At 43.0% G+C, this 144,179-nt stretch overlaps 1 protein-coding gene across 1 annotated transcript; it reads right to left on the bottom strand.

Annotated features, from left to right (window-relative positions):
- Positions 1-24,175: 24,175 nt before the first annotated feature.
- On the bottom strand, positions 24,176-138,476 carry LOC126105574 (glutamate-gated chloride channel-like). Its single transcript, XM_049912343.1, has 7 exons — positions 138,397-138,476; positions 124,484-124,575; positions 116,415-116,522; positions 77,775-77,842; positions 60,386-60,455; positions 58,261-58,417; positions 24,176-24,407 (listed from the first exon to the last, which is right to left on the bottom strand). The coding sequence occupies exons 1-7, from the start codon at positions 138,474-138,476 to the stop codon at positions 24,176-24,178; spliced, it is 807 nt and encodes a 268-aa protein (XP_049768300.1).
- Between the last annotated feature and the right edge of the window lie 5,703 nt (positions 138,477-144,179).

Here is a 144,179-nt window from a genome sequence, read left to right as displayed (position 1 = left end):
AGGAAATGGACAGAGATAGATGGAGGAGGAGAAGAAAAAGAGAGTGAAGAGGAGACAAGATTGGCAAAAGGAGATGGATTCAGATACACACCTGGGCGGCGTCTGTACTGAGCTAGTTATTTAGATAAAGGAGCCGACCAGGGTGGACAGAGAGAGGGGGAATGAAACGGGCAGAGATAGATGGTTGAGGAGAAGATAAAGAGAGTGAAGAGGAGACAAGATTATCAGAAGGAGATGGACTGAGACACACACCTGGGCGAAGCCTGTACTGAGATAGTTATTTAGATAGAGAAGCCGACCGGGGTGGACAAAGAGTGGGGGGAGGAAATGGGCAGAGATAGATGGGGGAGGAGAAGAAAAAGAGAGTTAAGAGGAGACAAGATTGGCAGACGGAGATGGACTCAGATACACACCTGGGCGACGCCTGTACTGAGCTGGTTATTTAGATAAAGAAGCCGACCGGGGTGGACAAAGAGAGGGGGAAGGAAATGGGCAGAGATAGAAGGTGAAGGAGGAGATAAAGAGAGTGAAGAGGAGACAAGATTGACAGAAGGAGATGGACTGAGATACACACCTGGACGGCACCTGTTCTGAGATAGTTATCTAATAAAGAAGCTGACCAGGGTATTGCACTCCGTTCAGCTTTTGATGGGTTGAGTTGTTGAGTTCCTGAGCTTAGAACAGCGATCGGAGGGGTCGCACGACTCATTGTCCCGTCAGTGTATAACAGTAAAAGCAAGTTAATAACACTAACCATGCCGAAGGAGGAGTTGGTGTCGGCCGCCTGGCCGGGCGCCGCCTCCTGCTGCTGCTGCTGCCTCGCCGCCTCCGGGTCCGCCAGCCGCGCCCGCCGCCGGCACCGCTGGTCGTACGCCAGGTACGCCACCACCAGCACCTGCGTGCCACACACGTCAGGCTGCGCTCGTCAGTTTGCTTAAAAAAAGCTTAGGAATAATTAGAAAACATCAGTACTACCTCCATTCAGCTTGTGACTGATTTTAGTCACGGCGCACTTTGAACGCCATTTCTATAGTGATGGTTGGGTTGAGCCCTACATTGGGAGCCATTTGTGTAGTTCTGTAGTCATTTAAACCTCACACTTGAAGTTAGTCAACGATTATTGTGTCTACGAGGGGGGTTCAGTAAATAATGTAACGTATCTTTTTCCGAAAGCAGGTTGCTTTTATACAAGGTTCCAACACATCACCTTAATCCCCACTCTTTTGGGTACAAAACATTATTTTTGAAGAGAATCTCCATTCAAAGCGACTGCCTTAGGTCACTTTAATGGGAGGTCCTGTATGCTGGCATGGTACCATTCTACTGGTCGACACTGGAGTCAACGTCTTGCTGCGTCAGTAACTTACCCACCATCCATGTAGTGCTTCCCGCGGAGTGCAACCTTGATCGGGCCAAACAGATGGGAGTCAGAAGCTACGAGGTACAAGGTGGAGTGAATGAGGAAGAACAATCCAATGATGTTCTGTTAGCTCCTGTCGGATGCGCAGGCTTGTGAGAGGTCTTGAGTTGTCATGGAGAAGGAGAAGCTCGTTTGCATTTTTGTGGCGACGAATAAGCTGAAGTCGTTCCTTCAGTTTCCCGACTGTAGCACAATGCACTTCAGAGTTGAAACTTCCTGGCAGATTAAGACTGTGTGCCGGACCGAGACTCGAACTCGGGACCTTTGCCTTTCGCGGGCAAGAGTTGATGCTCGTAGTGTGAGGGAGGAAATCAAACAGAATAACCCCCCCCCCCCCCAGTACCCCAGAAGACCGTCGCCATGATCTTACTGGTTGAGGGTGTGGCTTCGAACTACTACTTCGGAGGAGGGGTGATGTGGTGCCACTTCATGAATTGCCGTTTTGTTTCACGTTCGAAGCGGTGACCCACGTTTCATCGTTTGTCACGGTGTCCGGCAAAAAAGTGTCATAATAAGCCTCGCAACGCACAAGGAATTCAGTACAGATGGTCCGTGGTTGGTCTTTATGGTCTTCTGTTACGCAGTGAGGAACCCAGCAGGCACACACCTTTCAGTACTCCAACTGGTGGACGAGTGTGTCAACAGAGACTTCCCGTTGAGAAGCAAGGTGTTTGTTTGTGATCCGTCGATCACCTTGAATGAGAGTGTCCACACGTTCCAACATTGCAGGAGGCACAGCTGTGTACGCATGACTAGCACGCGGGAGATAGTACAGGGTTGCTCCACCTTGTTGCGATGATGACTGACGTCTTGCCCAACGACTCTTCGTGCTTTTGTGACTACCAGGTCTCCTAAACATTGTGCAAGCGCCTATGAATATTTGAAATGCTCTGGTTTTCCTCCAAAAGAAACTCAGTGACAGCTCTCTGCTTTGAACACAGCACTTCGAAAGCTACGGGGGCTGAAGCAGGAATATTCCACGATGTTCCACAACAAATACCGTATTTTTTCAACCGGAATTGTGCGCGAAAAGGATCTGTTGCATTATTTATTGTAAATCCCTCCTAGGTCACGCTGAAGGAATTAGACTAAGAGACATTGAAAATAGTAGAAGAGTTTTGATATTTGGGCAGTAAAATAAATAACGGCAACTGAAGTAAAGACGAGATAAAATGCAGACTATGAACAACAACAAAAATTTTTCAATATATGTTAACACTGTATATTGTGTTTAAGAAAGCCTTTCTTGGAAGTATATGTGCGGACTGTAGCTTTACGTGGAAATGAAACATATTGGTACGGTCATGCTCCCTGCTGATAAGAGTAATGCTACGCTCCTTTTGACAAGGAAAGCCTACAACGAGAAGATATATAGTCAGCTAAGTGACTATGTACCGCAAAATCGATAAGGACCCAACGAGCCGCATATCCAGAAAAACTGCTACTCTTTTGAACGATAGTTATTTACCTGAAAAGATCATCAGGAGGCTGAGACAACAAATTGTTGTTCCGCTAAGACTGTATGGGCTGTCCAAGATTCACAAGGATGGCATCCCACTACGATTGATAGTGAGTAATATTGGTGCTTCTACTTATTCGACTGCCAAACGTCTGGCCTCCTTACTCAGGCCATATGTGCGTAAGTGCTGCCACAATATACGTAATTCCAAGGATTTTATAAATAGTTTGAAGACCATTAAGCTGAGCAGCTCGGATTTACTAGTTAGCTTCGATGTGGTCTCACTTTTTACCGAAGTGCCTTTATTTGACTCGCTACATCTTATTGGTAACTTGTTCAGTGATGATTTGACAGCTTTGTTTGAACATACACTCTCCTCGACTTATTTTTTAATATCAACGAATTTTTTGAACAAAACGACGGTGTCACCTTGGAAAGTCCCTTGTCCCTTGTGGTGGCCAATCTTTTTATGGAAGACTTTGAGAAGAAAGCTCTTGAGTCGGCCGTCTTACAGCCTACGGTTCTCTGGCGTTATGTAGATGATACTTTCATTGTATGGCCTCATGCCAGACAAGAATTGGAAAAATTCCTGCCGGCCGTTGTGGCCGAGCGGTTCTAGGCGCTACTGTCTGGAACCGCCAGACCGCCACGGTCGCAGGTTCGAATCCTGCCTCGGGAATGGATGTGTGTGATGTCCTTAGGTTAGTTAGGTTTAAGTAGTTCTAAGTTCTAGGAGACTGATGACCTCAGAAGTTAAGTCCCTTAGTGCTCAGAGCCATTTGATTTGAAAAATTCCTTTGTCATTTCAACTCTTTACATGAGAACATTAAGTTTATTACGGAGACTGAGAAAAATGGGACTTTACCCTTTCTAGACGTGTCAGTACACCGCAGGAATGATGGGTCTTTGGGACATCCGGTGTATAGGAAACCCACACATACAGATCTGTATCTTCAGGCGATCAGCTGCCATCACCCCACACAAACCGCCGGTGTTCTTAGTTCTTCAGTTCATCGGGCGCATGTAATATCGGATGCTGATAGCCTTCACGAAGAATTAGTGCATGTGGAGAAGGTTTTTAAAGAGAGTGGCTATACTTCGCGTCAAACACCCAAGGTCATGCACAATTATAACAGGAAACAGTATTCTAAGGAGACTGCGTTCCTTCCATATGCCGGGAACGTGTCTTCCAAAATAGGCAGATTGCTTAGGAAGGATAATATTGACGTCATCCTCGGTTCACCAGCAAAGAGCAGGGCCTTAGTCGGATCCGTTAAAGACGATTTACAATTGAGGAAGGCGAGTGTTTATAAAATTCCCTGTGAGTGCGGCTCAGCATATATATAGGTCAGACGACGCGAATGGTCCAGGAGCGCTGTGTAGAACACGAAAGACACACGCGTTTGCGGCAACCTTTAAAACAAGCAGTAGCAGAACGTTGCATTTCCATGGAACATTCAAAGGAATACAATAATACCAAAATTTTAGCACCGGGTCCAGTTTTTGGGACTCTGTAATTAAATAATCCGTGGAAATACGTCTTGCCGATAATTTAAGGAAACGTGGTAACGGCTTTCAGCTGGATAAAAATTGGAATCCAATTATTAAAATTATGCGGTCACAACGGAATCGACATGCTCAGTCGATACTCAGCGATTAGATTGTTCTTACTTCACACACAACTTGGCTGGCTCGCGCATGTGACCTCCTAACGCATGCGCAGTAAACCGCCAGTGCGATTCCCATGCGTGGAATTCGCTATAAATACCATGACTGCATCAGGTCTCTTCAGTACTTCGTCTACTCACCTGAGGATGGCCGGACGTCTCTGGGCCGAAATATCGTGACAGAATGTTGGTGGGATCCGGCTGCAAACCCGAAAATTACTGTAAGGTTTACGATGTGCTTGATGCACAATAGGGCGATCTTCTCTTCTGGTATTGGGACGTGTGTTCAGACGTGGTCGAACAGAAGCTTGATGACAAGTGTGAATGCTCTTCAAGGGACAGTTGCTTTGTAGCAAACTGTTCTGATTACGCTAACAATCTTAGTGACGAATGATGTTCCGTGTCTCCTTCTGCTTACTTATGGAGAATACATATATCTCATCTGTTCCCTTAATTACTCAGCTTCGTCAGAAATGAGTACTATGAATCGTAACTATTTACAGAACTATCTGTATTAGCTCATTAACACAGACCATTTTTTTGTTCTTGTAACTATTATCTGACACACATACAAAGAACCCAAAAGTTTCTGTTGTTCTATACTTATCTAAGCCAGTAGCTCTCTGAAGTGGAATACAGATTTTATTGCACACTGCTTACTGCTGCATGGCCATCTCTGAGACGTCGAGGCTATGCTGGTTCTCTCCACGCGTCTAACAAGGAGGCAACATGGCAGCTGGATTTTTGTAATTCCTTATATTTATGGAACGCGAAGATCAGAACTCAAATAACAATTTCTCAAAGCAGTTCAATGCATGAATGCATAGTTTCAGGGCGAATTTACTTAAGAAAATCTTCTAGGGCTTCCAGCTGCGACAAGTGGTTTACGATGCAGCTCTCCTCGGCCATTGTCAAGTGGTAAATGGTTGCTGTGTCGCCGTGGCCTCACCTCACTGTCAGTTAGACCGTCAGCGAGAGCGCACCGCTAGTTCCTGCTACTACTAAGGCGAGTACACCGTTCGCTTGTTACATATTTTACGAGCTTCAAACAGGAGGAGTGCAGTAATGCATAGGAACTGTGATTGTTGTGTACAGATGCGAGCTTAGCTGGCGACCCTTCGCTCACAATTTCAGGTTGCGTTGGCTTCCGACACACAGCTTGAGGCTGCTGCCAGGGGGCGTCACTGTGGGGGATCGGACGCAGGGATGCGAGGGACGTCGAGCACGTCCCACGGTCGGTCCACTGCTGTCACCTCCCCGGGTACTGCCTGCACTGAGGTTGACCCCTCACCCGTGGTCGAGTGGGAGATCATTCCAAAGTCTGACAGGCAGCGAAAAACTTTCCGTGGGGCCGATCGTAGGGCTTCCCCGGTCCGTTTGACGAACAGGTTTCGGCCGTTATCTGTGGCTGACGATGTCTCTGAGCCTGATGCAGTCATCCACCCCGTTCCAGAGGAAGCTTCTCGGCCCGAAAGGTCTGGGCATTCACAGAGGGTGGGTTTGCTGGTAGTTCGGAGCTCCAATGTTAGGCGCGTAATGGGGCCCCTTAGGACCATGGCTGCCAAGGAGGGGAAGGAAGCCAGTGTGCACTCTGTATGCATTCCGGGGGAGTCATTCCGGATGTGGAAAGGGTACTTCCGGATGCCATGAAGAGTACAGGGTGCAGCCAACTGCAGGTGGTGGCTCATGTCGGTACCAGTGACGTGTGTCGCTTTGGATCGGAGCAGAGGCTGGCGGAAATGGTAAAGACTGCCAATCTTGCTTCCGAGATTAAGGCGGAGCTCACCATCTGCAGCATCGTCGATAGAACCGATTGTGGTCCTTTGGTGCAGAGCCGAGTGGAGGGTCTGAATCAGAGGCCCAGGCGGTTCTGTGACCGTGTAGGCTGCAGATCCTTTGACTTGCGCCATTCGGGTGGTGGGTTTCCGGGTTCCGCTTAATAGATCAGGAGTCCACTACACACAGGAGGCGGTTACACGGGTAGCGGGGGCTGTGTGGAAGGGACTGGGCGGTTTTTTTAGGTTAGAGGGTCTCAGGGAACCACAGAAGGGGCGTCCGTCAGAAAGTGGGCAGTAAAACACAGTAAAGTAGTTGTAGAAACGATTGGTATTGTAGTTGTAAATTGTCGTAGGTGTGTTGCGAAAGAACCAGAGCTCCAGGCCCGAATAGAAAGCACTGAAGCTCAAATAGTTGTGGGTACAGAGAGCTGGCTAAAGCCGGAAATAAGTTCAGCCGAAATTTTTTCAAACGATCTAACAGTGTTAAGAAAGGATAGATTAAATGCAGTTGGTGGTGGAGTATTTATTGCTGTCAGGGGTAGTTTGCCTTGTAGCGAAATTGAAGTAGATAGTTCATGTGAAATAGTATGGGTAGAGGTTATATCTGACAATCGTACTAAACTATTAATTGGATCGTTTTACCGACCCCCCCCCCCCCCCCCCCCCCCGCGACTCAGAAGAAATGGTTGCTGAACAGTTCAAAGAAAACTTGAGTCTCATTTCAAATAAGTACCCCGCTTATACAATTATAGTCGGTGGTGACTTCAATCTACCCTCGATATGCTGGAAAAATTACACGTTTAAAGCCGGCGACAAGCATAAAACATCATTCGAAATTGTACTGAACGCTTTCTCAGAAAATTATTTTGAACAATTAGTTCATGAGCCCACTCGAAGCGTAATTGGTTGCGAAAGCATACTTGACCTTTTAGCAACAAATAATCCTGGACAAATAGTGAGTGTTGTAACGAATACAGGGATTAGCGACCACAAGGCAGTTGCTGCTAGGCTGAATACCGTAACACCTACAACCATCAAATGAAACGCAAAGTATATCTATTTAAAAAAGCTGATAAAATGCTCTTAATGCCTTTTTAAGAGACAGTATTCACTCCTTCCGATCTGATCATGTAAGTGTAGAAAAGTTGTGGAATATTTTCAAAGAGATAGTATCGACAGCAATTGAGAGATATATACCACATAAATTAATAAGTGATGGTACTGAACCCCCATGGTACACAAAACGGGTCAGATGATTGTTGCAGAAGCAACGAAAAAAGCATGCCAAATTTAAAAGAGCGCAAAATCCCCAAGATTGGTAAAGTTTTACAGAAGTTCGCAATATGGCGCATACTTCAATGCGAGATGCTTTTAATAATTTCCACAACGAAATTCTCTCTTGAAATCTGGCAGAAAACCCAAAGAGATTGTGGTCATACATAAAGCACACCAGTGGCAAGACACAATCAATACAGTGCGCGATAACAACGGTGAAGTGCCACTAAAGCAGAGTTATTAAATACGGTTTTCCGAAACTCCATCACCACAGAAGCCGAAGTAAATATTCCTGAATTCCAATCAAGAACATAGAAGAGAAACATAGAAGTAGATATCCTCGGTGTAACAAAGCAGCTTAAATCACTTATTAAAGGCAAGGCCTTCGTTCCAGATTGTATACCAGTCAGGTTCCTCTTAGAGTATGCTGATTAAATAGCTCCATATTTAGCAATTATATACAACCACTCGCTCACAGAAAGATAGGTACCTATAGACTGGAAAATTGCTCAAGTCACACCAATACTCAAAAAGGGGAGTAGGAGTAATCCGCTGAATTACAGGACTATATCACTAACGTCGATTTGCAGTAGGGTTTTAGAACATATACTGTATTCGAACATTATGACGTACCTTGAAGAAAACGATTTATTAACATATAGTCAGCACGGTTTCAGAAAATATCGTTCTTGTGAAACACAACTAGCTCTTTATACTCATGAAGTAATAAATGCTATCGACAGGGGATGTCAAATTGATTTCATATTTTTAGATTTTCAGAAGGCTTTCGACATCCTTCCTCACAAGCGTCTTCTAACCAAACTGCTTGCCTACGGAGTATCGCCTCAGTTGTGCGACGGGATTCGTGATTTCCTGTCAGAAAGGTCACAGTTCGTAGTAATAGACGGAAAGCCATCGAGAAAAACAGAAGCAATATCCGGCGTTCCCCAAGGAAGTGTTATAGGCCCTCTATTGTTCCTGATCTATATTAACGACATAGGAGACAATCTGAGTAGCCGTCTTAGATTGTTTGCAGATGATGCTGTCATTTATTGTCTTGTAAAGTCATCAGATGATCGAAACGACTTGCAAAATGATTTAGATAAGAGATATCTGTATGGTGCGAAAAGTGACAATTGACCCTGAATAAAGAAAAGTGCGAAGTTATTCACATGAGTACTAAAAGAAATCAGCTAAATTTCGATTACGCGATGAGTCACACAAATCTGAGGGCTGTAAATTCAACTAAATACTTAGGGATTACAATTACAAATAACCTAAATTGGAACGATCACATAGATAATATCGTGGGTAGAGCAAACCAAAGACTGCGATTCATTGGCAACAGGTCTACCAAAAAGACTGCTTACACTACGCTTGTCCGCCCTATTCTGGAGTACTGCTGTGCGGTGTGGGATCCGCATTAGGTGGGACTGACGGATGACATCGAAAAAGTAAAAAGAAGGGCAGCTCGTTTTGTATTATCGCGAAATAGGGGAGACAGTGTCACAGACATGATACGTGAAATTGAGGGGCAATCATTAAAACAAAGGCGTTTTTCGTTGCGATGGGATCTTCTCATGAAATTTCAATCACCAGTTTTTTCCTCCTATTGCGAAAACATTCTGTTGGCACTCACCTACATAGGGAGAAATGATCATCACGATAAAATAAGAGAAATCAGGGCGCGCACAGAAGAATTTAAATGCTCGTCTTTCCCTTGTGCCGTTCGAGTGTGGAACGGTAGAGAGACAGCATGATGGTGGTTCATTGAACCCTCTGCCAGGCACTTTATTGTGAATAACAGAGTAATCACATAGATGTAGATGTATATAGCCGCACTTCTGGCTGTGACGTCACTGGTGCTCTCTTCCTCGTCAACTGAGATAATGTTTTCGTCCGGCGTCCGTCGCGCCCGCTTCAACGTCGCGATGGCCGGGTCCCAAGCCGTGATGAACTGCAAAGCGCCGATCTTATTGATGTTTTCTGATATTCTTTATTTCTACCGCTTTTCTTTCGACGCTATCCCAAAATCCCTTCGTCCTGATAATGACAGATGTTTCGTCGAACAGAATTCGGTGTCGGTTTCCTAAAGCATGTTCTGTCACTGCTGATTTTTCAGGATAGCGTAGACGTAAGCACCTCTCGTGTTCCACCCGGCATTGCTCCACAATGCATACTGTTTGGTCGACGTAGTGGCAGCCGCACTGACATGGCATTTTGTACACAAGCGTTCTTAGCCCTAGACCGTCCTTCAGAGGCCTCATTAGCTGTCGTATTTTTGCAGGGGGCCTGAACACTGACGAGATGTTGTGTCTTTTCAGGAGCCGGCTAATCTCTCTCGACACCGGGCTACAGAACGGCAAAAACGCATGTTCCTTGTTCTCTTCTTTGGTGTTTTTCCTGTGTGGCTCACCATAAATAGCCCGTGATGCCTGACGGTGATTGTGGCCGTTTTTCCGGAAGGCTTTTCGGAGGTGGCTTCGTTCTAGCGGCAGATCTTCAGTTCCCGAGACGAATTTAGCACGGTGGACGATGGTGTTCAGAGGTCACGTTTTTGTGCCTGGTGGTGGGGCCTAAGTGCATGCAGACTCCGATCCATGTGTGTAAGTTTCCGGTACACACTGAGGTATCCATTAGTTCTCCGGCGAACGAGGACGTCAAGAAAGACCAGTGCACCATCTCTCTCCACTTCCATCGTAAAACTATTGTGATCATGAATGCCGTTAGGTTTACGGTGGAAGTAGACATATTTGATGAGTTCTGTATTTAAATGGTGTAGGTATAGAAACAGAACGAAATCAAAACGAAAAAAAGTACATAATAATCGAAACGAGACATGTACCAACGATCAGGATTACTAGTCTCTAGCGCTTTATCTATTTTACGTTTCGCGGAAATACTCATAAAACATACACCTTAGTTTAAAAACACTTACCGAGCGGGAATCGAACACCGGCTGCACGCGAGACTGCCGAACATTCTGCCTCAGAGCCACGTGGCCCTTGGGAAAGCTGTACAAAATTTAGTGAACTGCAGTCACTCAGAGAGCTTCAAAGTCGATTTTCTCGAGAAATTTTGAGTTTCGTAGACGTGCTGTGGAGGACTGATGTTTGAGTTCTTAACCTTCACGTACGATAAATATAAGAAAAAGAGCGGACAAACTTGGCATTGCCCGGGTATTCATTTTGATAATTTTCTATTGGAAACGAAAACAACAAATTAACTGTATTTGTGGTGTACAGCTTCAGTACGCTGGGCGCAACTGCTTCGCATGTCTACAACGAGATTTTGTAAACATCTCTATGGATACGCCTCTTCCTAACTCTTTAAACGGCTATTGTTATCGACTAAAGCCGTTTTGGGTCAACTCACGAATGGGATACAATTCATCGGCTTTGACGAATAACGTCATAGTTTATTCATAGATATTAATGTATTTATTTTCGAGTCATAGATTATAAAACGGTTATCTCTTGTGGCGAAGCGTCATCGTTGTAAATTGAAAAAAAAAGAATGTGTTTTTAAAAGGCAAGACTAGACATTGTGTACGATTTTTGTCGCTTGTATTAATTTAAATAATTTGTTCGTTCCTATTCATTCGGTACTTATTTTCATTCATAGTGAGTTTGAGATATTTTGGAAGAAATGTTTTTCATTCCGTACAATTTTTACTTTTCGATTTTCGTTTGTAGCTATGGATTTATCCATTCCTCTGAATATGAAAGACTTGAAGCATGGTTCGTCAACTGCAGTACGGAATAAAAATTTTACAGTTGTCGCTTTTTCTCGCCCTCGCTAGCACTAGTATAACTACGATATTTTTCAGTCGATAGTAGTACTATCGAATGCGAAAAGACTGATATACGAAAAAGGGACCTATATAGGTCAGCTGAGGAATAGGATACTAGTGCTAGCAAAGACGAAAAAACCGGCATACTTAACATTGGCATACTGTACCTCAGTTGATCTACGAAGATAGTATCTTGTTCTTCAGCTGACCTATGTAGGTCAACTGAAGTACAGGATACAAATTTTACCTATGTCGAGTTTTTCGCCTTCGCTGACACTAGTATCCAATTCTTCAGTTGACCTATGTGTGTCACCTTAAGTACAGAATATAAATTTTACTGTTGTAGGGTTTTTCATCGTCAGCAGTACTACTACGTAATTTTCAGTCGATACTATTAGTATCGGAGGCGAAAAAGAATTGTATCCCATATTTCAATTGACCTAGTACTAGTATCAACTGAAGAACAGGATGTTAGTAGTAGTGGAGGCGAAAAAAGCAGCACCTGTAAAATTTGTATCCCGTATTTCAGTTGACCTATATAGGCCAACTGAAGAATAGGATAATGGTGCTAGCGAAGGCTAAAAGGAAGATACCCTAAATTTGTGTCCCGTACCGCAGTCAATCTACACATATCAACTGAAGTTCGGGATACAACTCATTTATGTCACAACTGAGGTATTGCATGCTAACGTTACTTCCGCCCTTTTTTTTCTTTCTTCTTTGTATTAATCTCGCATTCTTCAGTTGAGCTATATAGGTCAACTGAAGAATAAGATACTAGGACTCAAAGAAGCTATATTTTAACATTATGTTTGAAATATAAATGTACGTGATATACGTCTATGATCTGTTTTCTGTGTCCTACATTCCTTTATTTCTCAACGTTCGTCTTTGCTATTAGATATGTGCAATACATCATCTCTGCTAACTTCTGATGTCATTGGTCAAAGCCGATGGCTTGTATCCCATTCTCCAGTAATCCCTCCGTTTGTGCTTCACAGTAGAAAGCTGTCATAAAACGCTGCCCGGTGGCAGGGCTTTCCGTAAGTTGACTTGACTGTAGGAGTGTCTTAGTAGCAAAGAATGAATATATTAAAACTTAATGCATACTGCGGCGTTTTTCAGGCATCTCACTGTTTACACCGTCATATCTCTTGAGCTATGTGCTGTACAATAGTATATTTGTGTCGGTACATTCAGCGGCTTATGTGGATACGGTTTGTGAAGTATGTTTCGAATCGAATTACTTGTAAAAAAGTAATAAATTTAAACGTCGTATACAATGCGGGAGTTTTTCACGCATAACAGTGTTTATGGCGTCATATATCGTAGACTGTGTGTGGTACCATGATATAATTTTGTAATGAATGTAAATGGCATGCATGATGTGGTATTTTTTTACGCATCTCATTGCTTATGACATCACATCTTCTGAACTATGATAGGTAGGTGGTTCTTACCCAGACAGTGATTATTACCTGACAGCAAGGGATATGTGTACGGAGTTTGGCTCATATCGGTCCAGTAGTTTAGGAGGAAATATGGAACTCATTCAGTGTGCGACTGCGTCTGTGCTTCGGTGGCTATTAACTCACTACTACTGACTGCCACTCACACTCTATGACCCCTTAATTGTACTGCACCAACGTGTTCGCAGATTACCTTGTCACTTTGTTTCTACTTTTCCTACTGCTTTCCTAATATCTGGAAAGGTCCAGCCTCGGTTTCAGTGCTATTCAAACACGGGTGGCCCTGCTAACATTTCCGCAATTCCTCGGCTGCCTCCCCGGTGTTACATATACTGAGGTGACTACACTAACTTAAACTAACTTACGCTAAGGACAACAATCACACCCATGCCGGAGGGAGGACTCGAACCTCCGACGGGTGGAGGTGCGCGGACCGTGACAAGGCGCCTTCGACCGATCGGCTACACCGCGTGACCGTGTGCCTTTGCTAACGCCACATCGCCTGCAGCGCCTCTCCTGGGGTTGTCACCATATCGGTTGCACGCCAGACGACTGGAAAACCCACCCTGGTCAGATGAGACTTGACTTCAATTGGTAGGAGTTTATGGTAGGGCTCAACTGCGGAGCGGACCGCACGAAGGCAAGGACCCAAGTTGTTAACAAGGCACTGCAAGCTGCTAGTGGCTCCATAATGGTGTGGGCTGTGTTTAGATGCAATGGACTCGGTCCTCCGGTCCAAATGAACCGGAGATAGTTATGGCTGGAGATGATTATGTTCGGCCACTTGGAGACGATTTGCATTCATGGATTTCATGTTACCAAACGAGGATGTCATCGGATCACAATTGTTCTCGATTGGTTTGAGGAACATTCTGGACAATCCGGATGAATGATTTGGCCACCCAGATCGTCCGACATGAATCTCATCGAATATCTTCCGGTAATAATCGAGGGGCCATTTCTTGCACAAAATCCTGCACTGGCTATAGTTTCGCAATTATGGACGTCTATAGAGACAGCGTGGCTCAGAATTTCTCTAGGTGACTTCGAATGACTTGTTGAGTGCATGCCACGTCGAGTTGCTGTAGTACGTCGGGCAAAAGGAGGTCAGACACGATACTGGGAGGTATCCGTGCCTTTTGCCAGCTCTGTGCACATGTTGCCACACTGCACGGACCGTGGTTGTGAAAGGAACTACACTACTGGCCATTAAAATTGCTACACCAAGAAGAAATGCAGATGATAAACGGCTATTCATTGGACAAATATACTAGAACTGACATGTGACTACATTTTCACGCAATTTGGGTGCATAGATCCTGAGAAATCAGGACCCAGAACAACCACCTCTGGCCGTAATGACGGCCTTGATACGTCTGGGCATTGAGTCAAACAGAGCTCGGATGGAGTGTACAGGTACAGCTGCCCATGCAGCTTCAACACGATACCACAGTTCATCAAGAGTAGTGACTGGCGTATTGTGATGAGCCAGTTGCTCGGCCGCCATTGACCAGACGTTTTCAGTTGGTGAGAGATCTGGAGAATGTGCTGCCAGGGCAGGAGTCGAACATTTTCTGTATCCAGAAAGGCCCGTACAAGACCTGCAACACGCGGTCGTGCATTATCCTGCTGAAATGAAGGGTATCGGAGGGATCGAAAGAAGGGTAGAGCCAAGGGTTGTAACACATCTGAAATGTAACGTCCACTGTTCAAAGTGCCATCAATGCGAACAAGAGGTGACCGAGACGTGTAACCAATGGCACCCCATACCATCACGCCGGGTGATACGCCAGTATGGCGATGACGAATACAAGCTTGCAATGTGCGTTCACCGCGATGACGCCAAACACCGATGCGACCATCACGATGCTGTAAAGAGAATCTGGATTCATTCGAAAAAATGACGTTTTGCCATTCGTGCACCCAGGTTCGTCGTCGAGTACACCAACGCAGGCGCTCCTGTCTGTGATGCAGCGTCAAGGGTAACCGCAGCCATGCTCTCCGACCTGATAGTCCATGCTGCTGCAAACGTCGTAGAACTGTTCGTGCAGATGGTTGTTGTCTTGCAAACGTCCCCATGTGTTGACTCAGGGTTCGAGACGAGGCAGCACGATCCATTACAGCCATACGGATAAGATGCCTATCATCTCGACTGCTAGTGATACGAGGCCATTGGGATCCATCACGGCGTCCCGTGTTACACTCCTGAACCCACCGATTCCATATTCTGCTAACAGTCATTGGATATCGACCAAAGCGAGCAGCTATGTCGCGATACGTAAACCGCAAGCGCGATAGGCTACAATCCGACCTTTATCAAAGTCGGAAACGTGATGTTACGCATTTCTCCTCCTTACACGAGGCTTCACAACAACGTTTCACCAGGCAAATTCGGTCAACTGCTGTTTGTGTATGAGAAATCGGTTGGAAACTTTCCTCATGTCAGTACGTTGTAGGTGTCGCCACTGGCGCCAACCTTGTGTGAATGCTCTGAAAAGCTAATCATTTGCATATCAGAGCATCTTCTTCCTGTCGGTTAAATTTCACGTCTGTCGCACGTCATCTTCATGTTAATGGCCAGTAGTGTAGAACAGGTACGGCACAAGCAGCACAGTGGGGAGGTAGAAGACCACGCCTGCGACTGCAGGGAGGCGCCCGCTGCGCACCTGGAGGACGGCGCAGGCGAGGAAGCCGAGGCAGGCGTCGCGCCAGAGCCGCAGCGCGGGCGAGTAGGGCAGCGGCGGCAGCGCGGCCAGCGGCGGCGACGTCACGTAGGCGACGCCGGCGGCGGCGAGGGCGGCGGCGGCCACGCGGCCCCAGCGCCGGCGCATCCAGAAGGCGGCCCACGACGCCGCCACCAGCAGCGCGCTCGGCAGGTAGGCGCGCAGCAGCGCCGGCCGCGGGTCCCGCCACAGCCGCACCACCGCCCGCAGGCAGCTCGTCGCCGCTGCGCACAGATTAGAGATTATATTAGATTGGTTTTTCGTTCCATAGATCAGTGGTGAGGGGACCCTCGTGGATGTGAAACATGTCGATTTTTTTTCAAGCTGAAATAACAATACTATTAGTATGAATATATACAGTACATCATTTGTTTCTATTAAAAAATTCGTCAATGGAGTAGAAGGATTTGGCCACTAGTAAGTCTTTCATGCTCCTTTTGAACCGATCTTTGTTTGTAACTAAATTTTTTATGTTTGCTGGCAAATTATTGAAGATGAGTGTTCCTAACTAGTGGACCCCTTTTTGAACTAAAGTAAGTGCTTTTAAGTCCTAGTGCAGATCAATTTTGTTCCTGGTATTGTATATATGAACTGAGCTGTTTGTTGGAAAAAGAGATATATTACTTATGACAAATTTCATTAAGGAGTAAATATACTGAGAGGCAGTAGTTAGTATACCCAGTTCTTTGAAGAGGTTTCTACAGGACACGGACACTCAGCGTTCCACTCTCCAGTCAAAACCTCAAAGTACTGCATTTACAGAACTGAGTACTCTCTTACGAGCAGATGTCACTTTGCACAAACAGGAGGTCTTTGAATTCTCTTGCTTAGAGGGTGATTCAGCTGTTCCTACCACTGTCGTTTCATGCAGACCGCAATTTTTCATCTGTCCTATTTAATTTGAGGCCAAAATATGGACTAGGATTGTAAGACTGAAGGACTTTGGTTCTGTGGCTCTCTTCTGCTGCCCTTATTGCAGGCGGGTATGAGTTGTGCTTTCTTACAACCGCTGGACAAAGCCTTTTATTCGAGGGATCTACGTTACGAAGGTCACTTTAGAATGAATATAAGAAATTCAAATTATGTAAGTATTTGATACATAGCGACACATCGATAAGAATTACAGAGAATCTAAAAGAAGATTCAGAAGTACGATCACCGCGTAAGCACAGTGAATCACAGCTGTAGCAAGTAAATTAACACCTTCCAAATGGTTATATCGGACGTACATGACATGAAGACATTGCGATCCACTGTTTGTCACCTAGATCTCCGAACCTAACACCCATGATATATATGTGGAGTTTTGTGAAAGACCTTTCGTATGTGTCCAAAACAATTCGAGGGCTCCAATTTGGTATTTGGGATGGTACATTTACAAGGATCAAAGAATTTGCTCGTTCTCGAGAATATAGGCCGTCACTATAGAAGATCTATACAAGGGCGATGTACTTGAGGACAATATTATGGAAATGGAAGTCGATGTCGATGAAGATGAAATGGGAGATATGATACTGCGTGAAGACTGACAGAGCACTGAAAGACCTGAGTCGAAACAAGGTCTCCGGACTAGACAACATTCCATTAGAACTACTGATGGCCTTGGGAGAGCGAGTCCTGAGAAAACTCTACCATCTGGTGAGCAAGATGTATGAGACAGGCGAAATACCCTCAGACTTCAAGAAGGATATAATAATTCCAATCCCAAAGAAAGCAGGTGTTGACAGATGTAAAAATTACCGAACAATCAGTTTAGTAAGTCACAGCTGCAAAATACTAACGCGAATTCTTTACAGACGAATGGAAAAACTGATAGATGCCGACCTTGGGGAAGATCAGTTTGGATTCCGTAGAAATGTTGGAACACGTGACGCAATACTGACCCTACGACTTATCTTAGAAGAAGAGGAAAGACAAACCTACGTTTCTAGCATTTGTATACATAGAGAAAGCTTTTGACAATGTTGATTGGAATACTCTCTTTCAAATTCTGAAGGTGGCAGGAGTAAAATACAGGGAGCGAAAGGCTATTTACAATTTGTACAGAAAGCAGATGGCAGTTATAAGAGTCGAGGGGTATGAACGGGAAGCAGTGGTTAGGAAGGGAGTGAGACAGCGTTGTAGCCTATCCCCGATGTTATTCAATCTGTATATTGAGCAAGCAGTAAAGGAAACAAAAGAAAAGTTCGGAGTAGGTACTAAAATCCATGGAGAAGAAATAAAAACTTTGAGGTTCGCCGATGACATTGTAATTCTGTCAGAGACAGCAAAGGACTTGGAAGAGCAGTTGAACGAAATGGACAGTGTCTTGAAAGGAGGGTATAAAATGAACATCAACAAAAGCAAAACGAGGATAATCGAATGTAGTCGAGTTAAGTCGGGTGATGCTGAGGGAATTAGATTAGGAAATGAGACACTTAAAGTAGTAAACGAGTTTTGCTATTTGGGGAGCAAAATAACTGATGATGGTCGAAGTAGAGAGGATATAAAATGTAGACTGGCAATGACAAGGAAAGCGTTTCTGAAGAAGAAAAATTTGTTAATATCGAGTACAGATTTAAGTGTCAGGAAGTCGTTTCTGAAAGTATTAGTATGGAGTGTAGCCATGTATGGAAGTGAAACATGGACGATAAATAGTTTGGACAAGAAGAGAATAGAAGCTTTCGAAATGTGGTGCTACAGAAGAATGTTGAATATTAGATGTGTAGATCACATAACTAATGAGGAAGTATTGAATAGGATTGGGGAGAAGAGAAGTTTGTGGCACAACTTGACCAGAAGAAGGAATCGGTTGGTAGGACATGTTCTGAGGCATCAAGGGATCACCAATTTAGTACTGGAGGGCAGCGTGGAGGGTAAAAATCGCAGAGGGAGACCAAGAGATGGATACACTAAGCAGATTCAGAAGGATGTAGGCTGTAGTAGGTACTGGGAGATGAAGCGGCTTGCACAGGATAGAGTAGCATGGAGAGCTGTATCAAACCAGTCTCAGGACTGAAGACCACAACTACTACTATTGCTCGGCAACAATCCTGACCAGATGAGTTGCAGCTATATGTTCGGTAAAACTGCCGCTTACAATAGCCCGGGAATGTTTGCGGCAATACATTTCCGGGCCAGAAGTATTTACGCGGGCCGCGAAAGCGAACAACTAGAAGCGAGTGCGGCTCTCCTGCTTCTGTCTTTCGCTAGTTGAAAACTTAGCAAGAAAAAGAGACCACGGGCATTGTGGGTGCGTTCTTTTTAAGAACGTGAACTGCTTCCGAAACTTCAACTCAAGAACTGATGCTGAATACATACATCTTGTGGAATGCGGAAATACAATTAAGAGTAGACCGTAAAATGAATTGACCCAAGAACTCATAAGAACAATACCAATAGGCAAGACTGTATGCCAGCTCACAATCAGACTGACGGAAATTCTAAGGGTTTTGGCTACTGCTGGTTCACACAGAAGTCTGATTTAGGCGAACGTGTTGTACCTTGGAACCCTTCACAGACTTTTGCCTCTAGCCAGCCCTGTAGTAGAAGTTTTATATATATTTTTATTCCATTTTGAAATGATATTTTTGTTCTGCAGCCTTTTACGAACTTACAGAAGTAACCCCGGAAAAGTAACGTTTTTCCATATGTTTGTATGTGAAGCGCCGTCCCAATGTACAACATGATCGCGTATCTCGGTACAAATGTTCTCTTCAGATTTAAAAGTGTTGCAAGCTGGAAAACCTACTCAGCACTGTAGCTGATAATCTATGAGTTGCATTGTTGCTCTGCTACACAGAAATTATCGGTAAGTGAAATCAAATTAACAGGAAATGTGATCGAAAACCAGTTAAAAGTTAAAAGCTTTTTGGTATAGTAGCTGTTGGCAACTAACACAAATTTCGCGTTAGAGGAAGGGTTGAAGGAATTAATTAAAGTAATTTTCTATAAAAATCAAAATTTTATGTCAATATTTTGTTGTGATTCACCCGTACAGTAAGAGAATGATTTTTGTAAATGCAATACATCTACGACCAGTGTTATGGGATGAGGAAAGTAATGTATACAAAGATCGTAATCAGCAAAAGGACAGCTGGCGAGTTGAAGAGCATGAACCACGAAAGCACAAGTGATAGGGCTGAAGAATGTTTAGAAGTCTTAAAAAGGTATGTAGAATACAATTACGGCTCACCGCTGCAGATTCTCCGCTACGACGGTGGCAGAGAGGATGCCCTTTTTGAAATTACGGTCTTTGTATGCATTACTTTCGACGTTCCGTAGCTCCTGCCACAGATGTGCAAATAATATTCATGAATTTCATGTTTCTGTCGCTTGATCACATCTGGATTTTCATAGATGTCGAATAAATAGATGGCCTCCACGTAAGCCAAATTTCGAGCTGAAGAGAAATAATGTTAGCTATATAGGAAATGTATTCGCAGTTGAGAATATGGACAACCATCAGCTGTATAAGGGAATAACAGCGAAAATTTCTTGTGTACCGGGAATCGAACCCGAGCGGTCGCTTACCATTAGGCTATCCAAGCACGTTTCATACTTCAAACTTCCAACTTATCCCCCGACATCGGGCACTTTCAGCTAATATATTTTCCCTGTATATCTACATAGTAGATGTACGAGTGCCCGTTGTAGACACATAGCTGACGACATATGAAAGTTTGGGCCTGGCCGTGAAGCGTGCTCAGATAGCCTAATGGTAACACTACCGCTCGCGATAAGCGGGATATCCGGATTGGAGGCCCGGTCCAGCACACAGTTTCACGTCGTCATCCCATTATACAGCTGACGGTTGTCCATATTCGCAACTGCGAATACATTTCATGTATTTCATAACGGCTGTAATTGCCGCAGTGCATCTTACTTGTGAGCAACAAGGCATTGCAGTGTCGAAATAATGTTGTTTCACCACTCAGAAATGGGACACAGTAATGAGAGTGAGAGGGGAGCATATACAGACAAGGACACTGATAAATATGGCACAGCCACACGATATATGTCCGTCCTTGGTGTACAACAGCACCCCTCCCCAGCTATACCTTAGCAATTACCAGCAACACTTTTCTCCAGCAGCAATAATGCCGAGAAATACCGAAATATTGCCGTATATTGCTGTTACTTTGAAGTAATGTTGACGACAACACTATTGCAGACAACAAGGTCGTAAAACGTGATCGTGACAAGGAAGCTTAATATGTTCGTGATGGTGGCTCCGCGTATGCACTATCTTATCCGGAGGTCCATTAGTTGACATTAATATGGAGGGTGTCCAACCTTCATCTTTATGATGCCTTAAACTCTGCTGTGGACACTTTAAGAGTGGAGAATGGCGGTCCATTCTTACTTAAGAGCCGAAACAAGAGAAGGCAATGATGTTGGATAGTACGTTAGGGAGCGAAGCCGACGTTCTAACTCTTCCCAGAGGTGTTCCATTGGGTTCGGGTTGGCACTCTGGGCAGACCAGAACATTTCAGCACTGTTATTGTCTACAAACCATTTCGTCACGGATGCTGCTTTACGACCGGCTGCACTGTCATGATCATCGCGTGCGAACTGTTCCCCTACTGTACGCAATACACAGTGTTTTAAACTGTGTTCATTCCTTCCGCAAAAAGCGTTTTCCTAAGTGAAATAAGGGCACCTCAGCCTACCCGCCGGAATCACCCTCACACCGTAACGCCACCTCCTGCGTCCTTAATTGTTGGCACTGCACGTGGGGCAGGCAACATTATCCAGGCAGTTGTCAAACCTAAACCCTTCCATCGGACTGTAGGAGGGTACAGCGTAAGCCATCAGCACAAATCACTCTTTCCAGGCATTCACTCTCCAGTGCCGTTACTCTTTACACCGCTTCAAGCGTCGCTACCCACTTAGCACTGAGTAGAGAGATATGTGGCTTATGGGGAAAAGCTAGTCCATTGAACAGTCACTGTGGTGTTTGGACTGTTGGCAGCACTTTGGAACTCACGATTAACTGCTTCCGCCCTTTTCACGCGATGTTTTACAACCTCCTTCTGCGATGTTCGGCGCCCCCGTCAGTACGTTAAGTCTGCCCGGTCTTGTTTTGGCTGTTGTTGTTCCCTTGCGTTTCCATTTCATAGTACAATCACCAACGGTCGACTAGGTCAGCTTCAGAAGAGTTGAAAAGTCCCTGACGGATTTCTTACTCGAATGATTTCTTACTCAAGTGACTTCCAATGACTAGTCCACGTTCGAAGTCACTGAGCTGTCCTGACCGACCTATTCTGCTGTCACTGCTTTTCCACTGAGAACAATACTATCCGCGTCCTTTGCTCGCCCGCATCTCGTGACATATACACTCATGCTCATAAACTGAGGATAACTGCAGAATGTGGTGCCACACAACGTGGCACTACACAAAACTGGCGGTAATAGCATAGGCACACGGGGAACGCACACGACACAGATTTGTAAGTCCACGGTATTGGTGATAAGTTGAGAAAACAGTACCGAAACACATGTGCTACAAAACGCCACTATTTCCTGCGCATGTAACCCGACGTCAAAAATGGTTCAAATGGGTCTGAGCGCTATGGGACTTAACTTCTGAGGTCATCAGTCTCCTAGAACTTAGAACTACTTAAACCTAACTAACCTAAGGACATCACACACTTCCATGCCCGAGGCAGGATTCGAACCTGCGACCGCAGCGGCCTCGCGGTTCCAGACTGCAGCGCCTAGAACCGCTCTGCCACTCCGGCCGGCACCCCGACATCAATACGGCATTTGATCACCATGCACACGTACACAGGCCGCACAACGGGTTGGCATACTCTGGACCAGGTGGTCGGGCAGCTGCTGGGATATAGCCTCCCATTCTTGCACCAGTGCCTGTCGGAGCTCCTGAACTGTCCTAGGTGTTTGAAGACTTGCAGCGATATGTGGACCGAGGGCATCCCAGACGTGCTCGAGGGGGTTTACGTCTGGAGAACAGGCAGGTCACTCCATTCGCATGATATCTTCTGTTTCGAGGTACTCCTCCACGATCGCAGCTCGATGGGGCCGTGCGTTATCATCCATCAGGAGGAAGTTGGGACCCACTGCACCCCTGAAAAGGCGGACATACTGGTGCAAAATGACGTCGCAATACACCTGACCCGTTACAGTTCCACTGTCAAAGACATGCAGGGGTGTACGTGTTCCAATCATAATTACAGTCCAAACAATCAAGCCACGACCTCCATACAGGTTCCTTTCAAGGACATTGAGGGGTTGGTATCTGGTTCCTGGTTCACGCCAGATGAAAACCCGGCGAGAATCATTGTTCACACTATACCTGGACTCGTCCGTGAACATAACCTGGGACCATTGTTCCAGTGACCATGTACTGTGTTTTTGACACCAGGCCTTACGGGCTCTCCTGTGACCAGTGATCAGTGGAATGCACCGGAATGCACCTTGCAGGTCCCCGGGAGAATAAACCATGTCTGTTCAGTCGTCTGCAGACTGTGTGTCTCGAGACAACTGTTCCAGTGGCTGCGGTAAGGTGCCGAGCAAGGCTACCTGCAGTACTCCGTGGCCGTCTGCGGGCACTGATGGTAAGATATCAGTGTTCTTGTGGTGTTGTACGGGCATGGATGTGTGTGATATCCTTAGGTTAGTTAGGTTTAATTAGTTCTAAGTTCCAGGCGACTGATGACCTCAGAAGTTAAGTCGCATAGTGCTCAGAGCCATTTGAACCATTTGTGGTCTTGTACAGTGGGGACGTCCCGTACTATAGCGCCTGCAAACGGTTCCTGGCTGCTGGAATCGTTGCCATAATCCTGAGATCACACTTTGTGGCGCACGGAGGACTCGTGCTACGACCTGCTGTGTTTGACCAGCCTCCAGTCGCCCTAGTATTCTACCCCTCATAACGTTATCAATATGTGGTTCAAATGGCTCTGAGCACTATGCGACTTAACTTCTGAGGTCATCAGTCGCCTAGAACTTAGAACTAATTAAACCTAACTAACCTAAGGACATCACACACATCCATGCCCGAGGCAGGATTCGAACCTGCGACCGTAGCGGTCACGCGGTTCCAGACTGAAGCGCCTAGAACCGCACGGCCACACCGGCCGGCAATATGTGTTCTTTGAGCCACTTTCAACACACGGTCACTATTAGAACGTCTGAAAACGTCTGCACACTTACTCGCTGCACCGTATTCTGACATGCACCAACACACCTCTGCGCATGTGGACTATTGCCAGCGCTACCGTGCGACGACCGCAGGTCAAATGCACCGCATGGTCATACCCTGAGGTAAAACCGCAAATAGCTCACTAGAGCGTTGTTTCACCATGTATCAGCATTGTCCTTAATTTTTGAGCATGGATGTAGTTGTCAATTCCGCACTGCGTAGTGGCATTCGGATACTTTAGATCATATAGTGTACTTCAGCATGCGCGGCGTCAAATCGATAATCACTTCGATGTTGTCCATCGTGCTAGTTATAAAGTTTATTAAAAAATCCAACTTTCTTTCACATTGTCTGGAACTCTTACCGATGTGTCGCTATGCATTAGACAGTTGTAGCCGTTAATAATCCCTGTATACATCTTGGCTGGTTAAAAATGGGATATAAGTCAGGCGATGCTGCAGACGACGGCCACGCCAGAGCAGAGCAGTGGAGTGGACGCTGACTCACCTCCGCGCGCCCTGGCGGTGCAGTCGGCGGCCTGCAAGCTGGCGATGGAGAACAGCCCGGCGGAGCTGTGCTGCTTCACGAAGTGCACCTCGTCACGGTCGCTCCACGACAGCCGCAGGTCCTCCTCCGTGTACCCGTCTGCCAGCAACGCACACAACATCTCAGCGCAGCTACAGTGGTTTCTCTGCACCAAATACAGCCAACACTAGCGTTTACGACTCACGTTTCAAAATGCGCTGACCGACACCGCATTCTCACTGGCCTATTGCAGCCAACCTGACCACTTGAGAAGTTTCTCATCTACTCCGAACGTACCCAATATTTACCAGATGTTGTTGTTGTTCTTCTCCTATTATTTCACAAAGTGTACCACTTTATATTGGTCTTACATTCTATCTTTTTTAGCAAGTGAGTTAGGGTCTTTCTCGCTTCATCCTTGATTAAGATATACAGAAAAATTGGTTTTTTATTGTTCTATCTTATGTTTAGGAAGTTGATGATGTTTTCTATAAATGAATGCTTAAGGGCCCAACGATGCCGTGTTTCTTGACTTCCGCAAGGCGTTGGATACAGTTCCCCACAGTCGTTTAATGAACAAAGTAGGAGCATATGGACTATCAGACCGATTGTGTGATTGGATTGAAGAGTTCCTAGATAACAGAACGCAGCATGTCATTCTCAATGGAGAGAAGTCTTCCGAAGTAAGAGTGATTTCAGGTGTGCCGCAGTGGAGTGTCGTAGGACCTTTGCCATTCACAATATACACTCCTGGAAATGGAAAAAAGAACACATTGACACCGGTGTGTCAGACCCACCATACTTGCTCCGGACACTGCGAGAGGGCTGTACAAGCAATGATCACACGCACGGCACAGCGGACACACCAGGAACCGCGGTGTTGGCCGTCGAATGGCGCTAGCTGCGCAGCATTTGTGCACCGCCGCCGTCAGTGTCAGCCGGTTTGCCGTGGCATACGGAGCTCCATCGCAGTCTTTAACACTGGTAGCATGCCGCGACAGCGTGGACGTGAACCGTATGTGCAGTTGACGGACTTTGAGCGAGGGCGTATAGTGGGCATGCGGGAGGCCGGGTGGACGTACCGCCGAATTGCTCAACACATGGGGCGTGAGGTCTCCACAGTACATCGATGTTGTCGCCAGTGGTCGGCGGAAGGTGCACGTGCCCGTCGACCTGGGACCGGACCGCAGCGACGCACGGATGCACGCCAAGACCGTAGGATCCTACGCAGTGCCGTAGGGGACCGCACCGCCACTTCCCAGCAAATTAGGGACGCTGTTGCTCCTGGGGTATCGGCGAGGACCATTCGCAACCGTCTCCATGAAGCTGGGCTACGGTCCCGCACACCGTTAGGCCGTCTTCCGCTCACGCCCCAACATCGTGCAGCCCGCCTCCAGTGGTGTCGCGACAGGCGTGAATGGAGGGACGAATGGAGACGTGTCGTCTTCAGCGATGAGAGTCGCTTCTGCCTTGGTGCCAATGATGGTCGTATGCGTGTTTGGCGCCGGGCAGGTGAGCGCCACAATCAGGACTGCATACGACCGAGGCACACAGGGCCAACACCCGGCATCATGGTGTGGGGAGCGATCTCCTACACTGGCCGTACACCACTGGTGATCGTCGAGGGGACACTGAATAGTGCACGGTACATCCAAACCGTCATCGAACCCATCGTTCTACCATTCCTAGACCGGCAAGGGAACTTGCTGTTCCAACAGGACAATGCACGTCCGCATGTATCCCGTGCCACCCATCAACTACCCTGGCCAGCAAGATCTCCGGATCTGTCCCCCATTGAGCATGTTTGGGACTGGATGAAGCGTCGTCTCACGCGGTCTGCACGTCCAGCACGAACGCTGGTCCAACTGAGGCGCCAGGTGGAAATGGCATGGCAAGCCGTTCCACAGGACTACATCCAGCATCTCTACGATCGTCTCCATGGGAGAATAGCAGCCTGCATTGCTGTGAAAGGTGGATATACACTGTACTAGTGCCGACATTGTGCATGCTCTGTTGCCTGTGTCTATGTGCCTGTGGTTCTGTCAGTGTGATCATGTGATGTATCTGACCCCAGGAATGTGTCAATAAAGTTTCCCCTTCCTGGGACAATGAATTCACGGTGTTCTTTTTTCAATTTCCAGGAGTGTATATAAATGACATTGTGGATAACATCGGAAGTTCAGTGAGGCTTTTTGCGTATGATGCTGTATTATATGGAGAGGTTGTAACAATTGCAGTAGGATGTGCAACGAATTGACGCATGGTGCAGGGAATGGCAATTGAATCTCAATGTAGACAAGTGTAATGTGCTGCGAATACATAGAAAGAAAGATCCTTTATCATTTAGCTACAAAACAGCAGGTCAGCAACTGGAAGCAGTTAATTCCATAAACTATCTGGGAGTAGGCATTAGAAGTGATTTAAAATGGAACGATCATATAAAATTAATCGTCGGTAAAGCAGATGCCAGACTGAGATTCATTGGAAGGATCCTAAGGAAATGCAGTCCGAAAACAAAGGAAGTAGGTTACAGTACACGTGTTCACCCACTGCTTGAATACTGCTCACCCGTGTGGGATCTGTCCCAGATAGGGTTGATAGAAGAGATAGAGAAGATCCAACGGAGAGCAGCGCGCTTCGTTATAGGATCATCTAGTAATCCCGAAAGCGTTACGGAGATGATAGATAAACTCCAGTGGAAGAATCTGCAAAGAGACGCTCAGTAGCTCGGTACGGGCTTTTGTTGAACTTTCGAGAACATACCTTCATCGAGGAGTCAAGCAGTATATTGTTCCCTCCTACGTATATCTCGCGAAGAGATCATGGGGATAAAATCAGAGAGATTAGAGCCCACAAAGAAGCATACCGACAATCCTTCTTTCCACGAACAATACGAGACTGGAATAGAAGGGAGAACTGATAGAGGTACTCAAGGTACCCTCCGCCACACACCGTCACGTGGCTTGCGCAGTATGGATGTAGATGTAGATTCAAATACTGCTTCACTATGAACTATTATACCAATATTGCTCACTAATACCGTGTAACTCAAGATAACTGTTAGACAAACAAATTTGTGAACCATCTGTCCTATTCCCATAAAGCATATATATTCTGTGTGTATGTATATTTTTATCTACTGATTTTCATGTAAAAATTTTCCATTCCATTGTGACAAGGTGCTACAGCAACCAGTTCCGAATTACTTCAGAATAAAAATAGTCTTGGTTGCAAAGTTACGTTATATCAGTGACGTGTTTTACAATTTGGGGGCATCATCATATAAAAGTCGCTTGGTATATGACCCATCCGTCAAACATCCATATAAAATGGAAAATGGACGCAACAGTAGCTGGATGTGTAATCCACCCATCATTAAAACACATAAAATGCTAAGTGAACTTTGAGCACAACAGCTGACTCTGCCATAGCAGTACAAAATTGAAAACGGACATTGCGCTGTGTGTGGCTCATAATGCGTTTACTTTTGTAAGCGTATTCCTATTTTGTACTGCTATGGCGGAGTTAACTGGCATATTCTTGGTCCATTTCGGGTTTTATATGTTTTTATGACGGATGGATTACATATTACTTACTGTTATGTCCATTTTCTACTATATATGTCTGACAGGTTATGTATTCAGCTACTTTTACACAATTTGATGGTGTCCCAAAAGGGTGAAATGCGTCATTGCTATTAAATAACTTTGGAACCAAGACTGTTTTTATCTTGAAATACTATTGACTTTCAATTGTATTACCATCAAACTCCTACGTCGTTGTGACCTTGGATCAAAAAATAAATAAATCTAATGAGGTAACAGCACAGCTGTTGTATTTGAAACCGTTTAGGAAATAAGCCAATTGTCGCGGAATATGTAGAGGTTATGACGGAGGGTAAAAGAAATATAATGTTCGTTTCTGTAATATTACAGTAAGTGCAGTACCACGTTGCTTTAAAATGGAACAATGAATCAAGAACACTGCTCATCGGATAATTTGAAATGTATTTACAACTTTAAGCGTAAATAAATGACGCATAACAACAAGAATTGCTAAATAAAAGTGCTGTTTAAAGTCGTTGTATGGCGGAAAACTACTAAATGGCGATGCCAGCGCCGAACATAATATGCTATAGCAAGTAAGCGCCATCCTATTATGAATTATTTAATCAGGTCCATCTAATAATATATCATTAAAATAACAAGTTTAATGCTAGCTAAATTTTGTTTCAATCATTGGATAAATAGTGTGTTTTTTTACCCTGTGTTTATTATGAATTCTGAGGTTATTTAAGAAAAATTTTTGTGAACTGGTTAGTAACTAAAACGGAATAAATTATTTCGACCATAAGAAAGATAAGTGGATCGTACTACGTTACTAATTAATATCTTATTAGCGACAGCAGAAAGCGGATAGGTGAAAAACTATATTGAGGACCTCTGCGACGTGGCACAGGAAGAAATGTGTATTGATGTGGAACTTATGAGCGATCCAGCACTAAAAGTCTTATTTTATGTATCGGTCCAAAGTTGTAGTAAATATGTTAAAGGAACTTATTTTTCTGTGTTGTTTTTTTATTTTGGAATTAAAAAGAAATCACTATTCGGAAATTATTAAATGTCGATCTCTTCGGCACAAGTTACATCCAATAAAAATTGTTATGCTTCCAGATTGTTATGTTTAACACATCAAATTGAGGGATACGTAACATGTGTTGGCGTCCGTAATAAGTCCACACGAAAAAGTGCAACACTTATACATGTTTTTATTTGTGCCAGCGTACATGACATATTAAAATACGTTAGCGAAACTACTGAAGTAGAAACACTCATTCTGTGGTCAAAGTGTTAAAATCAAATAGTGTGCACGTATTACAGTCAGCGTTCGACACTGCTTTGGAAGACATGCTATCAAAGAAGGCAGAATAAACAGATGAAAGTCCTTCGGGATTTCTAAACTAGCTAGAGCAAGTAGTGATCACAATGTTATTCAAGCTAATGTGTTGAATCCATGAGAATGAAGATATAGCATCGAACTTTCGGTAGATAATTATTCATACAATCTCAAAGAGAGCAAAGCAAGGCAAATGAGAGAACTATCGCACAATCAGTGCACCAAAGTTGCTGATAAGAATAATACACAAAAGAACGAACTCCTTTTAGATGACTATTAATTTCGCTTAGGTAAGGTCAAGTATCCAGAGGCAACTCTGACATTACACTTAGTAATGAAAGCAAGGCAATAGAAAAATCAATAGACTTTCATAGAATTGGTGGACCTATAAAAAGATGTTTGCAGTTCTCAGAAAAATAGTTATAGCGAAAGACGGATAATATATGACATGTATGACAAGCAAGAGAGAATAGTAAGAACAGAAGACCAAAGAAAAAGTGCTCGGATTAAAAATTGTTACTAAACCTGTGCACCGAAGAACCAATAACGGAAATAGAAGGAAAATTGAAGTTCAAAAGATATCAATGGTAAGATTCGCTGATGTCATTCCTGTGCTCAGTGACACTGTACCTACTGAATGGAAGGAACGCTCCAGTGAGCATAGAATATGGGTTCAGATCAAACCAAAGAAAAACGAAACTACTGAGGAGTAGCACAAATAAGATTAGCGATAAACTTGACATAAAAATTGAGAATCACGTAGTAGGACATGTGAAGGAATCAGCTGGTTTGGTTGCAAAATAACACATGACGAACGATGTAGATCTAGCACAGGCGAAGAAAGCATCCCTTGCTGGAATCAAAAATATGCTTTAATTTGGGAAGAAGAGTGTGAGAATATACATTTGGAGCACGTCACTGTATGGAAGAGAGTCATGGAGTGGGGTAAAGCCGGGAAATAAGAGAATCGAAGTGTCTAAGATGTGATGTTATAGAAGAGTGCTGAAAATTTAATAGACTAATAAGGAACGAAGTAGTTCCCCGCAGAATCGTCGAGGAATGGAATATATGGGGAATGGACTATCAGAAGTAACACAAAAACAGTATATGTGTTTAGACATCAGACAATAGCAGTGATTATCAAACGTCTCTGCTTAAGAGTCAATATTGACACTGTAGGGTAACGACACCTCTGATCACATCGGAAGGTGGGTGGGCGGGTGTGTATGTGTAGTGGCCACTAAAAGGGAATGCCAGCTTTCTTAAACTATGGTTTCTTATAGAAGATTATCACTTAAACATTTTGAATCTAAATATTGTAAGGTATGACACCACATATTTTAAGTGAAAAGTGTATAATATATTGGAACTACATGTATTCTTCTGAAGGCTCAAAGAGTGGTCAATTTTTCGTACCTAGGCGGGGAATGTGGCTAATACCATCACAGCAGGATCCCATGTTTATTGTTCTGATTACCGGGCACGTTTTCTGGGCATCAAAAAATGTCTCTGAGCACTATGGGACTTAATATCTGAGGTCATCAGTGCCCTAGAACTTAGAACTACTTAAACCTAACTAACCTAAGGACATCACACACATCTATGCCCGAGGCAGGATTCGAACCTGCAACCGTAGCAGTCGCGCGGTTCCGGACTGAAGCGCCTAGAACCGATCGGCCACCGCGGCCGGCTTCTGGGCATCTCCACGCCTTACTGTCTGAAAGAAAACAAAGCGACTGCAGCACACCACTATGGATCCAACTTCTGTATTATGTCAAATATAACAGAACAAAGTCGGCTTTAAATAGTGCAACTTTATCAATTCAAAATTGTCACAATGAGATAGTATGGCGCCGGCCGGAGTGGCCGAGCGGTTCTAGGCGCTACAGTCTGGAACCGCGCGACCGCTACGGTCGCAGGTTCGAATCCTGCCTCGGGCATGGCTGTGTGTGATGTCCTTAGGTTAGTTAGGTTTAAGTAGTTCTAAGTTCTAGGGGACTGGTGACCTAAGCAGTTAAGTCCCATAGTGCTCAGAGCCATTTGAACCATTTTTTAGATAGAATGGCGGATGATAGCTTTGCGTTTATAAAAGAACGTATAAGTCATTCCGATCTGTAGTATTTTTACTGAGGTGAACAACTCGACCACTTTTCCCGATAAGTGGTGTGGCCACTTTTCAAGATCGGACGCTATGTCGGAATTAGTAATCCGGAGAAGATGCTATCAAACGGAAATAAATAACAAGGAACTGCATTTTAGGCCAATAGACGTTATCTAAACATTGCTATTGAAAAATAAGAAAAAAAAGCTTATGTATTTCGATACAAGTGAGACACGTTGAGAGATGCATCAAACCATCTTCGGATTGAAGACTACAACAACAAAAACAACAACAAGTAAGGTATTTAATTAGTAACACTAATTGCAGTATGAGACATGATGACAAATGTTTATTAAATGTTTTGAATGTCATTTTTCTTGTACTCATTGCATTGTATTACAACAATCTTGATTTCATATTACTTGTTACAAACAAGTATCACATTTCAATATGACCGCTTGTATAACGCGCATTCACGAATCCATGTTACTACCATTTGCCATTTATACCACAACAGCTGATCAGTTGAGCGGTGATACCTGCGCGCGCTCGTGAGTTGGCAGCATTGGAAGACCAATAATGAAATATTCCCAGTATCGTTCTTGTTAACCCTGCTGTGACCACGCTACATACACTACGTCATCAAAAGTATCTGGACGCCTGGCTGAAAATGACTTACTAGTTCTTGGTGCCCTCCATCGGTAATGCAGGAATTCAGTATGGTGTTGGCCCACCCTTAGCCTTGATGACAGCTTCCACTCCCACAGGCATACTTTTAATCAGGTGCTGGAAGGTTTCTTGGGGAATGGCAACCCATTCTTCACGGAGTGCTATACTGAGGAGAGGTATCGATGTCGGCCGGTGAGACCTGGCACGAAGTCGGTGTTCCAAAACATCACAAAGGGGTTCTATAGAATTTATATCAGGACTCTGTGCACCCCAGTCCATTACAGGGATATTATTGTCGTGTTACCACTCCGCCTCAGGCCGTGTATTATGAATAGGTTCTCGATCGTGTTGAAAGATGCAATCGCCATCCTCGAATTGCTCTTCAACAGTGGGAAGCAAGGTGCTTAAAACATCAATGTAGGCCTGTGCTGTGACAGTGCCACTTAAAACAACAAGGGGTGCAAGCCCCATCCATGAAAAACACGACCACACCATTACATCACCGCCTCCTAATTTTACTGTTGGCACCACACACACTGGCAGATGGGGTTCACCGGGAATTCGCCATACCCACACCCTGCCATCAGATCGCCACATTGTTTACCGTGATTCGTCACTCCACACAACGTTTTCGTACTGTTCAATCGTCCAATGTTTACGCTCCCTACACCAAGCGAGGCGTCGTTTGGCATTTACCGACGTGATGTCTGGCTTATGAGCAGCTGCTCCACCGTGAAATCCAAGTTTTCTCAACTCCCGCCTAACAGTCACAGCACTTTCAGTGGACCCTGATGCAGTTTGGAATTGCTGTGTGATGGTCTGGATAGATGTCTGCCTATTGCACCTTACGACCCTCTTCAACTGTCGGCGTTCTCTGTGAGTCAACAGACGAGGTCGGCCTGTACACATTTATGCTGTACGTGCCCCTTCACGTTTTCACTTCACCATCACATCAGAAACAGTGGACCTAAGGATGTTTAGGAGTGTGGAAATCTCGCATACAGACGTATAACACAAGTGACACCCAATCACCCGACCACGTTCGAGGTCCGTGAGTTCTGCGGAGCGCCCCATTCTGCTCTCTCACAATTTCTAATAACTACTGAGGTCGCTGACATGGAATACCTGGCAGTAGGTGGTAGCACAATGCACCTAATATGAAAAAAAGAGGTTTCTGGGCGTATCCAGATACTTTTGATCACATAGTGTACCACTTAGCTCCTCACGTAAGCTCAAGATCGAATTCACCAACATCAATTAAAATTAAGCACATATTACTGTCTCTGTAAACATTTTTGCCTGTTACTGAACAAGAAAAATACACTCTTAACTAACTTTTAACTTTATTTGACCTTTTTGGGATTCTGCTGCTAGTTGCTAGAAGCATATTATTATAAAATAGGCTGAGAACCGCGGGGTGTACTATTACCTGACTCCAGCCGCATGCGGCCCTTGGGCCTTAGATTGACGATCACTGGACTACAGGATTCCGTGGGGAGCAAACACAGTAAGAAAAGACGAAGACTGGAATATATCCAACAAATAGTTGTGGACGTTGGTTGTTAAGTGGTACTCTAAGATGAAGAGGCGACAAAATAGACGAGGTCATAGTGGACCTACAGAAGACTGATGACAAAGAAATGGTGAGAAACGGCTGGCAACCTGAGGAATCGATTATGCTGAAACGATGCTAGAAATTAGTCCCAGAAAAAACAAGCTCTACCAGTAATTACTTATTAATCATTTGGTTTTGGCTGTTGGAGTCTTAGTCACTGTAGAAGTTCAGAGCAACTTTAACGACCGACTTAGAATTTTACAATATTTTTTAACCCATGTTGTGCTTTCTTTAGTCCTATGTAGTCGTCTCATTTTTAGATATGGTTTAGTTGTTATAATAAATGTGGTATTACTGCTACAGGGTAATTATCCATTAACTTTAAAGAATTACACACACACACACACACACACACACACACACACACACTGGAGCATTTTGATGAAAAGGATATAGTTAATGACGAGGAAACATTATCTACAAAATGTTTATTAATTGATATACATAAATATAGCAATGTATTGTCGACACCAAAAGAATTACAAAAATGTACTCGTAATATGGACATGGGTTCAAAAATCCTTCGTTAGTGAGTTACGAAAGGTATTGCTTGAACTGACCTCTGAGTACGCAACGCACTTGAGACGTGCAATTTTACTTATATTCTTCTTCACGTTTGTTTTTGGCATTTGTTTTTAATTCGACTGGTTTTCTTCTGTTCAACAGCATCACGTGGTGTGGAATCATTCTAGGTCATCTTAATGGTCCCTGTTTCCTCACAAAATTTCTTGCTGGGCAGACAAACCAAAGACGCTTAAAGACGAGGTACATAACTGTACATCTAGACGTGTTTTAAGCGCCATAGCTATCCACCTCAGTTTAATCTGAACGTTCGCCAGTATCTCAATAATCAGTTGTAAAATCGATGAGTTGGTTGAAGGGTGGCCCACCCGATCTCCATATTTGAATCCAATGAATTTTTACCTTTCAGGAAATTTGTAATAGTTGATGCATTCAGGTCCAGTACCTAACGTGGACGTTGTGAGGGAGCGTACGCAGATGGATTTGATGACATATGACGCACTCCAAGAGTTTTCAACGGCGTACGGCAAGGCTTGGAACGCAGGCTCAGGGCAGGAATCGAAGCATCATTTCGAGCAGTTTTTTTAAATGTACGTCGTTAATCTTATCGCATGCAACATCAGCAACAACCCATGTAACTCCATAACGAATGGTTTTTGGACGCAGGTACTTGTGGACTTATTTTCATTTTTCGGTGTCAGGAACACATCTCTACATTTATGGACACCAATTTAGAACTACCCTGTGTAACTGTTCCGCACCATTCGCAGGTCACCGTGGCACCTATACACTCAAATTAACTCACGTCCACACACACTCTGGCGTTGTTTCCCATTACATACTTACAGCTCTGCATAGAGATAGTGCAGGTCTGTGTGTCCATCGGATATCGGCGGAAATCCATGTCACATGCGAACGCCATCGATGTCCTGAAACAGAGCAGGATGGCAGGCGTGATGTATCCGTGCTTTTCAGCATATAAAAATAATTGAGTTGTCTCCTTTTGTGCTCGTAATTTGAGTCCAGTGATTATTTTGCTAATGGTTCCCACTAATACATAATGCTAGGTCCTTTATTGCGGCGATTTTTCCAGTGAATCCCCAACAAAAAAGCTAGGTACCGATAACGGAAAACAATAAGTGTTCCAGTTTCCTTTAAATCGAGTGATAGCGTTTCAAACTCTGCAAAAACAGTGTAAGGGGTTCACCACCCTGCAGGAGCAAATGTAATCTTTATGTATTGTTCACTTGCTAAAACGACATATCACAGGCGCTGCCAGAGGCATAAAATATATTTCCCCTGTCAAAAGAGAGCTGCAATAGAGTCGCAGGTCAGAGCAGTCTCTGCCGCAGTTGCAATCGCTCACAGCTACTGTGTAGTTGTAGTCTGTCACTGATACAGCGAAGTATATAGTTGGTAGTTGTTAAAGTCACAATGCAGAACAAATTGTAAAATGTTATGATATGGAACTGAATAATAATTGTGATCAGCCGTAGAGCTAAATGATACCATGGAATGAGACGATGATGAACAAATGAATAATTGTTAATATAATGAAAAATCAACAATGTAATTAAGTCAACCATCTATATTAAGGTAAATTTTATTATTTTTATTGGCATGCACGTAGTTAAGTCACTTGTCTGAGATGTTAATATGAATTTGTTTCAGTCTTTTCTTTTGTGATTCGTCATCACCAGTTGACCCAGATTTGTAATACATTCAATTTTCCCGTGCAATGGATTGTAGGTCTTTATCAATAACGTAAAAAATTTTCAGAATATAATTTTTTTTACCAGTCAACTACAGAAGTATAATTTCTCCTTAACTCATTGCCAGTCCCGATACAATCATTTATCTAAATTAAAATTTTTTTCACATCATAGTCATGTGCTATTTAGTAAACAGACGACCAGCTGTGCAGCTGTGTCACTAAGTAAAGTCAGTTTTTCTAGTAATTCAGATCTCAGACAAATGTTATTCAGTATTAATAGATAGGCCAGCATTGCACTAAGCTGTGCCATTTACGAGCAGATATATAGACGGCGTTATCCGGCGACACCATCACGAAGTAAGAATTTTTCAGTTTATTTCCCACGGACAGATTCAGATTGATTTCACAGCGCCATGGCGTAGCACTGCTTACGTTAAAATTTATCAGTTTTTCATGAGTTAAGATTTATCAGTTTTCAAACGGCGGAATTTAATTATCAAAATTTAATTATTTTTATTTTCTGTTCAGGAAGGTTACACATCATTATTTTATATTTTTTTATTGATATGGAAAGGTTACAACAAACTGAAAACATTATACGGTTTAGTGATGTGTTATAACACACGTTTCCAATCAGAAGCGTAAAGTTTCTAGTCACCTACAACTTTACCAATATAATCGCCGTTGCGTCGATCATAGTATCAATATTCCAAGCAAATATTGTTTCATCGCAAGCTACCAATGAGTGTTAATGCGAAGTTACGTGTAAAGTAACATATGTATGTGGAAGGTGAAGGAATCACCAGAGATCGGTAGATGGGATGGATGGGATGTACATGTGCAGACAAACAAATGATTACAGTTTCAGAAAAATTGGATGATTTATTCAAAAGAAAGAACTTGATAAATTGAGCAATAACGCGTTGGTCCACCTCTGGCCCTTATGCAAACAAATATTTGGCTTAGCATTGATGACAGATTTGTTAGACATCCTCCCGAAATAAAGCGTGTCTCATTCCGTGTAATTGGCGCGTTAGATTGTCAAAATCCCGAAACGATTGGAGGACGCTTAATGGCTGAAATGGCTCTGAGCACTATGGGACTTAAGTTCTGAGGTCATCAGTCCCCAAGACTTAGAAGTACTTAAATCTAACTAACCTAAGGACATCACACACATCCATGCCCCAGGCAGGATTCGAACCTGCGACCTTAGCAGCAGCGCTGTTCCGGACTGACAACCAAAAGGGTCCTGCTATAACATGAACTGGCGCCCCACACCACCAATCCTGGTTGTCGGACCGTATGACGGACGGAAGTCAGGTTTGTATCCCATCGCTGTCTAGGGCGTCTCCAGACACATCTTTGTTGGTCATTCTGGCTCATTTCGATGTGGGACTCATCACCGAAGACAATTCTACTACAGTCAATGAGACTCCAGGCCGAATGTGCCAGACACCACTGAAAACGGGATTGGTGGTGTACAAGGGTCTATATAAGTCGGCGCAAGGGGCGCCTTGAGCTCAGCCCGCTTTCTGTGGACAGTCCATTAATGGTCCTTGTGGTCACTGAAGCACGTGTTCCACGTCGGATCGATCATAATGATGAATCTACGGCTCTAACGATTACTCGGTGCTCTCGTTCTGTCTTATCTCCAGGTCGATTGTTTCCTTCTTAACGCAGTGGTCGTCCATGTTCACCCATTCGTACCAACTTCGTTGTATAGTGGCATCGGTCCTATTCAAAAGTCGATCGATTCGCCGATTACTCCGATCGCCTTCTTTCAGTCCAGCTAGATGTCCTCTTTCAAATGCTAACATCTGCGTGCAGTGTTCACGCGACTGTCGGCAAGGCATTGTAACTGTCCATCTGAGTACACGGAATGAAATCCGCAAAGACGTTTGCCCTTGTATCGACATGTCCCCTGCTTACTACCCTATCCAGCTGCCTGGTGGAACTGCAATGCAGCGTCACACATTCATCCATCGACCGATAAAGTTTACAATTTTGTATTTTCCACCGATACTTGAATGAACATCAGTTTGTGACTAATTTGCGTAAGTCATACGTGGTGCGTCGTTTTCTTTGTCGTAGAGTGTATCAGAAATCTCGCGATACCGTGCCTTTTTTCGTAGGTTTCTTCTATTTCGCTCTGGGAGTCTGCTTTCTAGGCGTGTATTGGATCTTTTTACACTGTTTGTCGCACAGGCAAGGAGAGCATTGCTCACAAAAAGAAGTGTACTAGTGTTAAACATACGCCTTAACTGGAGAAAAAAATCGCTGAGATTGTACTTGTGGGGTACAGAATTCTATGGAAATGAACACCGTAAATGAAGAGAATAAAAGAGTTTGAGACATGGCGCTAAACAAAGTTTCTGAAAACTATTAGAATTGATTAAAATAGGAGAAATTACGAAGTTCACCGCAGGATCAGTCATGAACGGAATATATAAAAAGCAATACATGGAAGGAAAAGTGCCTTCCATGCCACTAGAGAGAGTCATAGAGGACAGAAATGTAAGGGAAAGGCAGAGAGTACAATATATGTAACAAATAACTGAAGGCATTGTGTGCAGGTGACACTTTGAGGTGAAGAGACTTGCACAAGAGAGGAATTCGTGGTGGATCTCAAGATCACTCAGAATACTAACGATCCGAAATAAAAGAAAAGATTATACATCCAATACCTAGCATTATAATCTTTGCTATCTTTGTTCACGAACATCCACGTACTTCGCGGTTTTTCATCAAATGAGTCCTGGAAACCACGTATCTAGCCGACTTACCACACATCCGAAAGTGTAAAACCAGCATCTCCTTCGATTCTAAACGAAACCTACACTGATAGTTTAAGATGAACCAGAGGCACATTGTGCCCGATGAAGGTCAATAAAGGTAATTTGTTTGTAAGTTCTGTTTGGTTTACTTTATGATACCACAAGCTGATTATCCATCGTTTCCCGAGCACTTGCTTATCCCACCCCTCTCCCCTCCTGTTTTCTCCCAGTCCCTCTGCAAGAGAACATCTACATCTACATTTATACTCCGCAAGCCACCCAACGGTGTGTGGCGGAGGGCACTTTACGTGCCACTCTCATTATCTCCCTTTTTTGTTCCAGTCGCATATGGTTCGCGGGAAGAACGACTGCCGGAAAGCCTCCGCGCGCGCTCGAATCTCTCTAATTTTACATTCGTGATCTCCTCGGGAGGTAAACGTAGGGGGAAGCAATATATTCGATACCGCATGCAGAGACGCACCCTCTCGAAATCTGGACAGCAAGCTACATCGCGATGCAGAGCGCCTCTCTTGCAGAATCAGCCACTTGAGTTTGCTAAACATCTCCGTAACGCTGTCACGCTTACCAAATAACCCTGTGACGAAACGCGCCGCTCTTTTTTGGAACTTCTCTATCTCCTCTGTCAACCCAACCTGGTACGGATCCCACACTGATGAGCAATACTCAAGTATAGGTCGAACGAGTGTTTTGTAAGCCACCTCCTTTGTTGACGGACTACATTTTCTAAGGACTCTCCCAATGAATCTCAACCTGGTACCCGCCTTACCAACAATTAATTTTATATGATCATTCCACTTCAAATCGTTCCGTACGCATACTCCCAGATATTTTACAGAAGTAACTGCTATCAGTGTTTGTTCCGCTATCGTATAATCATACAATAAAGGATCCTTATTTCTATGTATTCGCAATACATGTATGAACAAGGAGAGTTGAGTTTTATTTATTTATTAACACGCAGTCAAATAAAAATGAAGCTGATGAAAAAGAAACTGGCTAGGAGCGAGTAGGTCTCGGGCACTAAGGGCTTCGTACGTGCTTAATCATGTACAAACGTAGATCATCCAATCCAGAAGGCGAGAATCTTGACGATTTCTGCGTTTTCAACATTGATAGTCGCGAGATATCGATCACAGGGCTTTCAAGACTTCCGAGAATATTTTAATTTCAAGTGTGAAGTCGGAGAACAAATGACAAAAGATATTATTTTCGTGTTATATAATTACAAATTAACAAATTTCTGATTTTTTTCTGTACATGCACAGTGAAACTTTGCTTCTTGCCCGTTTCCATGATTCTCAACCAACAGTAAGTATCCTATAGGTTTTGATAAGTGAAGCTGCGAGTATCGAAATATGTGACAAATGGCAGACTCTTTTGATTGCATTGACTTAGAAGCTTCAATCTGTTACACCGTTAGGGGACCGTAGACCTTAGTAAGTGACATAAGTTTCAACATGATACGTCCAGCCTTGCCTGAGGAGAAGGGTTTTTTCTTCAGTCCGGAACCGCGCTGCTGCTACGGTCGCAGGTTCGAATCCTGCCTCCGGCATGGATGTGTGTGATGTCCTTAGGTTAGTTAGGTTTAAGTAGTTGTAAGTCTAGGGGACTGATGACCTCAGATGTTAAGTCCAATAGTGCTTAGAGCCATTTGAACCATTTTGAAAAAGGGTTTTTAACAGTCGAATAGATAGACAGACACATGGACAACAAAGTGACCTGTGATTGCTCCGTTCTTACCGACTGAGATGCGGAACACCAAAAAGTAAGTAAACGGTTTATTATTTTAACAATAATCTCCATAACTGTGTAAGGATGTGTAAGGGCTTCCTGGAGATCTTATACAGCGTACTCAATAGAAACTTGGCAACACGTGAGTCCGCCCCTTGTTGTCAAGGTTGTTTCGACAACGCTGCATAAGCTCCCCGGGAAGCACTTACACATCTTCCATGAAATCACGATCTCTCCCCCATGCGATTTCCATATTTCTGGAGCCCTGAAGAAATACATTCGTGGTCGTGGGTGAGGTGCACGCCTGGGTAGAATCGTGGTCCCGTAGGTAACCACAGAAATTTCCCCATGAAGGTATTGGTCGTCATGTCTCAGAGTGGGTTAAATGTACTAAAAATTACGACTGGAAAATTGATCAAGTCACACCAATACCCAAAAAGGGAAGTAGGAGTAATCCGCTGAAATCACAGGCCTATATCACTAACGTCGATTTGCGGTAGGATTTTGGAACATATACTGTATTCGAACATCATGTAGTACCTCGAAGAAAACGATTTATTGACACATAGTCAGCACGGTTTCAGAAAATATCGTTCTTGTGAAACACAACTAGCTCTTTATACTCATGAAGTAATGAGTGCTATCGACAGGGGATGTCAAATTGATTCCATATTTTTAGATTTCCAGAAGGCTTTCGACATCGTTCCTCACAAGCGTCTTCTAACCAAACTGCGTGCCTACGGAGTATCGCCTCAGTTGTGCCACTGGATTCGTGATTTCCTGTCAGAAAGGTCACAGTTCGTAGTAATAGACGGAAAGTCATCGAGTAAAACAGAAGTAGTATCCGGCGTTCCCCAAGGAAGTGTTATAGCCCCTCTATTGTTCCTAATCTACGTATATTAACGACATAGGAGACAATCTGTGTAGCCGTATTAGATTGTCCCGTTAGTCGCACCTGATGTGGATCCCACACCCCACAGCAATACTCCGGAATAGGGCGGACAAGCGTGGTGTAAGCAGTATCTTTAGTAGACCTGTTGCTCCTTCTAAGTGTTCTGCCAATAAATCGCAGTCTTTCGTTTGCTCTACCCACAATGTTATCTATGTGATCGTTCCAAATTAGGGTATTTGTAATTGTAATCCCTAACTATTTAGATGACGTTACTTTACAAATAATAAACAGTTAACTTACATTTTAGCTTTCCGTACCTCATGTCAGTAAAAAAGGAACCCTTATAAGATCAATTCTTTGTCCGTCTGTCTGTCTGTCACACTGTCTGTCCGATGGTTCAAAATTCTCACGAACGTGTAGCTGTATCAAGTTGAAATGTGTGTCACGTACTAATGTCTATGGTCCTTTGGTGATGTAAGAAAGAGAAGCTTCCAAGTCAGTGAATAATAAGATGCGCATATTTTTACACTCGCAAACTCACTCATCAAAACCTACAGGGTTCTTCTCGTTGACCTAGAATCATGAAACTTGATAACTTCTACATCTACATCTACGTGATTAACCTGCTATTCACAATAACGTTCCTGGCAGAGGCTTCAATGGTGGTTCAAATGGCTATGAGCACTATGGGACTTAACATCTGAGGTTATCAGTCCCCTAGAACTTAGAACTACTTAAACCTAACTAACCTAAGGACATTACACACATCCATACCCAATGCAGGATTCGAACCTGCGACCGTAGCGGTCGCGCGATCCCAGACTGAAGCGCCTAGAACCGCTCGGCCACACCAGCCAGCAGAGGGTTCAATGAACCACCTTCAGCCGTCTCTCTGCCGTTCCACTCTCGAACGGCACGCGGGAAAAACGACCACTTATTTTTTTTCTGTGCAAGCCAAGATTCCTCTTATTTTATCATGATGATCATTTCTCCCTTTGAAGGTGGGTGCCAACAGAATGTTTTTTGCAATCGGAGGAGATAACTGATGATTTAAATTACATGAGAAGATACAGTCGCAACGAAAAACGTCTTTGTTTTAATGATTGTCACTCCAATTCACCTATCAATTCTGTGACACTATCTCCCCTATTTCGCGATAATACAAGACGAGCTGCCCTTCTTTGTACTTTTTCGATGTCATCCGTTAGTCCCACCTGATGCGGATCCCACACCTCACAGCAATACTCCAGAATAGGGCGGACAAGCGTGGTGTAATCAGTATCTTTAGTAGACCTGTTGCTCGTTCTAAGTGTTCTGCCAATAAATCGCAGTCTTTCGTTTGCTCTACCCACAATATCATCTATGTGATCGTTCCAATTTAGGGTATTTGTAATTGTAATCCCTAACTATTTAGATGAAGTTACGTCCTTCAGATTTGTGTGACTTATGGCGTAATCAAAATTTGCGGATTTCTTTTAGTACTCATGTGAATAACTTCACACTTTTCCGTATTCAGGGTCAGTTGCCACTTTTCGCACCATACAGATATCTTATCTAAATCATTTTGCAAGTCGTTTTGATCATCTGATGACTTTGGGAGACGGTAAATGACAGCATCATCTGCAAACAATCTAATACGGCTACACAGATGGTCTCCTATGTCGTTAATATACGTAGATTAGGAACAATAGAGGGGCTATAACACTTCCTTGGGGAACGCCGGATACTACTTCTGTTTTACTCGATGACTTTCCGTCTATTACTACGAACTGTGACCTTTCTGACAGGAAATCACGAATCCAGTGGCACAACTGAGGCGATACTCCGTAGGCACGCAGTTTGGTTAGAAGACGCTTGTGAGGAACGATGTCGAAAGCCTTCTGGAAATCTAAAAATATGGAATCAATTTGACATCCCCTGTCGATAGCACTCATTACTTCATGAGTATAAAGAGCTAGTTGTGTTTCACAAGAACGATATTTTCTGAAACCGTGCTGACTATGTGTCAATAAATCGTTTTCTTCGAGGTACTACATGATGTTCGAATACAGTATATGTTCCAAAATCCTTAATTTCAGCGGATTACTCCTACTTCCCTTTTTGGGTATTGGCGTGACTTGATCAATTTTCCAATCTTTAGGTACGGATCTTTCTGTGAGCGAGTGGTTGTATATAATTGCTCAATATGGAGCTATTCTATCGGCATACTCTGAGAGGAACCTGACTGGAAAGAATCAAAGATCCCACTACAACCAAAGGAAAAAATACGAACATCGTTTATTTTGTAATTACATCAAATAAAAAATTATCATTTGTTAGGAGGCTGTCTACCCGTCCGTCTGTTTAGATCCCTTTTCTCAGACAAGGCAGGACGTATCAATTTGAAATTCATGTCACATATTAAAGTCTATGGTCTCTTGGCGGTGTAATAAACGTTACCCTTTAACTCAATACAGTCAAAACATACGGCCATTTATGTCATATATTTTGGTACTCGCAAATTCACTCATCAGTACCTGTACAATACTTCCTGTTCGTTTAGACTCATGAAATTTGACAAGAAGGAAGGTTTTACTGTAAAACTAAAGAAAAAATCCTAAAATTGTGAATTTGTGTTTATAACATACGAAAAAAATGTTGTAATTGTTATGAGATGCCGGCCGCGGTGGCCGAGCCGTTCTAGGTGCTTCAGTCCGGAACGGCGCGACTGCTACGGTCGCAGGTTCGAATCCTGCCTCGGGCATGGATGTGTGTGATGTCCTTAGGTTAGTTAGGTTTAAGTAGTTCTAAGTTCTAGGGGACTGATGACCTCAGATGTTCAGACCCATAGTGCTCAGAGCCACTTTTTTTTTTTTTATCAGATAGTGTGTCGGCACATCCGTCTGTAAAGCTCCTGTTCTCTCAGGACCACGTACACATATAAAGTTGAAATGTATGTCACATTCTGATACCTATAGTCCTTTGGTGGTGTAAAAGTATTAAGATTTTAAGTCAATTGTGTCAAAAGATACGAGCATGTATGCCATATATTTTGATAGTAGCAAAGTCACTCGTCAAAACGTATAGTGTACTCCCCCTTGACGTAGAATCATTAAATTCGGCAAGAAGAAAGGTTTCACAGCTCAAGTAAAGGAAGAAAATCAGAAAATTGTTAACTTGTATCACACGAAATAAATATTTCTTTTGTTATTTGTTAATCGACTTCAGAGATGAAAATAAAACGTTGTGGAATGTCTTGGAATCCCTGGAACCGATATGTTGCCAATATCAGTGCTCATAATAGGTAAAAGTAGTCGAGCTTCTCGATTCCCGAAATCGATGAAATGTCAATATACATAATTTAGCCTGTAAGGAACCCTCGGCGTGCTTGTCGTACTCGCGTCTTGCCAATTATTTTTCCACCAGCCTTATTTTTGTTTGACTGCCCTTTATATTTATATTTACTTTTCGCAGACCATTGTAAAGAACAGTTGTGCCAAGCTTTTGCTGGGGAACATACGAAGCCAGCTGGTAGTCATCTTTCTATGGCAGGAAGACCCACACTATAGCGTATCCACAGAGAACTCGGCCTTCGACGAAGGACAAGCCCAGCTAACGTCAGTCGACCAGTTCTGTCCGTCAACACGTGAGCGCCAAATCCAGCAGCGAATCAGGAGCACGCTACGTATTAAGTTAGCTTTTAGTTATGAAATGGCAGGTGAAGTAGTACTAGACAAGCTAAAGTCAATCCTGGAGCTGTGACTGATACATCGAAGAATCATAGTAATATTCAAATTAAAAGAAAATGAGACTCAAAATTAGCGGCGAGAAGTGAACGGATTTCTTTGATTGTATATCAGCCATTCCGTTGATGCAAGTAGGATGACGGCGTTTTGCTCTTGTCACGTCTTCCAAGATTCTGTTTTAATTTAGACTTTGTATACTAGAGACACGGGAACATCGTAAGCCACCACCCTGAGGGGAACATAAATGCTTGAATGGATTAAGCCGGCCGGAGTGGCCGAGCGGTTAAAGGCGCTACAGTCTGGAACCGCACAACCGCTACGGTCGCAGGTTCGAATCCTGCCTCGGGCATGGGTGTGTGTGATGTCCTTAGGTTAGTTAGGTTTAAGTAGTTCTAAGTTCTAGGGGACTTATGACCACAGCAGTTGAGTCCCATAGTGCTCAGAGCCATTTGAACCATTTGAATGGATTAACCTGATTTGATGTTGGCACCTACCATGGACTGCATATCAGCCTTCTTTGATCAAGTGGTCCCAAACAAAGTACAAGTGAAGGCATTTTGTTGATCAGGAAATATCAGACTTGCTTCCTGTCTCTATTTCTCTTAAGAGGCCACTTCCAGAGCACATCGCACCACCTACAACTCGCCTCCCCGCCCCCCCCCCCCCTCAAACCCTTCCAAAAATATTACAGTAAAAAAGAGTCCATGCTGGAGAGGAACGTCTCCAAACACGTAGATGGAGATTTTTATCTCTCCCCAGAATACTATGTTCCTATAGGCTTATGCTGGGGACAAATGAAGAGATGACGCAATTTCGGTATCAGAAGTAGAGGGAAAGAATCTATTTGCACTACCCTATCCAATTAATTGTTTAACAATTTGCAGGAGTCAAATATATCGCTTAAAACACATACCACCACCTTACGATGATTCTTCTTCATAATAAAAACATTTGCAACGTTTGAATATCACACACAAACATTATGCAAATTTAGTATTTTAATTTTGGCCAAAAATATATCGTAGTGCTAAATATATATGAGGTCTTTATGTACCGATGTTTGACTCCACAAGCATCCTCCTCCACCATAACGTTTCCAATAAACATATCAGAAAAAAAAAATTCAACCGATCACACAGGATCGCGATCTGCCGACTGCCGGGAGCTGCGGTCGCCCCGTCCGCTGCCGGCAGGGACGTCGCGTCGTCTTGTGGGAACCGGCGAGGAGAGACCCGCACACGTATTGGCTATGCCAGCAGCTGCATGCCCAGCCCCCGACATCCGCACTTCCGTCACACCGAACGCTCTGTGGTCGGAGTGACTGTCACAAAGCAATCAACCGATCAATTTAAAAGAGGAGGAATAAGTGTCCAGTGCAAACCCCCATCATTTTCAATCTTCTCATGCAACGCACATGTTCGCTTCTATCGACTCTCACCCAGTACGCAGGTCACTCCGCTTGCCTATGCTGCCACAGGCAAGAGCAGACAGGTCGACGCATTCTTGGTACTGCCCAGAGCTAATCCACGACTTGGGGTAGCCGACTTCTTGTGGCTATTCAAGTCGCCAACCGCACTGCACTGCGGGTTAAGCACCAACGGCTTGGATATATACAGTAGCTCCATCCAGACATAGACCCTCCAGTTTACAAAATCCGAAATAGGGATGTTGTTGACCACACAACTCGAATTTCTCATGTGAAATGTATCTTTCTCTCTTTTATACAAGTTTTTTTGAAGACAGAAGAAATTTCAGCATGTATGACCAATAGACTGGCTTTCCTGATGTATAGTGTTACGCTTTCTGGTAAAAATGGTCTGCAATTTGGAATCAGCTATCTCCATTCAGCTACGTACTTGTGTTGAATCCTATGGAGATGTCTTTTAATGATTACAGCCACTGATGAATCATATTCGTGGCATTGTCATATCCCGAAACGAGTCACATTTTTCGAACCTATCTGCTGAGGACTCCATACAACGTAATTCCATCGTGGTTTTAAATATTCCCCCTGTGTCTTGTATCTCTTCCTCAGTCTGTGCTCTGCCCTCCCTGCAGCTTTGTCCATGTGACTGTTCCAGTTTAAGTCAGAACTGAGAGGAAATCGAAGAGCGCTATATCTCACACCTTCTGCATCCTGTGGAGAAACAAGGTGAGCTGAATTAATGAGATTGGACCATGTTTTGACCACTCGGTGAAATGGGAACAAGTTGTCGTAGCTCCGCCTACCATGTACAATGTATAGGGCCAGTGTCAAACGAAGGTTTCTCCTGCAACACGAGTTAGCAGAGAAGACAGTAGGAACAATTACAGTGGCGTTTCTCATCGAGAATATTAGGAAGACTTCATATGGGAACTGGAAGAAGAATGAAGATTTTGCTATTGCACTGCTGTGTGTTTTCAAACCGCATACAGGTACTGCAGTGCGAAGGATATCTGCATCTCTCGAGTGTGTTGTAGATGGCTCCCCAAGTCACCCAAGTCAGTGTTCGAGTGTTGATCCACCATGCACGGTGTGATGACGTCAGGGGGCGGATCCACAATATGATACATCTGTACATCTGTGACAGGGTTTGAAGGTGGATCCACAGTTCTTTATATTCGGAACAGTGTCTACAGATGGACCAACAATGCGTTACATCTGGGATAGGGTTCGAAGTTTGGTCACGCCTTACATCTGGACATGTGTTGTATGTCCAAAAGTGGATCCATCAGCGGAATGGCTGGGTAATGGGAGCCGTCTGCGACACACAGACTTATAGAAAATAGAGCAAATGCACTGCAACTGTAGAATATGTGCTTGGAAGTGACTGGATGCATTCGAGTATGGTGTTGTACTATGCTGTCCAACTAATGTGCTGTTCTATCTTGATAGAATGATATTCACGAAGGACTGTCTTCCGTGGGCATCTAGCACACAAAATAGCGTGATCAGGGTGATCATGTGCCGTCATTGGAGATGTTTAGAGTACAAAAGAAGGTGTGATAGGCACAGCAGGACGCCTTGGATTGTTGTCACTACTGGGGAATCTAGACAATCTTGTTACAAATATCGGTAACATAAATTAGATCGAGGATGTTATGCTTTTAAGCAGGATGAATTTAAATGTACTTACACTTGCTGCAGAACCGTTTTGTAAAGAGTATTTGTCTATCTGCAGAGGTGTAGCACTGTCGAAAATAATGTACAACTGGTTAAAATCGAAACTTCGAAATTGGTAATATGCATGCAGAGTCTCTGTGTGTATGCAGGTAGAGCTGTCAGTAGTGCATGATTGCGGTTCAGATGCATAACTTGCTAACTGTTTGTCTATAAATGATGCTGCTACTGAGATGAACTCTGTTTGTAGAAAGAGACAAGGGAAACACTTATGGCCCAAGATGCTACCTGCAGTCGACACACTGCCAACTAAAGAATAGCTTATTACTGGGGTAATAAAAATACATACCCCAGCGTTATAGTTTTTAGATGTCCTGAGAGGGCTGTGGGTATGTATCAGAGTTTGAAGGTAAAAACAGAAACAACAAAGCAAATATGTTAATGAATAAGAGCATATACTCATGGAAAAGAAATCTGAGCAACAACAGGAATCAGCTGTGTACAAATGTCATCTCCCTGTTGCAGATCCCTACACGTTGAAGTGGAAGTCAAATGAACATGTAGAACTGTTTACAGACTCTGAGTCTCCATCAGCTGCAGAACTACGAAAGTCTGCAGACAGGCTCACTGATGGGTCACAGCAGTACACGGAATTGTGTCCAGACATGGAGTTGTCAATGCATTTATCATCTGCAACCCTTGTTGAGTCTCATATAGGTACGAAGTGACTGTTACTATACTTTTCACGAACGTCCCATAGAAAATATAGGTTGGTGTACAAGACACCCAAATATTCTTGTAGAAAATCGAGCAAGACATGGATATGTCAGCATGTGACCATGTATATATGGAAAACTGTCGAAAGAATATGAAAAATAACAAAAAATTGGTAAAATTTGAGGAGTGGCTGGGGTAATCATGAAAAACTGACATGAAATACCTAAAACTGAGAGAAATGTGATGAAATATGTAAAATCTCGAAAATCTAGAAAAATTACAGAATCTGATGGAGAATACATAAAATTAGAGAAAAGTACAATGAAATGAGTGCTGATGGAAATCAATAAAATTGCGTCTTCTGGACTGATGCTACATATACACTCCTTAACAGTGGGATGAGGAGGCATTCTAGAGACGTGGTGTCAGGGCAAACGGCCATATTATCCCACACATGAGCAATACAACCTAATACCCGACCATGGCTTCAGCGTGCAAGAGGGAGGTTACCAGTGGAGGTGGTAAACTGCAATAAGAGTGTTACAACTCCTCTGGCTACTGATCGTGAGGTTTATTTCCTTGTAAGATGTCGTCATTTCTTTGTATGTATTTTCAGCTGCGGACGATAATTTTATAGGACTGCTGTGAACGTTTCGTAATCTGGCTTGAACTTCATAAACATCAAGTTTCGTACACCTCCGGAACCCTATGTGCTGTTTGTATTATAAAGAATCGATAGTTTGTTTGGTGCACGAGGTATTGTCTTACCACCTTAGAGTTTGTCACCATAGTCTATGGAAGAGAAACGTGCAGGGAGAATGTAAGTCATGTATTGCAAATGTATTTCTTGCATTAGAGTATTAAGAGCATTGTATTCCAAACGACTAATAGGTCGGAAACCGCACAGCTGTGCATTATAGCGTGTTTAAGTGCAGAGCCGTATAGCCCTTGGAATGTGCTTATGTTCCATGACCATTTCTCTCTTTTCGATTCCTTCTTGGTATCGACACCAGACGCTGCAACAATACTTCAGAACTGTTAGCGCAAGTTATTTACGTATAATGCTTCAAATTCTGTCTGTCTGGAGTTCCATCATGCATAAACCACACGTTTCTTCTTAACCGTCTGTTACATCATCACAACGCTCTCATATCTAAAATACATCGATAAGAGGTGCCAACCTCCCTCTACATTACGCACCTGGAGAGGTCTTGTGTACTTGGTTGGCTGCTGTGAGTAACACTGGTGTAGAACAGTCTTTGCTGAACAGTAGTTATGGAAGTGGAATAAGCGGCCATGGTACCCTCCTATTTCCAGTCGGTTGCAAATGGAATCGGCGACAGATTTGCAGGGAGGGTTGGTCAAAGGTTGTCAATGCGAGAATACTCTGTGACTCCCATCTACACAGGGAAAGATGGTCAACCGCAATCGTAAATTCCACACTATGATCCATCTGCTAGAAATATGTAGATAATCTAACTGCATTGGTATATGAGGCTGTCTGGTATACTTTGATGTATATGTCAGAGAATTAACCATGAATGGAAGTACTGCACAGTCACCTATCTACATTCGCAATCTAGTACATGGTACTCGCAAAGTCGTGAAGGGGTGGTTTAGCGATGATACAGAAATTGGGAAGTACGCTGCCGTGTCATTACTTGGCGTTGAAATTAAAGAAAATAGGGGTAAAATTGCTGAAACTGATAGCACTATCAACTGTGATGTTTATTACAGTACATCGTCCCATATTGACGTTTCTTTTACATCCCATTTGTCCATTTCTGTACTGCTTATTACCACATAATGACTGACTGACACCACTTGTTTGAGATAGAGAGAGTCTAGGTGTGAGCAACACCTTCTGGGGATGGACAGCACAGAAATGGTGATCGCCTACATGGCTGAAATATGAAGAATCGATGCTCAGGGTCTCTTCGAAAACTGAACACCGAGGCACATCACTGTGCAACATGAGTTTAAATGTAGAGGTCATCAGTCATCTTCGGATATCTGTTAGCAAATGCTCCACAATGCCCCAAACTCTTGCAGTTTCCATATGTCGCAATGTCCTCCATATTTTTTCAGTTATACAGAAACTATAAGCAAAACATAAATTTGACCAAAACAGAATCTGTCAGCAGAATGTAATCTTTGACCATAGATGTATTTTGGTATGTAAACAAAGATGACAGTCGTCAACATGGCGGAGATTAGGATATTTTGTGCAAAACAGAAGTTAAAAATATGTTTGTGCCACACCCAAAAGGGCGAAAATCGGAATAACAACAATAAGAGTAGAAAATTAGTACACTTGAAAAGCAGTGTATCGTAAGTATACAACTCACGAAATATAACAGCTAAACAAAATTATTAGTTTGCACGCGGCAGCTGCAGCATGACGATGCTGTAACTATTTACTGACTGAAAACTGAAATATGTATATTATGCTAACTTAAAACAGGGGAAAGTCCAAAACGCGTGTTAGCTTAAATCAAAATACATAACAGAGTGGCTGATTGCTGTATTTGTGAAAATAATACATTCTACAACCACGGAGCTTAGCAGCCAGTAACATGGATAAATTATTGACCACTCACGAGAGGGAAGAGGGTTTGAAGTTTTTCATGACAATATGATCTGGATAGGCTTTCATGCGCAAATAATGTGAGATTTATGTGTTATGAAACACCGACGGATAGTGTGCTTGGACGTACCCTGCAACTATGCAGGAGAGGGATTGGTTGTGACTCCATTTGTTACCGTGGAAGGTATCGTAAGCTGCAATTGATACGAGGATGTTTGAGAGATAATTCCACGGTACAAGACCGAAGGATGACTAAATTTACTCTGGGACAGAATTAGAATGTGAGCATTTGGGACGTATTGAGAGCAAGCAGGCCATGATTTAGAAGACTGAGGGATACAGTTTGGTGTTGCGATTCAAGTTTACGGGAAACAATGGAAGCATTTACAAGGGGAAATATTGGAGGTTTATGGGGTTTTAGATGATGAGGACGGGAAAGGTACCAAACGAAATAAAAGCAATGAAGGTCTATCCAACATTTGTGTAGGTGAAGCCGAGATGGCGGTGTATGTATGATGAGTGCTGATGTAGCCTCCATATTCTACCAGTTAGAAGTATCAATCTATTGCGTGCTTCTTTTTTGTATAATCTGTAGGTAGGGTTTACTGTTAAAGTTTTGTTCGTTAGCCCTGGAAATGTCAATTACGTGAATTAGATGGCTGTGGACCGTTATGTAGAAGTCTCTGGAGCGGAAGGAACGGATGAAATGGCTCGGAGCACTATGGGACTTAACATCTGAGGTCATCAGTCCCCTAGAACTTAGAACTACTTAAATCTAACTATCCTAAAGACATCACACACATCCATGCCCGAGGCAGGATTGGAACCTGCGACCGTATCGGTTGCGCGGTTCCGGACTGAAGCGCCCACAACCGCTCGGCCACAGCGGCCGGCAAAGAACGGATGACCCTTTTCTATAACAATTATGGGCAGTAATCACAAAGTTTTAATTATCATCGATAAAAAGTACAGTTATGGACCGTAATTAATATTCTGTTTGTTTGCACTTATATCCTAGGAGTCCTGATACCATAGTACCGTAGCACGCTGTAAAAGCCAAAACAGAATAGGGCATCCCACGAATGAAATGTAGCATCGTGCGGTGATTCAAATTTTTTGTAATTATTTTAAGGGGGGGGGGGGGGTAACGATTCAGTACCACAAGAGTTGTTGAAGTGTGTAACAACAATACACCATTATACCACACAATGATTAGGTTGCACAGATGCTTCTAGAATTATCAGATAATTCTGAAGAACGAAGAGGCAACTGGTGCTCTTAAGCCAGCGTATCACTATCGACGCGATCGTGAAAAAAGCTAAAATCAATCATGGATCAGTTTTCAGCATCTTGCATGACATTTTCAACTTGACAATAGGTCACTACCCGTTGTGGTCATAGATTGCCCACAATCATTCAAATGCCCTCCGAGCGAGGCAGCAGCGTGAATGTCACAGCCGGCTGAGGCCAGTTCATATGAGTTCGTCAGCCGTCTTACCACCATGAACAATTGCTAGGTGTATCACTTTGAACACGATGCAAAGCAGTGAAGCTAAAAGTTAAAAAAAAAAAAAAAAAAAAAAAAAACGTGGATTCACTATCACCGAAAAAGGTTAGGACCCAATCTTCAACAGGCAAGGTGATGCAGAGTGTTTTGTCGGTCCACCATCGTGGGATCCTAACAGATTACGCTCGTAAGAAGCAAACGGTAACAGGAGCATACTACCTATATCTCTTGACGAGGCTGCAGGAAGCTGTCAAGACAAGCGTTGCTGGAAACTGCCTAAAGCCGTCTCTCATTCTGAACGACACAGCTAATGTTGCCGTGGACGCGGACGAGGCATCAGAACTCATGAGAGACAGCGGCGACGGCACACGGGACGTGAAGATTAACGTGATTTTGCGCTCTCCAGCGGCAGCTGTCAGCTTCATTTGGCTCGAAAACTACGGAGTTTCTTTACTAAAACGAACATTTGTAAAATAGCTGCGTTAACTCTGTTAGAGATAGTCAAAGAAGAGCGGAAAAAATCGCGAAGAAGATTCTGAACTCTTCGATGGCTTGAACGGCTAATTGCTGGAAGAGAAACATTTCATATTGCTGAAGGACGATCTGAGACACATACTAGTGGAAGTTATTCGTTAACTCAATTGAATTTTCATCCAGTTTTCTGTTTTAAATCGACTATAAGATATAGTGACCAATGTCAGTTTGCACACTCGTAATACCCATATACTCTATAGTGCGTTGACCACCAACATCCTGAAATAACGTACTTCATCACATAGATTTCCAAATCGAGATGCGTTTTGTAATTTCATTCGAATGGAAGAGGAGATTTTTTCGCATCTGATCGCCACCTCTGAAAAAGATATTTACTGGAAAGATACAAACATAAGAAAGTCTATAAACCCAGAGATAAGTATATATTTTTTACAGAACGTATATTAAGAGCAAAATATCTAGTGTGTAACTTCCGTTTACTTTTTGACACAGACTGGTAGTCACATTAAGATTTCTGACCACTAGGAAACATTACAATCGTTGGCCAATTCAACAAGAACAACAGCAAATACATTATTTACAATAAATAATATCGACTTTTGAAATAATAGTTCTATTAAATGAATAACAAAATTCCAGTATCTTTCAGAAAACAAAATCGAAAAAAAAAATTGGAAGGAGGTAATCCCAAACCTACTATCTTTCTCTTCACAATTCACAACGCTATCAGTTACGCTACGGCTCTGACACACCAGCTAAGTGTCAGTGCATGACATACACTGTCTAAGGGCTGTACCTACAGAAGTCATTACTTGATATTTAATATGCAAATTGTATTAAGAAGACGCCGTTTTGAAACGGTTGATACTGTATACTTTCGTGGAACACGAGTAATAACACTAAAGGCATGAACTGCGGAAGAATTCACCTACCGATATGTTGTTTCCTGTCATTTTATTATAACAAATCATAACTAGAAAAACGCATTTTCAAGTTATCGTCAATGTGCCGGTGCCCTGAAACACCTTATATTCATACCGCATGCTGTATGAGAAGTTTACGGGTTTCGCGCCGGATAACGTGGAGGCTGCACAATATTTCAACGACACAGCTGCTCTTCATTTTCAGTCTGTTACTGCCGTGTTGGTCCAAAGGCTCACCAATATAAGCGCTGGCTCGCTAGAAAAGCGCAGGCACCGAGGGGTGGGGCTATAGCGCCATCGTAGACGAATCATAGAACACGGCAACATCCAGTGCCCCTTACCGGAGAAACGGGCCATCGTCTTCGCATGCGGTACTTGGGAAAAGCGCGAACGCAAATCGCGGCCCAGCGCGCACGCGTGCAGTGTGTGAGCTCCATAGCAGCTAAGCTTTTAGGGAACAACAAAAAAAAGCTCTTTAGTCGACGGTATTGAAACCTAAATGTCTCTGGAGATGTGGACGAGACTGTTGTACTATGGTCACATGGGACATCAACGCTATAGTGCTTCGAGAATTTCGGGATAAATTCTAGAAACACTTGGCTCTGCACCGTCTCGAACACCCGATACCTTAATGACGAGAGTGAGAGAGCCTTTTTGCTGCGCCACACATATCTGTGTGCGCAGGAAGGACAGCTGTCACGAGAAGCCAGGAGATGCGTCAGACGAGCGGCCCCGACAAGTGGTTACCAGCAGCACCTTGGAATTTATATCAAAGAGTCAAAGAGTGTTAGTATAATGTTCCGTGGTTTGTGGTGTCATGAGGATTGTTACAGAGACAGATGAAGCGTGTATTGTATAGAGACACTTACTTCATGTCTTGGCTCTGCATGAGGCAGAAACGTGTGTAATTGTATGAGTGTTTAGTCGATTCTGACGTTTATCTTGGAACCAGTTGGCTTGCTGGAGCTTGTACAGAATAATTGTTACTTTGGGAAGAGAGCTGAAAATGTATTGTTGTTGGAGTGACAAGATTCTACGAGTACATGATTTATTTCAAGAATAGAGAGTTTGTTAACATTATTCCCCTTTAACCTGATACAGTCTGCGGAGAAGAATTAAACGGCGAGAGCGACGTAGATGATGAGCCAAAGAAGAGGATCGGCTGCACGAACAACGTAGAAGTCACCTGGAAGAGACATTTGAGTCGTGCAACCCAACACCTCACTGTCTCTTGCCGTCAAAGGAAACGTTAGAACGCTTCCTGAATTTCTAAACTTCTTGCTCCCTCCACCCGACCATTTGCTTCACAGTGGAAGCAGAGAAAAATGCAGATCTCCCGTTCTTAGATGTCTCGGTCGGCAAAAAAGAAGACGGTTCCTTGGGTCACAGTATGTTCCGTAAACCAACTCACACTGACCCATATCTACGAGCTACGAGCTGCCACCACCCATCCTAACGCAGTGGCTATTACGGACTCTCGTTCATTGGACTAGAGTTTTCTCACAGTTAGCTGCAGGGAGTTTAAAAGCAGAGTTTAGCTATCTTCGCTCTGTGTTTGTATAAAACTGGTACTCTGATATATAGGATTTGTAATACATTTCAACCAGTATGCGCTAAACATCAAAAACAGCCGGAGGAAACGGAGAACTCCACAAGAATGATTTGTCTACCCTACGTATCTAGGTTGTCCTTTAAGATAGGCAGACTGTTCAAGAAACATCAAATAAAATGTCTTCCATCCTCCAGCGCGAGTGCAAACGATGTTGGGTTCTGTTAAAGACAACCTAAGCCCATGGAAACTAGGGGTTATAAAATGCCGTGCCACTAAGGGAACGCAAACACTGGCCAGATGTGTAGCACTTTTGAAGATAGATGCGCTCGACATACACGTCACACCAGACGGGATCAGCGAGAAAAGTCTACTGTTGCTCAACACTGTCTTGACATGGGACATGGTATGAATTACTGAGAGACAAAGATCCTCTCGTCCGCTCTATGTACTGGGACTCCATCATTAAAGAAGTGGTCGAAATACGTGTAAGTAACGACCTGATTAATAGAGACGCCGGATTTCAACTCAGCAAGGCATGGAAACCGGCATTGGCGGCACTAATGCATCGTCGGTCGCACGCAAACGAATACGAGGCAACACAGATGGAGAATCGTAATGCGGACAGTTAAATTGAATGCTAACACACTGCCCGCTCGCGCGCTACGCAGCGATTCGCGGTCGTGCTTTTCCCGTGTCGCTCATGCGGTGGCCAGTTTCTCCAGCAGGGGCACTGGATGTCGCCATGCTCTATTGTTCGCCTCTTGGCGCCTGCGCTTTCCTAGTCAGCCAGCGCATGTACTGATCAGCCACCACCGCAACACGTCATATTTACCTACAGACGTCGAGCAACTGTTTAGTTGAAATACTGTACAGCTTTCACTACATTAACCGACGCTACGCCCATGAACCAATGAAGCACCAAATACGATGTTTAACACCATACAATCTAGCGGCCCCTATGTTCTGCTTGTGGCGCGAAACGACGTCGTATCTCACTGGTCACACTCCTTTCCACGAGGCAAAAACAGACATGCCTGATTCTTTATTTCGTGCCATGTAATTGACCGTAGAATTACATGCTGTGACGTCACACCCGTGGGAAGACGGACTGAGGGGCAGCTTTTGCTCCGTGACAAATCCCCAGCTCAGTCTGCACAAGCCACAGTCATATATGTTGCTGTTTTGGGCTATCAAATTTTATCTCATCACCTTATTCTCCTGATATGGCACCCAGTGACTTCTTCCTCTTTCGGCGGATGGAGAAACCATTGCGAAGCAGGCATTTCAAAATGATAGCAAGATGACTTCGGAAGCGATACGTTTCGTGAACAGCGAAAACAAACACCGCTACAACGCAAGTCTCCGTCAGTTCAACAATCGTTGCGAAAAATATATTGCAGTGAGGCGTGAGCGTATACAGGGTGTTACAAAAAGGTACGGCCAAACTTTCAGGAAACATTCCTCACACACAAATAAAGAAAATGTGTTATGTGGACATGTGTCCGGAAACGCTTACTTTCCATGTTAGAGCTCATTTTATTACTTCTCTTCAAATCACGCTAATCATGGAACGGAAACACACAGCAACAGAACGTACCAGCGTGACTTCAAACACTTTGTTACAGGAAATATTCAAAATGTCCTCCGTTAGCGAGGATACATGCATCCACCCTCCGTCGCGTGGAATCCCTGATGCGCCGATGCAGCCCTGGAGAATGGCGTATTGTATCACAGCCGTCCACAATAAGAGCACGAAGAGTCTCTACATTTGGTACCGGGGTTGCGTAGACAAGAGCTTTCAAATGCCCCCATAAATGAAAGTCAAGAGGGTTGAGGTCAGGAGAGCGTGGAGGCCATGGAATTGGTCCGCCTCTACCAATCCATCGGTCACCGAATCTGTTGTTGAGAAGCGTACGAACACTTCGACTGAATTGTGCAGGAGCTCCATCGTGCATGAACCACATGTTGTGTCGTACATGTAAGGTAGAGTATCCCGTATGAAATCATGGCGGTGAATCGAGGAAGTACAGTACGTACTGACGAAACTAAAATGAGCTCTAACATGGAAATTGTTTCCGGACACATGTCCACATAACATCTTTTCTTTATTTGTGTGTGAGGAATGTTTCCTGAAAGTTTGGCCGTACCTTTTTGTAACACCCTGTAGAGAAGGACCAACACCAACACCAAATATCACTGTCGCAGCTTGATACCAGACCAAGGGCAGTGAAAGTTATGTTGCGTCTTTTGAGGAGTGGCAGAGCCTTAAAAAGTGTGCATATTGCTGCCTGTTTCATGTGTTCTCCTCAGTACATTATATTTACATCGTCACCTGAAGATGATGGTGTGAACCATCGAAATGCGTAGTGGCAAAATAAAGAAGTGACTGATGCAGAAAATTGTTTTATTTGTATTATTCGCTTCTACAGACTGCACAAGATATGAGAACGCAGTGAGCGCTGACCTGACACTGAAGCGCACCAGGCCGTCGGGCGAGATGCGCATGTAGACGTTGGGCGTGACGATGTCGTGCACGTGGCCCTGCTTCTCCTCGCTGAAGAACACGTCCGGCTGCCAGGCGCGGCTCACCTCCGTCAGCGTCACGAACCGCCGGCGTCCCGCTGCGGCACAGCGCACGCCTTGTTAGTTACCAAGTTACCCCCATGTTCTGTGCGCCATATTCACCATAAACGTCGTTATACGGAACGTGTCAGTTGAAGAAAAGATTGCAGACATGCACACACACACACACACACACACACACACACACACACACACACACATGAAAACATTCTGTTGGCGGCACCTACATAGGGAGAAATGATCATCATGATAAAATAAGAGAAATCAGGGCTCCCACAGAAAAATTTAAGTGCTCGTTTTTCGCGCGTGCCGTTCGAGAGCGAAACAGTAGAGAGACAGCTTGAAGGTGGTTCATTGAACCCTCTGCCAGGCACTTTATTGTGAATAGCTGAGTAATCAGGTAGATGTAGATGTTGATGTAATTCCCGTCGTGCGACCCAAATCACCTCGGAAACCGTGTAAGCGATACTACGGCTATGTGTACACATAGTGTATGTGTACATGTCGTTATCCCGTGACTTTTGTCACCTCACTGTAAATCTAGAACGAATTAATGTATCGAGATGTGGTTTCGCCAAGTTATAGCGGACGATATGGTGAATATACTGACGTTTGTAAGTAATTTTCATCGTGTTTTGCCACCGGATTGCACACCGACTTTGTTTGTTTTTCTAATAGGGCTATATACTTCAGTATTTCATTTGAAAGAAGCTTCTAAGTGTATTATCAGTTTTCTGTATCACACTTAAACATACAGCTGTAATTTAAACATGCCATAGATGTGGTGTAGTCATAAGAATATACAATGAAAATGACTGAGTGAGTTTTTACAGGGTTTTAAACAATAATAAAGGTTTTTTCCTTTTAACAAGTTCCTGTTTATTAGCGGAAATGATAAACAGTGAAAAACACTTCTTTTTAGGATACCTAAAGAAGTTATATCTATTTTGAATTTACGATGAACTACTCGGTTACGTGTAGATGAAATCCTCTTAATAGAATGCTAATCAAATAAACTCACGTGTTCGGTTGGCGTCGCGTCTGTGCAAGCATCAGTCATTCACAGATCGCAATAAATGTGTAAATATCAGTGTTCCTAAAGAGTTTGTAGGAATTCACACTCACACGTTAAATTACAATATAATAACAAAAGAAAATATGAAAGCAAAGCTATTGGAACGATATTACGTAGTTGCAGTGTTACAACATAAACCTATTGTTCTCAGTGCTTTATGACAAATTTCTTTGCAAGCTGACTTCAGAGAAAATGATTAAAACAGGAGAAGCGCCATACATTACCAGGAAAGTATTCTTTTTATTTCTCAGCAAACAACGTTTCGTCAGTACTTAAAAAATACCACAGAATATTTATTTTCTCAAGCATTGTAAACTGAAATAGCGAAACAGAGAATTTTAGTAACATCAGCAAGGTTAGCAATTAATGAATAATGAGGAACCAAAAAACTAATAACAAATATAAAGCAGTTTTTTATCTGAAACAATGGGGTAGCGAGTAATGAATGGGAATAATTTCATCACGAAGAAAATTTTCCCGACCTTTGTGGTATATTACGTCACGACTCATCGCACTCGCGTCCGTGGCAGGTATTATTAGGTCCCATTACAGATCTTACTACAACCTATGTTATGGTGGGAATCTTCTTCAATAATGCTGGTGCCACTTACGAGCTGTGTCAAGTTCATCCCGAGCAGCGACAATAATTCATCCATTTATTTGTTCAGTACTTATTATTCATTACATAAAGTTACTCCGATACCTTGCCAATGTACAAGCGAAAGACAGACATTTAAGAGATCCTCTACCAACTGTCATTTTTTTAGGAAAAGGAAGTTAAACTAAGGAAGCTTAAGAATCTGCTCTCCACGAATAGTAAACAATATCCTTACTAAGGAACCTTAGCAGTTCGTAGACAGGCCTGTATTTGTAACATTTACGAGGGAGCGTACATGGAGGAATCGGGGACGAAACCAGAGAGTACACTTACTGTCCATGTCGTCGTACCTGAGGCGTGGGTCGTGCCACGTCAGAACCACCGTCAGCTGCGCAGTGAAGTCCTGCAACATAAAAAAAAAACACACACACACACACAAGAATAACAGACATTGGCTGCTAGTGGGCACTGATTTAAATCAATGGGGAAGGTTTAAAATTTGTGCCGGATCAGTATTCGAACCAGGGTGTCTTGCTTACAAGCAGTTGAACTGACCACTGGCTATATAATTAAAATTTTTTCTCTACAATGTTCGACAAATTATTACGTGACTGCTCACTCTCGGCAGGCACGGACTCAAATTCTCAACTTGCGCACACACTAATGATGTAGTGCTTCTTGCCCATTAGCCTAACTACTCGCGGCATTGCCCCGATTCCCGTACGAGTTAGAGCCCGGTGTGCATCTGCGCTAAAGAGTCATAGGGTTTTGGACCAACGTTCACAGCCGCCAATGCTAGGCCTCCAGGGCAAATCACTTTTATTGGACAGCTTCTACTCGGCCCAGACCGCAATGACTGTTTCAAGGTGCATCGCGTTGCAGCCATACAATATAAGTATCTATATCTGACAGGGCTGGATTGTTTACACGACATCTGAAGAACATCTACATTTACATATATACTACGATAGCCGCCAAGCGGTGTGTGGCGGAGGGCACAATTCCCGCCAACGTCATATTTCCTCCCCTCTGTTCCACTCGCGGATCGCGCGAGGGAAAAACGACTGTCTGAACGCCTCAGTACGAGCTCTAATTTCCATTATCTTTGAATGGTGATCATTGGGCGATTTGAAAGTTAGTGGTAATAACATATGCTCTGCATCCTCGCCGAAGATCGGATTTCGAAATTTAGTGAGCAGCCCCTGCCGTTTAGCGCGTCGTCTATCTGCAAATGTATCCCACTTCAAACTTTCTAAGACATCTGTAACGCTCTCACGATGGCTAGATGTACCAGTCCCGAACCTTGCCGCTCTTCTTTGGACCTTCTCAATCTCTTGAATCAGACCCAACTGTTAAGGGTCCTATACAGACGAACAATACTCTAAGACCGGACGAACTAACGTATTGTAAGCAATTTCCTTTTCTGGAGGACTGCATCGCTTCAGGAGTCTACCAATAAACCGCAATCTAGAGTTCGCCTTGCCCGGTACTTGTGTAATCTGATCATTCCATTTGAGATCAAGAAGTCTATACTTTTCCTTAGAGGTTCACTGCCCTGCACACGGATGCTGCCTCCTCGGGATATTGAAGTGTGATAAACACCTGGTTTTTGATAAAGACTAAACATGTGTGTAATGAACCCGAATTCGTTATTGTGGAGAGAGAAACTGTCCTCAAATTTGCTACCCAGTACCAAAGCATTTCGCCATCCTCTGGAAAGCGTGTTGGTCCAGCTTTGTAACGCAATATAGAAGCGATTCAGCGGACATAGATACGAAATGACCTTGTTAAGTTTCTAGACATATGTGGCACCAGATGTCTATTTACATGTCGCCCAACTTCCGTGAATTACAAGCCGCTGGTTTGTGGGCGTGGAGCTCGCACACGATTGCGTCCCAGGTATATCTGTCATACTACTCCAACCACAGTAGCACGATTCTGGCCTTGTGACACGGTCAAGTGATCTGCTGCAACATCTCATCGCTGTCGGGGAAGACATCAAGCATGAAAGGATGCAGGTGGTCAGCAATAATGTTCACGCAATGCGCGGCACTCATGGAGCCGTCGATTACTACCGCATGTCCCATGGAAGCGGAGGTGAACCTCGCCCATAGCACGACACTGCTCCCAGCAGCCTTTGTCCGGGTCACGGTGCATGTTTAAAGCAGCCGTTCGCCATGGTGACGGCGTATCTGAACACGACCACCGACCTGGCATAACAAACGTGAATCATCCGACTAGGCGACACCTCTGCAATGGTCCAATATCCAATCTCGAAGACCTCATTCCTGCTGCACTCATCATTGACGGTTTCTCTGGATCAACAGAGTAACACGGACGGGTCGTCTGCAGTGTAGCCACATGTTCAATAATGTGCACTGAATGTACTGCCCGGAACACTTCTGTTCGCACCAGCATTGCACGCTGTCGTCAGACCTACCAAAAATCGACGACTGTTCTGATTTACAAAGCGGTCAAACCTTCGAGCTCTACGTCCCGTGATGAGGCATGGATGCCCTTCCACCAGTCCCCATACGGGGTGTCCGTTCCCAGGCGCCGAGCCATAACAGTCGCTTATGACAGCAACTTACCCCGTTTACAGCCCATATCGTCACTAGAATTCCTCAATTGCGACTCCTCCGCTTATACACGAGCGGCTTTCAATAAGCAATGCAGCACATTTTTCTTCTGAATGCAGATTGGTTTTATTCAGGATTCCAGTACACCTTATTACTCCCAGCTCTTTCGGCTACAAAATCCTGTTTTTCAACATGGATTCCGTTCAGTGCCATGGCCTTAACACCACCTTACTGTTAGGGCCTATATTCCCGCATGGTACCACTCTACCGGTAGATATCGAAGCCAACGTCTTCCTTCATCAATAACCTCCCCATCATCCACATACTGCTACCCACAGATTACATCCTTTATTGGGCCAAAGAGATGGAATAATAGGGATCTGGGCTGTAGGGCGTATGAGAAAGAACAGTCTAACGAAGTTTAATGAGCTACTATCGGGTGCGCAAACTTGTGTGAGGCCTTGCGTTGTCATGGAGAAGGAGAATTTGTTTGCGTTTTAGTGGCGATAAGTGGTTTCTTCGGTTTCCTGATGGCACCAAAATACCCTTCAGAAGTGATAGTTGCAACATGGAGGACAATATTAAACAGAAGATACCCTTCAGATTCGCAAAATACCGTCACCATGACTTCACCGGCAGAGGTTCCAGTTTTGAACTTTTTCTTTGGAGGAAAGGTAATGTTTCTCTACTCCATTGATTAGAAGTAATGAACCCATGTTTCGTCGCCTGTGACGACGTTCGACAAAACATTGTCTCGATTATCCACGTAACACTCGAGCGATTCCTCACAGAGGGTTCTTCGTTGGTCTTTATGGTCTTCTGTTAGGCGATGAGGAACACAGTGGGCACACACCTTTGAGTACCCCAACTGGTGGACGATTGTGTCAGCACTACCAACACAGTCGTCCAGTTGTTCAGCGAGGTGTTTGATTGTGATCTGTCGATAACGTCGAATGAGAGTGTCCTCACTTTCCGACACTGCAGATGTCAAGTTACAGTTGTGTGCGGCTGGCCGGCACGCTTCACTCCGGAACCGCACTGCTGCTACGGTCGCAGGTTTGAATCCTGCCTCGGGCATGGGTGTGTGTGATGTTCTTAGGTTAGTTAGGTTTAAGTAGCTCTAAGTGTAGGGGACTGATAACCTCAGATGTTAAGTCCCGTAGTGCTCAGAGCCATTTGGCCATTTTGGCCGGCACGCGGGAGTCAGGTTGGCACGGCTTAGTTGCGCTGATGGCGGACGCCTCGCCCAACGACTCACCATGCTTTTTTTCACAGCTAGGTCTCAGTAGGTATTCTCCAAGCGCCTATGAATGTCTGCGATGCTCTGGTAACCTGCCAAAAGAAATTCAGTGACAGCTCTCTGCTTGGAACGCGTTATAGACGCCAATTAGAAGGCTACGTAAAGCGCTGCCACTTACCGGGCTTCATGAAACTATAGGGGCTAAAATGGAGATATTCCACGATGTACCACAACAAATTCTGCATTTTGTCGATCAAAATCGGCAGAGTAAAAAAAAAAAAAATGGTTCAAATGGCTCTGAGCACTATGGGACTTAACTGCTGTGGTCATCAGTCCCCTAGAACTTAGAACTACTTAAACCTAACTAACCTAAGGACATCACACACACCCATGCCCGAGGCAGGATTCGAACCTGCGACCGTAGCAGTCCCGCGGTTCCGGACTGCGCGCCTAGAACCGCGAGACCACCGCGGCCGGCCCGGCAGAGTAAAAAAAGATTTCTTGCATTACTCATTGAACACCCTTCGTAATTTCTTACTGTGTTAGGTGATCCCAACGCCATCAGACGGTGTTCAGTCTCGTGGGAGTGTGGGAGGGGCAGTGATCATAACGTTTTGGCACATCAGTGTCCATGACTGCAAATGCTCACTGCTATGGCAATTCAAGTAGCATTCATATCACCTGCATGAAGCCTTACACACGTGTCTCGAGTCCAATACTGTTTAATGATGCTGTTCCAGTCTGCATGAAAGAGTCGTGATCTTCATAATGCCTTTCTTTTTTTTATTTTTTAACACCACAGGTCTTCGTTTGAGATCGGATGATTAACCTAACGTGTTCACAAACTTCAGCTAGAAGGCCAATATTGTTTGAGAAGAACATTTAAACACATCGTGCCTATATTCATTCACTACCAGAAAGCCTGTAGATCTTCCTGTGATCGTCGCATATGGTCGCCAGAACAAGCAGATTAGAGGGAGACACATGCAGGGCATCGCTCATTGTTTGTAAAATTATTTTTGTCATAGAGCAGAATATGTAGCTGTAATGAGCCGACACTCTGGACCAGGGGTGTCCAAGCCGCAGCCCGCAAGCAAGTGTTAGTGCGGCCCAATCACACGATCTGGAATAAAAATCCATAAAATTCCATTGATGTAATCGTATGACAAATCGAATATTTTCAAGCTGAAATACCAGCCACATGGTGCTATTCTCTTATCGGTTCATCCCGTTATCTCTCTCTCAGCCCCCTTTTATTCCGCAGTTGTTGGTAATGTTAAGTTTATTATGTGCGTGTCCCAAATACTCGTTTTCTTCCAATGTGGTCCAGGTAAGCTACAAAATTGGGTCTTGGAACATCTGTAATTTAATATACACAACTCCTGGATCTTAAGAATCTTTTTCTGGCGACGTTCCAGTACCAGACAACAATGTCGCCTATCAGAGGGACGATTTTTATTGTTATTTCACGACCGAATGCGATAAAGAACAAATGCAATCTTCGTTAAATGGTTATAAATGTAATTCAGTTACATGTATAGCTGCTATTTTAGAACTATTGCTGTCGATAAATACTTGTAGTTCATTACAACAATATTATGAATAGGACAGATTTGTGGTTATCACGTATTGTAGGACGGTAATAACACACTACTTTACATGTCGTTTATACATTTATTTAGGACTGAAGTAAGTTAGAACAACATGGCAGTACAAAAGTTGCACGCCGAGAGTATAGAATAAAGATAACACGAAGATGCTAGAGTGCAAAGTAATGGCGCTGACGGCGCCCCCCCCCCCCCCCCCCCCGTGCAGTGCGGAGCACGGCTGAGGGCTGAGGGATGCTTCCTCACTCGAGCCCTTAATCATTGTGCCAGCGCGGCGATTGAAGAAGGCGTCCAGCGTAAGAAGTTGGCGCATCCGAAACCGCGCTGCCAGAGTCTTTATGCGTCGAACAGCTGCAGCTGCGTAGGCGGCGGAACGTCGCTCGAATCGTTTGCGGCTTCGGGAGGCGGAGCGGCAGTAACGGCAGGCGGATCAGAAGCGTCGGAAAGCGGGTCCGAGAGGGACCAAGTCGGTTTTAAGGGGTTAACGGAAACTATTTGAGGTCGTCCATTTAGATGACTTCCGAACGTATTCACTCTGTGACGTAAGACGCGGTGTGGGCCCGAATAAGGTGGCTGCAAGGCCGTAAGCCGCTGGCACGGAGTCGTCACGCAGCATCACGAATTCACATGATGCATGGCCCTTGTGGACGAACACCGGCGGCGGGGAATGAGGTCGAGGCAGGCGGTGGGGGGGGGGGGGGGTGGGGGGTGGGCAGGCGAGTGACGTGTGCAAGTACACCTGTTCCATAAGGGCTGGCAGATCGATGGCGGCAGCCAGCAGTGCATCCTCCACGAACTGTGCTGGAAGGAGTAGGAGCTCTCCGTATAGAGTCTCCTCCACTAGTGATGCATTCAGGTCTTCCTTATGGATGGAGCAGATGCTGAGTAAGACCCAAGGCAGGGCCTTGGACCATAACCAACGATGGTACATGGGTGCGGCTTTGAGAGTTCGCTGCCATCTTTCGACCAGAGCATTTGCCTGCAGATGATAGGCCGTGGTGTGAAATTTGGCTACACCACACAGCACGCACAGTTGACCCAACGAGTTATGCGGTCGATCATAGAAAATATATTTGTACCTCTCGAAAAGGGGGAAGGGGGTAGTGGGCCAACCACGTCAATGTGGACATGCTGAAGCTGACCCCTTGGGATATCGAATTTGCCTAGTGGAGGCTGCACAGGTCTGCTGACTTTATTACGCTGGCATGGGACACATGCGGCAGTCGTACAGCATGCCGGGTCAGACAAAGCGTTCAGTGCCTAGCCTCATTGTGGCCTGCATTCTGGGGTGGGCCAAGTTGTGTAAAGCATTCAAGATCGTGTGCTGAAGAGTGGACAGTATCAAGGGGTGAGGAGTGCCCATGGGAACGTTGCAAAGGACTGGAGTCATCGACCTGTTCAGGGCTAGATGTTGGATAGCGAGCAATGACTCACTGTCCGAAACCAATCACTGTGTATCGGTGTCTTTGGTCTGGAGTCAGGCGAGGTCATCTAAGTTCAAGCGTGTGGCAAGCACTGAGATATGAGATAGTCAGCTACAACATTCTCTGTGCTGCAGATGTAGCAAGTGTCCGAGGAAAGTTGACAAATATAGTCCATATGGCAGAAACATCTCTGAGGAAGGTCCTTAGCCAGGTTGCGTATCGCATCCACGAGGGGCTTGTGATCCGAGTAGATCGTGAAAGGTCGCCCCTCAAGGTCACTCCGGAAGTGTTTGATTGCCCCATAAACCGCGAGAACTTCGCAGTCGCAACCTGACCGTTTACGCTGGCTCTTAGTTAGTTTCTTTGAAAAGAAGCGGAGCGGCTGGATGGAGTCGCTGGTGTGCTGTTGTAGAACAGCACCCACAGCTGATTCACTAGCGTCATTTGTAACAGAAACACGGGCCTCAGGATTGGAGTGGGAGAGTGTGACGGCTTTGGCGAAGGCAGTTTTGTGAGTATCAAATGCGTCAAGGATGGATTTGGTCCAGTCCAACTTCCGTTTCCCCTTGGTATTTTTGCCGCAGAGGGCATTAGTGAGGGCTGATTGGACAGAAGCAGCCTGAGGGATATGGAGTTGGTAAAAGTTTACCATACCCAGAAAATGATGAAATTGAGCATAATCTTCAGGAAGAGGCAGGGTGAGAATGGTTTTGACCCGAGAATCCATTGGTCTGAGGCCGTCGGCCGAGACAGTATGGCCTAGGAATGTAGAACAGAGTTGAGATTTATCATGCTTGATCACCATGCCGTTGGCTGTGAGGGCTGAATGGACGGCATCAAGGCGAACCTGGTGCTCCTTGGCAGAGGAGGAAAATATCAGAAAGTCGTCCAAATAAGCAAAAGCAAAAAGCAGAGGTAGCAAAATGGAATGAATGAACCGTTGTCACATCTGAGCAGCATTTTTCAAGTCGTAAGGTATGTAACATATTTAAATAGGCCTTTGGAATATCCGGAGGATTCATAGGAATTTGGTGATATGAGTTCAAACAATCTAAGATAGAGAAGAACTTGGTGCCATGTTGTAATTGCGTGAAATCCTGGATATGAGGAATGGAATACTTATCGATAATTGTCCGAGCGAGCATTAAGGGACCTGTAGTCCCTGAACATGCATAAGGAGCAGTCCTTCTTAGGGACAAGGTGGACCAATTGCTGTTGGATGGTCAGATCACGCCTGAACCAATAAATCCTGAACAGTTACTTTCATGCGCAGAAGTCTGGAAGCATTAAGACGCCTAGCTTTATAACGGATTCTATGACAAGTGCCATTGCTAATGCGAGAAGGGAAGCAGATGCGAAGATGGGTCACTGACCTAGCCAGGCCGCAATGGCGTGGGGCGGGGGGTGTTGGTTGCAGAGAACGAGGGAGGGCACCCACGCGATGCGAGGAATCCCGGTAGGTGAGAACATGATCATCCTGTAGAATCACCTGCGGCGATGCAGAAATGGCAGCAGGCAGAGGAAAACTCGACACAGGAGCAATGTAGTGTGAAGACGCAGTGGATGTGAGTGTTAGTTCCTCTTGTTGTGGCCCTGCAGACAGGCCGCGAATCGTACTCGGTGCACGTGACAATTCAGCAGAGGCGCCGGCAATGCGGGTGTGTAATGCCTCATTCTGTGTGTGGAGCTTGTTGATTCGTGAGTGCGTGTCCGACAAATCAGAGAGCCATGCAGTAATATGATCGAGCAGAGATGCACATGAGGAAACTGTAGCCAAGGAGGCAGAGAGCGAAGTCGTGGTGAACTCTTTCGACCATGGAACAATAGAACCAGACACGTGGTGAAGTGTGGCGGCCTGCAGGTGTGGTGAAAGTCCGTAATGGTGAAAGTCTAAACCGATCACAGGTTCATCCATGTTGGCAATGTGGAAAGTCCAAGGAAAGGTGGCGACTGGTGATAAGTGAAGTGACGTCTAGCTGGAGCCAAGGACTGCGATTGGAAAATGATAAGCAGTGATCAAAGCGAAGTTAGCAGGGGAAAGCACGTTGCCTGTGTGCTTGGCTGGGATTATGCTGACGTCGGCGCCGGTTTCGACGAGAAAGTGAGTGCCCGATGACAAGTCAGTGACGTAGAGGTGTCGCGCCACTGGAGCGAGTGGTGCGATGTCGGACGGTAGGTGCCGTGCAGGCTCGTGGTGGGACGTGGCACCTAAATTTGCCCACCGGAATCGCTTGGGTAGGAGCAAGGCGTACAACAGTTGCGTGTGGCCTCCCCATAAGTTGTACGGTACCAGCATAGCTTGGAGGCGAGACGGTGGGGAGCGAGAGGAAGCCGCAGCCGGCTGCATTGTTGCTTGTGGACACTGGGGCTGCTGCTCGGGTGGGGTCAGCTGATGTCAGGAGGCTGCAGGCAGTACCTCCTGTTAGCCACTAGGTGGCAGCTCCTCACAGGCCACTGAGGTGCTGAGGCGAGCACGCTGGCCTCTGCTAGCAGAGTGTGGAACTGAAGGTGCAGGCGTGACAACAGATGGCGATGGAGATTTCGTCTGTGACAAGCGATGTCAGTGATGAATGATAGTGTAGGCTTGGTCGGCCATGCGTCGGCAACGCAAGAAAGCAGGTGAAGTTGTAGGTCTGAAGGCAGTTTGACCATCCACAAGGTCCGAAGCACGATGTCGGGTAATGCTAGATCATCAATTAATGCATGAAGGCGTCGCCAAAGCTGCGAAGGTGTGTGGTCATCGAGGTGCTCGTTGTGAATAATGTGGTGGATAGCCTTCGCTCGTTGGCAAGAAAGGCACTTGATGAGCAATGTTTTCACTCTCAAATACTTGAGCAAGGTTGGCTGAGAGAGGTGCAGATCACTGATGAGGTCTGGATGAGTGTGGATGTGACTCACCAGGCAGACAAAAAGCGTGTCGTCGTCCAAAATCCCATGGTTATCCAGTAGGTGATCCACCAATGCGAAACAAGTCTTAGGGTTGTCCTTTTGCAAAGCAGATAGCTTAGGAACCCTGCCAGGTAACACATGTTGATGCAGCACTGGCAAGCAAAGATCTGTGTGTGCAGGGCAGGAAGCCCCCTACATCGGGAATACAGTAGGGGTGGACGGTGCATCGCCCGAGGTCTGTGTGGGGGTCGGACGTAAGTAGCACAGGATGTGGAGTGAGCAGGTGCAACAGACAGCACGATGTGTCCCTATTGCAGGCCTGATGACGAACACGGCACAGGTGTAACGGCCGGTGCCATTGCAAAAGGTGGTCGTGGTGCAGCGATGGGGGGGCTGATCCAGTAACCAGCGCAGTCAGAATGGCCGGTGCCGTTACGAAAGCAGGCGGAAGTCGATCTTGGTGTAACCATGGTGCGACGGTCACGATCACAGAGTGGCTGAGGCGGCTGGCGTCGCCGAAATGGCGTGCCGGAGAGGGGAGGGGGGGGGGTGGTGACATAAGAATGTGCGACCCCATGCACTGGAATATTCGATTCACAGTTCTGGAACTTTGTTGGCACATCAAACCAAACCGAAGGAGACCGCGAAGCCAATAGGTAAACCACAACATCCTTGACTGGGTTGTCGTTCACAATGTCACTAGGCAGCATGCACTGTCCATGTAGCGTCCATTGTTGCGTAGTTGCACTTGACGGTGGCCATGTTGAGCCGGTTAAGGTTAAGTGTTCGCCAGCATGGCTGGGCGTAGACAATTGTTCTTTTTTAACTAAATGCACATGAGTTACACTTGACCACTTGTGGTCACAAGCACAGATAATAGAATGAGTAATACTAGCACTGAAAGACACTGGTAGATCCATTGTTCTGAAAACAATGTGGGTTGGCACACGAAGTCCGTTAATGATGAATAGAAGCATGAAATAGCTCACGAACATACGACGACGATGTTGGGGTCTCCACAGTGGTTATCACATATCGTAGGGCAGTAATAACACACTTTAGATGTCGTTTATGCATTTATTTAGCACTGAAGTAAGCGAGAACAACATGGCAGTACAAAAGTTGCACACTGAGAGCATAGAACAAAGGAAGTACATAGATGCTACAGTCCAAATATATGGAGCTTTACGACAGAGGTGCCACAGATTGCTACTCGCCGTAAAGATGACACGTTGAGTTACAGATAGGCATCACGAAAAGATTGTTACAAATTACACAGAGAGGCTAGAGATATTGGTCATTTTTGCGTGAGGTGTGCTTCCTTGAGTGAATGTGTGTATGTTTCTTGAAGAAGACTTTGACCAAAAGCTCAATGTATAACAGTCTCTTCATTGTGCCGGTCTGCAGATAAATGTGTCGTCTGTACAAAGAGTGACAATGTATCCTTTTCATAATCACCAGCTCACTCAAACAACAATGTGGGAGACAACCCGCTGTGATCCCTTTCTTAGTGGAACTACTTGAATTTCTCATAAGATGCTGTAATGAAGTCACGGGATCCCGGTACAATGGTGAGTGCATACAAGTTTGAGTAATGTTGCTCACGAAAAGGAGTTCAGTGCGTTAACAACAGAAAAAAGATTTGCCTATAACGTTAATTGATAGAATGAATCTCTCTTTTATTTTATTTGTTAGGATTCCGAGTCGAGGGCCCTGTTGTAAAAGGAAGTGACACTTTATTTAATCACAAACACGCGACTGCAGACACACAGGCGGCAGCTAAGGTCGGGTCATATTCCTGTTGATAGTTGAAGTCAGCATGACAGGGCACATGTAGGAGCGGTTTCACATTATGCTCTACAAATGGGGTTGTCTCTGATTTCCACTGGCTGCTAAGGTGACCACGTGACCAGGAAAACCCGTCCGTTGAGCAGCACAATGGCCATTCGTTTCTCATGGCCGCTTTTCACGTCTAATGCAAAAATGAAAGCCTACCCCAGAATTAATAAATATTGACCCACATGTGTCACTGAAGAGCCAGTTGTCTCATTTGAAGCAAAAAGATGGACTATTACGCACATGAAGACGCTTCTTCAATACCTGTACTACTTTATAAATTATTGCAACTTAAAGTTATAAGTAATTCCTGAACTGTAAAAGTGACTATCTCGGCAATACATTACGCGATTACAACAAACGAGGTATCTATAGATACATTTTGTAGAGCTGTCTAGGACTGTGACAGTACATTTACTGAAATTATTAACATATTTAAATGAGGGGCCGAAAAGTGTATTTAGAACAATTAAGAAAAGCTATTCTTACTAAATAAATAGAGAAACTTTAAAAATAGCGGCAATACTGTAAACTATATATATATATATATATATATATATATATATATATATAAAATTTAATGTATAATTTAAATTTTTGTCAATATTTACTCTTATAAATCCAAAAACAGGAAAACCATAGAAATTATTGCTTATAAATAAACGACGGCAGATGAAAGAAAGCCGATAACAGCATAACGTTTCTCGGAAAATTTCTGTGCTATATGATGTATCATATGTGTATAAAAGGTCAAAATTAAGAATTACAGAAAATTTCATGTACAGTAGTTTAGCTGACTTCAGTGGTGCTTGACCGAAGTTTCCTGAGTGAACAGCAGCAGTTTGAAGGCAGTCTATGTTCGGACGCCGTTGGAGCCGGTTAGACGTCGTTGATCTGTGTTTCGGGAAGGTTTTATCTGATGAGTGGTGAAATAGCCTCTAGTCCCTGAATTTGACATAGAAATTTTTCGGCGTCTGATAGACTTGTTATCGGGTTGCGTGTGATACAAGCCGCGCTTAGAAGGTTTCAGTGCGTAGCCATTGTGGAATTTATAGTTTGACGTACTGAGGAACTTTAACGGTTTTCTAAAGGTAACTCATGTGGTTAATTATGGTTTAATTCAGCCGCCACCAAGATCTTAAGAAACACCGTCAGGCTCTGACATTAATTTGTTGTGAACTGTGACTTTCAAATTTTCTATGTTATTATTGCAAATAAACTCGGATTTGTGAAACTTGAAAAAGTACGAGAGTGCGTACGTGGTTTTCACATAGCAAATCCCGCCTGCACTTATATTAAATACTTTTGTGGAACATTGGGTGCACCGCAACAAATGTGAGTTGGCGCCTCATAGACGAAACTTAACCAAACTTGTACGTCCTCCGGAACCGCGCGACCGCTACGGTCGCAGGTTCGAACCCTGCCTCGGGCATGGATGTATGTGATGTCCTTAGGTTATTTAAGTTTAAGTAGTTCTAAGTTATAGGGACTGATGACCTCAGATGTTAAGTCCCATAGTGCTCAGAGCCATTTGAACCATTTTGTAAGTCCAGTCACAATTACGGGGGACCATTGAAGTGTCTGTGCTGTGTAATGTGTGGGTAAACCTTTCCGTGCAGTAGCACGTGGGGGCTCCGAGTTTACAGAGAATTTGTGAACAGTTTGTAACTGTGATTTTCGGCGAGTTGATGAGAGACATTGTATTTCATTCGTCATCCACACCACATGCACTATCCCATACACCCAGTTACACAAACAATGAGTATAACAGATATAACATCATAACACTGGCGCAAATTATTTACAGTGGAGATAATAAAAACTGCACAACATGACATGATACAGATGAATATATATATTTAGATCTAATTTTTATGTTACAACAACTAGTTCATAATTAAATTTTAGACAATGGTAGGTTTACCAGGATTGTTAGACGTAAGTATTGGACATCATGCGTTATTATTATAAAAAAGAACAAAATATTATTTACATTGATGATTGACCTGTATCATACACGTGATTGCAGTGTTTATGGTGGTGTATGTCAGCCTTATTTTGCATTACTGACTTGGTAACAATACAAATTTTGGATGTTTGAGCTGATCGTGGATGTAAATAGTGAATAACTGACGAATTAGTGTATTGACTGAATAAGGAAGTTTGGTGTAAAAGCTTTCAGATATGGAACGGATCTCTTCTGAAACAGTTTTAATTTCTACATAATAGTGGATTCTTGAGATTGTAATGAACCACAGAGCGTTTAATATTATTTGCAGTGTCTTATTTTGCATAATCTGATATTTGCTAACATGTGTAGACGCAGCTTGCCCCATATGAGGCAGTCATACAGAATTACTGGTTCTGTTATTGACTTATAAAGTAGGTGACTGTTTTTCCTATTTCGAGACGTCATTCTGTGTATTAAGGACTATAAGGCAGCTAACAAACTGTTTGCTTTATTCACTATACCAGTTATGTGTTTCTTGTAGATTAGACGTTTGTTCAAGCGAGCTCCAGATATTAAGCGGATTAAGTCCTAGTAATGCTTTCATTGATAATTAATCTATCTCAAAATCGTAAAGAAAACTGGAAGCAAAAAAAACTATAAGATTTATTTAAGTCTTGATAAAATTCACGACGATCACCAATTTTACTTCGTAGCTGTGAGGCAAGTTGTGTTTTGTGCTGCTGCCTGAAAGCATCCATGTCTGTGTGTCATGTGTTATCAGACACTGTGAGCTCATCAATCGACCATAGGCAGAAGGCTCATGGGACGCACGTCAGGGATGCTCATAGGCCGAAGGACTGGAAGTACGACCTGAGACTATTAAATATAGAAAGTCATGAAAGATGTCAGCGATCATGATGCACATATACGATTAACAACATATTAAAATAACGGATTTCGGCATTCTGTCATCATCACACTCAGAATAGGAAGCATTAATTAATGTAGAATAAATCATTTAATTTGATACTGAGTCGCACCGCATACATGTGCGACTTCTATTGACAAGTGACAGTGTACATGGGACGCGTTATTTACGGTCAATGATATACTCTAAGAAAAAAAAATGACACACCACGAAGGAATTATCAGAAAGGGACGGAAATCGGTAAACATGATGTACATGTGCAGACAAACAAATGATTACAATTTCAAAAAAGTTCGATTATTTATGGATGAGCAAAAGCTTCACAAATTCAGCATGTCAATAATGCTTTGGTAGACGTCTGGTCCTTATGCAAGCGTTTTTCCGACTGGCATTGACTGATGGAGTCGCTGGACATTGTGCCAAATGTTGTTACGTAAAATCGACAAACTTCCTAGCTGGTGGGTGGGCTCTGCCCATGATGTTTCAAACGTTCTCAATTGGGGAGAGATCTAGTTACCTAGCTGGTCAAGGTAGGGTTTGACAAGCACGAAGACAAGCAGTAGAAGCTCTCGTCATATGTGGGCGGGCATTATCGTGCTGAAATGTAACAGGGGGCTGAAAGCTCATTAAAAAAAATGGAAATGGAGTAAGTCAGTCAAAGAATCGGGTGCGCCATTATTTCAGCTAGAAGCTCTCTGATGACACCAGTTTACAAATGTCCTAAGAGTCTCTTTTGAGAACGTCCATCACTGAATACTCTCGTGGCTCACGACTAGCTAAAACTACTTTGGTAATTATTAACAGACCACTGTTTTGGAAATCACGACTCGTGAATGGACTTCGCGAATTCGGAACTGGGATTGCAAAATGTTGTTAAAGAACTGGGATTGACGAATCACGGGCAGAGCTAATCTAAGTGATAAATTTTGAAAGCCTGAAAAAAAGTGACACGTGACATTTTTATAGCGTTGTCGGTGCAGGTCGCAGATGTGGTGTATATACGTGAATTGGTATGTTAGTGCCACGTTCAACATTTTGACATTATCAAGCTGAGGTTGCCTCGACGCTCAGAGATTGTGTATACAGGGTGGTCCATTGATAGTGACCGGGCTAATTTTTTCTCGAAATAAGCGTCAAACGAAAAAACTAGAAAGAACGAAACTCGTGTAGGTTGAAGGGGGAAACCAGATGGCGCTATGGTTGGCCCGGTAGATGGCGCTGCCATAGGCCAAACGGATATCAACTGCGTTTTTTAAAATAGGAACCCCCATTTTTTATTACATCTTCGTTCAGTACGTAAAGAAATATGAAGGTTTTAGGTGGACCACATTTTTCGCTTTGTGATAGATGCCGTTGTAATAGTCACAAACGTATAAGTACGTGGTATCACGTAACATTCAGCCAGTGCGGACGGTATTTGCTTCGTGATACATTACCCGTGTTAAAATGGACCGTTTACCAATTGCGGAAAAGGTCGATATCGTGTTGATGTATGGATATTGTGATCAAAATGCCCAACGGGCGGGTGCTATGTATGCTGCTCGGTATCCTGGACGACATCATCCAAGTGTCCGGACCGTTCGCCGGATAGTTACGTTATTTAAGGAAACAGGAAGTGTTCAGCCACATGTGAAACGTCAATCACGACCTGCAACAAATGATGATGCCCAAGAAGGTGTTTTAGATGTGAAACGTCAACCACGACCTGCAACAAATGATGATTCCCAAGTAGGTGTTTTAGCTGCTGTCGCGCCTAATCCTCACATGAGTAGCAGACAAATTGTGCGAGAATCGGGAATCTCAAAAACGTCGGTGTTGAGAATGCTACATCAACATCGATTGCACCCGTACCATATTTTTATGCACCAGGAATTGCATGGCGACGACTTTGAACGTCGTGTACAGTTCTGCCACTGGGCACAAGAGAAATTACGGGACGATGACAGATTTTTTGCACGCGCTCTGTTTAGCGACGAAGCGTCATTCACCGACAGCGGTAAAGTAAACTCGCATAATATGCGCTATTGGGCAACGGAAAATCCACGATGGTCCCGACAAGTGGAACATCAGCGACCTTGGAGGGTTAATGTATGGTGCGGCATTATGGGACGAAGGATAATTGGTCTCCATTTTATCGATGGCAATCTAAATGGTGCAATGTGTGCTGATTTTCTACGTAATGTTCTACCGATGTTACTACAAGATGTTTCACTGCATGACAGAATGGCGATGTACTTCCAACATGATGGATGTCCGGCACATAGCTCGCGTGCGGTTGAAGCTGTACTGGATAGCATATTTCATGACAGGTTGATTGGTCGTCGAAGCATGGCCCGCATGTTCACCGGATCTGACGTCCCCGGATTTCTTTCTGTGGGAAAAGTTGAAGGATATTTGCTATCGTGATCCACCGTCAACGCCTGACAACATGTGTCAGCGCATTGTCAATGCATGTGCGAACATTACGGAAGGCGAACTACTCGCTGTTGAGAGAAATGTCGTTACACGTATTGCCAAATGCATTGAGGTTGACGGACATCATTTTGAGCATTTATTGCATTAATGTGGTATTTACAGGTAATCACGCTGTAACAGCATGCGTTCTCAGAAATGATAAGTTCACAAAGGTACATGTATCACATGGGAACAACCTAAATAAAATTTTCAAACGTACCTACGTTCTGTATTTTAATTTAAAAAACCTACCTGTTACCAACTGTTCGTCTAAAATTGTGAGCCATATGTTTGAGACTATTACAGCGCCATCTATCACAATGCGATGAAAGTGGTCCAACTAAAACATTGATATCTCTTTACGTACTACACGAATATGTAATAAAAAATGGGGGTTCCTATTTTAATAAACGCAGTTGATATCCGTTCCGTTTGACCTATGGCAGCGCCATCTAGCGGGTAAACCATAGCTCCATCTGGTTTCCCGCTTCACGGTAGACAAGTTTCGTTCTTTGTAGTTCTTTCGTTTGACGCTTATTTCGTGAGATATTTGGGCCGGTCACGATCAATGGACCACCCTGTATAATAACTGATTGCTGGGATTTCCCGTTAAGAATCTGCGTGTTGTACGAGACCGACCAGTGCTGCCGCACTTAACGGCAGGAAAAGAGACGCGGGACCACTCAGTGGGCTTACACATGGTTTCCACAAACAGCTATGACTATATGTACGTGTTTAAGCAACTGTAGGTATCATCACCATCTCTGTCACTGTACTTAATTCTTATCTTGCATGCATTATGTCTCAGACTTACCATATTAGCTTCGCTGACTGCCAACAGCCTGCGGAGGAGGAGATCTATTTTGACATCGACTGGTCCTCCTGAAAAGGATGCAACATAATCAGTGAATTCTTTCCGTGCGGTGCCTGCTAGCTGGAATTTGCGGCAACAACGTGGTGCCTTCAAGCTTGCACACGACACAAAGTATGTTGCGGAAAGGTAACTACATTATACGTAGACACGATAACGGATAAATTAAAACGCGCCAATGAACCAAGAATAATTTCATGAATTTAAACATTACTGCATCAGCTATATAAGTTTGATATTGTCGATCGGTTTCGGTTTTTAACATGTAAACCGAGCGATATTTGCAGACCTCACAATCTGGGGAGACTTGGGTGCGTTTTCATGAATAACATTGCCTCTGCTGCTCCGCTGCTTGGCCACAGATTTCTCTTTCGTTTTTTTTTTTTTTGTGTCATCAGTCTTCTGACTGGTTTGATGCGGCCCGCCACCAATTCCTCTCCTGTGTCAACTTTTTCATCTCAGAGTAGCACTTGCAGCCTACATCCTCAGTTATTTGCTGTATCTGTCTTTTTACTGGATCTATCTTTTTACCCTCTAGACCTTTCCTTAGTACCATGGACGTTATATCGTGATATCTTAACAGATGACCTATTATCCCGTCCATCATTATTGTCAGTGTTTTCCTCATATTGCTTTCCTCTTCAATTCTGCGGAGAGCGTCCTCATTTCTTACCTTTCCAGTCCACCTAATTTTCAACAATCTCCTGTAGCTCCACATCCAAATGCTTTGGTTCTTTTCTCATCAAGTTTTGATAGAATCCATGTTTCACTACCATACAATGCTGTGCTCCTAACGCACGTTTTCCGAAATTCTTTTCCAGTCTACCTAATTTTCAACATTCTCCTGTAGTATCACCTCTAAGTGCTTCGATTCTTTTCTCTTCAGGTTTTGCTAGAGTCCGTGTTTCAGTATTATACAATGCTGTGCTCCAAACGCACATTCTCAGAAATCTCTTTCTTAAATTAAGACCCTTGTACGATACTGGTAGACTTCTCTTGGCCACGAATGACATTTTTGCCAGCGCTAGTACAATTTTTATATCCTCCTTGCTCCGTCTATCATGAGTTCAAAGTGGTTCAAATGGCTCTTAGCTCTATCGGACTTAACATCTGAGGTCATCAGTCCCCTAGACTTAGAACTACTTAAACCTACCTAACCTAAGGACATCACACACATCCATGCCCGAAGCTGGATTCGAACCTGCGACCACAGCAGCAGCGCGGTTCCAGACTGAACCGCCTAGAACCGCTCGGTCACAGCGGCCGGCCATCATGAGTTATTTTGCTGCCTAAAGTAGAAGAATTCCTTAACTTAGTTTACTTCGTAATCCCCAATTCTGATGTTAAGTTTCTCACTGTTCTCATTTCTACTGCTTCTTATTGCTTTCATCTTTTTTCGACTTACGCTCAGTTCATATTCTGTACTCATTAGACTGTTCATCCCATTCGACAGATCCTGTAATTCTTCTTCGCTTTCACTGCGGATGGCTAAGCCATCAGTGAATGTTATCATTGATATCGTTTCATCTCGTGTTTTAATCCCAGTCTTCTTTCATTTCTGTCATTGTTTCTTCGATGTATAGATTGAACATAGGGGTGGAAGAGTCTGACCCTTTTCAATCCGAACACTTCGTTCTTTGTCTTCCAGTTTTGTTGTTCCCTGTTGGGTCTTGTGTATATTGTGTATTACCCGTCTTTTCCTACAACTTACTCCTATCTTTCTGTGGATTTCGAAAATCTTGCACTAATTTACATTGTCGAATGCTTTTTCCAGTCGAAAAATCCTATGAACGTATCTTGCTTTTTCTTCAGTCTTGCTTCCATTGTCAGCCGTAATGTCAGAACAGCCTCTCTTGTGCCTTTATCTTTCCTAAAGGCCAACTGGTCATCTAAGAGAGCCTTAATTTTCTTTTCCATTCTTCTGCATATTATCCTTTCAGCAACTTGTATGTAGGATCGGATGCGATAATTCTCGCACTTGTCGGCTCTTGCTACCACCACTCTCATAGACTATATTCTTAAATAGCAGTTTCGTTGCCGCTTCCCACAATGATTTTGAAATTATGACGGAATGTTGTCAGTACCTTATGTCTATTTGGTGCTAAGTCATCCAAAGCTCGTTTATGTTCTCACCCTAATACTGGATCTCCTATCTCATCCCTGTTGACTCCTGTCAAATCCTACTCCGATTATACCATTTTCTGCTGGTGTTGATATTGCCCTATACTTGCCTGACCAGAAAGCCTTGTTTTCTTTCCATTTAATTTAATTAACCCTCACTATATCGAGATTGAGCCTTCGCATTTCTTTTTTCATATTTTGTAGCTTCCCTATCAACTTCTGACATTCCACACCCATATCCGTAGAACGTTACTCTTTCGTTGATTATTAAGTCTTTTTCTAATGGTCATCTGCCCTTTGGCAGTACCCTCCCTGAGATTCGAGTCATTTTCCTCTGGAGAAATCATCAGACACTTTTCGCTTACAGACCACATGTCTTGTGGATACACATTACGTGTCTATAATGTAGTGGTTTACATTGTCTTCCGCACGCTTATGCCGTTGATCATTGCCGATTCTTCAGCCTTCACAGCGGAAGTTTCCTACCCCAAGGGCAAGAGAGTCCGCTGAACCTCTGTCCGCTCCTCCGACCTCTTTGACAAGGCCGTTGGTAAAACGAGGGTTACTTCTTATGCCGGAAATTTCCAGCCGCCACTCCCGATGATTTTTATTCAAAATTTAAGCAGTGAAGAGGTTCGAACCCGGGACCCAGCACTTTCTTATTAGAAGTCGAAGACACTGACCGTCCACTGTTCTTTTTTCCTCTTTTTTCTTGAACTTGCTTCTTTGCCTCTTTTTTACGCTTCTCCCTTTTTCCCCTATACCACGGGTACTGTTTGAGTTTTCTGTTAGCCACTGAATCGAAGGTTCAGGATTTCTCTGAAACATTGGATTTTCGATAGTTCGAAACTTAACTCAAATGAGAAATCGCTACCTGCACAGACGTGTTGTACGGAACCTTCAGTATAATGCCAAAACTGATTAATACGGGTCAGTATTTTCTTTGATAACAGTTTTAGCAGTGTTCGAATATGCATCCTATATATTTGGAGTCATTAAGTTTTGACTTAGTTTCATTATTCTTATAAAACTTCTTGGACATAAATTGTGAAGGCTTTTGAAACTACTTATCATTTCCAACCCAGATATACTGAAACTTAGTGTAATAAAGGACAGCTCACTATTGGTGGACAATAATTTGATAAACTGTTTCGAAGGTAACTGAATTTATTTGTCTATTTGTTATTTATTTGCGTTGATGCATTTATTTTTATGTTTTTAGATTAATGTTATTATTTAGATTGTATAATTTGCAGTCAACACAAAGATATTGATAATTAATGATACATTGTAATGAATTACCAAGTTTCGAAATTATTACGGATTTTACACAGGAGTTACGGTTTCAGAAAATTGGTATTCTTAATCTCACTAAAGTTAACAGTAGTAGGATCTCGAAGTTAACCAGAAAGCTATCATTGACGAAAGGCGATAGCACTGTTGAACAAATCTGACGGTGATTGTGACGAAGACGAGAACAAATACGTATTCTTAAATCCCAAATAACTTTACTAAGTCCATAATGTGAAAACCGCATTTAGTAGATTCTTGATTAATAAAGTTACCAGTCGATTTCTACTTCACGTGTATTTTGGTTGTAATGTTAGTTCTACTGGGTAAAAAATGGATAGGGCGAATACGTTTTGGAGGTATACCGGAAGGGAAATGAAGGAATAAGCTGAAAGTAGCAGCATAAGCTTAGAGAATACGACATTAGACAGCCCTATATTAATCCACACATAGACAAAATCGATATAAGATGTAGACTGCGGTAAAACTTCTGGGATCTGTGGAATGAGCAGTTTAACAGGTACTGATGTGCTGTGAGTAACTGCACGCAAAATAAAAATGCAAGACAATCTATTTGATTACGATCGCACAAATGTTTTTCATTTTCATGAGATAGAGACTTGCATATCTTTTTCACTAGAACGACTGGATCATTCTTAGATAAGTAAGTTCTCTCTCTCACCACTTGTTTTTTTTTTTCTTTATTGAATTTCAATTCCCCCCAAGGGGGCGGGCTGGCAGCAGCTTAGTATGCCGCTCTTCAGCCTACAGATTTTGCGAGAAAGATCAAGAGGATAAATAATAAAAAACAGGCGATAAAATCGGAGACTTAAAGAGTAACATGGCGAAAAGAAATCGTGGAACTTAAAACAAACAACAGAGGGATGATGATGCTAATAAAATACATACGAAGCAGACAGGGAAAACAATAGACAGACAATTAAAAAAACACGGCGACAGTCTGGATTCTGTTCGCAAAAGACATAAAATTCACACCTAGCGACAGCATGGTTTCTGTTCGCAACACGAGAAAGACAAACAACACTGAATAGTCACTGGAACACTGCACTAAAAAGTTGGCAAATGTGACATACCACAGTCGAGAGCAGGTGGGGGGAAATTGGACAGAAGATGGGAAAACAAAAAAGGGGGGAAAGGAGAGTAAAAGCGAAGGGGGGAACCGGGAAAGGAGCTGATGGAGGATGAGGACCCATAAGAGGGGTGGGGGGCAGACACGACAGGGAGTGGGGTAGGCAGAGGAGGGGAATACAAAAGGACTTGTGGGGGGGGGAGAAGGGAGGTAGGGAGAGGTTTAGTGGGGAGAAAACAGGACGGAAGGGGGGGGGGAAGAGGGAGCCCAGGGAAAGGACAGAGGAAAGGAGGGGGAGGGAGGATCAGAGTTGATAGGAAGGATAAATGGAGGGAGAGAGGGCATCGTCTGGGAGGGGGAGTTGACGGAAGCCACCTTGGGAAAGGAGATGGAGGGTGTAGATATGGAGGGTAGGGGGGACACAACGGTGAAGACGTGGCAGGGGGCGGGGATGGGAGAGGAGAGGAGCAACCAGGGGGTGAGGGGGTTCAAGACGGCGGGAGGTGTAGAGGATGCGGATATGTTCGAGGAATAGGAGCAGATGGGGGAAAGGAATGAGATCATAGAGGATCCGCGTGGGGGACGGGAGGCGGATACGGAAGGCGAGGCGGAGTGCATGACGCTCAAGGATCTGGAGGGACTGATAGAATTTGGGGGGGGGGGCAGATATCCAGGCAGGGCTGGCATAACAGAGGATGGGACGGATTAAGGATTTGTAGGTGTGGAGGATCTCTCACCACTTTCGTAATTCGTAATGATATAAAGTTAATACACAACTGAGTGAGCGCAACTTAATTGCGACAGAATACGATAAGGTCCTGTGTGATATTCCGTAATGAAACCAGTACAACGCGAGAAAAATGGAGTTGGCAGCAAGCATCCAGAAATTCAATACCTCTGAGCATACACTTATCAGACAAAACATTATGACAACCGACCTGCTGTAGATATAAACCTGTCCAGGCGATAGCTGCGCCGCCAGGCGAGGAATGATTGCTAGTCAGACACACGCGCGAGCGTGCAGTCCGTGTGTAGAATGAGGAAGGCGTACGATCTATCTGAGTTTGACTGAGGGCAGATTGTGATGTCCCGGAGGCTCGGCACGAGCATTTCGGAAACTGCACGACTTGTCGTGTGTTCGAGGAGTACTGTGGTGAGTGTCTTCAACACAGTGAAGGTGAAGCCACATCCAGAGGCCTTGGGGTTGGGCGGCCACTCTGCATCACAAATGTCGGACGTCGTAGGCTGGGCAGATTGGTGAAACAGAACACGTGGCGAACTGTGACGGAACTAACATCAGATTTTAATGCTGGGCAGGGTACAAGTGTGTCTGAACATATAGCGCACCGAACATTCTCAACGGTGGGCCTCCACAGCCGACGACCCATGCATGTGTCAATGTTCAAAATGGCTCTGAGCACTATGGAACTTAACTTCTAAGGTCATCAGTCGCCTAGAACTTAGAACTACTTAAACCTAACTAACCTAAGGACATCACACACATCCATGCCCGAGGCAGGATTCGAACCTGCGACCGTAGCGGTCGCGCGGTTCCAGACTGTAGCGCCTAGAACCGCTCGGCCACCCATGCGGCTATGCCAATATTAACACGATGACATTGGCACCTACGACTTAAATGGGCACTGGACGTTGGCGCAGTGGCAGAACGTCGCATTGTCTGATGAATCGCAATATCTTCTTCATCATGCAGATGGGAGGGGGTGAATGCGTCGTCTTACCGGGGAACAGCTCCTTGACACCTGTACTGTGGGACGGAGACGAGCTGGTGGCGGCACCATTATTCTCTGGGAAACATTCACGTGGGCAACCATGGATCCAATGGAGCTCGTGTAAGGCACCATGACGGCGAAAGAGTGTCGTACATTGGTTCCACACCATGTTCACCCCTTCGTGGCGATCATGTTTCCCGACGGCAGTGGCGTTTTTCATCAACATAATGCGCCATGTCACAAGGCCAGGAGTGTGATGGAGTGGTTCGAGGAACACAGTGACGAGTTCCAGTTGAGGTGCTGGCACCATAACTCGCCATATTTGAACCAGATCGAACACATCTGGAATGCGATTGAATGAGGCATCAGAGCTCATCGTCCCCCTCCCGGCAATGTATGGGAATTAGGTGATTTGTGTATGCAGAAGTGGTGCCAACTCCCTCCAGCGACCTATAAAACCTTGTTGCCATGACGTATCGCCTCTATTATCGGTGCCAAAGGTGGACATACCGGCTATCAGATAGGTGGTCATAATGTCCTGGCTGATCAGTGTGTATGAATATACAAAAATATGTTCAGTTACTGGTTTAGGCGTTTTTAATTTAAACAGTAGCCTAGTACGCTTTTCAGTGGTGCAGCCATCATCATAAAGTGGACTGATGTTTTTACATGCACATATGACGTCTGTTTAGCAGACCGCATTGTGGCAAGATGTTTGTGTGAGGTCTTGGAGTAGTGTATAAAGAGTAGCGTTAATTCAAAACATTGAAAGGTGCTTGATACATTTCTACATGTATACATCAACTAAAACTAATGCGGATCTGGAAGAATACGCTTGTTTTATTCTGCCATAGTGCACCACTTATTCTTGTCACTACCAGTTCAATACCACACTATTTTGCAAGTTTTACAAAGAAAAATTAAAATAATTAAATTCGTTTTGCTGTACTATTATGTTGTTGTTGTTGTTGTTCTCAGTCCAGAGACTGGTTTGATGCAGTTCTCCATGCTACTCCATCCTGTGCAAACTTCTTCATCTCCATGTTAACTGTTACAACCCCAATTCTGTTCAGTACCTCCTCATCAGTTACGTGATCTACCCATCTAATCTTGAGCATTCTTCTGCAGCACCACATTTCGAAAGCTTCTATTCTCTTCTTTTCTAAACTATTTATCGTCCACGTTTCACTTCCATGCAAGGCTACACTCCATACGAATACTTTCAGAAAAGACTTATTGAAATTTAACTCTATATTCGATGTTAACAAATTTCTCTTCTTCAGAAACGCTATCCTTGCCATAGCCAGTTTACATTTTATATCCTCTCTACTTCGACCATCATCGGTTATTTTGCTACCCAAACAGCAAACGTCATCTATTGCTTTAAGTGTCTCATTTCCTAATCTAATTCCCTCAGCATCACCTAATTTAATTCGGCTACATTCCATTATCGTCGTTTTGCTTGTGTTAATCTTATATTCTCCTTTCAAGGCACTGTCCATTCCGTTCAGTTGCTCTTCCAGGTCCTTTGCTGTCTCTGACAAAATTACAATATCGTCGACAAACCTCAAAGTTTTTATTTCTTCTCCATGGATTTTAATCCCTTCTCCAAATTTTTCTTTTGTTTCCTTTACTGCTTGCTCTTACAGACTGAATAACATCAGGGATGGGCTACAACCCGGTCTCACTCCCTTCCTAACCACAGTTTCCTTTTCATGCCCCTCGACTCTTATAACTGCCATCTGGTTTCTGTACAAATTGTAAATAACCTTTCGTTCCCCAGTATTTGACCCCTGTAACCATCAGAATTTGGAAGAGAGTATTCCAGTCAACACTGTAGAAAGCTTTCTCTAAGTTTGCCTTTCCTTAATCTTTTCGTAAGATAAGTCGTAGGGTCAGCATTGCCTCACGTGTTCCAAGATTTCTACGAAATCCAAACTGATCTTCCCTGAGATCGGCTTCTACCAGTTTCTGCATTCGACTGTAAAGAATTCGTGTTAGTATTTGGCAGCCGTGCCTTATTAAAGTGATAGTTCGATAATTTTCACACTTGTCAGCGCCTGTTTCCTTTGGGATTGGAATTATTATGTTCTTCTTGAAGTTGAGGGTATTTCGCCTGTCTCATAAATCTTGCTCACCAGTTGGTAGAGTGTTGCGAGGGCTGTCTCTCCCAAGCCTATCAGTAGTTCTAATGGAATGTTGTCTACTCCCGGGGCCTTGTTTGGATTTAGGTCTTTGAGTGCCCTGTCAAATCCTTCACGCAGTATCATATCTCCCATTTCATCTTCATCCATGTCGTCTTCCATTTCCGTGATATTGCCCTCAAGTTACTATTATACAGAACAAAAATTCCATATTAGTAACTTATCTCAGTGCATGTGAAGTATCTCTTTCCTGCATCCGTTATCTTTGGAAAAATGTATCATTGCTTTGAAATGCATTTTCATTTTATTTTTAGTCACAAGTTACGTCCACACGACATGAAAGATTGGACAGGATATCTGCACACTCTGTTGAGCAATCAAATTTAAAGCATGTATCGCAAGAAATGCGCGCTGTCCATCGTGAACTCAGTTTTCTCTCCATCACAAAAGCCACGTATACAGACGAAATTTGATTAATCTCTCATGGTTGGGATTCACAGTCATGTAATATTTCTTAAAAGACATCACAGTCGCCGTTGACTGTATGAAATATTTATTATTACGATTGCCATTTCTGCCTTAGGGCCAGCCGGCCGGGGTGGCCGAGCGGTTCTAGGCGCTACAGTCAGGAACCGCGCGACCGGTCGCAGGTTCGAATCCTGCCTCGGGCATGGGCCTTAGGTTAGTTAGGTTTAAGTAGTTCTAAATTCTAGGGGACTGATGACCTCAGAAGTTAAGTTCCATAGTGCTCAGAGCCATTTGAACCATTTTGAACCTTAGGGCCATTTTCAATTAACTTTTGCAGTGTTACTTAAAAATGGCCCCAAGGCCGAAATTGCAATCGTAATAATAAATATTTCATGCAGTCAACGACGACTATGATGTCTTTTAAGAAACAGACCAAAGTGTTCGTGGGTGATGGCCGTATGTCAGTGTTCAACGGGCACAGTACTCTGGCAAGCGGCCACGTTGCTCCATCATAACACATGTTAATGAACTAAACTGCTTTTCACCTTTTCTCCCCTCCATCCCTCCCGCCCTAACCCGCCGTCCGAGCCCAGCATCTCTTCCCCCACTCCCCTCGCCAGCACACTGTAACGTGATGGTTTCGCGCTCAGGTACATGTGCTGGAGCCACCACTGCTGTTGCTCCGCTTGGTGCCCAAGTCTGTTATTCGTGCGGTATTTCTTTCCTCTTCTCAGTCATCAGACTAATGCCGCGCTCTCAGACCTTATACAGGATGTAGCCGCTATCACGATTGGTCAGTGGTCCCTTTACTCGAATCTCGATACATTCTTTAATGACACGGTCCCAGAAGCCAGACGTCTGTGTCATACCATTACAATTGTCGGAATCGATTACATTAATTCGACAGGCAATATTTCACGACTGCCTATTTGTTTGTTACGTTGCTGTAGTCTGGTATGCTGCTGATGTTCTTGGCAATGATACGTAATAGTACAAACTGCATGAATTATTGTGTACGTCTTGCCACAGTGACAGAGTATGTGATAGACCACTGATTTCCTCAATCTGAGGTCGTCTTTGATAGTGTGCAGCAGTGCCTGTGTTTTAGCTTGTAAGAGGAAGATCATCTTCACTTGGTGTTTGTGGAGAATTCATCCTGTCTTTCCAGATAATGCGCCAGAAAATGTGATAAATGGCCTTATCCTCCTGAGGTTCCTCTTCTGTTTCTGCCAGTTGTAAGGTGGGCGTAGAATATGGGGCTCCTCATATCTGCTACTACTTGTAGCCATTATGTTGGAATTCTGTCCTCAGATCTTTAAGTTCTTCGCTGAGGCTTCCACTGTCAGAGAGGTTGTGAGCCCTATGTACTAGTGTTTTGAGTGCGCCATCTCTCTGCACCACGTCGTGGCAGCTGTCCAAAAGTAACTACATATATGTCACTGTGCATCTTCGTCTGGTGTACGCTGTGTCCCAGTGTGCCGTTCGCTCTTCTTCTTACCAGGACTTAACATGAAAGTCCTTAAGCTTAATTTGTTCTGGTGTATGGAACTGAGATGTACGAGGACGTCATTCATCTTGGCCCTTCCATGAGGCCATATGACGAGGGTATTGTCCCCATGCCGGAAGAAACAGGTAGGTTTCCGTCTGACAGATTCCAGGGCTTCCTCCCGATAATGTTCCAAATACAAGTACACGTTGGCGACAACTGGTGAAATGGTTTCGCCTTAGATCTTCTCGTAATAGCTACAGCTGTAAAGAAATTATGTCGACGTCAAGATACGCTGGCAATAAGTTCTAACGATTCTTGTAAAGGCGCTCTTGCTAAAGGAGAGGCAACGTAGTAGCTCACAAGGACGTTAGTATCCTTAAGCCTAATTTTGTTAATAAGTCCCACAAAATCCATGGAATTGTGAATGAGATGTCAAGACTACCCGAAGTAAGGGCTAAACAAATCTTTTGGGTACATAGCGAGTGGGCACATCAGGGCACCAGTGTTGCTAAAAATGGGACATAAAGGCACTCCTTTTTTCTGAATGTCCAGCAGCTCATAAAATGGTGCTTTTTGTTGTAGCTGATGCTCAAACATTGGTGCAAAGGACTCACACACTCTCTGACAATGAAAGTCTCAGCAAAGATCTTGAACATTTGAAGATAATGTTCCAATATAACAGCTACAAGGAGTGATACATACGCCACTATGCAACTAGCAGAAACTGAAGAGGAACCTCGCGAAAATGCAGCCATTTATCACTTTTTGCTTGCGCATTATCTGGAAAGACTGGGTGGATTCTCCGGGAAACACCAAGTGGAGACAGTCTTCTGCTCACATGCTAAAACACGGGAACTGCTGAATAGTCTGAAAGACAGCCTCAGACAACGTAAACCCGTTGTCTATTAGATACCTAGTCAATGTGGCAAGACATATATAAGTCATATGGTGCGTACCATTGAAGATAATTGCCGAGAACACCAACAGCACACCAGATTGCATCTACTTACCCAGTCGGCAGTCGTGCAACATTGCCTGCCGAAATTATGGTAGACATAACTGATCACGACATAGACGTCTAACTTCTGGGTCTGCGCCATTAAGAATGTACTGAGTTTCGAGTGAGGGGACCACTGACCAATCGTGATAGTGGCTACATCCGGAATAAGGCCTGAGAACGTATAGCATGTTTCATTAAGAAGAAGAAATAGATACCCCACAAATAACTGAATACGGCTGGCGAAGAAACATCAGAGGTGCCAACAGCACACGTATTTGGGCACGAACCTAGGATGGAGCAGTGTGATGGCGGGGGAGGGATTGGGGGAGGAGACACTGGGTGTGGACGGCGAATAGAACGGCTGGTTGGAAGGAGGGAGTGGGGAAGAAATGAAAGTGCCGCGCCAGCCACCAAGCGGTCCCTTCATCAGCGCACCTCTTCATGGTAACATGGTCGCTTGCCGAAATATTTTACTCCTTGGACACTGACATCTGCCTATCTATCGGTGAACTACACAGTCCAGAGACATTAATGTGTCCACCGTCTATGTTCGATGCCAATGTGCAATAATCACTCACAGACAGCAGGTGGCGACACTAGCAGTGGAAAGTATATATGAGTATGGCGTTATCCAAAACCGTCGCTGAGGCAGCACAGGCCATAGATGACAGAGATGAACGATGTCTGTGAAGAAGTGAATGGGCGAATAGATGTGCAACTGTTTAGAAACCGACCGCCCAAATGAACCAAGGGACTACCAGCAGTATTTCCTCAATGACCGTTCAGGTGAAGTTGCTGTGTATGGGCTTCCACAGCAGGCGCCTGTTACATACACCCATGGTGACTGCTGTCCATCGACAACGAAGGCTGGCGTTTGCACGCCAGTACTGCAAGTCGACGTCCAACGACTGGCAACAAGTGATCTTTTCAGATGAATCACGTTGTATTCTCCATCGGGTCTATGCGGATCGTCCATAGCTTGAATTCTGTGAAAATGGTTCGAACAATAGATGTAGAATGTTGATGTAGAATGGTGCATGATGAGATTTGATTCACAAAGCCATGGTTCCCTGTGAGGTGATAGATTAAATGTCCTCACAAAATCTTCCTCTGCCTGTCTCTGTCGTCGTTCTGCTGGAGGACCAGTCCTCTCTCGCACGTTCCTTAACGAGGCAAATAAAGTTGGCACAAGGGAAAGCAGTATCCAGGAAACAGTCGTTTCTAATATTCTCCTTCACTAAAGCATCGGCCGTTTTGTTGTGATGGCTTGCGGCAGACGCGTTGATCAATATTTCATTCACATCTTGCCTCTTAGTCTTACTAAGCAATACTTCTTTGGAAAAATACGTTACTTAACTACTGTTAAGCTCCGGTTGGTGCGATGTTTCAATTTTTTAAACGCACTTTTAAAATCTATTAGCACTAAAAGTTTGTAAATCGTGGTCTGTAGTGTTTAATAAACGCAATTACTGCAAAAATATCGTATGTACAGGTGGAGGTCTTCTTGGTAAGTTTGTACATTTCAAATGTTTCAGTGTAAGGCTCCTAAAACCATCTGTATAAATATGGTTAAAATTGGACGATGTATTGTACTAAATTCATTACTGAAGATATGGAAGGCCAAAGCTTTTGACTAATGGGAGAGTTCTAATGGGAGGTTTCCAGTTGTCTGATCTAATGTGACAGCCAGTTCTCTAACTATTATAGGCACAGGTTGACTGGTAACTGTGAGCGGTCGTATGATAAATCTGTCAGCCGACGATGTCCGCCAGATAGTATAAAAATGGCCTTCTTTGGGTAGAAGCGTGCAACGGACAACGGAAGTTAATGAATCAATTACTATGTAGAGTAACGCGCCGTACGCCCGGTATTAGGTAACACGTGCTACCGCGTGGAGGTGTGTATTTGTGTGTGTGTGTGTGTGTGTGTGTGTGTGCGCTCGCGCGTACGTGTGTGTCTGTGTGTTGCAGCTGAAGTGACACGCACAGTCACGTCCTGCTAGAGTCGATCTCATAAATACAAATTGGTACGAAATATTTCACGGTGGTTACCTCCAAAAGATTCGTGGCTTCTAAGTGATAGGGACTTTTCGTTGACGCCGTAAAGTTCATCCAGCGTACACTGTTCTTCGAAATTGCTCCTCGCCCTTCTCATGCATCCATTCGGATACTTTAATATAAAACTTCGAAAGATTTTCGTATATGGCTCACAAGTTGAAGTTGTGATAACTGTCCCGTTTCGAAAAATTGGTGTTTTATTTTGACTCATTATGCAATATTATTTCACAATATTGTATGTTTAAACCTAATTACGGTCAAAGATAGTAAGGTTTTCGGTAATCGTACCGGATTTTTAGAAATAAATTTATTGTACACTCTACTAGAAAAGATGATTCAGTGTAGACGACTTTCTTTTTAGACTTAGGGATAGAATTCTATCTCAATTCCGGAAGTTTGGTAGAGGAATTCACCCGCTATCTTATTTCTTGTTTGTTTGTATATTAGCCGGGACCTTAGGACGTAAAAAACTAGACGCATGCTAAATATAGATCATAAGTTAAAATGGGACTCTGTCTTGTTGAGGTAACCATCTGCTGTTTTCTGTGAGAATGAGTTAAATGGTCAATAGGGATATGAATCTCAGTTCTTGCTCTGACTTGGTGTGTGCGTTAGCGCTGCATCAGAATTATTGGTATACCACTAAGGGTATTTGACTTCTTTATCTGTTCTATTAGGGAGATATTTCTTCAAAACTTGATCGGTAATTCGTCTGGACTGAAGCTACAGATACTCTTCTAAACTTCACTACAGGTGAATATTTCTGATTCCTTTCTGGCATGTCACGAAATCATGTGCCTGGCCGTTTCACCGTACATGCAGATCAATCTACTTCTTTTAGTAGCCCTTTAATCATTGCTGCTATAACTGTATGTTAAGCTCCGCTACCAGTCGTAGTGAGATCAGCTTAAGAGTGAGGCATATTATCTGATTAAAAAATCAAGGCACCTATTAACGGACAGTGTTCATCTTGCTCCTTTATGACAGCTTGGACTCTGCTGGGAACATTTTAAATCAGGTGTCTGAATGTCTGTTTAGGAATGGCAGCCTGTTCTTACGTAAGAACCGGAACGAGAGAACGTACTGACGTTTGAAACTGGGATCTAAGCGAAGTTGACGTCCTAACATTTTCCCACTGTGTTCAAGACGGGACTCGGGGCAGACCAGTCCACTTCAGAAATGTTATTGTTCAAAAACCACTGCCCCACAGATGCTGCTTTTGGACAGGATGCGTTGCCATTTGATACAATCATCGTACCCGAACTGCTCCTCTCCTGTACGCAGTACACAATGCGGTAAAAATGTATTCAAATCCTTCCGCATTTAGATTTGTCTTAAGCGCAACACGAAAGCACTCTCACACGGTAACACCACCACCTCTGTACTTCACTGGTGGCACTACACTTTCACGAGGCATCCGTCAACCTATCGGATTACCGCAGGCTACAGCGCGTTTCACCACTCCGAAACATTCGCTTCCAGTCACCCACTATCCAGTAGCGTCACCCTTCACACCATCTCAAGCGTCACTTAGTGTTGACTGGAGAATTGCGTGGCTTACGAGGAGCTGCTCTACCGTTTTACCCCATTCTTTTTCACTCCCTATAGACAGTCGATGTGCTAGCTGGACTGCTGGTTGCTTAGTCTTTGGAACAGACGATTGATCCCTTCCACTGCTGATTTCATGATTTTTTTTGCAACAACCCTTCCCAAAACTCGTCCGTCACTGTATGAGAGCTGCCAGGGTTTTTCGTAGCTGTGATCGTTGTTTCTTGTTTCCACTCCAGAATGATAGGCGGTCAAGAACTGACTTGGGCAGTTTCAGAAGGACTGAAATGTCTTGATGGATTTGTTACTCAGATAACATCCAATGACACTCGATGTCACTGAGCTCTCCTGTCCGACCTGTTCTGCTGTTACTGTTTCTCTGCTAACGGCCCAATAATCTCCGCCTCCCTCTGCACTTGCGCATCCGTCTCTGGTGACGTCTGGTGGTCATTTTCGTATTACATAGACATATCCGGATTCTTCCGCTCAGATAGTGTACATCTGACGAAAAGAGATATTTGATTGTGCATGTGCTTCGGGACAACGTATTATGTAGTGTTTTCAGGGGTATCCAAGATAATTACAGATAAATGCGTGAATCACCTGCCTTAATTAGTAGTCCTTGGACGGTTAAAAACTACATGTATTTTGGCGTGCCACAGAAAGATTTGTACAAATACTTATGCTTATATTTGAGGTTTTCATTTAATGTTGCGGATATGTTACAACTGAAGAAATCAACTGTAATTTTTAACCTAAACTTTCTGACAACCCTGACCTATTTCGAACACAGGCTTTCTCGTACAAAGATTTCATATTTACTGCGAATGTTATATAAACTAGAGTCATGGATAAAAATTTTAATATACACTTAATTATTTTTCTAGAAATCTCATCGAAGTAAACGAAACTCTTGTTTCTACTATTATGTCAGTTACTTTTCATAAGTGTTTGAAGTTTTGGTCACTTTTTGAGGTACCTCAAGCATTTGATTTCAAGTATTTTCGATAAGCTTATTCACATCTCTCTATCTTTTGCTACGATATTATTCACTTGACAGAAATCGAAACTGAATTGTGACATTATTCGAAAAAATACAGCTGACGTATACGCAGAGATGTTTTGTGAACTTCCTCTAGCAAATTTTTTCTCTTGGGAGAAAATAAAATTGCTATTTAATCAGAGACAGGCAGTTGATTATTGATCTTCTTTGACAATTGTGAACTGAACTCACATGTGTCACAGAATCATCAGTAGATTTGTTTATCACATTACCTGCAATATTAATGGATATTAAAATCTTACAGCATACGGAATGTAAAAAAAAGTGCTTCACACTAGGAATTCCTCCAAGTTAACTTAATTTACTAACTACTTTCAGATTGTGGTGTCGCCATTGGCTACTGTGGCAAGATTTCAAGACAGTTCACTTCAAATTTTTCTGGGTAACATACGTAACCCTTTGTTATAATAGAAATGGTCAGAAGACCAATGGAGTAGCTGCAATGATGTCGATATTAAAGTGACTGGAGTGGTGCCAGATGCTAACACTTCCAACAGGGAATAACACATATTAGTCACTGTTGTTGGCGAGTGTTGCATAAGATAAGATGTCAACGATACAATGATAAAAAAAGGTCAGACATGTAAATGCAAACAAGAGTGTCGTTCTCGCAACAATTTTTTCAAGTGAAAAATAATTTGACTTGTGAATTAAGGGAATCATAGCAAGAGAAAGTTGCGGTACATGGAACTACATACAAAAGTGTTCAACTGTAAGAGAGACTGCTGTGTATAAAAGGCATAAATTAAATGTAGCAGAACTACAGCAAATATTCGCATTTTATGTTAAATGAAGACACACAATAATTCAAGACTATCAGACTGTTAGAAGATATAAATTGTAATATTGTAATAAAAGGAAATGACCATAAAGTTGGTATAGCAATACCGGGACGTGTTTGGGTGTGAAATAACATATAACATTCGATTATTACTATTAATTCTTGATGCTACAATTGCAAAAAGGAGCGTTACAGAAGCCCTTTCATATAGACAATGACTCCTTTGATTTCCAGAATAAAATAAGTAATGGTAGACGGACCTTGTTTCCGGCTGTACTTTCATCAACGTACTGCTGTCGTTCACGGATGCCAGCCTACTATCTACAGACGCTCTCCACATTTTCTCAAGTCTGTCGTCTGTTACAGTTAACGTCTGTTTTGTTGCAGCTTGTAACGTTCCCTGGCAAACTCACACTATTAATAAACTAAAATTTATTTGTACCATATACGCCGCTCTGAGCAATTTGTATATACTGTAATTATTTAACAAAAAATATTATTGAATTTTGTGTAAAAGACATTTGTTATTATTGTAATATTTTTTGTAGTAATATTCTCTCTGTATTTAGGATGGTAATATTTCTATATTCATTATGTGATTGCAAAATGTGTCAATATCTGCGATAACAGAGATGTGAAATTTAGCCAGAGGAAAATAATGTTATGAGATTACAAAGAAATGTTAATAGTCAGCAGTAGTATAAAAGCACCACGTACTGTGTATTCTTTGGTCATCTCCGTGTAGAGCTGAAAGCGAGAGGAAGCTGTGACGAAGTGTTTTATGAATGGGTAGACTTCTTTTGTCTGTATCTAGATTTAGCCGCCATTAGAGGAGAAATTACAAACTAATGTGAGTTGAATTATTGTTGGGTCTAAATATATCATAATTTATCAAAAGTGTGTATTATTAATGTAAATTAGCTTGCCCATGTCATCTATAATATTTATTTAAAGAATTTTCAGCATTTTTAGCGGTGTTGCTGGGCTGTGCTGCGACCGATTGATTTGCAGCGGCGGCACATTTAAAAAATTGTTCCGCTAAAGGAAAATTAACCAAACCCGTAAATCGGGAACAGATAAAAATTAGCAGTGAATTAAGAAAATGTTCTTCTTTTACAGTGATCCTGAGACTGATGAATTTTAACTAGTTACACATTTGTGCATTCGTAGGCGGATAGTTAATGTTGAAATTTAACAATTTTGGTTCTTTCAAATAACTTAAATGTAATAGCAAAGTGTGTTTTATCAGTGATAATTAAATGTCGGCTTGGCAATATTTAACCATTTTCTGCTAATAGAGACAGTCTTGTGTTCCATAGCTAACGCCGGGAAAGAATTCAGTAAATAAACAAAAAAAAACCCACTGCATTTAGAAAATGTGTGCCAAGGCCGAATTATGTAAAGGATTTAATTCTCAACTAAATATTCTTAATCAGTTAATATGAGTTCATGTAATTTTTAAATGTACGTAATTCTTTTGAAAATGCATTTCTATTACCACACGTAAATAAGAGAGAGGTTCTACAACAAAGTTCGTACTTACTGAAGGAAAGAAAAGACAAAAATTAATTAACTAAAACAAACAAATTAGATTATTAAATATTCTTTAATGAAAAATTTCATGCATTACATTAAATTGGCGCCCAACGTGGGGCACGAATATGCAGTGGCCACTAAATACCCATGAGATAACTAGGGAATTATTATAGTCGAACTTTGTTGGAGAACAACTAATAATTTTTTTTATGTATAGTATGTATTGCCTAACCAATATTGTGTGGTAATACCTGTATATGATTCTTTGCATGAGAACACTATATACCCAGAGGCAAGCTGAAGAAGAGAGCTCATTATATCGAAAAATTAATTACCTACCACAATATCAGGGGGCAGCTGCACCCAAGATAGATCACCAAAAGGTAAAGCTACAGTGTAGTTGTCCTGTGGGTAGTAAAGTAGCCTCAGTGCAGTGTTCTCGGATCATTAGTGGTGTGCTTGTTGTCAGTGCTTTTTTTAAAAAAATAACAGGACATTTGAGTAGTTAGTCACTGTAGTATATAATAAGTGTGTTTTAACAAATGACCATTTCTTGTGTGATTATGTCAGTGAGACCTGAGTGTTAGGATATTTAGTTCAGATTTTGTTTCTTTTGTTGACTATGGTTAGATTGCGTAGTCAGAAAGATATCAACATGGATAATGAACAACAGTTAGCAAGTAGTGATACCGAGTTAGAAAGTGGGACACAAAGTAATGTTTAGTGGCGTAGTTCAGGAAGTACAATGTGAGAATCTGGGGGCAGAAGGGCAAGAAATGTTGCCACTGCCAGCCAGTGATTCAGTTGATAGTAGAAATACTGTACCACCCGCAAGCACTGGACACGGACCAGAGAGTGGTGAGGTGTCAGAAGTGCAATCATTAAGAGTTATGTTCGAGCGCATGCTCAATTTCCAAGCTGAATTTGCACGTATGCAAGCAGAACGCGAAAGAGAACGTGATGCTAAACAAGCAGAGCGTGATCGACGCCTGCATGAGAGAGACTTGCAGTTAATGCAATCCTTGGAAACTGCAAAATGAGATTGTTAGTTTGAGATGAAACTATGAAACCATACCCAAAACGGTGCAAGAAATAAGCGAAAGAGTAGATAGTATCCAAGTGGCTAACGCCAGTATCATGGGTGAAATCAGTGTACTGACTAACAGGTTGGAACAATTAGAAATTGACACAAATCAAGTAATTGAGCACAAAATGTCCGAACAAGTGCACAAAATAGAAAACGAGTTTATAAAAGAAATAGATGAGAAAGTGCACGCCGCGATTGAAGCCAAAGATGTGGGCTCCAATGCGGAAGTGGAGGACCTGAAAAAGGTGGTACACACTGACATTCCGCTGTGGCAGCGGAATGTCAACCTGCACGGCGACGCACAGGCGTGTGTCACGCCAGCCAGGTCCAACAATGATAGGCATATAAATACAGCAGTAAAAAATTGCGACTGCGAGACAGAACAGGCAACCAATGTTAGCGAAACAAATAAATGTCACTCCAAAATAGTGATTGAAGAAAGCCTGATTAGAAACCGACAGTTTCAGATCTTTACAACGGAGAAGAAATCTGTTCACCCTGTAGTGTTTATCAAGGGATTTAGAAACATTTTGCCTAGCGTTTGGAGTCATACACAGAAAATACAGTTCGTTATGTCTTACATACAAGGAGATGCTGCATTATGGGCAACCGAAGCAGCTGACAGTTGCGACACATATGAGCAATTTGAAAAGGCATTCTTGGCCAAATATTGGTCAACATGTATTCAGGAGAGATTACGGAAAGAGGTATATAATCCAGAGCCGTATTCTCCACGATTAGGCAATTTGCGAAAATATTTTGAGAAGTACATTAATAAGACCCGTTACTGGGACGAGCAGATTTCATCCCGGGATTTGATCAGACTTTTGAAATCACACTTGCCGATACACGTAAAGGAAAAACTTATACACGTGCCGGAGAATGACATGGAACATTTCTTGTCTGTTCTGGACTCAATTGATCTGATTCAGGAGGATGTTAAGGCAGCCTCTGAACAGGCTAGAAGTAACGTAAACGGTTACAGAAATGGTCGAAATAACACGCCTCCACCAAATAATGGAAACGGCGGAGGTAACAATAGGAGACAAGATTATGTACAAAACGGGAATAGAGGTAGAGACCGGAACGGCAATAGTCCGCCGGTGAATAATGACCGGAAAAGGAGGTCTGATGACCGATATGAAACAGGCCCACCAAGCAATAGTAGATGGAAAAATGCCAGGGGGCCGTGGAACACTAATACCTATAATGATGCAAACCGAACTTGGCCACAGAACCAGAGGCCCAGTCCGGACCGGCAAAACAGTGAAAGATATGACAATAACCGACCGCCACCACAAAATGCGCCAATTGCGCAACCGTGGCGGCCGACGCAACACAACTTACACATAGTGGAGGTCAGTGACACAGAGCAGCCACACCCATCCACCTGTAATAATTCAACAAACTAGATTCAGCCGAGATACGCTCTCCATCGTCGGCTGTGGTTTGGCGTGAGAGCAGCCCGACACAGAACAAAACATCGGGAATCTGTATCCTCAGGTATAATGACGGGGTACAGATGGGACATGAATTAATAACTGAACCATCCACGTGCATAAAGGAGCACAAAGATAAAGTACAAGCGATAATAGAGGCCAAAATTAACAATATTGATGTGCAAGCGATCGTAGATACAGGTGCTACTGTCAGTGTCATGAGTATGGACTTATTCAAAGTACTGGGGAAGGAAAAGCGTATGCTGACTTTTCCTGTGAACAATTGCAAAGTCACTGGAGCCATAAGTGCACAGCGACAAATAATTAAACTCCAAGTGCGGGTAGAGATGTATATAGGGGAAGAAGCCATAGCGTGCTCATTCCTGGTAGTAAAGGGTTTAAGGGTAGCCTGCATTTTGGGGGTAGATTTTTTGAGAAAAAGGGACGCAGTAATCGACCTTTCTCGGGGAAAATTAAGTTTGATGAACGCGGGTAGGAGGACAGAATTGTCCATGCTCAGGTCTGAAGAGGTACCTGTGCCTAATTGTAATGCTATTAACATAAAATGTAGGAATCAGCGGATACTACATTTAGACAATCATTGTCAAGGACAAAATCTCTATTATGCAGACGTACAAAACGATCAATTAAAAGCAAATGTGGACGCACTTGTGAACAAAGTATCACAGTCTGAAAATTTGAACTCATTGCAACAGCAGGATTTGGTACAGTTATTATCTAATTATGCAGATGTATTTTCAGAACGACCAGGAATTGTTAAGGGGTATCAATACAATATCGAGGTGAAGCCCCACAAAACCTACTGTCGAGCCTCATACTCCATTCCTTGGTCCAAGAAGGAAATAGTAGCTAAAGAAATAAGAAAAGTGATCGAGTGAGGAATAATAGAACCGTCTTTGTCCCCTTATAGTAGTCCTTTGGTGGCGGTAGCAAAAGCAGATGGACAGGTACGGTTAGTATTACATGCGAGAGACATAAACGAAATTATTGTATCTGTCAGGACTCATCCGGAAAACTTAGATGAGCAAATTCAAAAATTCCATGGAGTGCAATATTTGACATCTGTTGATATGAAAAGTTCATTCTGGCAAATCCTGCTCACACCCGAATCGAGGAAATATACTGCATTTATATTTGGGGGAAGGAGCTACCAATTTAGGGTACTACCTTTCGGCTTAAATGTAAGTGCAGGAGTTTTCATAACAGCCCTCGACGCGGTTTTAGGTCCGGATTTGCTGCAAAGGGTAACAGTGTATGTAGACGATCAGGTGATTGCTACTGCCACCTGGGAGGAGCACGTAGAACTACTGGATAGAGTCTTAGAAAGGTTTAAGCAAGCGGGAGTAACAGCGATTCTTGAGAAATCCAAATTTGGACGTAATCGGATTAAATTTCTAGGTCACATAATAACACCACAAGGCATCAAACCTGACAGCAAAAAACTTGACGCAATTCGTGGGTTTCCTAGCCCGAGAACTAAGAGACAACTCAAAGCGTTTATAGGTCTTGCATCATTTTTTAGACGGTTTGTTCCAAACCAATTAATGAATAACGAGTCTTTATTGAGCCTGTTGCGTAAAAATGCGCACTGGGTGCGGACAGAAGAATGTCAACACGCATTTGACGCTATCAAAAACGCCTTGGTGAATGCAAACATACTGCGACACCCAGACATGACAAAAGATTTTTGCATAGCGACAGATTCGTGTTCATACAGTCTGGGCGCTTGTTTATTTCAGTGGGACAGGAGCAACGACCCCACAACAATCAATGTAATCGGATTTGCCAGCCGCACACTAAACAGCTGTGAGAGAGCATATTCCGCTACCGAATTAGAGGCTCTTGCAGTGGTTTGGGCGGTAAAGAAATTCAATTATTACATCTATGGCAAAAAAGTCAAAGTATTCAATGACCACCAGGCTCTGAGCTATTTAATGTCTTGCAAATTATACCATACCCGCTTGCTAAGATGGAGGTTAGCATTGCAGGAATATAAAATTAAGATTATGTACCTAAAAGGACAAGATAATGTTGTAGCTGACGCCTTGTCGAGGCTCCCACTAGGGCAATCCTCAGTGTCAAAGATTTTGGAACAATCGGAGGAATATCGAATACTCTTAGTACAAGATAAGGTACATAGGAGGGACTTTTTACATATGTGTAAGAATATGTCTATATTGCAGGAAACTGATCCAATTTGGCGAGATATCATTAGCAAAATTAAAGAAGGAACCAATCTTAAAAGTGTTCAGAATTTCAAAATAGTAGATAATATTCTGTATTATAAAACAGGTGTGTCAAATGACCATGGAGTCGTGTGTATACCGCAACAGGCTATCCCAGCTGTAGTGTGGCACACGCATTTAGCATGGGGTCACGCTGGGATAGGCAAAACAATAAGGATTTTATCCAGATTCTGTTACTTTAAGGGAATAAGCCAGCAGACTCGCATCGTTATCAGGACTTGTCCTCTGTGCCAAAAAGCTAAGTTTCAAAATAAGTCCACAAGGTTTGAACTGCATCCTATAGTGGCTCATCGGCCACTTCAGTTAGTATCTATAGACATAGCAGGACCCTACCCTCGAGCCAGGGGTGGATTAAAGTACATTTTAGCGGTATATGACCTTTTCTCTAAATACTTAAAAATATACTGCCTTAAATCAGCCACTGCTCGTGGAATAGTTAAATGGTTAGGGAAAGAATATTTTACACAGGTTGGTAAGCCCGAAGCGATAATATCGGATAATGCTTCCTATTTTACAGGCCATACCTGGAAGAACTATTTACATGAACAAGATATAAAGCACATACTAATATCCCGTTTTCACCCACAAGCAAGTTTAGTAGAGAGAACATTTGGAGAGTTAAATAAATTTTTCAGGTTATACATTGCATGTAAGCACACAAGATGGCCAGATCTGATACCTAAGTTTTTGGAAATTCACAACGCAACCCCGCATGCTTCTATGGGGTATCCACCAAACGAGATTATAATGAATAGTAATAGAGTTCTGAATGAGTGGCTGGCACCTTTGCCTAAGGTCCCAGTCATTCCTGAGCCTAAGGAAGAGAAGATAAGAAAAGCAGGGTGCAACCTTACCAGGTGCGCTCAGAAAAGGAAAGAAAAATATAATCGACATGTGACGAATAACCAAAAATTTAGTGTTAGGGACTTGGTGCTCTTACGCAATCATCCTAAGTCCTCGGCATCCTTGAAACAGAATAGCAAGTGGCAATTGGTGTACAATGGACCTTTTAGAATAGTAAGTGTGCCACATGAGTGTAGCTATCTCTTAGCAGATCCCCACTCAGGGAGAGTACGGGGACTCATTCTTTTGAAAATGAATGAACATTAATGATGTGTGATCTGTAGAGATAATGTACTAGTGTAGAAGTATTTAGTTATAAGAATATGATTGACTTTCTCTTTTGTTTATGAATATTTGTGTTATGTCTTCTTTTAATTAGTGTTAGTTGAAACATGCTCTAAATGTCTGCACAGATAACCTGATTAGTGCAATTATTTATAGTGTTAAATTGTGACAGAGATCAGTCAGGAGGAACATTTTAGTAGTGATTAGTTTGTGTACTGCATAATATTCTATATGTGTGTCAAACTTGAAATATTTCTTGTACAATCTTTTCTATTATATGTGTATATATGTATATATGTGTAGCTGTCAGATTGACAGATTCGAACCCAGAATAATATCAATAATATGAGGCCCTGAGAACTTTATTATCAAACCAGTGTTATCAAAGCGAATAATGCACCCAATAGTGACCCGAGGGCACCATGGGAGGCAAACTTATTGCAAATTTAAGTAACACAAAGTTACGCACAAAGAAGCTTCAATTGAAGCATGTGCAGATTCAATCAGTAAAAAAGGAGCTAGCCTGATACAGTCCAAGTCAATTTTAGCCTACAGAGACTACACTGTAGTTACGTAGGACCTTGCAAGTAAAGTGAGACATAATTTCAAAGGAGTTATTGAACAATATGCCTGAATCCGGCTGGAATGCACAAATAAAATCTACTCGAACATGAATATAGATGATTTTTGGGCAAACTAATACGAAATTTTAATATTTGTTACCATGTACGCAAATATCACACACCTTGGTAAAGAGCGAACAAAGAAGTTACGAATGTGCTGTTACAAAAATTGCACAACGGACATTGTAAACAAAAAAAAAAAACTTAAACTAAAGTGCTGTATTGTGTAGCAGAGACAAACAGTGACTGTTAAGCCTGCAGCAATACGTCACGAAGTTGTTTTGTACAAGCAATAAGAAACTGTATCATCGCCATGTGTGCAAGTGGACAAGGAACTAGCACGACACGAACAGTGAGCCGATAACGGACGGTGGACCAAGCTAGTGTCAAACTTTAACTCTTTGTGTGTCAAGGGACGCTAGGAAAGCGCATTGACTACAGAGATACATTTTGTCCTAAGGTGAAAACTTGCGTGTGACTAATGACAAGTCATGACATGGTGAAAAAATATTGTGTGCCCATAAAACGTGTTACTGTGACAACGAAACATTGTGCAAACCAGACTAGTGAAGGCCTACTGAATAATAACTGCCAATAACTGTGTGCGTTTTTTTCCCACAGCAGGAAAAATGCCCATAAGGATAGTACACTGTTTGTGAACTTGTTGCATGTTTGCTGGAGCACTGCAAGAAGATGTCACACGGGTGAGCTGATATACAACGCGCATCCGGCTACCTCAGCCATGCAGCGGCCGCAGCAGCCCGTAGCAGACTAGACAGCCACACGCCTCTCCGCGCCGTAGCTGTCAACACCGGGGGCGGTGACCTACACCTAGCCAACGCGCCGCGCCGAGCGCCGCTCAACAATCACTCCGCACCGCTCACCAACTACAGCATTATTGACATATTCCAAAATATTTACACAAACTGCATAACATGTCAATGACTCCATTTTTGATAAACATAGAACATTTATTATGTATATGGCTCTGAGCACTATGGGACTTAACAGCTATGGTCATCAGTCCCCTAGAACTTAGAACTACTTAAACCTAACTAACCTAATGACATCACACAACACCCAGCCATCACGAGGCAGAGAAAATCCCTGACCCCGCTGGGAATCGAACCCGGGAACCCGGGCGTGGGAAGCGAGAACGCTACCGCACGGCCACGAGATGCGGGCTATTATGTATATCCATAAACTGATAAGAGAAAATGAACACTAACGAGTGTAGGAGATGGTTTTGTAACACGTAGGTAGTGGGAACATTATAAAAAGTGATGCTGTGCTAAATGATGTCAAAAAAAAAACTAAGTGATATATCCTAGAACAAGTGACCTAGCAGTATATCGCAAAATTAATAATAACGAGTTGTTAATCACACACAAAAAACTTTCGTTGAACTGTATGTGACTGTGATATTATGTAACCGTTGATGACAAACTGCTAAATCAATTCAAAAGAATGACTGTTAAAGAGACAAGATTAATCATGAACCAACTGGGATGGCTGGGCTCCGGCACAGTTTTGCCCAGGTTTCCTGTCTGCCTTCGCCCAAATGGGGGAGCCATGAACATATATAACCCTGGGACTAATTAAAAGAGCCATTCCATAAAAAAATACAGAATTGTAAAGAATGTTACTGGCACCATTGTGTCAAAGTATAGAAACTCTTTGCCAAATTTTGCCAAGGGGCAATGTAACGTTCCCTGGCAAACTCACACTATTAATAAACTAAAATTTATTTGTACCATATATGCCGCTCTGAGCAATTTGTATATACTGTAATTATTTAACAAAAAATATTGAATTTTGTGTAAAAGACATTTGTTATTATTGTAATATTTTTTGTAGTAATATTCTCTCTGTATTTAGGATGGTAATATTTCTATACTCATTATGTGATTGCAAAATGTGTCAATATCTGCGATAACAGAGATGTGAAATTTAGCCAGAGGAAAATAATGTTATGAGATTACAAAGCAATGTTAATAGTCAGCAGTAGTATAAAAGCACCACGTACTGTGTATTCTTTGGTCATCTCCGTGTAGAGCTGAAAGCGAGAGGAAGCTGTGACGAAGTGTTTTATGAATGGGTAGACTTCTTTTGTCTGTATCTAAATTTAGCCGCCATTAGAGGAGAAATTACAAACTAATGTGAGTTGAATTATTGTTGGGTCTAAATATATCATAATTTATCAAAAGTGTGTATTATTAATGTAAATTAGCTTGCCCATGTCAACTATAATATTTATTTAAAGAATTTTCAGCATTTTTAGCGGTGTTGCTGGGCTGTGCCGCGACCGATTGATTTGCAGCGGCGGCACATTTAAAAAATTGTTCCACTAAAGGAAAATTAACCAAACCCGTAAATCGAGAACAGATAAAAATTAGCAGTGAATTAAGAAAATGTTCTTCTTTTACAGTGATCCTGAGACTGATGAATTTTAACTAGTTACACATTTGTGCATTCGTAGGCGGATAGTTAATGTTGAAATTTAACAATTTTGGTTCTTTCAAATAACTTAAATGTAATAGCAAAGTGTGTTTTATCAGTGATAATTAAATGTCGGCTTGGCAATATTTAACCATTTTCTGCTAATAGAGACAGTCTTGTGTTCCATAGCTAACGCCGGGAAAGAATTCAGTAAATAAACAAAAAAAAAAACCCACTGCATTTAGAAAATATGTGCCAAGGCCGAATTATGTAAAGGATTTAATTCTCAACTAAATATTCTTAATCAGTTAATATGAGTTCATGTAATTTTTAAATGTACGTAATTCTTTTGAAAATGCATTTCTATTACTACACGTAAATAAGAGAGAGGTTCTACAACAAAGTTTGTACTTACTGAAGGAAAGAAAAGACAAAAATTAATTAACTAAAACAAACAAATTAGATTATTAAATATTCTTTAATGAAAAATTTCATTCATTACATTAAAAGTTACTTCTCCTTGCGCCACTGTCTTCCAAGCTCATTGTTTTGTCATCTCTCTTCTTGATTTGCTCCTCCATTAGACTGACTGACCATATTACATTACGTTAATCCTTTTCCACAGATCATGACTTTCGTAATGATGTGGAATATGTCGGCTTAGTATACGTTTTGATTAGACATTGTTTTCTTTTTACAGTTACTGCTTCAAATCTAAAAATTCATCTATTGAGTAGAAAGAAATGTCGTTCAGAAAATCTTTTATATGTTTTTAAATTCCGGCTGACTATCTGCCAGACTGTTAATGCTGTTTGGCAAATGACCAAAGATTTTTATGGTAAAATCAGATTTAACCCAAACTAGTGAATATCGTCTTTCCTTATAGTGTTGTAGCTATACTCTCAGCTGTTATTTTCGAATTATGATAAGTTATTAATAACAAGTTTCATAAGTGAATATATGTATTGCGGAGGTAATGAGAATATCCTGAGTTCCTTAAATAAATGCCTGCAAGGTGATCTTGGGTGGGCTCCAGCTATTGTTCTGATTACACACTTTCGTGCAATGGATACTTTTTCTCTTAATGATGAAATACCTCAAAATATGATGCCATATGAAAGCAGTGAATGAAATAGGCATAGTAGGCTAAGTTACTGATATGTTTATTTCCAGAATTTTCAGTAACCCTAATAGCATAAGTAACTGAATCTAACCATTTCAGCAGATCATCAATGCGTTTCTTCCAATTAAATTTCTCATCAATGCACACACTCAGACATTTTGAGTACTATTCATGAGCAAGAGACTTCTTTTCAAAATCTACATTTGTCAATGATGTTACGCCTTTTACTGTACAGTATTGTATATACTGTGTTTTCTCAATATTTAGTGAGAGTCTGTTTGCAGAAAATCACTTAATAATTTTCTGAAAGACATAATTTTCAACTTCCTCTGCTAATTCTTGCTTGTTGGGTGTGATTACTATACTTTTATCAACAGTAAAAAGAACTAGCTTTGTATCTTCATGAATATAGAGTGGCAAGTCATTAATATATATTAAGAACATAAGGGACCAAAGACTAAGCCCTGTGGGCCACCACTCTTGATACTTCCCCAGTTAGTGGACTCTGCTAATTTTTGCAAACTATCTGTACTGTTGATTTCAACGTTCTGCATTCTTCCAGATAAGTATGAATAAAACCCTTGTATCAGACATAAACACTGTGCCAGTGCGGAATGAGAAACAGTTAAGAAAGTGGTTTAAGTAATGCAGTGCACAAAATACTGCAGAATGCCAAAAACTGCCAAGTGCAAATGTGAACTGAAGCCTTTCATCACCAACTGCTGCTAGCTAGGAAGGAAGGAGCAGAATATGTAAAGAAACACCAATAACCATGGAAGATGCTTTATAAATAAAAGCAAAACGCATCTGGTGTAATTCTTTGTAATTAGATTGCAGTCAGCTGAAGATGGATAACCTATAGTAACAGATTTTAACAGCTTCTGCGGAAGATGGCGTCGCAAACTAAGACAATCCTTAAGCTTATCTAGTACAATTTCGTGATTCACCCAGTCAAAAGCCTTTGAGAGATCACAAAATATCCCAATAGGCGATGTTCAGTTATTCAGAGCATTGAAAGCATATATAGCGTTTTCTCTTGAAAAGCCTTTCTTAAAACTAAATTGACATTTTGTTAGTACTTCATTTTTAAAAATATGTGAAGCTACTCTTGAATACATTAGTTTCTTTTTTTTTAAGAATTTTGGATAGAGCTGCCAGAAGTGAGACTGGGAGCTGGTTGTTAGTATAAGACCTATCCCATTTTTTTAAGCAGTGGTTTAACAATAGCATATTTCAGTCTGTCTGGGAAAATGCTCTGTTTCAATGAGCTACTACATATGTGGCTGAGAATCCTACTTATCTACTGGGAACAAGCTTTTAGTACTCAGTTGGAAATGCCATCCATTCCATGTGAGCTTTTACTTGTGAGTGAATTTATTATTTTCCTAATTTCAGAAGGAGAAGTGGTTTGAATTTCAGTTTTATCAAATTTCATAGGTATTGCATCTTCCATATACAGCATTACATTTTATAATGAATAGCTGGGTCGTATTTTCTCTACAACATTTAAAAATCATTATTAAAAATATTTTCTACTTCTAACTTTTTGTTAACAAACCTTTCCTTGAGTTTGATAGCAATACAGTCTTCCCGTGCTCTCAGTTGCCATATTTCCCTTTTAACAATATTCCAAACTGTTTTAATGTTATTATCAGAGGTGCTTATCTCAGTCATAATGTGCATACTTCTGGATTTTTTAATGACGTTTTTAATACAGTGCAAAAGTTTTTATAATGTTTGACTCTTTCTGGATCATTACTCCTTCTAGCTATGAGACACAGTTCCCTTTTCTGTTTGCAGCATATTTTTATCCTTTTAGTAGGCCATTGCTTTTTAAATGGTTTCTTACAATTATGTTTACTGTTTTCAAATATACTCACGAAGGTATCATAAAAAAAGTTAAATTGTAAATTAGCGTCAAGTTCCCTGTACACCTCAACCCACTCTAACTGTTAAAGCTTTCCCTAAAATTTGCAGTTCTTACATCGTTAACTGAATGCACTGTTTTGGAGGACTTTTTTGCACTACTGTATGGAGATGTGTCATATACTGTAACTAGCTGTCACCATGATCAGACAAACTATTCTTGACAGGAAAAGTTTTAGTTTGATTAAATTTATCTTTGTCTATAATAACATCATAGGCATGCGCTGTCGGGCGTGGTTGGCACTTGGATGGGTGACCATCCAGGCCACCATGCGCTGTTGGCATTTTTTGGGATGCACTCAGCCTTGTGATGCCAATTGAGGAGCTACTCGACCGAATAGTAGCGGCTTCGGTCAAGAATACCATCATAACGACCGGGAGTGCAGTGTGCTGACCCCCACGTCCCTCCTATCCGCATCCTCCACTGAGGATGATACGGCGGTCGGATGATCCCGGTAGGCCACTTGTGGTCTGAAGACTGAGTGCTATGATAACATTATCTATCAGTGTCCTGATTTCCTGAGTAGGAAAATCAATAACTGATGTCAAATTGAAAAAAGAAACAAGTAATACTTCAAGGTCATTCTATCAGACCCTTTGAGAAAATCTACATGGAAATTTCCACAAGCAACAATTTTTCCCTTCCATCTGACAGACAGCACAACAAATAATCAAAGTTTTTGAGAAACAACTGAAAATTTCCCAGTGGAGGCCTACTCACAGCTACGATTATAAAATTACCATTATTTAGTTTAAGCTCAGAGGCACATGCTTCTGTATGTTGCTCTACACGAAATCTTTTAGTTTTTAATTTTTTCATGCTATGATAAATTTTAGCATATATGGCAACTCCTCTTTCCATAGAGCCTCTACTTAGATGTGATGAAAGCTTATATCCATCTACATTTACCTTTCCCATATCTGTGACTATATGACGTTGAGACAAGCATTGCACATCTATTCCACCCTCAGTTTCTAAATCTTCTAAACAAACAAGAAGCTCATCTACTTTGTTTTTTATACCTTTTATATTGTGATACATTATACTAACATTATTTCTTGCTGCACTTTTATGAAAATCTTGTGACATACTAACATTATTTTTCACTATCCTTTTATGGGAATCTTGCGATATTTTAACATCTCTAATACCTGCCTGCCTGGACTTCTCATTAAGATTAATTTCATTCAGTGTTGGATCATTGAACACTGCTCTTAACCTAAGAAAGAAGTACTGTCATGAGTTTTTGTGTGCCCCCCCCTAAGGATTCTGCTATCATCCCAGCCAATTTACACTTATCTTTCCCATTGAGATGCAAGCCATGCATCAACAGAAACCAAACCTATGCCTGACAAATTAGCCGCCCAGAGCAGCTGGTTCAAATGGTTCAAATGGCCCTGAGCACTATGGGACTCAACTGCTGTGGTCATCAGTCCCCTAGAACTTAGAACTACTCAAACCTAACTAACCTAAGGACATCACACACATCCATGCCCGAGGCAGGATTCGAACCTGCGACCGTAGGAGTCGCACGGTTCCGGACTGCGCGCCTAGAACCGCGAGACCACCGCGGCCGGCAGAGCAGCTGGTCTAGCTCCATATTGACCCTCCTGAAAGGGTTGTTCAATTGGGGCTGACCATACCTCATGAAAGCTGGAAAAAGGTTTAATTGTAGATAATAAGTTTGGTCACGAAGTTCCTCCTGTTCTTCTGAAGAATTTGTAAAGGTCGTTAGTTTATTAGTCACTTCTTTCGATGCAATAATGAGCCAAAACATTGTGATTGCTGCCCATTACGACACTGAATGCCACCTTGTAGGATTGTGAACATGTGATGCGGTAAGGAAACTATGCAGTGTGGTCGAAAATCGTCTGAAAAGCTTGTAACAGTGTTGCATGTTAGGTTGTGCAGAGACACAACTGTTAAGGAAAAATCCGATACGTTACGCCGTTTCCGGGCTAATAAGCATTGAAGTTAGCCAATCAGGCCGTTGCGCCCGCAAATTCAAGTGGCCCGTCAGATACAATTAGTGTAAGATGATTTCATAGCGCAGATGTTAGCACACAAGAATGCTCAGTCTTTGACTCTAGTTCGATACTTACAACCGTCCTATGTCCAATTTTTCTCTCGCTCTTTTGTTCGGTTTTAGGAAACCAGAGGAAGAATACGTTTGACTACATCGTCCTTGGACGGCCGCTTAAATTTGCGCGCGCAACGACCTTATTGTCTAACTTCAAAGCTAATTAACTCGGAAACGCAACATCCAGATTTTTTCTTAACAATTATTTCTCAGCACAGCCTACCGTCTAACATCTTCACGCGATTATCACACTGTTTCTGATCATTGGGAATCAGTCTGGCGACGATACGTTCCGCAAATGGGGAAAACCGCTCACATACACATACAGACAGTCGGCGGGAATGTAAGTGATTAGAATCAAAGACGGCTCTGACAGACAGAACGGTCATCAGATGGCATTAGTGTTGTTTGTGTTTAGTGTTGTTACAACCCCGGATATATGGGACGTGAACAACGTCAGATGTACTTGTGTGGGACAGAGTTATCAGCACCTGACAATGTTTGAAACATACTTCATCGTGGGTCTCCATTTGGCCGGCTGGTTGAATCTTACGGTATCAAGATTTGCGGGCATTCGGATGCGACAGTGACTCGAGGCATAAGAATACACGAGGCCAGGCATAATCGTTGTCATCTCTGCAATCGACAACGGAAATCACCACAAGGGAGGATCGCTGTTTATTTAGCTATAAAGTGTGGTGTTGGACGCGCTTTTCTGTCACAACACATGTCCACTTTATTGTTCGCTTGCGTTACAAGTCCTTTGATCGCTCCTTATTGTTGTTGTGGTGGTCTTCATTCCAGAGACTGGTTGGAAGCAGCTCTTCATGCTACTCTATCCTGTGGGAACCTCTTCAACTCTGAATAACCACTGGACCCTAACATCCTTCTGAATCTGCATAGCGTACATATCTCTTGGTCTCCCTCTACGATTTCTACCTTCCACTCTTTCCACCAGCACTAAATTGGCATTCCCTTGATGCCTCAGAACGTGTCCAACCAACTCATCCCTTCTTGTTATCAAGTTGTATCACAAATTGCTCTTCTCCCCAATTCTATTCAGTACTTCCTCATTAGTTACGTGATCTACCCATCTAATCTTGAGCATTCTTCTGCATCACCACATTTCGAAAGCTTCTATTGTCTTCTTGTCTAAACTATTTATCGTCCTCGTTTCACTTCCATACATGGCTACACTACATACAAATACTTTCAGAAAAGACTTCCTGACACTTAAATCTATACTCGATGTTAACAAATTTCTGTTTGTCAGAAACTCTTTCTTTACCATTGCCAGTCTACATTGTATATCATATCTACTTCGACCTTCATCAGTTATTTTGCTCCCCAAATAGCAAAACTCCTTTACTACTTTAAGTGTCTCATTTCCTAATCTAATTCCCTCAGCATCACCCGAATTAATTTGACTACATTCGATTATCCTTGTTTTGCTTTTGTTGATGTTCATCTTATATACTCCTTTCAAGACACTGTCCATTCCGTTCAGTTGCTCTTCCAGGTCCTTTGCTGTCTCTGACAATATAGTCGGCAAACCTCAAAGTTTTTATTTCTTCTCCATGGATTTTAATTCATACTCTGAATTTTTGTCTTTTTTCCTTTACTGCTTGCTCAATATACAGATTGAATAACATCAGGGATAGGCTACAACCCTGTCTCACTCCCTTCTCAACCTCAGCTTCCCTTACATGCTCCTCGACTCCTCTGACTGTCAGTTGGTATCTGTACAAAATGTAAATTGCCATTCTCTCCCTGTATTTGACGCCTGCCATCTTCACAATCAGAAACAGAGTATTCCAACCAACACTGTCAAAAGCTTTCTCTAAGTCTACAAATGCTAGAAACGTAGTTTGTCTTTCCTTAATGTATCTTCTAAGATAAGTCGTAGGGTCAGTATTGCCCCGCATGTTGAACATTTCTACGGAATCCAAACGGATCATTCCCGAGATGGACTTCTACCAGTTTTTCCATTCCTTCATAAAGAATTGGTGTTAATATTTTGCAGCCGTGATTTATTAAACTGATATTTCGCTATTTTTCACACCTGTCAACACCTGTTTTCTTTGGGATTGGAATTATTATGTTGTTCTTGAAGTCTGAGAGTATTTCGCTTCTCTCATACATCTTTCTCACCAGATGGAAGAGTTTTGTCATGACTGGCTCTCTCAAGGCCATCGGTACTTCCAGTGGAATGTTTTCTACTCCTGGGGCCTTGTTTCGACTTAGGTCTGTCAGTGCTCTGATAAATTCTTCCATTTTCATAATATTGCCCTCACGTACATCGCCCTTGTATAGACCCTCTATATACTACTTCCACCTTTCTGCTTTCCCTTCTTTGCTTCGGACGGGTTTTCCATATGAGCCCTTGATATTCATACAGCTGGTTCTCTTTTCTCCAGAGGTCTCTTTAATTTTGCTGTAGGCAGTATCCATGTCACCCCTAGTGATATTTGCCTCTATATCCTTATCTTTATGCTCTAGCCATTTGCTTAGCCAATTTGTATTTTTTGTCGATCTCAGTTTTGAGACGTTTGTATTCCTTTCGCCTGGATTTTTATATTTTCTCCTTTCATCATTTAAATTCAATATCTCTTCTGTTACCCAAGGATTTCTACTAGCTCTCTTCATTTTACCTACTTGATCCTCCGCCGCCTTCACTATTTCATCTCTCAAAGCTACCCATTCTTCTTCTGCTGTATTTCTGTTCCCTCTTGTCAGTCGCTCCCTAATAATCTCTCTGAAACTCTCTATACCCTGTCGTTCTTTCAGTTTATCCAGGTCCCATCACTTTAATTCCTACCTCTTTGCAGTCTTCACTTTCAATCTACAGTTCATGAGCAATAAATTGTGGTCAGAGTCTACATCTGCCCCTGGAAATGTCTTACAATTTAAAACCTGGTTCCAAAATCTCTGCCTTACCATTACATAATCTGTTTGAAGCCTTCAAGTGTCTTGAGACCTCTTCCATGTATACAGTCTTTTTTCATGATTCGTAAGCCAAGTGTTAGCTATTATTAAGTTATGCTCTGTACAAAATTCTACCAGGCTGCTTCCTCTTAAATTCCTTACCCCCTGTCGATTCACCTACTACTTTTCCTCCTCTTCCTTTTCCTACAATTGCATTCCAGTCCCAAATGACTACTAAATTTTCGTGTACCTTAACTATGTGACTAATTTCTTTTATCGCATCATACATTTCCTAAATCTCATCATCTGCGGAGATAGTTGTTATATAAACTTGTATTATTGTAGTAGGCGTGGGCTTCATGTCTCTCTTGGCTACAATAATGCGTTCACTATGCTGTTCGTAGTAGCTTATCCGCGTTCCTATTTTTTATTCATTATTAAATCCACTTCTGAATTTGATTTGGTATTTATAAGCCTGTATTCACCTGACCAGAAGTCTTGTTCCTCCTGCCACCGAACTTCACCAATTCCCACTATATCTAACTTTAACCTATCCATTTCCCTTTTTAAATTTTCTAACCTACCTGCCCGATTAAGTGATCTGTCATTCCACGCTCCGATCCACAGAACGCCAGCTTTGTTTCACCACATGACGACATCCTGCTGAGTAGTCCCCGCCCGGAGATCCGAATGGGGGACTATTTTACTTCAGGAATATTTCACCCACAAGGACGCCATCATCATTTAACCATACAGTAAAGCTGCATGCCATCGGGAAAAATTACGGCTGTAGTTTCCCTTTGCTTTCAGCCGTTCACATACCAGCACAGCAAGGCCGTTTTGTTGACGTTAAAAGGCCAGATCACCCAGACTGTTGCCCCTGAAACTACTGAAAAGGCTGCTGCCCGCCATCAGGAACCATACGTTTGTCTGGCATCTCAACTGAGGAGGAGATTAGTGTTTAACGTCCCGTCGACAACGACGGAGCGCAAGCTCGGGTGAGGGAAGGATGGGGAAGGAAATCGGCCGTGCCTGTCAAAGGAACCATCCCGGCATTTGCCTGAAGCGATTTAAGGAAATCACGGAAAACCTAAATCAGGATGGCCGGAGACGAGATTGAACCGTCGCCCTCCCGAAATCTCAACTGATACTCCTCCGTTGTGGCTGCACCTACGGTACGACCATCTGTAGCACTGAGGCACGCAAGCCTCCCCACCGACGGCAAGGTCCATGTTTCACGGTCCATGGTCCATGGTTGATGGTAATAAGTAACATATCTCTTTCTCAAATCAACATCCCAGTTCGTGAAATCAGTAGTGGAAAAAATAATTTACAAAAGGATTTAAATTCAGCTACTTTGTTCCTGAAAGGCGTCCGTTACAAGTCCTGCCGAACAGTTAGTTTTTTTGTGAGCCTTGTCTGAGAATTTGAAAACGTTAATTTTCTCCAATTTTGGTGTTATGCGAGAGAGTGAAGTACTGTCTGAAAATAAATGAGTCTCTAGGGATGATGTTTCGTTTCCAGATTCGGCAGTTTGTAATCGATTTAAAAATACATTTGTTCTGATTTGGGAGCTAAGGTGTATGGTTAATTTTAGAATAAAAGTGCCGAGGTGAAATTTCGGGGACGCAGTAATAAGGAAGCCTGAGTTAGGCAGGCACACATAAGGGGGCTGGCAGAGTTTCCTCTCGGCGGTGCGGCCGCCTCCTCCATCACATCAGAGCGCTGACGTCTGGGGGTGGGTGGGCACGGAACAGGCCCGGGCGGGGGCGGAGGGGGGCGGCCGGAAATTGTGTTAGCGGCGCTCGCTCGGCGCGGCGGCCCGGCCTTGTCGCTGCGAATATAACATCAATGGCGCCACATGCAGGCCGCCCCCTGCTGCCGAAGTGGCAGCCGCGACCAACGCAAGGTCTCCAGGTGAACTCCCCGCCGGGGAAGGCTCTCAATGGTGTGCTGCATTCTCCAGTAACGTTCATAAACAAGCTGCCATGTAGCAGAAGAGAAAAACTAAGGAGGAATGTGTGTCGAATATGCGATTAAAACTTAGACAAATTCAAATGGTCACTTGGCTGTGTTGCTCAATGGTGTAAGCTACCAGTCCTGTTTCAGGGCTCATCACATTACGAGCTGTCGTCCAACCACGATTTGGCTTACATGCACACTACCGGCCGTTAAAATTGCTACACCAAGAAGAAATGCAGATGATAAAACGCGTGTTCATTGGACAAATATATTATACTAGAACTGACACGTGATTACATTTTCACGCAATTTGGGTGCATAGATCCTGAGAAATCAGTACCCAGAACAACCACCTCTGGCCGTAATAACGGCCTTGATACGCCTGGGCATTGAATTAAACAGAGCTTGGATGGCGTGTACAGGTACAGAAGTCCATGCAGCTTCAACACGATACCACAGTTCATCAAGAGTAGTGACTGGCGTATTGTGACGAGCCAGTTGCTCGGCCACCACTGACCAGACGTTTGAATTGGTGAGAGATCTGGACAACGTGCTGGCCAGGGCAGCAGTCGAACATTTCCTGTATCCACAAAGGCCCGTGCAGGACCTGCAACATGCGGTCGTGCATTATCCTGCTGAAATGTAGGGTTTCTCAGCGATCGAATGAAGGGTAGAGCCACGGGTCGTAACACATCTGAAATGTAACGTCCACTGTTCAAAGTGCCGTCAATGCGAACAAGAGGTGACCGGGACGTGTAGCCAATGGCATCCCATGCCATCACGCCGGGTGATACGCCAGTATGATGACGAATACACGCTTCCAATGTGCGTTCACCGCGATGTCGCCAAACACGGATGCGACCATCATGATGCTGTAAAGAGAGCCTGGATTCATCCGAAAAAATGACGTTTTGCCATTCGTGCACCCAGGTTCGTCGTTGAGTACACCATCGCAGACGCTCCTGTCTGTGATGCCGCGTCAAGGATAAACGCAGCCATGGTCTCCGTGCTGATAGTCCATGCTGCTGCAAACGTCGTCGAACTGTTCGTGCAGATGGTGGTTGTCTTGCAAACGTGCCCATCTATTGACTCAAGGATCGAGACGTGTCTGCACGATCCGTTACAGCCATGCGGATAAGATGCCTGTCATCTCCATTGCTAGTGGTACGAGGCCGTTGAGATCCAACACGGCGTTCCGTATTACCCTCGTGAACCCACCGATACCATATTCTGCAGATAATGTATCAGTAGCTGCTAGTGACTCACCTCTGTTTGTTATCATGATCTTGGTCGTTTTCTTATTAACTGACAATCCAAGTTTCTCGTCTTCTCTTTTGACTCTATCCAGTAGTTCCTTGATTTCCACTTGTGATTCTGCGCACAGTGTGGTGTCAACAGAAAATCTTAAATTACTGATTCATCGTCTTCCGATACGGATCCCGCCAGTCCAGCAACGAAGACTTTTTCTCACAACATATTCTCCATAGAAGTTCCTGAGAAAAAGTGTTTCAACAGACAGACAGCCGGATAACAAGTGACAAAAAAAAACTAATAATAATATTTCTCTCTTGTGATATAATGATAAATTAACAATTTTTGGATTTTCCCTTTTTTTAATTGTGAAAGCACGCTTATAGTCAAATTTCATGATTCCATGTCAATGGGAAGTATCGTTGACGTTTTCATTATTGAGGTTGCTAGTATCCAATGTGTGACACAAATGGCTATATCTTTTGACTGCATCGAATTAGAAGTTCACTTTGCTACACTGCCAAGGGAACATGGACCATAGTACATGATATTTCTGATACATCTAACAATTCCTGACGAAAAGGTGCCTTAATTTTTTACTCGTTATATAATTACAAATAAAAATTTTCCGAATTTTGCAGTGCTTTTACTATGAAACCTTGCTTCTTGCCAAATTTCGTAATTCTAAACTACTGGCCATTAAAATTGCTACAGACGCGAAACGTAACCGACAGGAAGAAGATGCTTTGATATGCAAATGATTAGCTTTCCAGAGCATTCACACAAGGGTGGCGCTGGTGGCGACACCTACAACGTGCTGACATGAGGAAAGTTATCAACCGATTTCTCATACACAAACAGCAGTTGACTGGATTTGCCTGGTGAAACGTTGTTGTGGTGCCTCGTGTAATGAGGAGAAATGCGTACCATCACGTTTCCGACTTTAATAAAGGTCGGAAGGTAGCCTATCGCGATTGCGGTTTATCGTAAAAAGACATTGCTGCTGCCATTGGTCGAGATCCAATGACTGTTAGCAGAATATGGAATCGGTGGGTTCAGGAGGATAATACGGAACGCCGTATTGAATCCCAACGGCCTCGTATCACTGGCAATCGAGATGACAGGCATCTTATCCGCATAGCTGTAACGGCTCGTGCAGCCACGTCTCGATCCCTGAGTCAACGGATGGGGACGTTTGCAAGACAACAACCATCTGCACGAACAGTTCGACGACGTTTGCAGCAGCATGGACTATTAGCTCGGAGACCATGGCTGTGGTTACCCTTGACGCTGCATCACAGACAGGTGCGCCTGCGATGGTGTATTCGACGACGAACCAGGGTGCACGAATGGCAAAACGTCATGGTTTCGGATGAATCCAGGTTCTGTTTACAGCATCATGATGGCCGCATCCGTGTTTGGCGACATCACGGTGAACGCACACTGGAAGCGTGTATTCGTCATCGTCATACTGGCGTATCACCCGGCGTGATGGTATGGGGTGACATTGGTTACACGTCTCGGCCACCTCTTGTTCGCATTGACGGCACTTTGAACATTTCAGATGTGTTACGAGCCGTGGCTCTACCCTTCATTCGATCGCTGCGAAACCCTACATTTCAGCAGGATAATGCACGACTGCATGTTGCAGGTCCTGTACGGGTCTTTCTGGATACATAAAATGTTCGACTGCTGCGCTGGCCAGCACATTATCCAGATCTCTCACCAATTGAAAACGTCTGGTCAATGGTGGCCGAGCAACTGGCTCGTCACAATACGCCAGTCACTACTATTGATGAACTGTGGTATCGTGTTGAAGCTGCATTGGCAGCTGTACCTGTACACGCCATCCACGCTTTGTTTGACCCAATGCCCAGGAGTATCAAGGCCGTTATTGCGGCCAGAGGTGGTTGGTCTGGGTACTGATTTCTCAGGATCTATGCACCCAATCTGCGTGAAAATGTAATCACATGTCAGTTCTAGTATAATATATTTGTCCAATGTCGTGTGGCTAGGGCCTCCCGTCGGGTGGACCGTTCGCCTGGTGCATGTCTTTCGATTTGACGCCACTTCGGCGACCTGCGCGTCCATAGGGGTGAAATGATGATGATCAGGACAACACAACACCCAGTCCCTGAGCGGAGAAAATCTCCGACCCAGCCGGGAATCGAACCCAGGCCCTTAGGATTGACAGTCTGTCACGCTGACCACTCAGCTACCGGGGCGGACTGATTACCCGTTTATCATCTGCATTTCTTCTTGGTGTAGCAATTTTAATGGCCAGTAGTTAAGGTCAACGGGAAATGCCATGCAGGTTTTGTTGAGTGAGTACGCAATTATCTGAATATGCCACATGGACGACTGTATCTTTCACTGAATTAACTTAAAAGCTAGAATTTTCTACGCTGCCCGGGGACCATCAACTGTAGTATGTGGCGTGTATCTCAACTTGATACCTTTATCCGTTCCTGGGAAAATGGGTTCTTAACAGTCGAACAGACAGACAGACGGACAACAGAGCGATGCTGTAAGGATTCCGTTTTTTTTTTACCGACTAATGTACGGAACCGTAAAGAAAAAATGAAAGTGGACTGACAGATGTACTGTAGATTATCTTTGTCAGCATAGACTCCATGACATACACCACACCCGTAAGTATTACATTAAAGCTTGGGAGATATATTTTTTTATCAATTCAGGACCTTATTAAAATGATACACCACCCGTCGAATTTCTGTACCGTGATGAATAATATCTAAATGAATCGACGCGTCGAGCCGACTTAAACCATTCCATATTAGATTTGCTGAATAAGACGCATATATGACACTACCATTATTTTGTCTACTGGGAGGAATTTTCTGTGTGCCTGTAGTGTTTATAACTATTTACCTGTAAACCAGGAGCAGGAGATTGTTAAAGAAGACGACATATGTTTAAAGTTGGATAATCACATTTTTCGCGGTTTGTATTTGCCTTTAACATTAATCATTGTCAACTAATATTTTGTGATGTTCAAATTAAGTGTTGAAGCTTGAAAGCTTTGCTTTCTCGAAGATATTTATGTGAGATGCCAGTATTAGCTGACATTTAATTTTATGATCAAATTTAACTCTAAAATTTGTTGTGTTAATGGGCTAATGCGTAAATTTCAATGCATTCACGGTTCACTTAACGACCTCAAGATTTATTATAGTACGACAGATTTTGTCCGATTGGCTGCTTGTTATTCACCAATGTGATCTGTGTCCTTTTCTGGTCATTGTAATGAATCTCCTATTCAAAGGATTTGCTATCAAATATAATTAAGAGCAGAGTTAATTCAGCTGTAATATGTGAGTAATTACTTGGCAGAAATTCCACCATGCGCAAGATCCCTGTTGAATTTTATTGATTTCATTTGCTTTCAGATCCTAATAACGCTCTTCTTAGACTGATCTTAGCGATGATACTGCAGCTGAGTATATCTCGATTTTGCTCTGAAAAGGAACATTTGAAGAAAGAGTTCAGTATTTTTTATTTTTCGTTCTTTCATTCCCGTGTCCACTAATAGGTAACTCTGTTCCAGGCTGAATGTCTCACAGAATTTCCGGAGCTGGTGGAAATGGAAATGAGCGTTTGGCGTCATTGGCCGGGAGGCCCCTCGCGGGGCAGGTCCGGCCGCCTTGGCGCAGGTCTTATTACATTCGGCGCCACATTGGGCGACCTGCACGCCGGATGGGGATGAAATGATGATGAACACAACACAACACCCAGTCCCTGAGCGGAGAAAATCTCCGACCCAGCCGGGAATCGAACCCGGGCCCGGAGGACGGCAATCCGTCACGCTGACCACTCAGCTACTGGGGCGGACTCCGGAGCTGGTAAAAGAGGATGAATGTTTCATTTCTATAGCTTTTTCTCAGAACAACGTTGAGCGGTTTCCTGAAAGCTTGTCTTTCTATATAAATTCTTCGTTTTACGTAATCGTAGGTAAATTTGCTGTTCAACAGTGTTCATCGCAACCTTAGGATCACATGAATGCCGCAGTACACTATCAATTACAAACCTTAGTTAAAATAAGTAACTTATGACCCGACAATTATTACGTACGCACTGATGAAAGCACATAAAATTTTTCTGTGTAAACACTTAAATATAAGCAATAGAAGACTAAAAAATAACTGTAACAACAATACTGTGTGCTGTTATTATAATAGCTAGAATTTGACAGGAAAGGAAAGAATAGTTAGCGGCGTACAGTTGCTGGTGACCTTATCTCGATATTTCACCATAAGATGTAGAAACTAAGTTGGACGGCCTCTTTCGTACTATTCTACAGGCGTACGCCACCTGCTACCATTTGTTTTCTCTACCTTTCATTCTTTCCTTAGCCATAACAGAAGCATATTCATATCACTTCATTCCACAAGCACCCAGAGTGGCCATCTTCATTATGAAGATCCATATATTGTGGACAGATCGAAAACAAGTTAATGGCAAACGACCTCCACTACGGCGTTGCCGACAAAACTATTTGGGATTCTCGCTCCATCTTCTAATCTTAGCAATGAGTGTGGGTCTAACATGGGCTTTGAACTATTTTAACGTGCATCCACAAGGATGGGAGCACTTTTTATTCCTTAAAGATATGACTCTAGGATTGTCCAGAGTGAGGGAGAGGGGGCGGGCAGTTGGAAGAAAAGAACATTATAGTTATCGTATGATTAGTGAGCAGTTGTGAGAACACGGCAGCGCTATCTGTTGTTTCTATAGAACACTAGCACACGCCAGGCGGAATTACCATTAGTCGTCACCACTATATTAATTTATCGTCATCCAGAGATGACATTTTTGTAACTATATGCAAAAGTAGCTGTACCATGTTTTCGAAAGTAATTGTAAATCTGATTGTACAAATGTTAACGTCGTAGTTCTGTTTTGTAAACTGTTTTTGGATCAAGAGAGAGCATATTGTTTTGTTTGGTGTAATTTGGGTTTTCATAACTAGATAGGTAAAGTATCCACTGCACTATTCTACTAGTAAATGTTGGTAACATGAATATCTATGAAAGAAACTTGGGATTCTATATGGAGTGAACGATCAAAAAGAGAGGGAAGAGACATAGAAAACTGACATATAAAATGGATTTACCAATTGTCGTGAGCGATCGATCAGTATTTATGGTATATTAATGTCATTGCCTCGGTCGAAAATAAATGGGCATTATTTGATAAACGAAGAATCTGACCAAGAACACCCATTAATATATCTATACTTCACCGAATAACTGATTAAGTATCGCTTGCTGTTTTGGAGATACAGTAGTATTTTTGGTACATTAATTCACGCCAACGAGAGTCACTTAGAGTGTACACGGTTGCTAAAAGAATACGTTTTTCTCTTGCTACGGTTTATATTTGTAACAATTTGTGACTCTCTCTCTCTCTCTCTCTCTCTCTCTCTCTCTCTCTCTCTCTCTCACTCTCTCTGGTATTGGTCAAACGCAAGAGCAATAAGTACTTGTAAATACAATAAGTACAAGTATCAGATTTCGATAGCTTATCCGCCAAAAAATTACCGGAAGTATCTTCAGCTTACCTACATAATGATCCTAAAGTGATTCAAGAAAGGAAAGTTGTGGTGAGATAACGAAAGAGATAAAAGGAGAGAGAGTCGAATGTGCTTCGCCGCAAGTATAGGTACTGTGATACTCATTTCCAGTTATTGAGCGAAGAGTGTGCTGTAATGAGGATGTAGAAAATATCAGTAGCTAAGTGACATGTGGAAAATTTCTGGTCGACTCCAAGTTTAGGAATAGTGATGCTAATTAACAGTTATACTATAAACACTCAGTTTAGTCTATAGATTGTTACACAGTTACGAATTATGCTAAGAAGTTTGTGTGTCCAGATGATTTGGCATACTCTGAAGTATGTTTTCAGTCTTAGCGATTGTGGTAGAGTCTTGTTAACTAGAAAAATTTTATGTGACTTGTGATATAAGTCAGTGCAAAGCAGGGATATTTGTTTTATTTTCAATGTTTGTTACTAACACATGATTTATATTTGGGTTTTAACTAGTTAGTGAGCCCTTAGTAATGCTATGAAACCCCACAATTTCAACCCCAAAATTTCAACATTCGTCAGGCTACACAGAGTCAATCACTATTGATACTTGTATTATTAAGTGGTTCTAAGTTAACAAGAACTTTTTTTAAAATGTTGAGTGAATTCCAGGCATAGATGAAGAGTTCCGAAAAGAATAACACTTAGGTGATCGTTTAGTGACCGTTACTTATTAACTTTTAGTGCTACACCTAGTGGCCAAGAACATTGTTTTGTTTAGAATGGGGATAGGAGACATTACAATGCCCATATCTTTTCTTTTCAGTGATACTGGATGTTGGCATATTTACAATTTTGATTACAGATTGATGTGCAGTGAAAAAAAATGTTGACATCCCCAGCAGAAAAGGGGAAAAGTGTATAAATTATGAAGCAGTAGAGAATCAGTATCACAGTGTAACAAAGAATGTTTAATGTGCATTGCGTGTTGGTCAACGATTGGAGAATAAATCATACAGACATATATTGCACAACTTGTACTAATACGTCCGATACAGAACAGGTGTGCGTGATTAGATCTTAGCGTGGCACAGAAATATCTCTAAAATCGGTTAATTTTGTTTCTGTTTTGTTGTGAAATAAAGTGAGCCAGATCTGTAGAGCACTGAGTTTATACTCGTTTTAGAATAATCCTGTTGCGCGTGTTTCGTTCAAACTAATATACTGAAATCCTGTGACGACATAAAATACTTCGGTACGGATGGTTTGTCGCTAATGATAATTCTACACAAGGTAATGATGAATGTTTGTAAAGAAACGGCGCATTCATTTCAGTAAATAAGATGGCGGCAGAGTTCAAACGCTGCAGTACTTTCCCAGAGAGTGATGCTTGTCAAGGCTATCTTCTCATGCTTTCACCCAAAGATCAAAACTTCGGGGAAGTTTACAGACAAGTACTGGGAGATCGACAATTAAAGGTATCTGAAATTGCTTACCCCATAGCCATAATAGAAGCTCTTACGTGAGTATTAACTATAAGAATGTTCTTTCAAAATAGATTCCACATTAATTAAATTCTGGACAAAACAACAGGGGAAAATGGAATCCTAAGTAACTTTTGACTGGTTTTACAAAGAATCAATCCCATTTTAAGGGCGAATTTGTTATTTACATGAGACGTGAGGTCACAGTTTCAAGCAAAATCGGTAAACATAAGCAAAGTGGTAGGTGTAAGCGGGTGATTCGCCTCAAAGAGGAAACGAAGCTTATTTCATCTGCGTGAAAGATTATGGTCAGTGTTTTCTCAGGTAAGAAAAAATTTTTGTCATCAGTTACCTGGTAACGGGTAACACAATAACGGGCGAGTACTATAAAACTCTCTACCAAACTAAAATACGTGAGAATATACCAGTATTGAAAAAGAAAAGCAGCTAAAGTGCATATGTCCTTAATAGATGGATAAATAAGATATTTGGAGTACGAATTATTGGAACGGCCACCTCGATTCGTCAGGTTTCTTACAGTCTGCGCTCCACATACTCTCACATCAACGTAACAAGTTATAGCTGCCTAAAGACATCGAACGTATTAAACTAGGTAAACGCTGCCTTAACTTGAACGTGAGGCCCGCGTATGCCAGGTTCGTAATTAGGAGCCACCGTACCAACTTTGATCGAAATCTCTTAAGTATGTTTGTATTTTATGCCCACGCCTTCTTCTATTAGAAACTGTTGTGCCGAAGGTTTATGTCGAACGTAAGGAAACTGCTTGGGGAAGTAGTCAACAAAAAGCACAACAAATAAAGCAATCTCTTGGGACTCTTGAGACGAAATTTTGGTACCGTTTCCGAGGATTTAAAGTACCAAATAAGTTTGTGAAACACTTCCATAGTGGTCGGCTAGAATCAGATGTAATTTGTATTGCTAGCGATGCTGGAAAGTCTCTCGACCTCACTATGATGGATCCTTTCAGTCTGTTATGAACAACAGAAGCTGGAAAGCTGGCCTACGCCACATGTCACTGGATAGTCTGCTTACCTGTGCCGTTTTCTGCTGGCGGCCTGACGTTGCGGTCGTACTTGGTGGGGTTCAGTATTCGCTCCAGGATCTCAGACTCTCCAGTGATGGCTCTGGAAACACGAAACAAATTATAACTCGTCTGGAACAAATACAAATGGCTGTAAGCACTATGTGACTGAAAATCTGAGGTCATCAGTCCCTTAGACTTAGAACTACTTAAACCTAACTAATCTAAGGACGTCACACACATCAATGCCCGAGGCAGGATTCGAACCTGCGACCATAGCAGGAGCACGGTTCCGGACTGAAGCGCCTGGAACCACTCGGCCACACGTCAGACTTAATGTGGTGGCGCTAGTGTAAAATGCCACAACCCAAGTCTCTTTGAGACTTCTGTCTTTCTCCTTTCCCATTATTCTGTACACATAAGAGCCATGTTCCAAGAATCGAAGCGTTCTTCTATTACTTCACTGCACACGTTGCTCCCTCGTTCAAAACTCATTTAGCGAAAATTACTTTAAACGCGTAATCCAATTCTGGATAAAGTGTCTCTTGTAAATTAACTCTTTTAGAAACATGCACTGATATCGCAAAGATCCAAGTGCGCAATATTGAGCTGCTAAAACTCAGTGTGGGAGAATACAGTCGTCAACCAAGACTGCGTCTCTGGAGAATGTTAGCTTAGGCGGTGATATAAAAGGTCCCCGTAGTACGAAGCTCTTTATCCCAAAACAGCTCTCATATTCGATGTGCTTTGAATCTATTTATCCCAGGTTTAGCGTGGTATTGATGAAACCAGAACGTCATTACTGGAAACATCAAATCCAAAACCTTCCTCGAGCGTGGGTGTGTGTGTTCGTCCTTCGGATGAATTAGATTAAGTAGTTTGTAAGCTTAGGGACTGATGACCTTAGCAGTTAAGTCCCACAAGATTTCACACACATTTGAAAATTTTTGAAATCTAAAAATTATTTTTCAACTTTATATCGTTTAAAGATTGAGATACTAAATTAAAAATTAAAAAAGGTGCTTTAAAAAGCAAGAAAGAAATTTATTAACTGTTAAATGTAAACCGTACTCTCGAGGTATTGTTTCCAACATTCATTCGATTAATCTATGGTTGGATATGGCCTATTGTAATTATACACATTAAATGTATTCCCAGTTGCGGGTATCGATAACCGTCTGCTGTATAATGGAATGACGACAGTGAAAATTTGTGCCGCACCGCGGCTCGAACCTGGATTTCGTGCTTATCGCGAGCTGCCTCCTCACCTTCATGCTATCCGAGCACGCCTCACGGCCAGAGCAAAACTTCGATATGTCGTCAACCATATGTTTACACCCTGCACTTGTACATTCGTACAGGGGAGACACCACTTGAAATTCGCCTGCCCGGTGACGGCGGATAAATACGGTGTTACAGTGTTTGCCTGTCCGAAGTAACACTGCATCGTAATTCGGAATAACAAAGGCACTGCAATGTCGTATGTATTGCAACGATGGGGCACATTTGCACTATCTGATCAAAAGTATCCCGCCATCCATGTGTAATGCTGAATTGACCACTGGATGTCATGAGTGGCTGACCTGCCAGTATAAAAGGATGCGTGGAGCATTGTATGGGACCTTTGGAGGAAAGAGAGCCACTTGTATGAATATCAAGAGCTCAGATGGACACCCAGTTGCAAGCAAAGAAGGGAAAGCAGGAAGGTGGAAGGAGTATACAGAGGGTCTATACAAGGGCGATGTACTTGAGAACAATATTATGGAAATGAAAGAGGATGTAGATGAAGATGAAATGGGAGATACGATACTGCGTGAAGAGTTTGACAGAGCACTAACAGACCTGAGTCGAAACAAGGCCCCGGGTGTAGACAACATTCCATTTGAACTACTGACGGCCTTGGGAGAGCCAGTCCTGACAAAACTCTACCATCTGGTGAGCAAGATGTATGAGACAGGCGAAATACCCTCAGACTCGAAGAAGAATATAATAATTCCAATCCCAAATAAAGCAGGTGTTGACAGATGTGAAAAGTACCGAACTTTCAGTTTAATAAGTCACAGCTGCAAAATACTAACACGAATTCTTTACAGACGAATGGAAAAACCGGTAGAAGCCGACCTCGATCAGTTAGGATTCCGTAGAAATATTGGAACACGTGACGCAATACTGACCGTATGACTTATCTTAGAAGAAACATTAAGGAAAGGCAAACCTACGTTTCTAGCACTTGTAGACTTAGAGAAAGCTTTTGACAATGTTGATTGGAATACCCTCTTTCAAATTGAAGTCGTTATTGTGGTGAAAACACCAACATCTGAATCTGACAAATTTAAATGCTGGAGCATCTAGGAGCAGGGAAAATTCTTGGCTCTTTTTCTGTGACACGAAAAGTACACCTATTTAGCACAACAAATAATTCTGTAGGAAAATTGCATAAAAAAGTGTGTGTAAGTGGTCCCCAAAATGTTAAATGGTACTAGTAGTAGTAAATGGAAATGCAGCAAAATTGTTAAGAACAAATTATGAATTTAGATTAAAATTTACAGCGATAGTGAAAAGGACGACGTGTGAGGAGACACGTGTCATACTTAAAAAGCAAACACGGCGAACGCAATGGCTCAGGTACTGACTCGGAAATGGGAGGAACGTGGCTCAAACCCTGCCACTTGCTATTTCTGTGCAGCTGAACTCTATCTCCACTAAATGTTCAGCACATCTCGCACAACGCTCGTTCTTATTTTAACGAAGAAACGTAAGTTAGACTACAGAAATGAATAATGTCAAGTGACGTAGGGAATGGTTTTGATAGCTAATTAAGGTACTCTATCCCACTAGCAGAACTGGGTCCAGTGAAAACACTATGCTTTGTTTGCGAGAAAGATATTTTTATTGTAGTCGTATTAGAGTATTCCACCGTTATCAAATCTGTTGATGGTTGATCTGGGCGAGGGGACCAAACAGAGACGTCATCGGTCCCATAGTATTAGGGAAAGATGGGGAAGGAGGTCGGCCGTGCCCTTTCAAAGAAACCGTCCCGGCATTTGCCTGGAGCGGTTTAGGGAAACAACAGAAAGCCTAAATAAGGATGGGAGGACGCGGGTTTGAACCGTCGTCCTCCCGAATGCGAGTTCAGTGTGCTAACCACTGCGCCACCTCGCACGGTGAATCTGTTCAGATTATAAGATGGAGGTATCAGTTCTGGTTGCCATAAACAGAGGCTATCCAGTCTTAGCCAAATCTTTCGTCTGTCTTTGATCAATTTATCTACCAAAATTCATTTGTGTTTTTCCTTTTGGATATTCACTGTTAACAACATTGTGACTACAATCGCGCCGGCCGCTGTGGCCGAGAGGTACTAGGCGCTTCAGTCTGGAACCGCGCTGCTGCTACGATCGCAGGTTCCAATCCTGTCTCGGGCATGGATGTGTGTGATGTCCTTAGGTTAGTTAGGTTTAAGTAGTTCTAAGTCTAGGGGACTGATGACCTCAGATGTCAAGTCCCATAGTGCTTAGGGCCATTTGAACCATTTTGACTACAGGCGCAACAAAAACTGGGATATCATCCACGTCCCATCAAAGCAGAGATAGATAACAGCGGGGCTCAAGTTCGGTTGTGACAAAGATGGATCAGAAAATAGTGCTAGCGTATTATAAAGAAGCAGCCGAGGTATTTGTTTCAAGTGATTTAGAAAACAACGAAAGCCCTAGATTAAATAGCGTGGTGGAATGTTTGGTTCTTTTTCCACGTGTCTTAACCACAGCGCTACTTCGGCTATACTTGTGCGCCTTGTTGTGTTTGGGGCAGAGTGTACGGCCCTACAGCATCGCCTCTGACAGTATTGGGACCGCCCACACTCGACGGAAACACCCACATTGTCCGGGCCAGCGCTACCGCCTCCAGGAAACCGGCATTACGGCTAATTACAGCACCGAGCAGACACGCTTCTCGCATTCTGAGCACCTACGTTTTCTGCGGAGCAGGTTGCGAGGTAGACTTCGGCTGGCGAGGAGGTGGCGGTGAATAGGTCATTTACTGGCAGAGCTGAGACAGAGAACACGGCTCTCGAGATAATGACGCACTCACCTCCATAGCTTAAGGAATCTTCGAAAGGTCACGAAACAACACGAAACCCAAGGACAAAGTGGGCATTAAAGTGCGACGTGGCAACACTGCGGTGCGTTACACAGAGAGGGATGTGAACTCTACGGGTATGACTACGGAATGGCGCTTACCATGTTTGGTGTTCCGCAACCGTGTGCACACAGAACGTCTGATATTTTCATGTGGCACTATAGGATAGACAACGGCAGAAGGTGGACCAGATCTTTTGTTATGGATTGTGGGAACTTCTCTCAATGCTAGTAAAGCACCATCTGCAGGGATCTGTGGTGGCTGTGTTAGGGCTGCAATCCACCAGCTTATAGCGTCTCAGGGGGGTTTAAGAAGATTCAAATGCGGGGAGTCAGTTCTCTACACTAGATGCATGATGTTCACCTTCTACAAGTAATCATTCATCAGACCAACCCAGTATTGTGTGTCATTATATTCCATCACAATTAGCTTAGCTAAAGGGGTACCACAGAGAAGACGCACAAACAGTTTCAGGACACTTCTGTAGATTTTGGGCGCCAAAGTAGCCCTAACATGTCAGTAACACACGTGTTCTTCACATGATGCTGCCACAGATGAAATAAATGGTTGAAATGGCTCTGAGCACTATGGGACTCAACATCTGGGGTCATCAGTCCCCTAGAACTTACGAGGGTTGCCCAGTAAATAACGCCCCATATTTTTTTTCTCCAGAAGTATTTATTCCACAACAATCAAATTTACATATGTGAAAGACTGATGTTTTGTCTACTTGCTTTATTTTTCCACATAATCTCCTTCAAGTTCGACGGCCTTTTTCCAGCGAGACACAAGAGCGTGTATTCCCTGCCGGTAAAAATCTGTACTCTGCCTACGGAGCCAGGTTGTCACTTCGTGAATCACTTCTTCGTCATCGGCAAAACGTCTTCCACGAATGAAATTCTTCATTGGCCCAAACAAGTGAAAGTCTGAAGGAGCCAAATCGGGGCTGTAGGGTGGATGGGGTAACACTATCCAACCCAGTTTCGCGATGTGTTCACAAGTCCTCAAACTTGTGTGAGGACGAGCGTTATCATGCTGAATCAAAACATCCTGTGGGTTAACATGACGCCCAAGGCGCCGGAAGCGCTGCTTAAGTTTGTCTAATGTTTTGACATAAGCCTCTGAATTTATGGTACTGCCTTTTGGCATCACATCAATGAGAATTACGCCCTCGCAATCCCAAAACACAGTCATCATGACTTTTCCGGCTGAAGGAACTGTTTTGAATTTTTTCTTCTGTGGAGAATAAGCATGACGCCATTCCATCGATTGTCTTTTTGTTTCGGGCTCAAAATGATGCACCCAAGTTTCATCACCTGTCACAATCCGTGACAAAAAGGCCTCCCCGTCAACGTGAAAGCGTCGCAACAAATCGGAAGAAATGTCTTTTCTTTGGGATTTGTGATCGACAGTAAGACACCGAGGAACCCATCTTGCACACACTTTTGAGTATCCAAGCTGATTGATAATCACATCCACACTTCCTTTGCTTACTGACAACTCCAGTGCCAATTGTCGAGTCGTAATGCGTCGATCCCGTCGAATGAGAACATCAGCCCGCTGCAACATGTCAGGCGTGACAGCCGTGGGAGGCCTTCCCGACCGCGGCAAATCTCGGAGCTCCGCAGCACCGCCCTCTGATGCTTTCACCCTCTGTGCCCAGCGACCAACAGTACTCCTATCGACTGCAGATGTTCCGTAGACTTTGCACAAGCGTTTATGAATATTGCCCACGGTTTCTTCCTCTGCTACGAGAAATTCAATCACTGCACGTTGTTTATGACGGATGTCACCTGCAGACGCCATTTTAGAACATTCCTACACCACCGCTCTCTGTCGGAGGAAATTGAAACTTTGCGTACACACGCGGGAAACTTCAAATAACTCGCACCTAAAGTGTCACATTTCTAATATTTTTTATTTCGGAGAAAAAAAATATGGGGCATTATTTACTGGGCAACCCTCGTAGAACTACTTTAACCTAACTAACCTAAGGACATCACACACATCCATGCCCGAGGCAGGATTCGAACCTGCGACCGTAGCGGTCCAGACTGAAGCGCCTAGAACCGCTCGGCCACTCCGGCCGGCACCACAGAACAAGGGTGCCGTCATATTGGTTCCTTTGCACAATATTGTCAACGAGTTCCTGGAACACTCTAGGTGAACTGGCGGCGAGAAAGACTCTCCAAGCAACATCGCGACTAATCAGTGAACGAGACACTTCTCCACTGTTCTTGGGTATACTCTAGGTGCGCAAGACACCACAGTCGCCGAGCCATGCCACGCTTTGGGGGAGGGAGACTCACGTGGCGGGCTGCCCAGCGTGTAGAACAATATAAAGGCCGACGACGCGCAGCCTGGCGAAGATTACCTCGAGAATGCCATGACGTATGTAGACAGATAGGTGCTGCGTTCTTTGTAGGTCGTCTGAGGAGCCATCCTGATCTATGACCGGTCAACCACTGCACACCAATTACTATAATTGCTCGGAGCTGGGTCCATGACGATCGATGGAATCGGCTCGGTCGAGACGAGATAAAGTGACCTGGGACACCACACAAGCAAACACATGGTTTGTTTTTTTAACTGGCTTCAGCCCATGTCAATGGATACAGTTATGTCACTTAACGATACAAACGGGACATCTCTCTGACTTCATTATAAAATATGAAATACAATATATTACATAACCAAATTTTATAAATATAAGCGAACAACTCCACGAGTCTGCTCTTCACGCGTGTTCGTGTTATCAGAACAGCTTACTAACAAAAGAAGTAAATATTCCTTTATATTAGTTTATCTTTCCGTTATGCACAGGATGATTTTATTGTGCAAACTTAAAATTTTATTAAAGTTCTACCAGGCGAGCTTGGAGAAAAGTTTGTTAGCTCTGGGCTTGCGTGCCAATTCGATATGTCAACATAGTGTACCGCCAATGCAACAGATCTCAGAATGGGACAGGCAGAAAAGCAAGCGCTGTTGTGCTCCTTAAAGGCACTGTGAGGTAACACTATGAAAGTTCACTGCCCGAGCACCACTACAAAATAAAACGTAGACAGAAAAGAATCATGCTCGTCGACCCAGAATAAGTACTGAATTACCTCAACGAGGCAAGGATGGGTCCGATAAACGAGGACAAATGCCCTCATACACTCAGAGCCACCGCGTCATGGGCTCAGGTTTGGGCTATTACACTACTGGCCGTTAAAATTGCTACACCAAGAAGAAATGCAGATGATAAACGGTTATTCATTGGACAAATATATTATACTAGAATTGACATGTGATTACATTTTCACGCAATTTGTGTGCATAGCAGTGGCGTAGCGTGGCTGTAAAGGTTGGGGAGACTCTACAGTTATAGGGAGACAAAATAATACAATAAACAATAATTTAAACAAATGAAACAAAATGCATCAAATAAAACAACACCTGCTACTACTACTACTACCACTACCACTACCACCGCCACTAATAATAATAATAATAATAACTAACTTGTTCAAGAAACGATGATAAATTTGTAGAACTCCGGCAACAAGAGAAGAAGCACTTGTATTTTCTTGTACACAAGTGCAATGCGCCTGTCTTTTCCTTTCGCAAATAAGTCTTAACTCGGTCTACAAAGATCTGATCACTGTATAGCTCTCCAAGTTGTGTCTTTTCTATTGTTAACGTATCAAACACGACAGCCGGGTGTTGGACATTGAATTCCTCAAATAATTCTTCACTCGTTTAAGAGTACTCATGCTTCGTTCACTGCTTGCTGTCGTTGAGGGTAGGGTTAAAACCAAACGCAGGAACTTCGTTGTTTCTTCATAAACAGAGTCTAAATCATTGTTGACAATGTACTTTAAGAGGATTCTTTGAGATAAGTGTTTTTCTCATCAGCGTATGTTGCACACTTCATTTTCAAGTTGTTCTTGTTTGGAAAAAGGGTACTGTTCTAATAACTGAAGTAGTTTCAACATTGGGAATTCTTTTTGATAGTTCGGGAAACACTTTTCGTTCTAAAGTTCAACAAACCGAATTTGGGGAAAGTCTTAAAATCTTCTTTCCATCTGAACAGTTAGCAAATCCAGTACCTCGTAACTTAGTGCCCTGAGAGATATCTTTTGACTATCACAGAATGATAAGTTGCCATTCAAACACAAGCTGCATTTAATGCATTCATCAACGAATGTTTCCGTTCGTAATTTTCGTAAGTTTCTCAAAACAGTTCTTATTTCGTCGTGGCAAGTAGTTATACTGACAGATTTTGACTGAAGAACATTAAAGAGATGATCAACATAAACAAAGCACCCTCGGTGGAAGCAGAGCAAGTAGACAAACGTAGGATCATCCATCCGTCGTTTCATTCACACAGCACAGCTCAAAGATTCTGGGTCCCACTGAGAGTCTATATCATCAATTATATAATTAAAAACACTATATAGCTCTGAGAAATGACTAGATATTGTTGAAACTGCCTTGGAACGAAAGTTCCAGCGAGTGTTGCGTGCATGTGGCAGTTTAAATCTTTTCTCAGTTAGAAATACACCTCGTTTTGATGATTTACTGAAAAACGAATGGAATGCAGTAAGATCAGTTACAAACATGCGTACTTGTCGTATGATTTTGGAGGCATGTAACAGTACCAAATTCAGCTGGTGTACGTAACAATGAATAAACAGCGCATAGGGACAGAACTGCTTCACCAATTGTTGTAGTCCTCTTTCTCTGCCCGCCATTACTGAAGCGTCATCATATGTTGCACTAACGACTTTTCCTTCCACATTCCATTCTTTCAATACTGCATGAATAATTTTTGACAAACTTTCAGCAGTTTTATCTCCAGAAACATTGCAAAATCCAACGAATCTTTCCTCAATTTTGTCTGCAATACAGTACGAGTACGTGAATATTATACTCATTTGACTCTTGCATGACACGTCTAATGTTTCATCAGCCTGAATCGAAATGAAACTGCAGTTCTAAATTTCAGATTTTATTTTCTCATTAACTGCCAGAGTTATCATTGCTATTACGTCATTCTGTATATATGGAGAAGTTCCTTTAAAGGTTGAAGATGTTGATGGATGGTCTCGGATTAACTGCTCTCCTTGAGCTAGTGAATCCAACAATTGCAGATAGTTACTTTTGTTGCTGGAGGATTCGTCTTCTCGATGGCTACTAAAGGCTAGTTCTTGTTTACAAGGAAACATAATTGCCTGAATAAGACGAGCCAACTCCTGTTGGATGCAACTTGTTCGTTGTATTTTATTGCTGTCAGACGTGCGGCTTCAGAAACGGCGTGCTCAGTTCTACTTTTGCCCAATAACTGAAATGATTCTTTGTTTTGCAGGTGACGTTTTGATATCTGATGCTTTTGTGCTTTCCTGTCAAAGTTCTTTATAGTACAAATGCCCTCATTGCACCATTCCTTTTCACCACCAAACAGAAGACACGTATAAAAATATAATCTGTTATTAACTGCATTCGCTGTCAGCCAAGTATACTTTTCGTAGCAGGCTGTCTGAAAAGTGCGTTTCTGTTTGGCTTCACTTAAAACTACACTGAGTATAGGACTAGGCTGTTTGTCCTTCAATTCGCACTTTTTTGCGTACGTTAACGTAGAAAAAGGCGTCTTTAATAAAAATTCTATAAGGTGTTCAGTTGCTGGCTCACTCATGTTTGCGACACGACGAAAATATGCACTAAAATCACACAAGAATGACTGTGAACACAAACCGTGCGACTGTTCACGTCCGTGTTAAAAGCCAGCATAGAATCGGCAGAGACTAGTCTCGATACCTGCCAACAAGAGCAGCGCATCGGCCTTCGTGGAGGGCGGAAGTGGAGGGGAGCCGAGAATGCCACTAGCACAGCCAGGTAAGGGAAGGGAGGCAGAGACTGAGAGCAGTAGAGTCTCAAGCAGGCAAATACAAGAATTCCCAGGGTGCGGCGCGGGCTACAAAACTAACGTCTTCGCACATTTAAAGCTCTTAGTAGAAGGTTGTTTATATTTTTGTTATGAATTGCTATTGCATATTTTTTAAGCACGAACACAGGGGAGACTAAGTCTCAAAGTCTCCCCTCACGCTACGCCACTGGTGCATAGATCCAGAGAAATCAGTACCCAGAACAACCACCTCTGGCCGTGATAATGACCTTGATACGCCTGGGCATTGAGTCAAACAGAGCTTGGATGGCGTGTACAGGTACAGCTGCCCATGCAGCTTCAACACGATACCACAGTTTGTCAGGAGTAGTGACTGGCGTATTGTGACTAGCCAGTTGCTCGGCCACCATTGACCAGATGTTTTCAGTGGGTGAAAGATCTGGAGAATGTGCTGGACAGGGCAGTAGTCGAACATTTTCTGTATCCAGAAAGGCCCGTACAGGACCTGCAACATGCGGTCGTGCATTATCCTGCTGAAATGTAGGGTTTCGCAGGAATCGAATGAAGGATAGGGCCACGGGTCGTAACACATCTGAAATGTAACGTTCACTGTTCAAAGTGCGTCAATGCGAACAAGAGGTGACCGAGACGTGTAACCAATGGCACCCCATGCCATCACGCCGGGTGATACGCCAGTATGGAGATGACGAATACACGCTTCCAATGAGCGTTAACCGCGATGTCGCCAAACACGGATGCGACCATCATGATGCTGTAAACAGAGCCTGGATTCATCCGAAAAAATGACATTTTGTCCTTCGTGCACCCAGGTTCGTCGTTGAGTACACCATCGCAGCCGCTCCTGTCTGTGATGCAGCGTCAAGGATAACCGCAGCCATGGTCTCCGAGCTGATAGCCCATGCTGCTGCAAACGTTGTCTAACTGTTAGTGTAGATGGTCGTTGTTTTGCAAACGTCCTCATATGTTGACTCAGGGATCGAGACGTGGCTGCACGATCCGTTACAGCCACGCGGATAAGATGCCTTTCATCTCGACTGCTAGTGATACGAGGCCGTTGGGATCCAGCACGGCGTTCCGTATTACCTCCTGAACCCACCGATTGCATATTCTGCTAACACTCATTGGATCTCGACCAACGCGAGAAGCAATGTCGCGATACGATAAACCGCAATCGCGATAGGCCGATAGGCCACAATCCGTCGTTTATCAAAGTCGGAAACGTGATGGTACGCATTTCTCCTCCTTACACGAGGCATCACAACAACGTTTCACCAGACAACGCCGGTCAACTGCTGTTTGTGTATGAGAAATCGGTTGGAAACTTTCCTCACGTTGTAGGTGTCGCCACCAGCGCAAACCTTGTGTGAATGCTCTGAAAAGCTAATCATTTGCATATCACAGCATCTTCTTCCTGTCGGTTAAATTTCGCGTCTGTAGCACGTCATCTTCGTGGTGTAGCAATTTTAATGGCCAGTAGTGTAAATAGAGAGGCTTCTGGAGCTCAAGAAGACATTCTGTCGTGGTACCATTCCGTCCACATCGCTAAAACCAGGGAATGGCAGTCTTATGAGTTTCAGTGAAACCACAACATGCAGGTCGATGATGGACAGTCTGCTACTTGCTTGCTCTCTGCAACACTGAGAAACAGCCAACGTAATACGCACCACAACCCTGTTTTGCAGCTGCTAGCTGCGCGTCATTGCGGATGAGAAGACTGGTGTGCAGCCAGCCCTCCTCCGCCATTGTGTCATCGCGAACGATCTGCCAGCTGCTGCCTTCACAGAGACCAGGCGAGGCGAATCCGCACAGCCTCCCGGCCAACTCGCGGGCATGTGCTTCAGTCCTGATCTGTGTGTAGTGGATGACTAGCACCGTCTTCACAACAACCATCATCCTGAATCTCAGTCAGCAGTCTGCACCTGAGCACACTTGAGGCTGTCTTCAAGACAGCATCACAAAACGTCCGCATGCGCAACACCTTCTCTCCCCGTCACCATCACCAGCACAGAACGCTGTCATGACACTAATCTGTGGCGGTGGCGTCACGACTAACTGATGAGTCATCAGCAGTCTTTCGCTGCATGTGCGCTCACACCCGACTACCGACTGGAGCTACGAAGACACTATACCTCTGTAAAGTCTGCACGATAAATAAACAATATTATTGATACAACAGTATCACTGATGCCTCTGAGCGTGCACTGGATCACTCAGCCCCAATCTACAATGGACCTCTTGATCACAACGCAAGCCCAAGGCAAGGGTCGCAACAGTTCGGTTTCTTCCCAGATGGCGACAGCAAATGGCGACACTGTAAAGAAAAACCTTAATGTCTATATCTACTTTTACTAAACGTTTTTTTGTATTGCATCATAGCCTGAGGATGAGTTCCGCACCTGGCAACATGTTGCTTTCTTAAATAATTTAAATATGTCAACAACAACAAATTTGGGACTTTTGTATTGCATCATAACCTGAAGATGTGTTCCGCACCTGGCAACATGTTGCTTTCTTAAATAATTTAAATATGTCTACAACAACAAATTTGGGACTGGTGTGGACTCAGAATAATCTTTTCATATTTTCTAAATATACATCATCGAGTAACAGTCAAATTGGCTTCCAGTTGCGGAAATACCAACACGGCGCTATGATCCTTTGTAACAAGAAAGGCTGCAGACATATACATGTTGTTGGAGAAGTTCGGCAGCACATCTGTTACAGAGGTATCTAGTTTATTGTGCTGCCATTTTTCCAGAAACCATACACACTTTGGAGATGTACTACTCTTATCTGTCCTTTGGCATATTACTCAAGATCTTACAGATACATGAGATTAAGAACACTGTTTGGAAAGAGTGATCTTTTTTTGTGAAATAGTGTCATTCTGAACAGCCTTAGTTGCTCAGGAACGTAGGTGTTTTGAATTAAATCGTTCATAAGCTCTAGAAGAGTGATCTTTATTTTAATGGGACATTAAACACGCTCATGATTTTTTTTTCCTTCGTTGGGCACCACCGTCACAATTTACTTTTCAAATGAAATCATCGTGATTACATACGACTGGTATGTATGTTCACATACGTTTTGTAATATTATGAAGACATTTCAGACATGTCTGATGTTTACTGACTTTTTTTCACCTTGCTATCGAAAATGGCTTTGCAGCCGAAATCGTGAAAGTGAAACAAACAAATAACAAAAACTTGCAGTCGTATGACGGCAATACTTCACCTGAACATATGCTTATAATCAAATTATTTCCCTACATAACCAATTTTGGTCAGCAAGTTAGAGTTTACAGTTTCTGTCCACCAGCTTATGATTTACTCAGTGTGTCATATAAGCCATAAAAAGTTTGCGATCAAGTTGTCCAGTTTATCATTGACTACTGACTGAAGTGGGATCACATGCCTCCACAGGAATTTAATGTCATAGAAAAGAATACGAGGCTTTTAATGGTGATCTCTCCGTCGGATGGAACACTAAATGACTCTGAGCACTATGGGGCTTAACTTCTGAGGTCATCAGTCACCTAGAACTTAGAACTAATTAAACCTAACTAACCTAAGGACATCACACACATCCATGCCCTAGGCAGGATTCGAACCTGCGACCGTAGCGGTCGCGCAGTTCCAGACTGTAGCGCCTAGAACCGCTCGGCCACCCCGGCCGGCGATGGAACACTAAACTAGGCAGTTTCATACGATAGTATTAGCGAGGAGAAGATAATCAGTGAGTATATTTGTAAGAAAGTGATGTGCCCTGTTAATGAAAGGCATTGTAACTCACAAATACTCGTGACAATGGTTTACAATCTTTGGTCTTACTTGCAACAGGGAAGCCGTCCCTGCAGCCGTAAGCTGTCCGGTTAGTACTCACCTCACGCCGGGCAGCAGCAGGAGCAGCACCGTCGCTAGTCCGGCGAGCCGCACCGCCGCCGAACACTCAGCGGCAGCCATAGTGACGTCTGCGAGCAGTCGGCCCCGCCCTCTCCTGGAGCACACAGAAGACGGCATTAGGAAGCACCGATCTGGCAGAGGACCTCCGCGAGGTTCAGCAGGCGGCATTTGAGCCGCCTCATGCCGAAAGTCTGCGTGGCAGTTAAACTTGCGTTTCATTTAGTGACTATATCTCTACTGGTCTAGACACTATGGCGTTTTAGTTAGTTAGTCACACGTGTCATACACCACGTTTGCTTCATGTCACCATGATGTGGGATGTTTCAGTAGTTCTAAGAAAAGATATTTTCGTCCTTCGATATACACTGAGCTGACAAAAAGTCATGGGATATCTCTTAATATCGTGTCGAACTTCTTCGTCCGGCGTAGTGAAGCAATGCGACGCCATGGACTCAATAAAGCGTTGCAGTCCCTGCAAAAATACTGAGCAATTCTGCCACTAAAGCCGTCCATAATTGTATACGTGTTGCCGGTGCAGGACTGTGTGAACGAATTGACCTCTCGATTATGTTCCATAAATGTTACAGTGGAGGTACGTCGAAAGATCTGGTTGGTCAAATCATTCGCTCGAATGATCCAGAACGATCTCCAAATCAATTGTGAGCAATTGTTGCCGGTGATATGTCGTACTTTCGTCCATAAAATCTCCATCGTTGCTCGGGAACATAAAGTCCACGAACGGCTGCAAACGTTCTCCAAGTAGCCGATGGACCAGTCCATTCCATGTATTCACAGCTCCCATGATTGTGGAGTCATCACCAGCTCGTACAGTGCCTTGTCGACTACTTGGACCAGCGCCGTCATGGTGTCTGCGCCACACTCGAAACATACCATCAGTTCTTACCAACTGCAATCGGGATTCGTCCGACCAGGCCACTGTTTTCCAGTCGTCTAGCGTGCAAGGAATGTTGTTGGCCTTCACTTAACGACCGAGAGCAGCGGTGTTTCCTAGAGTTTTCAGTACTAACAGACATGCAACACTGTGTGAAATAATCTCATAAATCAATATGAGACGTTTGACGAACGCATCCGTTAGGACAGTGCCTCGAAATTAGGCGTAAATAGACTATGGTAACTGTCGAGCTGGCCGCGGTGGCAGAGCGGTTCTAGGCGCTTCAGTCCGGAACCGCGCGACTGCTACGGCCGCAGGTTCGAATCCTGGCTCGGGCATGGATGTGTGTGATGCCTTTAGGTTAGTTAGGTTTAAGTAGTTCTAAGTTCTAGGGGACTGATCACCTTAGATGTTAAGTCCCATAGTGCTCAGAGCCATTTGAACCATTTTTGTAACAGTCGAGCGACGCGAGTGCGTTTGCTAACAGCACGTCATCGCCTGCAGCGCCTCTCCTGGGCTGGTGACCGCATCGGTTGGACGCTATACGACTGGAAAGCGGTGGCCTGGTCAGATGAATCCCGATTTCAGATGGTAAGAGCTGATGGTAGTGTTCGAGAGAACCATAGATCCCACGAAGCCGTGGACTCAAGTTGTCAACAAGGCACTGTGCAAGCTGTTGGTGCCTCCATAATGGTGTGGGCTGTATTTATATGGAGTGGCTGGGTCCTCTAGTCATCTGAACCAATCATTAACTGGAGATGACTTTTTCGAGTACTTGGAGATCTTTTGCAGGCATTATTCCTGGACTTCATGTTCCCAAACAAAGGTGGAATGTTTATGGATGACATTGATCCATTTCTCCTGGCCACAATTCTTCGTGTTAGGTTCTGGACAGTTCCAGAAATGATTTGGCCACTCAGATTGCCCAACATAAATCGCATCGAACTTGTATAGGGCATAACAGAGTCGTCAGTTCGTGTTCAAGATCCCGCAGTGGCAACACTTACGCAGTTATAGACGGCTATAGGCAGCCTGTAAGAGGTATGCGCTACCTGCGATATGTAAGCTATAAGAGAATCTGAGACCAAAGAGCAGACTGCAGTACGAACTGTGTAGCAGTAGCAGTAAGTTGTTGCTAGCGAGCAGTCGCGTGTGTGCGCTGGTCAGTCCTGTCTGGTGTATCATGTTGGGTGGGCCGGTCGCGGTGCAGCGATGCCGGAGCCTGAGTATTATTGTATAAGAGAAAAAAGCAGCCTCGCGCATAATTTCTAACAAGCATTCATTTCAATTTAAAGAATTTAATATTTTTTTTTAATGCATGATCATTCCGATTGTTGAAAAAGAAAAATCATTTGCTTCCTTTCATAAATAATAAATGTATAGGCCAGCATTGCACAGAGCTGTGCCGGAAAAGAGCTATTGTTAGAGCAGATATATTCGCCGTTTTTATTGAGGTAAGAATTTTTCCTTTTTTTATTCAGAATGATCTTACAGGGCCATGACGCAGCGCTGCTGTCGTCCACATTCTACCAGGTTACTGAATTTATTTTTTTATTACGAGGTTTAGGAATTTTTTCTGTTTCGAGCTTACATTAAATGGGAGACAAATTTTGTGTGGAGGTTAAATGTGAATGAATTTCTGTAGAGAGGTTACACTAAATAAGAATCACATGTAAATTATATATATATAAATTTTTCTGTGGGGAGGTTACACTTTGCGACAACCGGCGAGGATCGTATTTCTTTGTGAAACTCTGAGAAGTAGTCATATATCTGCTCTTATTTACTTAAATGTAGTTTGCATCTGGCGCAACGCATTTACTAACTTGTCACTTTTTCTTTCACAGATCATTGTCAATTTATTGCTCTTTGTTGTACTTGTGTTTGTTCCATTTTTGCTTTGCCTTTGTTTCATTTTTGTGCTTATTTTTTTTTTTTTTGATTTGTGAAAAATGCCGCGAAAAACGGTTAACAGTACATCACGCTGTGCAATAAGTGAAATAGCCGACTCGAATAGTTTGACCGATAATATTTGCGACATTCAGTGTAATAATGAGAATCCTCCATTTCCAGATAATCAGTGCGTACCGACCACTAGTAATGATTTTAATCCTAATGATCAACAAACAAATTCAATTGTGTCCACTGTTAATTTAACGACAATTAATGACGCGGACTTCCATTACAATGAACGCTGTCCAGTTTGATACACCTAATTTACAAAATTTAAGTAACGAACAGATAAATGTTTCTAACGAAAATGAACAGTGTAGTCAGAATACGTCAGATTTATTTGATTCCGGTGTAGTGACCAACAGTGCACATCTGATTACCAAACATTTTCATGAATCACAGAATAACCAAATGGTTACACAAAACGTGACAAATGCAGATACACCACCACACAGCTCAGAGAAAAGAGTTGTTAATTTTGGCTTGGATCAAATTATGGCATTATTGCTACAAATTAATGAAAAACAAAAAAAACCTTTTCAAACAACTTAATGAAAAAATAGACAACCATTTCAAACAACGTAATGAAAATCTCAAACAGTGGAACGAAAAACCAAGCAACAATTTCAAACAATTAATGAAAAACTAGACAACAATTATAAACAACTTAATGAATCGTGCAAACAACTTAATGAAAGTTTCAAACTGTCGAATGAAATACATGACAACCTTAACGAACAGAACAAATAACTTAGTGAACAGATTACAGCCGTTACCGTGCAACGTCATGATACTAAAGAACAATTACGTGACGAAATTGAGGCTTGTGCTAGGAACAGTAGTGAAGAAATTAGATCTGTTGCACAAGAATTAAATAATACACATGCAGCCACAACAGAATCACTTAGAGATGAAATTAATGCAGTCACTGAACAATGTTCAGAAAACGCAACACAGGTACGTGACGAGTTTAAATTAATGTCAGCAGGAGTTTCACGCACTCTGGATACAGAAGTCGATAAGAAATTTGAACAACAGAACAGCCAAATTGACAAACGTATTAAAGTGACAGAAATGAAAAATGTTTCAGTCACTAACACATCACAGCATACGCCACTTCCCGAACTTTTGTCAGACTCACACAGCCAGTATAATTTAAGTAATTTACAGAGACCACGCGACTTAGAATCCGAACAGACACAGACAAATAGATTTTCATTCAATCCTGGACCTGTTCACACATTCAGAGACGATTACGTTTATTACAAGCATTTTCTATCCGTGAGAAAATTTAAAGTGGTTAATAATGACAGAACACAGATTCACGCTTTGGACTGGATACGACAATTTGTTTTGGTACTTTCATCAGATTGGCCTGTAATGCAGAAACTAGAATTGGACTGGATACAACAATTTGCTTTTGAATTTTCACCGGCATTGCCTGTAACGCAGAAACTAAAATTTATGCAGCGCGTAATAGACCTCAGGGGATTCATTACACGTCGATGAATATCTGCTGTAGCGTGCACAGGGCCCCGAGCCGTAGTAATGCTGTTAAATCTTTAGTTTTCTGCACTGCTGCCTTCTCTTCTACTATCCTTTATATCTATCAAAACAGCTCTTCAACTATCGATCTATCTAGGATTAAGAATGAGTGAAGAAAACCCGATATGACAAATTTTACCGAAAGTGACAGTTTCATTAGACATTCCCGAAGCGACAAGAACTACCAGCGTAATTTTAATAACAGACACAATTTTAATCATCAGTATGTACAAAATTTTCAGCAGTCGCAAACACATTTTGGTAACAATAGAGGCTTTTCTCCACAACAGCAACAAAACCAACCGGTTAGCATACCTAACCAACAATGTAGTCTACAAGGTCAACCAAGCATTAATGTTTCGCCGCTTACGCGTATAGCGTCAGCTCCACCAAATAGTAACGCACCGCAACAAGGAAACCAGTACGTACAGAAAACACATCATTTCAATTCCTATCGCAACGCGCCATATAGCAATGACTATCATGACAGACGTAAAAATAATGGCCACAATTTTCAGCGTACGTTTAATAACAGTCGGTCTTATCAGCAGCAAAATCATCCGCAACAACAAATTATCATGAATGAACCAGACAGTAGATATCATCCCGAACGTAATACGTCAGGAAGAAATAACAGAACAGTACAAATAGTGGAAATACCACAGCATCCTCCCGCAAATGATAGCACGTCAGATAGAATTTGACTAGATATAGTACAGGTTGCATCTTCCAGCAACGCAAGCAATACTTTTGACACGCAGAATCTTGTTCACGAAAATGTTATTACTTTTGACGACATCTGAGACACACTTTTACATGAAAAATAAATATTCTGAATTTGTGAATCTGAAAGAAGCTTTGTTGAATGCACCACTTTTATCACATCCAGATCTTACTAGAAATTTTTCCATTGCTACCGACAGTTCTAACACCGCTTTAGGCGTACACATTTTTCAGGAAATTGAAGAAGATGGTACTACAATAATTAAAAACATCGCCTTTGCGAGTCGCATTTTGTCACCTGCTGAACGCAATTATTCTCTTACAGAACTTGAAACATTATGTGTTGTATGGGCATTTACGAGATTTCGGCATTTTCTTTATGGAAGACACACTACCGTTTACACAAATCATAGAGCTATACAGTTTTTACTTTCCGCAAAATTTACACACGACAGGTTAAGCAGATGGAAACTTTATTTACAGGAATTTAATTTTACAATTGTTCACATTCCCGGTACACAAAATATTGTAGCAGACGCACTATCCCGTTCTCTCAGCAACAATCAGCAAGACATCTCAACCAACTTCTGCAAAGCAAATTTCAGCGTCATGTATATTTAAGAAGTTGCGTCTGAAAATTTAATTTCGTC

This window comes from Schistocerca cancellata, chromosome 1, assembly GCF_023864275.1.
Source record: "Schistocerca cancellata isolate TAMUIC-IGC-003103 chromosome 1, iqSchCanc2.1, whole genome shotgun sequence".
In the NCBI taxonomy this organism is placed as follows: domain Eukaryota; kingdom Metazoa; phylum Arthropoda; class Insecta; order Orthoptera; family Acrididae; genus Schistocerca; species Schistocerca cancellata.
The sequence above is the reverse complement of the archived record's forward strand: the minus strand, read 5'-3'. Positions and strand labels throughout refer to the sequence as shown.

Bases quoted from the DNA above. Each gene is read 5' to 3' on its own strand.
- LOC126105574 (XM_049912343.1), bottom strand. From the start codon at position 138,476: ATGGCTGCCGCTGAGTGTTCGGCGGCGGTGCGGCTCGCCGGACTAGCG. The intron at 58,418-60,385 runs GTAAGTGTACTC...GCTGTGCCGCAG, and splicing joins CAGGTACGACGACATGGACA to CGGGACGCCGGCGGTTCGTG. The intron at 24,408-58,260 runs GTCAGCGCTCAC...AAACCACTGTAG, and splicing joins CTGGTGCGCTTCAGTGTCAG to CTGCGCTGAGATGTTGTGTG.